At 37.3% G+C, this 112,085-nt stretch overlaps 8 protein-coding genes across 9 annotated transcripts; 4 read left to right on the top strand and 4 right to left on the bottom strand.

Moving 5' to 3' along the window:
• The first annotated feature begins 3,590 nt into the window (after positions 1–3,590).
• Positions 3,591–5,100, top strand: LOC130747604 (actin-depolymerizing factor 5). The gene is made up of 3 exons (XM_057600581.1): positions 3,591–3,702; positions 3,870–4,129; positions 4,378–5,100. Exons 1-3 carry the CDS (start codon positions 3,592–3,594, stop codon positions 4,526–4,528), a joined length of 522 nt encoding a protein of 173 aa, XP_057456564.1. The 5' UTR covers position 3,591; the 3' UTR covers positions 4,529–5,100.
• A 7,004-nt stretch (positions 5,101–12,104) lies between these two features.
• On the top strand, positions 12,105–14,695 carry LOC130747603 (subtilisin-like protease SBT1.6). The gene has a single exon (XM_057600580.1). It carries the CDS (start codon positions 12,131–12,133, stop codon positions 14,441–14,443), a length of 2,313 nt encoding a protein of 770 aa, XP_057456563.1. The 5' UTR covers positions 12,105–12,130; the 3' UTR covers positions 14,444–14,695.
• A 4,087-nt stretch (positions 14,696–18,782) lies between these two features.
• On the top strand, positions 18,783–21,231 carry LOC130747602 (protein EARLY-RESPONSIVE TO DEHYDRATION 7, chloroplastic-like). Of its 2 annotated transcripts, XM_057600578.1 has the most exons (4): positions 18,788–19,723; positions 19,825–19,991; positions 20,466–20,550; positions 20,887–21,231. In XM_057600578.1, the coding sequence occupies exons 1-4, from the start codon at positions 18,951–18,953 to the stop codon at positions 21,068–21,070; spliced, it is 1,209 nt and encodes a 402-aa protein (XP_057456561.1). In that variant the 5' UTR covers positions 18,788–18,950; the 3' UTR covers positions 21,071–21,231. The 2 variants fall into 2 exon arrangements, with proteins under 2 accessions (XP_057456562.1, XP_057456561.1); XM_057600579.1 differs by lacking the exon at positions 20,887–21,231 and having other exon boundaries at positions 18,783–19,723; positions 20,466–20,554.
• Positions 21,232–21,383: 152 nt separating this feature from the next.
• LOC130747601 (amino acid permease 4-like) lies at positions 21,384–25,176 on the bottom strand. The gene is made up of 8 exons (XM_057600577.1): positions 24,936–25,176; positions 24,712–24,844; positions 23,960–24,193; positions 23,643–23,736; positions 23,312–23,526; positions 23,069–23,226; positions 22,748–22,975; positions 21,384–21,995 (listed from the first exon to the last, which is right to left on the bottom strand). Exons 1-8 carry the CDS (start codon positions 24,984–24,986, stop codon positions 21,570–21,572), a joined length of 1,539 nt encoding a protein of 512 aa, XP_057456560.1. The 5' UTR covers positions 24,987–25,176; the 3' UTR covers positions 21,384–21,569.
• Positions 25,177–54,567: 29,391 nt separating this feature from the next.
• LOC130747600 (myb-related protein 308-like) lies at positions 54,568–56,078 on the bottom strand. Its single transcript, XM_057600576.1, has 2 exons — positions 55,536–56,078; positions 54,568–55,416 (listed from the first exon to the last, which is right to left on the bottom strand). The coding sequence occupies exons 1-2, from the start codon at positions 55,796–55,798 to the stop codon at positions 54,849–54,851; spliced, it is 831 nt and encodes a 276-aa protein (XP_057456559.1). The 5' UTR covers positions 55,799–56,078; the 3' UTR covers positions 54,568–54,848.
• Positions 56,079–60,313: 4,235 nt separating this feature from the next.
• Positions 60,314–64,250, bottom strand: LOC130747599 (L-ascorbate peroxidase 3). Its single transcript, XM_057600575.1, has 9 exons — positions 64,013–64,250; positions 63,721–63,845; positions 63,502–63,551; positions 62,395–62,460; positions 62,265–62,313; positions 62,042–62,124; positions 61,877–61,956; positions 61,680–61,782; positions 60,314–60,697 (listed from the first exon to the last, which is right to left on the bottom strand). The coding sequence occupies exons 1-9, from the start codon at positions 64,126–64,128 to the stop codon at positions 60,506–60,508; spliced, it is 864 nt and encodes a 287-aa protein (XP_057456558.1). The 5' UTR covers positions 64,129–64,250; the 3' UTR covers positions 60,314–60,505.
• Positions 64,251–78,193: 13,943 nt separating this feature from the next.
• Positions 78,194–84,189, bottom strand: LOC130747598 (synaptotagmin-1-like). The gene is made up of 12 exons (XM_057600572.1): positions 83,821–84,189; positions 83,613–83,711; positions 83,477–83,527; positions 83,243–83,366; positions 82,379–82,497; positions 82,179–82,280; positions 81,121–81,195; positions 80,180–80,256; positions 79,831–80,077; positions 79,395–79,745; positions 78,952–79,080; positions 78,194–78,605 (listed from the first exon to the last, which is right to left on the bottom strand). Exons 1-12 carry the CDS (start codon positions 83,929–83,931, stop codon positions 78,474–78,476), a joined length of 1,617 nt encoding a protein of 538 aa, XP_057456555.1. The 5' UTR covers positions 83,932–84,189; the 3' UTR covers positions 78,194–78,473.
• A 4,002-nt stretch (positions 84,190–88,191) lies between these two features.
• On the top strand, positions 88,192–97,503 carry LOC130747597 (E3 ubiquitin-protein ligase UPL3). The gene is made up of 18 exons (XM_057600571.1): positions 88,192–89,382; positions 89,585–89,695; positions 89,815–89,931; positions 90,090–90,260; positions 90,337–90,498; positions 90,671–90,919; positions 91,047–91,168; positions 91,258–92,665; positions 93,294–93,389; positions 93,742–95,295; positions 95,402–95,626; positions 95,710–95,814; positions 95,941–96,021; positions 96,106–96,174; positions 96,269–96,397; positions 96,650–96,772; positions 96,867–97,087; positions 97,204–97,503. Exons 1-17 carry the CDS (start codon positions 88,468–88,470, stop codon positions 96,930–96,932), a joined length of 5,703 nt encoding a protein of 1,900 aa, XP_057456554.1. The 5' UTR covers positions 88,192–88,467; the 3' UTR covers positions 96,933–97,087; positions 97,204–97,503.
• Positions 97,504–112,085: the final 14,582 nt, after the last annotated feature.

Below are 112,085 nucleotides of genomic sequence, written 5' to 3'. Positions count from 1 at the left end.
AAACATCTATTATTTTTTTTTGGTTACATGAATTCTTGAAAAGAAAAAGAAAAAAGAACAAGACTACGACACTAACGCCTCATGAATAAGGTGCCACGGTAGTCATCCGCCAACAACGGAATGGCGGCCTTCGGAGGAGACTCCAAGTACTTCAGACGACACGAATCACGCGCTCCCTCCTTGGCAAGTAAGTCCGCCACGGCATTCCCTTCTCGAAGAAGATGCTCCAAATTCACGTGCCACTCCTGACCAAGAACGTCTTGAATCAGCCCAACAATAGCAGCGTACATGTGAAAACATCTATTATATAACATTGTATACTGTAGACTAGAAAAATTTAATTTATGAGTTCAAATGACATTTAATTTCAACAAGTTAAAATAACATATAATAAATATTAACACTAAAATATGATTCATGAGTAAACACCACCCTAAAATTGATCCCAAGATATTAGTATTGGTATCTTAAAGTACGGGTTACGCCTAATATCCATTTATCCTATGCCTCACTATGAGCATGATGAATAGAGTTAGGAAGATATAGCATAGTGACATGATAGGATTTCTATCGATGTCTCACTATCAACTAAAAAAGGGTTAGTTGGTCGACATTGGTGGCGGTGTGAACTCTAGTGGCTTCTTTTTCTTAGACAAATGCATGGGAAAGAAAAACTTTAGCCTTGGGGCATGAAAATCGCAAAGTTTAAAGAAGAAACCCGAGGGATAAACAAAAACAAACAGATGAATTAGGCCAATTGTTGGGAAGAGAACTGAATGGTGATGGGTATTGAGACATACATCCCCTGATTTGTGACGAGGAGTATAGGTTTTTTTTTACCTTCTTCTCTTCTATGCTTGATTTGCTTTCACGCAAAGACTATTTTCTGAAACACAAAGTTGTGATGAGATATGGGGGTGTGATCCGAGACGTACGGGGACCATGGTTTATTGTCTATATTAATGCAAAGTATTTGTTTTCGAATACATTCAATGATTGGTGTATTTGATCTTGGGGAAAGCATGCTTGTGTGAATTTACACGATTTTGTTATAACTATTGTTGGAGCAATTTCTAAGACGTGAATGGGTTGCAAAATTAGAGTTCACACCAGAGTATCTTCTCAGGATGACTCATCTTTAAGGAGGAAATATAGAGCACGAACATACACTTTTCAACTAATAGGTAATCGACAGACACTAATATAATATTAGCTTGTAAAAAATAAAAACTACTGCAAAAATGTGTGTCGATTGAATGTTACTGAAATTGTATACACTCATTTTCCAAAAATATAAGAGTATGGGTCACATGAATCATTAAAAATTATTACTATCATATCACTCACTTGGACATTATCTTCTAAATTATTGTGTTTACAATATTCAATGTATCCTAATGAAATGCAGTTGTTGAATTGATTGAATGTGATCAAAAACACATTGTGAATGTGATCAAAACACATTCACCAAATAATTAAAAACTCAAACAGAGTCTAAGTATGTGGTTTGATATCGGTTGAGTCTGGTAAGAATTCATTCATCTCAATTTATATAAAAAATTACATTACATTTTACCACAAAGTAAGTGTTAATGTCCTAAATTAAGTGAAATCTTTTAAGTTAGGTTTTTTTTTTCAAAACAGTTTTATCATTAATTACCATCATGGTTGTTACTTGATATATACATCCATGTCAGCACTTAGCTAGTTAGCTCCGTATTCGTGCTATCTAAGATCATAGACACAACACACCTTCAGAAGATGAATCAATACCGTGACCAATTTGGGTTACGTCCATCCGTAATGTCTTTAATTTGTCTCTGGTTATGTCACTTTGTATTAAAGCTTTTTCGCTCGTCATTGTCACCAGTTCATCAAATTGGTTACCACTTAGCAAAAAAGAAATAAACGTCAGTGTTCCATGTGTACGTTACGGACAATATAATATATGGCATGGTTCCAATATTTTGGAATTCCAGTTAATATTTTATGAAATTATCAAAACTTTGGAGCAACAATATTGTGTAACATTTAGTAGACAGGTGTAGATGAGACCTAATGAAAGATACGTGTGATACGTGTGTTTGTTACTACACCCGTTCTATAATTAATGTTTCTTTGTTTAAGATTATGATATAAAGAGTGAAATAATATTAGTTATTAATACATGTGTTAGAACTTTATAATGATAGAAAATAAGGAACAAACAAGAGTAGTATGAGAGAGAGTTAATTATTGAGAGGGTCGGCCCAACACTAAATGAGGTATAAAGCTAACTTTAAAGTGAGGTCTTTTTTGGGGCCCTTTTAACTTAGTATTAATGCTTGATTTTTAGGGGTCTTTTTTACTTAGTAAAAAAATATAAAATATTTTTTGAGGCATGTATTCCTTAGTAAAAAATTTTTTTTGGAGGCCTAAAGCCCTTGGGTGGCTTTACCCTTGGGTCGGCCCTGATTATTGATAGTAATCAAAATTTTGGAACGGTAAAAGTTTAATAAATATAAGGGGAGTGTATTAAAAATATAATAAATATTTCTAAGATTTAGTAGGAGAGCTTATATAAAGGGACATTGTTCACATAGTTTAAGCGGTGGAAGAGATCAAGTTTGGAAACCCTTTTGTAATTAGGGTTTTAAACCTACCTGATTTTGTATTCAAGTGAACATTCTTATTGCAATGAGTAACTGTTCCTTTAATAGGAAGAAGATGTAGCCCTAGCCCTAGCCCTAAATCTTCCAAAGACTTAGACCTTAAACAAAAGCGACCCAAGCATACACAAGTTACTACAATAGTATAGGATCTCTCGTTGGATGAGTAGGTCACCTGATGGATGAGAATATCATTTGTTTCTTCACCGCTTTCATGAGATCGGCTCAAGGCTTTAGTCACAACTGGTAGCCATAAACCCAATCAAGACAACCAGGAGAATGAGTTGCCCTAATTAACATACAATTTAAGTGACTCTTTAGACAGATCAACATTGACCAACCCTCAAGTCTAGAAGACACATTATCTAAAGTATGAAGACAGAGTGTATACACTCGTTGTCTTCTTCTCGCCTTCATAATCTTTAAGCACAACTTGAATGACCCTTATATTGGATCACCCCCTGACTAATTCAGACACCAAATATATCTCTAAAGATTTAATTTTCCTAAATTACCCTTATTGAAAAATTAGAGAGTTTATTGGTAAGTGTTAAATAATTAAACATAGATGATTAAATTTTAACGGTAAAGGTTTAAAATAATCAATCATAAAAAAACTTTTAAAATGTGACTTAACAATAAAAACACAAGAAGTAAGTATTAAATAATTTTAATTATCAAATTCGATAATTAATGTCCTCATATAGTCGTTGATATAATGATTTTTCAATTGACGATCATAAACCAATGGCTAGTCTGACGATCATGAATCAACGGCTAGTAACAGTGACTTACCCCCACCGATAAACTATTTTCCGCCCCGACAAATTATGAAAAATTAAGACATAATATAGGTCAATGTTGTAAATACAATGAAACACCAGTGGCAATCTCATCAAGCCCCTGTTTATATATAGACCCCAGTCCCACCCTCTTGTTTTCAATGCGTGTCAACCTTATTCTCTTCTTCTCACCATCATCATCAAAGCAGAAAAAGAAGACTCACCTTTTCTCTCTTCTTCACCAGATAACAATGGCGATGGCTTTCAAAATGGTACTCCAATTTCATCAAACTCTCTTCCATTCCTCTATTAGCTTTCGATCATCATCATCATTTTCACTCTATGATGATCTTCATTTTTGCTCTGTTCTAATTACCTGCTTAATCATGAATTTGAGATTAACTGTTGTCAATGTTTGTTGTTGTGACTGGATTCACAGGCGACGACAGGGATGTGGGTGACGGATGAGTGCAAGAACTCGTTCATGGAGATGAAGTGGAAGAAGGTCCACAGGTACATAGTCTTCAAGATCGACGAGAGGTCCCGTCTTGTTACTGTCGACAAGGTGGGTGGTCCCGGCGAGAGCTACGCCGATCTCGCCGCCTCCTTGCCCGGCGATGACTGCAGATACGCCGTCTTCGACTTCGATTTCGTCACCGTCGATAACTGCCGCAAGAGCAAGATCTTCTTCATCGCATGGTATGATTATGATATAAATTTGTCAAACCCACAAGGTGCTTGTGTAATTGTCTGTGAGAGTGTGAATGACTCTGATACTAGTAATGTTGTTGAGAAAAATGGTTTGGGAAAGTGACCCATTACCCAGATGAGAACTAAAAGTTAATTTTTAGGTGAAATTGGTGTGTATGAATATGGAGATTGATGTGGATTGTGATTTGTGAAGAAGGGGTTATTGATTTTTAGGAAATTTTGTTTGTTTTTTTCAGGTCTCCAACAGCATCAAGGATAAGAGCTAAGATTCTATACGCAACATCCAAAGATGGGTTGAGAAGAGCTCTTGATGGAATCAGCTATGAACTTCAGGCCACTGATCCAACTGAGATGGGATTTGATGTAATTCAAGACAGAGCCAAGTAGATGCGGATTAGAAACTCCCTAATTATGTGCCAAGCTAATCAAAGAATTTGAGTTCTCTGCGGTCAGGACAATCCTATATTCACGCGGTCAAAAAAAAAAATATGCATCGTTTGATCAAGATCGGTCGGCAGAAATTTTAGATTAGCCTAAGATTTGAGTGGTCTTTGTCTGGTCTTGATCGAACGGCTCAGAATGTATGACTACGTGAATATAGGGTTTCTTTGACTGCGGAGGATCCAAACTCGCTAATCAATCAATTAATCCGTAAATCTTACTCTTATTATTAATAATTATATATAATTGAGTAACTGCAGTCCAGTGACAGTGGGACATGTGCTTTTTTTTTTCATTCTGATTTCTTTGCTTGTGGTAGTTGAATTATGTTGGGTTTTTGGCACAATTGTGATGTAAGTGGAGCATCTAATCTTGAATCTCTAGTCATAATAATTGAGTTGTATGTAATATATATGACTGTCTGGTGTATGATAAGTTAAGGGCAACAAACCTTACCTTTGGTTGTATTATCTTTAATGATGAGAATTGTTGAAATGGAAAGGAATGGATTAGCTCAACTTTGCTGATGGAAAGTGGATGCTTACCTTGTATTTAATTAATGCTTTTATAGTCTTTTTTGTTCTTCTAATCTTCTGAGATTTTTTTTTTTTTTGGTCAAATCTGAGATTTTTATTGTTAAGGATTGAGTTTGCTTACTTGGGCTATTTAGTGTTTGATCCAGTCAAATACCGCAGGCACTGCTAACAAGGGCTGATCCATTGATTTGTACAAAACCACAAATAGAAAATCAGAAATAATGATATTTTTTACTTGAATTGAGATTGAAAGATACAGCTTTAAATTAGTTAAGCATTGTGTAACCAAAAAAAAATTAGTTAAGCATTGAAGGACCTTTTATAAGTCAAAAGTTTTTGTATTAGCTTACTCCATTTTGTGGGGAATGGATGAAGAGTAATTACTAAATACTAATAGTGAATACATATATAAAATTAAAAAATAAATATAATATATATAACATCACTCACAGGCTGGACTATCTATTACTCCTGCCATTTTCTCATGACATTTTCTTTTGGTTCTTTTCTTTTGACCCTTTGGACAGAAGACAAAATTGTAGAGATATGTAGCCCTGCAGAAATTCTTAGGATTGCTGGGTTTGGTTAGCATTGGGGTACATGTACCATCATTGTGAAATTTCCTGGCAACACATTTGGAAGCTTTTGCATGCTTTTATTCTAAATTTCTCGAAGCTTAAATCACAAGAATTGTTAATAAGTTATGAAGTCTATCAATCTTAAATCACAAGAATGCAAATCAGAATACACATAACATAAGATAGCAAAAAAAATATATTAAAATGCCTTAATTATCTAATATCCTATACTTTGATAATGATGTTCACTCTAAATATATGGTTCGTATCTAAGTGCCTAACATATCATACGAACGTGAACACATCAATGTGATAAGCATCTCTTAAAATTACTCATAAGCCACATAAGATTAGATCTCACTTTCTATACGCAAAAAATGAAAATTCAAGCCTAACTTCAGTTCAGACATAAATTACGTACAAGGTTTGACTTGTCTCAACTTGGACTGATGTTCTGGTTGGTAACATTGATTTGGGCTGGGCTCACAGTTTGTTTGCTGGCAGGGTAACTGAATGTTTCATCACTATGTCGTTTTCGTACTGCTGTGAACAACTTGATCATTGATGCTTATGATCAGCACTAGTACAACCCCACCTCAACTACTCTATTTTATTTGCTAATTATTCTGGTTCAATAATGCAATTGTCACTTCACATGCCTTTTTAATCATTTGTTCAGCATTAAAACTAAATCATTACTATTAATTATTATCTAATAGTAGAGTATATTAAATGGGTTTTAAATAGAAATAGTTATATAATCAATTGATCCTACTATCTATGTACAAAAGTTGGTATGCTGAGGATAAGTGTTGCTAACAATTGGAAACAAACTGAACAAGATTGATAGTCGAAGTATATATTTTAGAAGTTGTTTGGTACTATGGACTATGGTTGGTTGTTCAAATAGACTGTTCCTGAAGAAAGAAAGAAAAAAACAATGTTTTGTGTTGTGCTAACTGATCAATGATTTGTTCTCAAACCCCCTGCGTGATATATGGGAAAAAAACTAAAAGATGAACTCCAATGAGCCTAATCAATGGCTTCACGTGCCCTTGCTATTCACAAATGGGGAAAACAATATTGCAAAATAACCTTCGTCTCACATTGTATTAAACTTAAAAATCACCCTCCCCAGTTTCAACAATGAATGCACACTAGTCAGTATATTTTCCAAAACCTTATATGGTCAAGTCTCTTATCTTAAAGCTAAATATTAGCATTTGGGCATTGGCGAAAGATGAGTTATTTAGTTGTGTTAGTATACTTGTGTTTTTTTTTTCAAAACACAAATTTAGCTTGTATATCTTTGTTTTCAACTAATTAACATACTTGTATGTCAATATAGGACAATGATGATGTTTAAAATTAATTCACCTAATATGTTTTTAATTGTTATAAAAAGTAACATATATGTTATTTACGATAATTTTCTCAGGTGTTAAAATAATTTTTTTATAAATAACACGATATTTTAAAAAAACTCATGGACTGAGCAAGAAGCACAACGCCGGATTTGTCATGAGCACGATGAGTTTATGATTTTTCTGGATCACAAAGATTATGGAGGATAGTGCAGCGATGATGTGTGCTAGGCGGCATCCTCCAGCGGTTGAGGTGGTAAAACTCAATGTGGATGGTAGTATTTGTGAGCATGAGGACAATATGGGAGGTGGTGGCATGGTACGATGGTATGGGATGTTCGTAGTAAGTGGTTGTTCGGATTTCATTCCCATGGGGTGGGAGGTAACCCGTTGTTGGAAAAATCTACAACCTTGCATGATAGACTTGCCCTTGTTTGGAGCCGTGGTTATATGGTGGTTATTTGTGAGGTGGATTGTGCGGAGCTTCCCAAGTCTTTAGAGGATGAGGATTGCGGTAGGTTGTTGTGATTATTAGTGGTATCAAGGAAAATGAGTGGCTTGCTCAAGATTAGGTGGTGACATTCAACTATGTGTTGAGGGAGTGTAAACACTTTCAGATTGTCTAGCGAAATCAGGTGTTTCTTCGCCTACTTTGGGTGTTTGTTGCATAGCGTTTCCTTTTTTTAGTTAGAGACTCTTATCTTGAGAGGCTGACTTGTTTATCAATAGTTTTTATTAGTTTTCTGATGAAAAAAAAAACTCTTTTAATTATTGAACTAATTTGGTTGAGAAATCTCAGTATTTTTTTTTGTTAAGTGAGTCTGACCTCAATAAATTAAAAACTGGGCCAAACCCAGGCAACATAAACAAAAGAAGGCTGAAGAAATTTGAATGGCCAATAATCCTAGCCCTCATGTTGTCATGGACCACAACCCAAGGCCTCATATTTATGGGGAAGTTCATTTCAACTTATAACCATGTTAAAGCCATGTTTTTTCTTTTGTTAATGGATAATTGGATATAGATTTTGGTCAGGCCGAATCCAAACTACAGTTACAAACAAAGGGTATTTGATTGAACAAAAAAAAACAGAAACAATAGTATTTTGACAAAAAAAAAATACAATAGTATTCAAAATCTCAAACCTTAATAAAGAGTAATGCCATATCATTACAATGCAGTGATATTTCATTTCATTGGCAACTTCATTATTTAACTTTTCCTTTTATCGAGCTAACCCGTCAACCCAGTTGGGTTAAACTTTTTCTATCTCGCCAAAAATGAGCCATAGTGGCTCAATTCACTTTCTTGTCAACCAGAGCGAGCCAGCCGGGTTGATCAGGTTGGCACCTCTATCACCACAGGCGTCTCATATGTAGCCTAAAGTATGTTAGGCTTGGTTGATAAATTAGACTATTCATTTTATGCAGTCTAGCGTTGCTCTCAACAAATGAAAGGAAAAAAAAAAGAACCAACATTTGCTAAAAATATATTTATCCAGTCCAGCCATCACTGTGCTTGTGGGCTGTGGCCCTAAAATCAAACTTCCAACTTGGTTCTTGGATCCACCCTCCAAAGAAAATTAACACTATAATTAAACATCTAGCTTCTCGATAAAAAAATAATAATATAAAAAACCAGCTTCCAAGCTAAACTTAATGGAAACTGGAAATCAGCAGGATGCAAGCATTATAAAGACAAAACAGGGGAATGATTTTAACCAAACAATGGCATAGCATGTATAAAGATAAAGGGGGTCTTTGGCAAATGTTTATTAACTATTGTATTTTATGATTAAGTTAGAGGCCGTTTTGGATCTAACTTTGTCTCCTAGATTCACTTTGTGAACAAAACCTTAGTGGATAAGCAATCAATCCAGTAAAGTTATGTTGTCTAAATTATACTTATTTCATTCACTTGCAAATAAACTACCATGGTGTTTAAAATTGTTGTAAATTGAGAAAAATAGAAAATCAAGCTTCTTTAATCGTTGTTATGGTTTGATTAAAAAATTGCACAAAATATATTTTAATTAGATAAACTTCTTACAAAAATTTGCTGTGTCCCTCAAACACATCGTTAGGAAAATGATCAATTTTGCAATGTGTGTTCATATGGGATTTTAAAGTAAATCAATATTTTCTGACTAATTTTCAACTCGTCTTAAATCAGATAGAACAAGTTGAGTCGCCAATAAAAATAAGTTGGAATACCCAACTCATATCATTGCTTGACCCATTATAAAAGTTAGAAATGTGGGTGAGCGGGTTGGCCATCAAAACTCACCTAAATATAAAGGAAAGGGAGAATTAGTGAGTTGACGCCAATAAATTAATCGCAATAATTTGGTTGAGTAGGCTGTGAGGAGCGGATTGCAAGATTGAATCACCCAACTCACTCACCCGGCCTAATCTAATTTTCCGTTTGGATCAACATTGTCATAATTAGTTTGGTTTGGATAAAAATGAGTTAAAAACAAAATGACTTCTATTTAGATGGTTTTATATGAGATAATTTATGTAGGGCAATGTTGCAAAATCTAATTGCAAAATCTCACAATTTAATATGTCTACCACCTACCCAAAATTTGTGGGTCTCAAAAAATATCAAAACATCTTAATAATATTTTTAAGAGTAGTAGTAGTATCGGCTTTAAAAATAAAATTAAAGTAGTGAATAAATTATTAAAGGCTTTGGTTTGGACCACCATGGATACATGTTTCATTATGTTTGAATTCTTCTAATCCGAGTTGACTCACTCAACATCACCAGAACTCATCGTCAAAGTATACTGACAAAACAACTTTCCAGCTCAATGAGAAACTAAAGAAGAAGGTTGATGATATGTGGGACCAGACTGCTGTTGGGGCCGTGAATGACTGAAATCATCGATGTTCTTCACGCCACAAAGGTTTTAGCAAACGCAATCTCTGCCGTTCATCTAAATTGATGGTGGCCCACTAAATGAAATTTGGACCGTCCGATAAAATGAGGACACTTTTCCCAGGGGACAATAGATTGCTGAATGAAGAAAAGCTAATTTGCATTTATTTTCCACGCGCCTCTCAAGCACTTGCATCCACTACTCCCTCAGCTCTGCAAATCAAAAGCATGCAAACATTTCCCTAAACAAGTTTTTTGTAAATTGTAATTGCATTAAAGGGGATGCTGTTGGGAACATCAAGTAATGTAAAGTGCTGTTCCATACTTTCTTCCTAGCTAAACAAAAATAAATAAATCAGTATTCATATAAAAAACACTAGTATTCATTTATCACTTAGCTAGGACATCTCTAATACATGATCTTATGTTTTTAAGGGCTTTAAGTTTGTGCTTCCCTTTCTAGTTGAATGAGAAATAACTATTATGGTTAAAAATGTGGTGTGTACATGAGGTGTGTTCTTTTATTGTGTGTCAGGATCGTGTATAGAGATTTTGGAGTTTATAGTGAAAATTTTAAAGTGTCTTTCTTTTAAAAATATGTGACATTTTTTTTCTTCGATTTTCGAAACAAGATTCATATTTTATATTTGACATTTTCTTTTGCATGAATGGAGTTGGGGTTGAAACATGCTTGGGAGCTAGGGTACATGTTTTTCAGATTGCATTAATGTGGTTGAGACATTTCGTTTGAACTTTGACTCGTCTACCTTTTGGTCTAGAGATGCAGTCTCAAGAACTAAAGCTATTCCGCTTGGGGTTGGCAAGTTCAAATTGCTTATGTCATGAGAGAAAAGGACAATGCGGCTAACTCATTAGCGCGACAAGCATGTTAGAAGTGTTCTCACGCCGATTTTGGAGACTCCCTCCTTCTCATTTATTGAAGCCTTGTGCCTTAACGTGCTTCCACAGTTCTGTTTGTTTTTAATCTTCCTCTTATAACCAAACAAGAGTACTGCTCAAATGAACTCTTCTTTTAGAATTAAACAATTAAATTAATGTGTATAATATATAATTAACGGTACTTAAAACTCTTAAGCTCTTTTTATTGTACACCAACTTATTTATGATAAAATTAGTAAAATATATAAAATAGATAAATGTAAAGATAAATATTAGAAAAAAATAAGAACATGATGGATAGACAAATATATAATACAACACCAAAAAAGACAAATATATAATACTAGTAGGTAAGGCTCGCAATCAGCATAGAGGGAAAAAGGCATGGAATAACGGTATGAGAAGATAGCTCATGGCAATTGTGTGTATAATACATAATGCAACTTTAATGAAATCTTTACATTTTTTTTTATAACTTCTAAAAATCACAGTACTACTAGTTACGATCAAATAAGGTAATAAGGTAATATTAGAGCGGACACATAAACCCAATACAAAACACAAAAGTCACACATGCTACGTTATTAATTAGTATTGCTTTCATTTCTACCCTATCCCGGTCCAATTAATTTTTTTCTTGCTATTTTTGACCATTACAAATTGAATAATAAATTAAAAAGAAAAAAAAACCTATAAACATTGAATGGGAATGGACTTAAAAGCTTCCACCTGCGTCATTTTCAAGCAAGCATTGAAAAATGGAAAAAACCAGGGCACATCTTGTTTAGTTTTTCACCATCATACCGCATAGTACTTTGCATTATTGCAAGTGGTGCCACTTTCAGATTTTCCATAATTAAATAAAATATTCCAAAAGTTAAATACTTTTTTTCCAATAATTAAAGAACGGTGCCAAGCCAATTTTAGTTTTTATTGAGAAATTATGCGGCTCAAAATATTTCTTTTGCAATGGTATACAAAATCTAGCACATGTTCAGCTGACTCATTAGTCTTAAATGACGACAAATTAACGTCTTCTGCAGTATCCATATCCACATAGATACCCACTCTGTCACTTCCCTAGATTCGTGATTAAAAATAGATTATCTTAATCTCTTGGTGTATTAGACAACAAATATTATTTTTTTTAATATTTTCCTTTCCTTTTATCTTTTTTTAAAGAAAAAGAAAAAGAAAAAGAAAAAGCTCTTTGCTGCAACTGCTATAAACACTATATATTAACTTGCCAGTTGCCACTCACTCACACTCACTAACCAGTGTCTCAAAATGGGTAGTAACCTTCTTTTCTTCTTCTTCATTCTACTTTCCCAGAACTTCAATGCTTCTTCTGCGGATGAAGTTGAAGCAGCATCTTCAAAAACCTTCATCTTCCGTGTAGATTCCACATCGAAACCCTCAATTTTCCCTACCCATTACCACTGGTACACTTCTGAGTTCACTCAACACACCCAAATCCTCCATCTATACGACACCGTTTTCCATGGCTTCTCCGCCGTGCTCACGCAGAACCAAGCCGACACCATCAGCCACCACCCTTCTGTCCTCGCTGTTTTCGAGGACCGTCGCCGCCACCTCCACACCACGCGCTCCCCTCAGTTCCTCGGCCTCCGCAACCAGCAGGGTCTCTGGTCTGAATCCGACTATGGCTCCGATGTCATCATCGGTATCTTCGACACCGGAGTCTGGCCTGAACGCCGGAGCTTCTCCGATTTGAATCTCGGCCCCATCCCTCGCCGGTGGAAAGGGGTTTGTGAAACCGGAGTCAGATTCTCACCCAGAAACTGTAACCGCAAGTTGGTTGGAGCGAGATACTTCTCCAAAGGACACGAGGCTGGTGCTAGTTCAATGAACCCCATCAATGAAACCGTTGAATTCCGATCCCCTCGTGACGCCGATGGCCACGGCACCCACACTGCCTCCACCGCCGCCGGTCGCTACTCCTTCAAAGCAAGCATGTCTGGTTACGCTTCCGGGATCGCCAAGGGCGTCGCTCCCAAAGCGCGGTTGGCGGTTTACAAGGTTTGCTGGAAGAGTTCCGGTTGCTTCGATTCAGACATCCTCGCCGCCTTTGACGCCGCCGTTAACGACGGCGTGGACGTCATTTCCATATCCATCGGCGGCGGTGACGGTATTGCATCCCCCTACTACCTGGACCCCATCGCAATCGGATCCTACGGCGCTGTTTCCAGAGGAGTGTTTGTCTCTTCCTCCGCCGGCAACGACGGTCCAAGCGGCATGTCAGTGACCAACCTCGCTCCATGGTTGACGACGGTGGGAGCAGGCACAATCGATCGGGATTTCCCTTCACAGGTGGTTCTCGGCGATGGTCGGAGACTCTCCGGCGTGTCTCTCTACGCCGGTCCAGCGTTGAACGGGAAAATGTACCAATTAGTCTATCCTGGGAAATCAGGGGTGTTGGGAGATTCACTCTGCATGGAAAGCTCTCTCGATCCGAAGCAGGTGATGGGGAAAATCGTGGTCTGCGATAGAGGAAGCAGCCCTAGGGTTGCGAAGGGGCTGGTAGTGAAGAAAGCCGGCGGCATCGGAATGATTCTGGCGAATGGAATCTCCAACGGTGAAGGACTCGTCGGAGATGCTCATCTTCTTCCAGCATGCGCCGTTGGATCCAACGAAGGAGATGCAATCAAAGCCTACATCTCTTCTTCCACAAACCCAACCGCCACGATCGATTTCAAGGGAACGATCCTCGGAATCAAACCGGCGCCGGTTCTCGCTTCTTTCTCCGCCAGAGGACCAAACGGTTTAAACCCTCAGATTCTCAAACCGGATCTAATCGCTCCCGGAGTCAACATCCTCGCGGCGTGGACCGACGCCGTCGGTCCAACCGGTCTGGATTCCGATTCACGGAGAACCGAGTTCAATATTTTGTCCGGGACCTCCATGGCTTGCCCTCATATAAGCGGCGCCGCGGCGTTGCTGAAATCAGCACATCCAGATTGGAGCCCCGCCGCCGTGAGATCCGCCATGATGACCACCGCAACTGTTCTCGACAACCGGAAACAGATCCTGACCGATGAAGCCACCGGGAACAGTTCCACTCCCTACGATTTCGGTGCGGGTCATGTCAATTTGGGTCTTGCAATGGATCCTGGGTTGGTCTATGATATCACTGGTGCTGATTATGTAAACTTCTTGTGTGGAATCGGTTACGGGCCGAGGGTTATTCAGGTAATTACACGTGCTCCGGTGAGTTGTCCGGCGAGGAAGCCGTCGCCGGAGAATCTGAATTACCCGTCGTTTGTGGCTATGTTTCCGGTGGGGTCGAAGGGTTTGACGACGAAGACGTTTATAAGAACCGTGACAAACGTGGGGCCCGCGAACTCGGTTTATAGAGTGAGTGTGGAGTCGCAGATGAAGGGGGTGACGGTGACGGTGAAGCCGTCGCGGCTTGTGTTCTCTGAGGCGGTGAAGAAGCGGAGTTATGTGGTGACGGTGGCGGCGGAGACCCGATTCCTGAAGATGGGTCCTTCTGGGGCGGTATTCGGGTCGCTTACGTGGACGGATGGGAAGCACGTGGTTCGGAGCCCCATTGTGGTTACTCAAATAGAACCGTTGTAGAGAGCTTCAACCAATGTCGTTTTGGTCAATACGACTCTGCTAGAGTTGTCTAGTTACAACTTACAACTCAGTTCACTTCTTAATTTTTATTTTTATTTAAATTTAGGAATGTGCGATTTTTTTTTTAGGGGAACCACTTTTTTAAAATAACTAGGTTGGAGTTCCTTTGTTGTGTTGTTTTTCAAAGATTTTGGTTGCTTTAGCTTGTATTTATATAATTATTTAAAAAATTACGAGATAAGTTATTTGTGATTTTTGTTTTACACTTGTATTTGATTTTATTTTGACCTTGTGCAGTAAGAAAAAAAAAGTTGTACCATTATCTGTGAGTTTAGAGTTTATACACAGCTTATTATGTAAGAAGAAATGGCAAATGCAAACAGTTTATTAATGTTCTTAGGCTTTTTGTTAGCTTTTCCTTATTCTTCCTATGGATTCAACCTTGATAGAGATAGAGTATTACTCATCAATTGGTGCTTCCATCCATCCATCTATTTTCTCCATCATGTTCCTGATCAGATGTTATGTTATCATCCGTCCTGTCCTTGAAGGACAACATGATTCCGGATTCATTTTTTACACTCATTTTCTATTGAATTGATGATGTAGATTTTAAACAACAAAGTGATAAAGAAGATGGAAACTAACGTGATAGAAGGAGTAACGGGCACTCTAGTACTAGTATTTCTTTGTGAATGCTTAGTACTTTCAAGGGCCACCAAACCCTGTAGACTTGGCTGAACTCAAGGTTGAATAGGGAACAAAGGGACGACAAATCAAGATGGTAAAGTTCCCTGTCTGGAATGTTTTACTTATTATGAACTTCTCAGTCACGCGCAACCAGGCTTTACTAAATTTCTTTAATTTGGTTTACTATAGAACCACGTGTATTGATTTGCTAATTTTGTTTAATTATAATTTTGCTGCAGTGAAGAGTAGAAGGACAAATCACAAGCAATACAAAACCAATTTGCATTCTAACTTTTCAAGTCTAAAATTACATTTTCTTTTTCTGCAATATTCGGATTCGGTGTTCAGACTTCAGAGTATATAGTCGGTTGAGTTGTAATTCTAGAATATGGGGCCACATTCGAAATATGAAAAAAAAATAAAGATAACAAAAGCATCTGATGCCTTCACTGTCCATTTTCTCTGTTCAATTTGTAGGAGGATATGTGGTCCGTTACCCGTGGAATGAAGATAAGCTACCAGTTAAAGTGCACATTAATTGCAATAAATATAAATCATGAGTTACAGTTTATTGTGAGATACATGTTTTTGTTTTTGTCAACTTGTGACAGCTACATGTTTAGATGTACATATGTAGTTCTAGGAGATGTAAAGCATAACCCAAGGCAAGACCACAACAAGTTTATATCCAGTTCTCTCTTGTCTAAAGCTCAGCTCACCAAAATTTGTGTGCAAATTTCTGGATTTTCAATACGTGCACAACAATTGCAAGGTTGGCTGTGCCAAGAAGCCAACAGGTGACAGGTGTTAAACTGTTAAAAGTGTACCGGGCGGGCCCCTCAAGCCCATGAGGGTCTGCCCATGCAGCTCAAATGGTCATTTTATGATTTATTTCTCTTTTTTTTTTTTGTTTTGGCAAGCTGAACTTCATTGGGCTGGACGTGCTCGTTGGGCCTAACAAGATTTGACCTTCTAAAAAAGGGCAATGGTTTTTACACATCCAAATTGATTAAAATCGTCTAAATCGAACATGAATATCATATATTAATGGACCAAGTATAAATTACCTCCAATGTTAGAGCTTTCAACATTGTCGTTGCCACTCATTTTCAAGTGAAGCTCTTCAAACCCTAAACAAAATCCACCAAAGAATTACAAAAGTTTTTAATTTTTTGCCAATGAAATTGAGTGTTTTTTAAAAAACAACTAGTTGGCCTGGGCCTAGTTAACCTGAAAATGTATTAATGGCTCGACTTATTCTCTTTTATAAAACGCAACCCTAGCCCATTCTCTACCATTCCTAGAGAATTAGGGTTTGTGTCGCCACGAGTCATGAGACATTTTCGCCTTCCTTTTGCGCGCTGGACCAAAAGTAAGAAATCGCGCTTGGGCTCTGACGTGGAGGAAGCAAGACTCCACCCATCGTAGGAGGTGGCACCGCTCCTTCATCGGCGGAGCGATGGTGAACCGGTAAGTGTTGTTTCATTTTTTATTTCACCGTTTGATTATTACGACCTAATGTTCCATCTCTTTTTCGCAGTCCAATGAAATGATCGTAGCTGTCGCTAAACTAGAAGCTCAATAGGAAGAAGCGGATGTTAAAGCTGCCGCTGATGATGATGCAAAAGATGTTGCGAGCGGCTTCAAACGCTCCATAGTGGTGAAACGCGCTGAAGACATGCAAAAGGCTCGGAAGAAGCGGAAGACCTTATCACGCACCGTATCCGGATCCTCTACGAAATCTGACTCTATGAAATCTGAGGATGGGGAAGAAAAGGCTACCGAATACAACCAATCCCATATGCGGAGGCTAAAGCTGCAAAGGCAGATGATGAGGGGGAGACTTCTGATTAGGTAAACATTCGGATCTCCTCTTTGTCTTATAATATTTTTTTTTCTTCATTTTCTTTCATGTAGATGAAATAGATTTTGTATTTGATCTTACATTTGTGAGAGACGAGGAGAGATTATGGAGTACGTTATTGTTTCAGTTCTTACCTCATTATAATTTCACTTTGGTACTTAAATTTGGATTATGTGTGGTCTAAATTATAATGAAATTTAAGTACCAAAGTCAAATTATAATGAGGTAAGAACCGAAACAATAACGTACTCCATAATCTCTCATCATCTCTCACAAATGTAAGATCAAATACAAAATCTATTTCATCTACATGAAAGAAAATGAAGAAAAAATATTATAAGACAAAGAGGAAATCCGAATGTTTACCTAATCAGAATCAGAAGTCTTCCGAGCTTAAAGCATGAAGGTGCAATGTGTTGTCAAGTTTTGATAAAAAAAACCAAATTTTAACAAAGCTTGTGGGATTCAGGCCCCATCGTTGTTTGCCTGCATCTCCTTGATTCCCTCCTTGACTAAGAAATCTCCACTGACTGAAACAAGAGGGAAATATAGTTTAAAAACATAAGAGAGTGGGGGAGAAAGACAAAGATGACTAACACTATCTTTTCGTATTGGTAGAACCTACGCCAACTTTCACAAATAAAAGTGTTGGAAAGAGTGTTAAAGATAACGTTCATAGCACTCCTCGTGATAGAATGCATTCTTCTTATAACAAACATAAAAGAACTTTGAAACATGTCATTCTTTGCCTCTCTTTGAACCCTTTGTTTCTCTATGTCGGCCTTTACGTATTAGACAAGAATTGGTCATTGAACATTACTATTTATATATATATATACTATAGATGCAAGAATGTAGAAAGAAAACCTTAATATTGATAGTCCATTCATTTAGGATTCAAAAAACCTATAGGAAGATGAACATTAACCCCAAAACACATAGATAATGCCGTAATCGACCTAAACTTCACTTCCTCTCAAAGTTAAAACAAATCAAAACTCTTCCATTTTTACCCGAAACTCTGAAGCGATGGGGGAGAATGACCTCAATGTTAGGAAATAACACAACTGAATAAGTAAAATAAATCATGAGCGCAATCAACAACATAAGAATATAACGTGGAAACTCCAAAATCGGAGAAAAAAACCACGACCGTTGTCAAAACCGATAACTATAGAATAAACAACTAAGTGAAAATTGTTAAAACACATAGACTTCATTCTCAACCACCCCATGACCTCAGTACACCTACACTCTCCAAAGTGGATATTTGAACTACATCTCACAATACTCTAAAACAAGAGTATAAGAGAAAAAGAAAACACAAATATAAACTTAAAAGTGCTTTCAGGTGCTAATGCTTGGTGTTTTGGTATGTTGAAATAAGGAACTAGATCCATATATATATATAGCATTGGACTCCCCTACCCCTCGCTAATCTAAACAATGTGAGACTTCTCCAATAGCTTTCCTTGACCTCATTTTTTTCCCTTCATTAGCAATGTGGGACTTACATTGCAATCAACTCCAACACTCAAGTCTAGGTTGCGGCGGTGGCTTGAGTTGCGGTTGTGCTTACGACATTTGTGAGGTTGAGTGGTGGCCGAAACCGATGAAGCAAATATTTTATTTTCCAATAAAGAGCAGTCCAACTCTTATGGGCTGCACAAATGTATGGGCTTACTGGACCTAACAACAACAAAAAAACTTCCTGCTTCTGAGTTGGTTCCATTGATTGATTTCTTAAACTGAAAGTAACTACCTGACACTCCAACGAATGAGATGTCAGTGTCACATCACTCCACCGCCACGTCCTTTCTCTCCGACGGGATGTTATGTCGATATTTGTCTCTTTGCTTATAAATTTCTTGTATTCATCCTCATCATCATTCATTCTTCTTCACTACAAAACTATCATAGTTTTCTCACAATCACAACACAATAACCATAACCATGTCTCTTCCTCATCAATCTCTCTACCCACAAGTTCACTCCACTAACCCAGACGCAAACTCCCCTTTCTCTCACGCTTCAACCTCCTCTTCAATGTATCCCTCAGTCGGCAATCCCACCACGGCGCAGCAGCCATCGGAGCATGTTCTCGTCACCGTCCCCGGCGTGATTCTGCATCTCATAGAAAAAGACTCCAGCGTCCACCTCGCTTCCGGCGACCTCAACATAATAAGCCTCATGGAAGGGGACAGAGTCGTCACTGTTTTGGCCTCCGTTGGTGATCAAGTTCAGTGGCCGTTAGCTAAGGACGTTTCAGCGGTGAAGCTTGATGACTCTCACTATTTCTTCACGATTAGAGTTCCAAAGGAGGGTGGAGAGTTTGAAGTGCTGAACTATGGTGTCACCGTGGCAGCGGAAGGGAGAGGAAGAGGGAAGGAACTCGATGAGGTTCTGGAGAAGTACTGTTTTCTGTCGGTGGAGAAGGTGGAGGGTTTGGGAAATTGGGCGGTGTTGAAATCAGAGGAGAAGGGAGTGGCGGTGGAGGAGAAATCGGCGGCGTATTGGACCACGTTGGCTCCAAACGTGGAGGATTACAGCAGCCGTTTCGCGAGGTGGATAGCTTCTGGGTCGGGTCAGATGGTGAGGGGGATTCTCTGGTGTGGGGATGTTACTGTGGATAGGTTGAAATGGGGGAATGATTTCTTGAAGAAGAGGTTGCAGCCTGGTGAAAAGAACTCACAAATCAGTCCCCAAGCCATGGAGAGAATGAAAAGGTAAATTCCAAATTCCAATCCTACTTTGTTTGTGTCAATTTTGATTTTTCATTCATTGTGTATTCTGAATTTTGATGTTATGGGGGTTTTTGACTTTTCAGGGTTAAGAATTTGACTAAGATGTCAGAGAAAGTGGCCCTTGGAATTCTCTCAGGGGTTGTGAAGGTGTCTGGATTCTTCACTAGTTCAGTAGTCAACTCTAAACCGGGAAAGAAATTCTTCAGCCTTCTTCCCGGAGAAATTGTTCTTGCTTCCATGGATGGATTCAGTAAGTTAGACATATCTCTGGCTTTATGTGCTTGGTATCTGCTGTAAGCCACATGTCAAAACATGCCAATATGGATTGTTAAGTGTTGAGATTTGGAAACAAATTAAGTGCATATTTAGAAACGCTTTTAGTATTGATGATAATTTGATAATGCTATATTTACAAACCCTTCTAGAATTGATTATGAAGCTAGAATCAATTATGAAGATAATGAGTAGCTTCTTAGTTTTAGAATTGATTATGATGAAAGGGAGGTTGGTAAAAAATTCTATATATCTACACTATTTGATGTGGGGAATCAATGCAAGAGAGGATAAAAAAGTGGGATAAGTTGGTAGAAGCTTTGAAGATAGGGAACATCTTACCCTACAATGCACTGCACTCTTGAAATGTGGCTTTTGGGCTCAGTGTTCATGTGATTGTTTATGCAAGCTAGGTTTTTTATTTTCTTCTTATTCTTTGGTTTATGTGCAGATAAGGTCTGTGATGCTGTAGAAGTAGCTGGAAGGAATGTCATGTCTACTTCATCAGTTGTTACCACCGGACTAGTTTCACATAAGTAAGTTTGTTCTCCCTAAATTCAGTCTTGTATGAATTATTCTCTTCACCAACATGATTTTCCTGGTTTCAATGATCGAAGAACCTTCCTTGAAATCATAATTTTATCAGACCAATCCCTTTTTATTTATGTGGTTCATTTAGTTCATAGTTTGGTGGATTACGTAACTTGTTTGATTTTAACATTAGACAAAGTCATTTCAAAAAAAAAAAAACATTAGACAAAGCCATAACTTATTTTCATTTGAGCTTGCATGTAATTAACCAATGCAAGAAGTCTCTTGAGTCGTCTTGATGTATTATATTGACTTGCCTTTTGTTTTTTTGGTGATATCAGATATGGAGAAGAAGCTGCTCAGGTTACAAATGAAGGCCTTGATGCTGCAGGGCATGCAATTGGAACAGCTTGGACTGTGTTCAAACTTAGGAAAGCACTCAACCCAAAGAGTGTGATCAAACCAACAACACTAGCTAAAGCTGCTGCCCGAGCAAGCTCTGCTGAACTGAAGGCTAAGAAATAACTAGTGATGGCAACATTAGAATGAGGATGTTCCCAATCCCATACATATGTATATTTGTTGTATTGGTTTAATAGTTTGTTTGTTATTTTAATTAATTTTGATCAAGATTAGTGTATGTAGTAAATGGTAGATGTTTATGAAAAGAAGTTGCCTTTGTTACATTCTTTCAACTTGTCTACTGGTTTCATTGTATTCCATGTCCATTGCTCACAGGATGCTTAATGGGGTTCTGAGTTAGTATACAGGAAAGTGATTTGTAGACATCGGCAGAGTGCAGATAGGGTGTGAGAAGAGAAGAGAAAAGAGAGAAGTAGTGGATGAGATATATCGTATATAATAGTTGTGATAAGAGTCTACACTGTTATATGTTTACTACAAAGTATAAGGGGTAGAAGTAGTGAAGTAGAATTGTCATCTAACAGGCATAGAAATCATTCTTTCTGAAGTTCAAAGTTCAAAGTCTTACAGGAACCAACCTATTATTTGTCAATCTTTTCCCTTAATAACTAGTTTTAAAAGGCTTGAAAGTCTTGAGATCCAAAACAACACCAGCCACAGAGCCAACAGCAGCTAACAATGAAATGATGAGGCAACTGACACTAAGCATCTGAAGTCCAAGCCACCGATTACTCCATCTTCCAATCTTCTTTTGTGAGATGTACATGTCTATTGGGAAATAAACTGTTAAGGGCCAGAACCCAAAAGCTCCAAGTATTCCAACAATGTCATTGAAAAAAGGCAATAGCATGGCCATGATGGTAGTCAACATCACAAAGATGGTCCTCCATACTAAGCGGAAGAAGTTGAGTTTGTACACCCCAAAGTAGGGAATGGGAATTTCATATTCTGCGGTGACTATACCATCCTTTGGCCACTTACGTGCAATCCACTTTTCAACAAATGCAAATAAGGGCTGGGAAAAAACCTGGAACAATATAAATCCAGTTCATAAGTAACTATATTAGTACATTACTTTAGCACACTCCAAGTGGGAAAGTAACACATAGCACCATGATAATGTTCAAAAGTTCATGGAAACTTGAATTAAGACACTAACATTAAGAGGGTGTTCGGTACACGGGGGAACTTTAAAATCAATTCAGATAGAGTAGAATCAATTCTGTATGACAATTAGATGTTTGTGAATTGTGCGTCATTTAGGATAACTGATTTAAACCCTAAAATCAATTATCCTAGAAGATCGAAGAGTATAATATTCTATTTCTGAGATTTTACAACTGAATTCAACAACATTACCCCTGCAAAAACCACTTTTTCTTACAAATGCATCCAAATATAAATCATTTAATTTTAACCCATGCCTACTATACACAATATTGTTAGAATCAATTCTGCTAATGCTTAACCAAACAAACACTAGGTCCTAATATAGCACTATGTAATTGCCTGGTTTCTAGTTAGTTCATTTTTAGTTATAAATTACAATAGTCTGAAGGTTTCTCTTTTCTTGAAATACTATTATATGTAATTCTAGGAGATGCAATGCATGAGACAAGGAAGATCACAGCAAGTCTGTATTCAATTCTCTTTTGTTTAACTTTAAATTTTTAGTCTATTGCTTCCAGTTCAAATGATTTTAAGCTCTCCACAATTCTTGTGCAAATTTCTGAATTTCATGACAGATTACTAGTGCTCACAAATGATAAGATGTAGTACCTGGTATGCCCCAACTAGGTGCACAACAATTGCAAGGTTGGCAATGTCCAGAAGCCAATAGGGGTTATAGAACCCAAAACCAGTCAAAAGATTTCCAGGTGCAAGATCTCCAAAGGCTGCATAACCCATGCATCCACAGAGTAAATAGAAAACTGTGGTAACTGTTATGCTCAACCTACTTGCCCTTTTCATTGTCTTATACTCAGCAGGAGGAGACCTTAGAGTGTCCTGGGGAAAAATGCTTCATCATGTAAAATTGTGTTTCATGTGAAGAATCAATATGTATGAATGTATGATCCTCATGGACCCTATTTGAATTACCTGAATTTCAATGAGGATAATGGAAAAAGAGTATGCAAAGGCCATTGCCCCCAGAGCTTGAAAAGTCCTCCATATTTTCTCTGTGCTAGTGACTGTTCCAGCTTGTGTAACTGTACCAATGCTAATTCCCATCAAGCTTCCTTTAAAACTTTTATTTTCTGCAAGATAAAAAGTTGCACAGAGTAAACAATAGTTCAGTGCTGCACAAACTATTATGTACACAAAATATAAATCTGCTTGTACCTGCTACTTTGGCCACACCAAGACCCAATCCAACAAAAGAATAAGTGAATGACATGATAGCTGCAACTATGGATAGCCACCATACTTGATCAAAGTCTGGGATTTGGGAAAGAATCACTTCCGCCACCCCAAATGTTATCATATACCAATTGCTTGACATGCGGCATGGATCTTTTCCATGACTCTTGTGATAACAATTTGACCTTTTTATAGCCCTGAGACAATGAGTGTAAGGTGAAGAATTTACATTCAACATAAAACATAGTTACTTACTAGTCAGTGAAAGTCAATTCAAATTCATAGAGCAAAAAATATACTGTTGGTAACTCACATCATACTGACTGAAGCAGCAATGGTATACCCAATTGCAATTCCAAAAAGGTTAACATATTGGATCAAGCCACATATCTTCACTTTTTTTCCTCCTAAAACCCAAAAGGAATGCCATAATCAATTCCAAGTTTCAACATTACATCATATGACTTCTAAAGTTACTGCACGTTTCGATACATGGTGAAAAACCGCAGTGAAGCCAGAATCACCGTGGACAAACACAAAAGCTCAAAGAAATTGCTTTTATCCAATGTTATTTTGGCTCAGTGTGCATCCAAGCAAACATTTACAAGTTCTTATTCCAATCCTTTTTACCTAAGATGGACTTTACTGCATCCATGTAGGTGTAATTTCGCTGTCCAGTAACAGAGTCACCAGCCCTGTAACACTGCGTTAGGAGGCTGGAAGTGTAGAGATTGACAATGGCAAAGAGAAGCATGATAACAGGTCCAGCAACCCAGCCAAGCTGAGCCACAGCCCATGCCAGTGAAAGTACTCCTGAGCCTATTATAGCAGTGATGATATGAGCTGAAGCTGTCCAATATGTCCCTACAAAACACACAACAGATTCTTATAGCATGTTAGGTTCTACGGTGAAAAGCCACATAATTGGAGAAGCTACAAAGTGCAGAAGCTTCTGGAAGGATCCAGGTTCCTTCTTCTGAGGGATACCTTGCAGTAACACAAAATGTAGGGATTCTCTTAAGGCAGGGAATCCATTTCCCTTATGGAATTCTATGCGTTAAATTGTGTCCTAATATGCTATTACTAGTTCAAGTATCTTCTTTTTTTTTAGCTGAGCTCTAGGTACAAATTTTATTTTGCTTTTAACAGTCTACTCAATAGCTAGTGCATAGGTTAGCTTGTTTAAGTCCTTATGTATTAATAGTTCTGCTGAATTTTCAAACAAGTTCATTTTTCCTAGTTTTTCTTTTTCTTTTTCTGGTTACAAGAGGAAGACAAGTTTTCCAAATTAAAAGCTATTAAGGGGATTTTTATATTTAAAGAAATTAAATGGATGCTTCTAAATTAGCATTGTTATGTTATAATTTAAGCAAAACCAGAACCTGTTCTCTTCAAGCGGCCATCATCATCAAAGCATTTGGAGTTAGAATCCACAGCCATTGCTTCAGTCTCCTTTTGGATCTTGGGCTGCACTTCTACTTGTAAGGAGTGCTTGATATCATGCCTTTCTTCTATCTGTTTGCAAACAATTTGAACATCAATCTTAAGAAGAAAAAAAAGAAGGTGAAAAAGAGCATAGTACTGGAATAATGGTTAAGTTGCTAACTTTAATTCCATGGTGGATTCTGCTAGGAAGGGTTCTACTTCTTGACAACATGTTTGTGAAATGTAGCTGAAATGCTGAATAGTTGAGTGAGTGTGAGGGAGGAACTAGAAGAAATGTGAGTGTGAGGAATGATTCTTTTTTTGCTGGAAGTGAAAGCGATTTTATAAAAAAAATGCTTTATCTATGGGCAATCTGCGTACAACACGTTTCCATTGAAACCAAAAACAGTATAAACCATTTTGAAGATTTAATCTTACTTGAATAGTGTTAGGAAAGGATATTTTCAGCTCGCAATCAATGCCGACCTATATAGGGAATTAAGAACATGTGTGCTTATGAGATAAAAAAAAAAATTGTCATTCTGTGAATGCATGGGGCCAGGAGATGGTGGAATAATTAGATGAACTTGGTAATATCTAAGATATGGTATTTTTGTGTGTTACCACATGCATGCCCATATATATGAAACACACACAAGGTATGATTGAGAGAGAGAAAAAACAATACTAACCTTTTGTTATTGGTTTGCATCAATGGATATTTATTCATCAACCATAAATATTGGGGTACACCCAAGGAATATAGACCATGTCCATGAGAGATAGAATGAGAAAAGAAATTGTAATACATGATAGACCATGTCCATGAGAGATAGAATGAGAAAAGAAATTGTAATACATGATAGGTGTAATATATGATATGATAAGAAAAAAAATAATGAGAATAAAAAGTGTCAAAAAAATGTATGCATTGTATGGCTATACACATATTATTAATGTTGTAGTTGTAGAAAGGTGTTTAAGTCGTGTTTAGGTAAATAAACTAATCAAATAGTGTACTTATTCATAAATTTATTTAAGAGCTTATAATTTTTATTTTTTTACATCGAAAAGATATATTGCACCATTTAAGGGATTAATCTCTGAACCTCTCCATCTCCAATCTATATGTCATCAGCTCTAAACACTCGAGTTATCATTAGAGGACAAGAGCTCTTAATTTTTTTTAAGAGTTAATTGAAAATAAATTTTAAATAGCTTATAGTTAGGAGTTTGATTTCTATGCACTGTCAATGTAAAGTTTTTTTTACACGGTGTTTACACCGATTTTTGGTAAACAAACAGAATCCAAAAGCAATTTAAGGACCAGATTCGGAGTCCTCTCTGGGTTCTTTAGTGAAGACGTTTTAAATGTCAAGGTCGGGTTTTTGTGAAGAACAGTATGAACAAAAGGGAAAAAATAGTAGAGGATCGAAAGGAAAAAGAGGAACAAAAAGTAAAAGGAAATCAAAATGGCAAAGGAAATGAAATTGCATTGAAAATTAAAGGTGAGAATCACAGCACACTCTTAGTCTCTTTGTAGCCATATGTCACATGAGACTTGGAGGCATCCATTGAGAGTTTTGAGTAATTGTGTGAGTCTGAGTAATTTTACAATTAGATTTGCTACTTATAGAACTTGGAATGAAACTGCTACTAGATCCTACGGTTACAAATGAACTAGAAATAACTACACAATCTACAGCCATTTATTTGGCATGATTACAAAATAATAACTTCCAGCAACAACTCTCCCTAATATGTAGTAACTACTCCATGATGCTATGCTATGCTGCTGCCAGTTTCACTTGATAACCGTTTGAAAAACCCACTCCAAGCATCATTTAGTAACCGCAAAGTATGTGCTGTCAATTTGATCAATTACCAATTTGACTTGGTGTTGATACCAAAATTTTATATATATCATGTGCCAGAACCTTATAATTTCTAGTCGAAATATGGTGCTGGTTTTGGTGTCGAAATTATATGTTGATGGAGCATTGTTCATGGTATTGGTTATCAATTCAACTATTTTTTAATGTGTCCAAGTTGTCTAATTGATTGGTGAAGTTCTCAACTAAAGACAAGGAAAAAGATGGCAACTGTCAAAGAAAGTGGAACGTGGCAATTATGGAGGTGGAAGTGGTGCAAGGAGTTACCTGAAGTATAGCTACGGGAAGTTGACACAAGTTGTTGCAAGTTATTTTATTTGTAATTATGCCAAGTATGTGGCTATAATGTAGGGAGTTATTTTCTAAGATTTAATCTCCACCGTAGGATTAGAGTAGCAGTTTCCTCTTAAGCTCTATAAATATCAGTTTGTAATATGAACAAGGGGTTGGATTCCTAAATGACTGCAAAGCTCTAAAAAAGCCTTCAAGCCCACGGTTATGGCAAACGGCTTCAACGAGTGTGCAGTAGACGGATTCCTTCCACCATTTACCATTCCAGTAATGAATTTGCTTCGTTCTTATTTGTTTTCTCTTTGATTACCTTTTGATTCCTTGCGATCTTTTTTATCTTCTTTTAAATTTCTACTTGTTTCTACATCTATTGCAATACTCACCGGAGTGTTGTTTCTTTCAAGTTGTCACCGGACAACTTCTTCACTTTTGTTTTCACTCTTGAAAACACACATAAATTTCCTGTAAGCCGTCGGACTTGGAGAGCCCATGAAATAGGATCTGATCCTTGAAATAATTAATTTACATGTGATTTTACGAAAAATCAGTGTAATTTAGGGTTTAGGGTTTTACACTGATTTTTCGTAAAATCACATGTAAATTAATTATTTCAAGGATCAGATCCTATTTCATGGGCTCTCCAAGTCCGACGGCTTACAGGCAATTTATGTGTGTTTTCAAGAGTGAAAACAAAAGTGAAGAAGTTGTCCGGTGACAACTTGAAAGAAACAACACTCCGGTGAGTATTGCAATAGATGTAGAAACAAGTAGAAATTTAAAAGAAGATAAAAAAGATCGCAAGGAATCAAAAGGTAATCAAAGAGAAAACAAATAAGAACGAAGCAAATTCATTACTGGAATGGTAAATGGTGGAAGGAATCCGTCTACTGCACACTCGTTGAAGCCGTTTGCCATAACCGTGGGCTTGAAGGCTTTTTTAGAGCTTTGCAGTCATTTAGGAATCCAACCCCTTGTTCATATTACAAACTGATATTTATAGAGCTTAAGAGGAAACTGCTACTCTAATCCTACGGTGGAGATTAAATCTTAGAAAATAACTCCCTACATTATAGCCACATACTTGGCATAATTACAAATAAAATAACTTGCAACAACTTGTGTCAACTTCCCGTAGCTATACTTCAGGTAACTCCTTGCACCACTTCCACCTCCATAATTGCCACGTTCCACTTTCTTTGACAGTTGCCATCTTTTTCCTTGTCTTTAGTCGAGAACTTCACCAATCAATTAGACAACTTGGACACATTAAAAAATAGTTGAATTGATAACCAATACCATGAACAATGCTCCATCAACATATAATTTCGACACCAAAACCAGCACCATATTTCGACTAGAAATTATAAGGTTCTGGCACATGATATATATAAAATTTTGGTATCAACACACGGTCAATCAATCAAATTTCAAGATCTGAGAAAATCTATTTTTTTTTAATTAATTTCATTAATTATACACACTCATACAATCTGATTGGTTGAGGTGTAAAAAAATTTTATATTGTTAGTGCATCATATTTTTCTATAAAGGTCTAATTATTGGTTTTTAATTGTAAGCTAATTGGAACCATTTACAAAAATAATCTCAAAGAGCTAATAAGTAGGTTATAATCTATTTTCATAGCTTATCAAAATACTATTTATGCTCTTTTCATATATGCATATCCTTATTCGATATATTTTTAGTAGTGGAACTGTGGAAGATTGCAAATGTAACGGATATCCATGAGGAGGAAATAAAAAAAGATAAATTTCATGATTCATCAATTGAAAGCATGCACTTTTAACTGCTTGTTAATTAATTATTTTAGCTCTTAACAGATAAAGACTGTGGTTCCCTCCACCGTCTATAATGAGGTGAGAATTGTATTGGCTTGCTTGTTTATCCTGTCCCATTTAGGACAAACTCAGTTACGTGAAAAAAACTAAACAGGACAAGCTCTGCACTTACTTTAATGGGAAAGATGGTTGTGGTGGAGAGTGTACTGTGATGGTGTGGTGGGCTTCTTCTGCTTCAACAACTCAACAAAAACGTCTTGGGAGGTCAATTCCTTGGCTAAAAAACAAAAGAGGTCAATTCTAGTTTCACGGATCATGTCTTGTGGCTCAGTTAAATAAGTCTTAATTAACCAGTAATTTAATTTGTCCACCCTGAACTTGGCGTGGTTTGATTTAATTGACAAATTTATATTCAGTGTTATATTAGTTACAAATTTAGGTCCCATTTGGATGAACTTATTTGAGTTTATCTGAAAACATAAACGCTTATATCAATATTTGAGAGAGCTTATACAAACAGCTTATAACCTAACATAAATTGTTTTAAGTTTGTTTTCATAAGCTATTCAGGATAGCTTATGAAATGACTTATGAAAAAAAGCTTCTACTTAAATATAGCTTATTTTCATTTAATTTCAGTAATTTCTTAAAAAAAGCTTATGAATAAGCGTTTATTACCATAAGCTCTTAATTAAGCTGTTTTTTCAAAGGGACTTAATCCAACATTTTATTGTAAATGTATTTATTTATCTGTTTTTGTCGGTAGTTCAAAGCTTCGTAGATCAAAGCCCAAAATGGCAAACAAAACAAACAAGGCCCAAAAATAATAAATTTGAAGATTTTTTTGTCAAATTAGGCTCGTTTCATAAGTCATAATAGTTGTATTGTATAGAACTCAGACATAAAGGTTCTTGTGGCAATAGGCTTGGGCCAATCAACAACCTTTTTCCTTAAATCTTTTTGTCAACAAATTTGCTTCTTAAGCCTAGATCCTTCTTCATACGGCCCAATACAAAAATATCATTTTTGGGCCGATGGAGATTCCACCTTCTGCATTCGTTAATACAGTTTGTCCAGCTTAGTAATCAATCCCTCAGGCCTCATCTTGAATTGGAAGAGTCCTACCTTCATTTTCAAGCAATTCAAGATATTCACAATACTTTATGGACTTGCATCACCATCACTGATCTCTATCTCTATCTCTTTCAGGAAGGGATGAATAATTGAATCTAAGAGTGTGAAATGAAATTGGAAAGTTGTTGGTTGGTCTGTAGAGGAGTTAGTGTTTTGATTGGCAAAGTCTTCTAAAACCAAACATCACATCATCATCATCTAAACCGGTGTGACTGTAATGAGTACCAAGCTGATTGATTATTATGCTAGTTGGTTATAGCGCTAGCACAATGTTAAATTTGTCAAACTCAACCTTGCTACTTATTTCTTGAATTAATCTTGATCAATATCATAGTATTAATTAATGTTATTGTTCAAGGTAAACAATACGACGACTAAAGTCCAAACCTACCAAAAAAGGAAAAATCTATATCTAACCGATCTAGTAATAAATGAAGTGAAATCCCTTAATTACAAACAAACTTTTCCTTTTATAGTTGGGAAATGTAAAACATTAAACCTATAATTTTTATATGAACTTGGGCCTTATATAAACACGACTCAAATATCCTCTTACGCTAAACAATAACACATCGCTTGTCCAGTCAGGTTGAGGCTCACGCCAAACTAAGGCACATTGCTCACTTGTAGGTTCGAGTCATGCACCCCAAAAGGAAAGCTCCAAACTGCATGTAATGATGACTACTAGCTGCTTGACCTGATATCTCACCACCTAGGAGGCTCGGACCTTGAGCACTCAAATGAAGATCGTCAACTTCAGAAACCAATTGGGCGGGCATTAAGTCGGGCGACCTTTGACCAATCCAGTTGTATATTCATATTAACAATCATTCTTTAGATTATTGATACGTAGATGCATGGAGCAACATAGGCACCTAAGTAAACATTTTATGGGATTAAATTTATAACCGCTTCAAACTTAATTTCTGGTGAACTTTTGGAATATATACCTCTTGCACTTCGCTGAATTTTCCTGGATTTTTTCATGTGAAACTTTATGAAGGAAAGTTTGCATGAATTCAAAGCTAAAATCCTTTCAAAAAAAAACTAAAATCGTACGAAAGTGATCGTCCGGCATATGAATCATGACTTTTTATATTATCTTGTTTCTGGAGCATTTCATGAGTTATTATATCCTACTCAAGAAATTGAATAGTAGTGATCGTCCTCTCATCTCATCTGATTTTGGTGTGTGAGATTTCATTTCAGAGCCACGTGAAAGTTGAGAGAAAACAAATCCAATAATTGTATAATAACTTACCGCTTAAATTAAATGTCATTATCAAATTAATAAGATGAAGCTGCATATATAGTAGGTATGTCTCGGAATTTTTAGTTTTGTTGTAGGATAAAAGGGCCCCAGCCAACACATGTGATGCCAATTCCATGTCTCAAAAATCAATTCACCAGACCAACTAATATTGGCTAATGCTATTTTGGAAGGATGCTGAGATTAGGATCTCTTTGGAATTTTCTCAAGTGAATGTTTGGCACAAGTTTTCTGGAAACATCATGTTAATTTAATTATTGTGTGTTTTATATATCACTTACCCTCAAAACTTATTTTCCATTTTTATTCGTAAAAGTCATGTTTGTCCCTGTGTTAAGCCAAAATTACAAGCATTACAATTATCGACACCATGGTACAAAAAATGGTTTCTCGACAGAAGGGGTTGGGCGAAGCCGGCAACTCAGCACACGATGTCCCTCAAGGACAAGTTAGTAAAAGTCATAACTCGACACACTCAGAAGATGAAGAAATCTCGATCACCTTAATGGAAGAGGCAGTTACCGAATAACAAGCGATTACAAGCACGTGCGTACACCCACGATGCCACGAATAGCAACGGTTGCCCACGACTCAGAACCACCCACGTGGCAATAGAGTCACGTGCGCGAAGACCATCGGCTAAACGTGGGGTATGCGCCAAAATTCAAAACCCACGAAGTCATCGTGCATCCAAGGAAAACCGCCAAGAACATGGGCAGAAAGAACAATATAAATAGAGGAAGCAGCAGCAGAAGAAGAGGTTCCCAACTAGAAAACTCTGAAAACTCACTAAAAGCTCTAAACGTCCGCATCAATGAGACTTCGAGAGCAGAACGTGATGATGGAGGAGTATGTTGCAGAACCAACGCTTTAATTTCCTTGCATTTCAGTTTGTTAATTCCCAGTTCTTATGTGTAACTTGTTTTGTCGAAATTTGCTTCCATGTTATTTTGGTTTGCTTAACTATTTTGTAATCGACTCATATTCAATAAAATCCAGTTTCGTTTGAAGTTGTTTATTGTTGTCGAAAACACATCCGTCCACACACTACACTTTGGCAAAACGTTTTCTCAAAAGGACCCTGAAATCTAAACTTCCTTTAGTCGAACTAAGAAGATATTTGTTTACCAAAAATCCGTGTAAACACCCTGCTCAAATAAATAAGTGATTTTAGAGTTAAATAGAAAATTGATTTTATTTTATGTGACTTTCAAAAAGCTGTAATTAACTTATGATAGCCTACAAATATAAAAATTACTTTCATTGAAAAAGTAACTAGAAATAATCAAGTTCTGTTTTCTTTTTTATTGAAATTCTATTTAATTTTTATCACTCAATAGGGTAGATAAAAAAAATACATAAGTGTTTTTTTTATAAAATAAGTGATTACTTCACAAAAATAAATAAAGATAAATTGGCCCAAAGTCCCTTTGCACTTAACAAAAATCGAAATATAATGTTTTCCCTCAATCATACATATATTAACAATTTCAATATGTGAATCACTTAATAATGAGAATATTCAAGCGACACTTGCTTTTAATTTGTGGTAAATTTTAATTAACCCCATAAAATATAAAATGTTTTATATTTCTATTTTGTGCTGTAATAAAACAGCGTCACAAAAGTGGATTTGCACCACCATTCACTAGTTCAAAATCATATTTCCGATATATTTATCCTTCTCTTAAGCAATTGGAAAAATGTTCAAAAGCACTAAAATACCTTCAAATTATATGAAGCATATTCAAAGCAAACCTCGATCAGATCAGTGTACTACCAAGATCACAACATAATTAAAAGGGAAATGCTCAGGGTCATATATGTTGCCATGTGGTAAGATTGAATTTACTAAGGATGACTTTGAATTATGTGAAGTCGATATATATATATATATAGGGAGCATATCAGGTGAGAGGAGTGGTTTATGGTGAGAGGTGAGAGCACTCAATAATAACCCTTAGATGGTTTTGAATGGTTAGGATTTAATCTATTTAAATGCACTCCACGTGACACCCAAAACCCCAATTTATAATTCTCACGCGCATCTTCCTCTGTGTTGTATCTTTCTTTCTCACGCACCTGATGCTGTCTTTCTCCATTCCGCCATTGATGCTGCTCTCTTCCCTATTTCAAACACAAGTACATGACCCATCACTGAAAGGTGCCAAATTAAAAGATCTCATCCTTCACTGGCAAACTTAGGGATTTCTCATCAAAATCCCCAATTTCTCTTCTCATCTATAAATCCTGTTGCCACATGGATTAATTCAATTTTGAGAAAAACAATTCAACTAAGAAGCAATTGCTAGTCAATGTAGCAAAATCGACAACTGTCTGTATGTGGTAAAATGGGGCTAGATGGCTTTGTTGATTGATTGGGATGGCGCAATAATTAGGAATCTTTCATTTCTAAGCATGAAGGCATCATGATTTTGAGGAAATTGTTCAATGGCATAGGGGAGGAGAGAACGAAGGCAAGGACAGATGGGTGGCCATAAACAGGTTAACGCCGAGAGAAAGGAACCAGAGGAAGAAGATGCGCGTGGGATTAAAAACTGGGGTTTGGAGTATCACGTGGGAATATACTAAATGAGATTAAATCCTGACCATTTAAAATTATCTAATGACTATTATTAATTGTTCTCATCTCTCACCATAAACCACTCCTCTCACCTGATATGCTCCATATATATATATATATATATGTGTGTCATGAAAATGAAGTTTCCTTTCCTTCAATCCTTTGTTAAATATCGTTTAACATCAATTCACACTAATGATTATGTCTTGATTTGTTTGGTGAAATATATGAACAGAAACTTAAAGCTACTCGTTATGAATATATCAAAAGGAAAATGTTATAATTCAACTAGTATCAAAAATGATAAATGTACGTTTGTTAACAGCTCCAGCCTATGAACCAGTCATCTGTGAAACCTTTTTCAGCATAAACTTAAATAGCCCTTATTTGCTGTCACTTCGTTCTCAACCTTCTCTGCACATTTTTTGTCTGCCAATTAATGGAGACAAATGTACTCGAACAAACCAAAAATAGCTCCTTCAGCCTACGGACAATTAATTTGTGTTTGGTTGAGTGGAAAAAGTGAAAAGAGAGAAAATGAGGATACAGAAAAATAGTGAGAGAAAAATTAATAGATTGTATATATAGTAGAAATAGAGAAAAGAGACAGCAAATGATGTGAATCTTATGTATTTAATTTAGTTTGGTTGAAATTAAGAGAGATGATACTAACACATTTTTTAAATACGATTTTTAACCCACTTCATGTGATTGGTTTATGTTTTAAAAAGTCTAACACATTTGAACCACATTTTTTAAAATGAATCAATCACATGAATTCACTACTTTTTTTTTTAACCTGAACACTTATATAAAGAGAATTCATTCGTTTAAGATGTCGATTAGAGCTATTGATGACATGTTGATTCTTTAAGTAAGCAAACCTACCAATTGAAATCCCAACATTAATCTCTTAAATCCAAACAATTTCAAAATGAGCATTGATAAAAGGCATTTTCTCTGGTACAAGCAAATTTTTTTTTGGTTAAATACATGAGTGACATGTACCAGTAGAAAAATTACACTTGGATTATTTATTAATAATATTGTGGACTTCTTGAAACTCTGAATCAACCCTGTAGGTTTATTGTAATTATAAACTAACCTTAGAACCTTCTATTTTTTCAATTCAGTCCTTAGGTGAAAAAATTGGATGTTGAATTAATCTTTTCAACTTTTTTTCACCTTTTCATAAACATTTGTTCACTTCAACTTAAAATCGATTCCTGAATCTCCAATCTCTTATTCAACCTCATATAACCAAACCTTCTCCTCTGCGATTCTTCCTCACCCTATCATCGTCGCACTGCAGTGCCTGTTCACCGACATGGTCGAAGAATTGGGCACCGCCAAGTTGCTCGGCGGTGGCTAGATCTGGTGGGTTCACCTCTCCTCCTCTTCTACTTGTTCTCCTTCTGCATCTGGTAGTGGCGAGATCTCGGCCGCTGTCAAAGATGGATTTGAGAGGATGAGGGTTTTGTTCCGGCTTGGTGGTGCAGGTCATGGTCTGAGTCCTTCTACGTTTCTATCTTTTCCCTACTCCACTTTTCAATCTGGGTTTTTTTCGTTTCTTTTTTCTCCACTCTTCAATCTGGGATTTCCCCCTTTTCTTTCTTCTCCACTCGTCAATCTGGCTTTTTCCCCTTTTGCTTTCTTCTTCACTCTTCAAACTGGTGTTTTAACATATTGTTGCAGATTTTGGTGTGTTTGTTGGAATGCATATGTTGTTAAAACCCAGATTTGGGGACAAAATCACGTTAAACCAGAGGAATGGGGGTGCTGAGTTATTTTGCTTCTGGGTATAATTTACCAGTGGTAAAGTTTTACATACATAATTATTAAAAAAAAGATGAGGGTATATTTAGTAAGCTAAAATTCAGTTGGGTTACAACGTAAATAATCTAAAAAAATCTAGTGAGCACTTGTAATATTAAGTGTTTATACATTATTGGTACACCTCACTCCTGCAGTTTACACTCGTTTAAATTTATGGGCACCCAAGTATGCACCTTCTAAGACAGTCTTATGGTTCTGACTCCAAATTTGATGAGTTTCACATGTATTTCAATCAATAAGAGGTACGCCCTTCATTCTTTATTATAACTCATTTTGTGTGATTTTTTTTAAATATAAGTCATTTTCTAATAACTATAAAGTATTAAATAATTTCCCTCAAATTTGTACCATATTTAATATGAAAAAGATAATGAGAAATAAATTCATGAGAAATTAAGCTGATATTTAAAGTAGACGGAAAAAATTATTGAATTTACAAGTTTTTAAATAAGAGTAATTTATAAATGTTAACAAAATCTGAAAATTGAAAACCAATAAGTAGCCAATAGTTATAAAAAATCTGAATTCCAAAATCTGAAGTCCAAAAGATGTCAAGTGGTGACAACTTGAATCAATATGCAAGAAAATGTTCCATCTTGATTGCGGATATCCAACAGGCAACAGTACTTCTTCTATGCGTGAAGTCACTGGACCACTTCGTTTCACCAAAAGTCCAAAATAGGCAAGATATGTTGGGCAGGCAAGTTGGAGATTTGTACACAAATTGAGAGTAATGAATTATGATGAGAGTAAAGTAGTAAACACCTATTTTATCCTTAATTTTGATACAGTTTTCATGTAAATCCTTACATTTAGCGAATAGAAATATAAAAATAAAGATCATCCATGCATCTATGTTTTCACAATCACAGTAGTTCTTAATTTATCTTTTTATCAGTCATATTAGTGATTGTTTTGTTTTCGGTACATAATTATTTAATTAGGTTGTATTATTCTATTATATTGTGAGTGAATTAAAATTTAAAAGATAAAATGGTTATGTATAATTGGATCTTATGTTGTTCATCCATAATGAAATTATTCTTCTCTCATTGTCTCAGATGGCATTGCACGATTCTTTTTATAGGCAAATGTTTATTATTAGTAATATTAGTCAATTAGTTTTTTCACAAGAGTTTGAACTCTAACATTTCACTCTTCATTCCCTCCTTAACCCTCATGCTATCGAACTCTTACCACTTGATCCTGATTGACTTTTTTGGTGTGCGGAGCTTTATGGACACGACTAGGAGTCACTACCCAAAAAATCACCTTTGGTGGCAGTTCTGTTGCTTTTAAGGTAGCGGTTGGGAACCGCAACTATGCGAGCCACTACGAAAAACGTGGTTAGTAGTTCCCTTAACCGTTGTCGTTGATATCCTATGGTAGCAGTTACTAACTAAGATCATTACGATTTTAACCGAAACCTATCTCCTCTAAAACCACTACCTATGGCTTATCAAACCGCTACCGTTCGGATCCTATGGTTGTTGTTCGAACTGCTATCGGTGTACCTGGGAAAGACATTAATGCTCAAGCCAATTAATGAGAAATAAAGATAGAATATTTCAAACTAAGAAAAATTTGGAGTTTTGCATAATGAGCAAAATGTTGTATAAATAAACGATCATACATGTTTATAGGCCCGGAGGCTACCATATTGTCTCTACAAAGCTCTTGGAAGCCATATAGTTAATCTTTCGAGCGTAAGTTTGCTTGTCGGCAACCTTGCTTGTTGGTTATTTAAATGGTCGTCTTGCATCGACCGATCGACCTTAGTAAGGGGCCAGACATTCCTTGTTTGTGTCATTTTTAGTTTACTTGTATGGTACTCGCTTAGCTATATATTATCTTTAAACCAACTGAGACGCTTTTGTGCCTCTTAACCTTTTGAACTACTTAAACATATGTGAAGCTCTTTTAGAAAAAAACACTAATATACATAATTGTTTTACCCTTGTTCGATAAAAAAAAACTCAATTACTACTCATATTTTTAATATTTTCTTAGTTTTATTAATATGATAGTTAAATTCTCTCAACTTCCTATTTTTCAGACCATGTGCTATGTTGTAATTTGATAAACAGTAAAATTATTATGTATAGAAATGTATCTGAATTTTATCAAATAACTAATTAGATTCTTATTAATTTAGTAAGACCTAACATGATCCTCAAGAAATATATTAATTAATTTCATTCATGTATATTCATGGTTAGGTTTACAAAATACTAGAATTTAATTACTGTGCATTAAGAGTGTGGAATTTTTTTATATAATTATTCAATTAGAATTCATTTATTTTATCATGTCATAATTAAATTTAAATTTTAAAATACTTAAATGAAAAATTTAATTAGATGCATGTGTAATTTTTTTACATTGTAAATGTATAGTGGAGTATTAATTAAATCCAATTATGCAATAGTAAAATTGAAACAAAAGGAAAAAGGTAAAATAGATGTGTTGTGGGCAGAGAGGTTGAGTTTTGTGAAAGGGATAGATGGTTGACTGAGAAAAGACTACATGGGATACACAGGATTTTATGACTTCACTCATACCAATCAGCATCACCTAAATCCAAGCAACCACTACCTAACAACATGGGCATCTATTCTTATCATCCACACATTATCATATCCTTTCCCTTCTCATCTCCACCATTCTTATCATCCACACAGTATCATATGCTACTTCAATTAGCCCCTATTTATTTCCCCTTTTTAAAAAATAGTTTTCAGTTTTTCCCAATTCTTATCTCAATCTCCTCATTATTTAATCACAGACATCTTACCAAACTTTGTCAACTTTTCCTACCAGCTACATTTTTGCTATCTTGCGCATATGGATCATTGTGCCATGCTTCTGTACCAGTCACTATCACAGTTTGGTACGCCCAGGCCCAGTTATGGCCCAAGTGAAATTAATTGAGCTCCTCTAGCACGACCTAACAGGTATTATTAATAGAGCTCCTCTTGCATGACCTAAAACTTTCTCATTCAATCTTTTGATGTATCATAATTTTTCTCTTTTATTTCCATATCTCTTTTGATGTGTGGGTGGAATGAGTGTAGATCCATTATTATTAAATTATTATAGACTTTAAAATTGAAAAAAAAACAAGGAAAAATTATCACCACTTAATTGTAAGCCTATACCAAAAAAGCAATAAGAACCTAGAGGTGCAGGGAAGTCTTGGTCTTTCCCAATTTAACAAATAAATAACCATACATATATACCAACCAAAAAGTGGTGAAAAAATATGCTATTTGATCCAATTAGTATAATCCAAAAGAACAAAGTGTTGAAAAAAGAAGAGGCTATTTGATCAAACTAGTATAATCCAAAAACAATGCTATTTGTTCCATTTTACGACATTCCAATGCCTTAACATTGAAAATCACCGTTTTCAATGTGTTTTTTGTCAAAGTAAGAAAATAGTAGTCCTGTTAATTGAAAGTTGATTTACAATTTTTTCTTACTTTTTTTACAAACACACTCTAAGAATTTTTTCAAACTAGAACATTATTTGTCATTCTTAATTACAATTGACCAGGCATGGAAGGGTTGGGATGTTCTTTTCAGTCTCTGACATGCGTTTTGAATTGGCAACTTGTGAATTGCTCCCAAACTTGGAGTGTTTCATTGCTCTGGAAAGGAACAGGAGCTGAGAAAACCCACTGCTAGTATTTAATGATATGGAGGATAATAATCCAATTTGCCCAACTGACCCTAGAGAGAAATCAGAAAAAAATTATGGTAACCAATTGGTAGAAGGTGAAGTTAGAGATCAAATTGCAACGAGGCGTGTAGGGTATTAGGTCTGACTCTGATGGTCCTCAGTTATGGCTCTGTCCCATCCATGTCTTGGAAATAAATGAAGATATATATAGTCTTGCTTTTTGTGAATCACGAAATTATAATTTGCTACAATTCAACTCCTCAACTTTTAAAATATTATTAAAATTATTTCTGTTTATTTTATTCATATCAATAATTTACCTTTCTGATTAATTAAAAGCTTACAAATATTAAATATCGTAATTAATTACATTCGATGATGATTTTTTTTTTGAATGTTACAGTCTATTATTATTATTCCTAAATGACAACTCAAGTGGTAAGAGGTAGGAACATAATGGTTGGGTGAGATGAAGAATTCAGGGTTCAAATCATGAGGAGGACTAATAATTTACTAACATTACTAATAACTAACATTTATCTATAAAAAAACAGTCTATTATGATTAAATGTGATAACAGTTCGTTTGAGATTTTTTTTTACCGTATAAAAAGTATTAATATTTAAATTGCAAGAAAATTTTATTTGTATGTTCCAATATAAATATTAACAAGTATACCAAATCTCTTTACATAGTAATATGAAAACTTAATTACATATTTGATCCCGCATATAGTTTTTTCACAATTTTGATCTCTGACAAAAATCAATTGCATTACACATCCTCACAAATACCTCTATTTGCAGAATTGGTTTCCATCCATCTTCCATCCAATAACTAACGAGAAACTTACGTGACATTTTATTTCATAATATTTTAATTTAAAAAAACTAATTTTCTTAATTGAATCAAGTTTCGTCCATTGCAATTTTGGTCCCTCTCCTCAGTCATGAAAAAAGTATATGTGGGAGACCAAATGTGCAATTAAACCTAATATAAATAAGACCATATCAATAAGAATTTGTGGTGTTTAATATCAATATAGCTAGCATCATATTGATTGAACGAGTTGAGAATCGTGATAAGCTTTCAACGTAGTAGCGCTACAACGTTCAAACGTTAATTAGTAGCTCCCTAGCACTCACCGCTATTAGGGTTGACAATGGGCCCTGTGCGTGCGGGTTTGGCCATTCTTCCACCCAAACTCAAACTTAACACCCAAACTCAAACCCAAACCCAAACCCAAATTCAATATGGGTGCAAAAGTTAAGCCCAAATCTAAACCCTTGGATTTCGGGTTACACGAACCCAAACCCAAAACTCAAACCCAATGTGAGCACCGAACCGACAAAAAACCCAAAAAATCGACCTGGAAGCAACATGTACATGATAAAGGTTTTTTCCTCGTTGTTTGTACTGCTTTTGGCTAAACCTTTATGATTCAATCATAGTAAAGCAGATACGGGTTTATCGTCCTCAAGGATTGTGTGAACATTAGTTCCACCAGTTAAACATTGATCTGAGCGGATACAAAGATGTTGGATAAATTATTTTTGTGGTTTTTGAATATAAAAGAAAACAGTAAAAGAAGATTTACTGAGGTAACAAAGAAGAAAACATATTTAGAATGCATTTTCACATAATCCTCTAATTGCTTTCAACTCAAACACGTTTGTAATGGTTCATTTCATTTATGATGCCGAGAGCTATCCACCTAACTATCCCTAGCTTAGGCGAATCTATCAATTAGAATTTCTAGACGTAATCCCTTACCATCTAGAAAACCCAAAAGGAATAATATAGCTCAAGTTCTCTCCCAAAGACATTCCCAATGACCAATTCATCCTAAGACAAGGTACCCTAGGCTTGCAAGTCTCCGTTGTCACTCCAGAAACTCTTGTTAGAACTCAGAACCTCACCTGTCACGTGGAAATCCACTATTGCTCCTACCCAAGATATTCTCACCCTAAGACAACTAGTTCACTGAGTGATTTTTCTCTTTAACCGGACCCGCAATTATCTCCCGATCTCATGCTAGTCCATAGGAATCTAACACAAACCAATCAATACTTGAAGCGAAGAAAGTAAAACTTTAACACACAAATTGTGACCTAAGACATAGGCGTTCTACCTTTACTGAACTGAGCACGCACTAATTCATATCAACCTTCCGATCTATTTATAAATTAGTGGAACTCTTTTGATTATCAGTTGATAGGTTAGAAGCATGAAGCATAGAAAGAAACACCATACATGAAATATTTCCATTTACATCAATGAATGAGTTTAGAACAAATCAAAGAATCAAGTTTCAACAAGCTAAATACAAAAATAGAAACAACATATACAAGGGATAAGGAAGAAGAGATGAAACCCAGAAGAACGACGAAGGATCCACGGCGATAGAAGCTTTTCCAAGCTTTCCATCGCCTCCGAGTGGTTGCCACGATCTTCGGCGGTCGCCGCCATGCTCTGGAGCTTCAATCCATCAATCCTAAACCCAGGGACCTCTCCTCCATGAAGCCCAAGCTCCCTTGATATGTTTTGGTGCCAAAATTGAGAGGATTTCGAAGAGAATAGGAGAGATACTTCAAAAATCTGATTTATGGCCTCTTATATGTGTTTGAGGAGGCCACAGGGTGCTGGGCGCTCATTAGAGGCCGCCGAGCGCCCAGCTTCCTTCAGCTACTTGGGCGCTCAGCGCCCCTTTTTGGGTGCTCAGCGCTCTGCAACTCTAAATAATCAAATTTTCACTTTAAACTTGGATTCTTCATGAATATCTTCCCTGCATCAAAAGTCCAAGTTAAGCTCATGAAATATATAATATTTACATTATTTCTAAGTTAAAACTAAGTACTTACTAAATCAATTACTTTGGGGATAAAATGATAAAAAAATGCAAACATACAAGTCAAATAAGTGCTTAAAATGATATTCAAATATACGTAAAATGAGCACTTATCAGTACACAAGAGAACATTATGAGCATAAACTAATTAAACCTCATCATCATTCCAATACAAAGGAAAAAATATAATTCATGAACATAAGCCTACTTAGTAATTTTAAAGAAAACCCTACTTAGTAACTTTAGTAATATATATAAGGGCTGGTAATTACATGCATAAGGTTTCAGGTTTGGATTTGGGTTTGGGTGCGGGTTTAATCAATCCCACACCTAAACATGTTTTAAAATTTGGGTGAAACCCAAACCCAAACTCAAATCCAAAGAAATCGGGTTGAGCCCCGCGGGTTTGGATTTTCCTGCCATATCTAACCGCTATGTAAAGCATGAAACAATGAATGTCTGATGCGTAAACATTACTTTCTCTACACATCAAAATCACACTAAGTAAGTAAAAGTTCATAGAAAAATGACCAAAATTATTCCATAAAATATTAAATATTAAAACTTACTAAAAATGACAAATAAAAAGTTAAATGAGAAAAAATATGATGTACCGACGGTGTAAAGTTTTTTTACACCGTCAATCAATCAGATTTCAAGGATGTGCCACGTCAATTAATGAACTTAAATAAAAAGAGAAAATTTCTCATATCGTTAAAATTTGATTGGTTGACGGTGTAAAAAAAATTACACTATCGGTGCATAGAAATTAAACTAAATTAAATCAAAAAAATGTACAAAACTAAACTGAAGATTAAAGATTGCACATTCTTAGGCCATGATTAAAGTTGAGAAAAACTTTCGAGAGCTATCTGTGACAGTAAAATACCAATCAAGTTCAAGAGAATTTTTTGCCGAATCACTATGAGACCGACCTAGGGATGATAATTTTGCCCAAACCCATGGGTACCCGCCCGAACCCGATCCGATGTGACGGACAAAACCCGAGTTGACTGGATTTGGGTTTGGGTTTGAGTTTTGCCCGTTAATGTAGCAATTTATGGGTTTGGGTTTGGTATTTGTTAAATCCGTGCACATACCCGCCCAAACCCGAATCCAAAGATACCCATAACATAAAATTTCAAAAAAATTCTCATACATGTATATATTTATAAACTTTGTTCTTAGTATTTGATGATTTATTGTACTTTTGTATGTTTGAGAAAGTCAACTCTAAACTATTGTTGTCTCACTTTGGTGACGGATGATGATGATGATGAATAGTATGTGTTTTTCCTTCTTTCTATGAATTTTACTTTTTTTTTATGAAAGTAGGTTCTGGATCGGATTGCTATTTCACGTAAGGAATGGGTTTGGGTTTGGGTTTCGGGTAAATCTGAAACCCAATAGATTTGGGCATGGATTTTATTTTATTGCCCATAAGGGTTTGTGTTTGGGTTCTGAGATTTGGGTTTGGGCTTGGTAATTGTAAAATTCGTACCCGATCCTACCATTTGCCATCCCTACCGACTATTCTCCCTGGTAACAAATGTTGGACTTTAAGGAATAAAATGCCAAAAGGGGCATAGTAGTAGAAATGAGAATGCTAAGATGAATTCACGTAAGAAATGATGATATATAACAATCTTATAAGGAAATATATTAGGGTGACAACTATTAAAGAGAAGCTTACAGGCAGTGGCAGAGCTTCAAAGAAATAGTTGGGGGAGCTATAATAAATTGTAGGCTTGGTTTTTTTTTTGGAAAGCCAATTAATATTATATATAGCAGCACCAGATGTGCTAAAAGAAGTGCTCATACAAAACAAAAACAAAAAGAAACAAAAACCAAAAAGTGAAAAAGAAAGAGCAACAGAGCAAGAGCAAAAACAGAGGTGCTCAAAAGAAAAACCCAATATTCCCCAAAAGATTTGAGAAATGTTGGGGGAGCCAGGGCTCCTCTATGTCATGAGGAAGCTCCGCCACTCTTACAGGAAACTCCTTAATATGGTACATACATATACAGAAGAAAATGTTTGGAGGTACCTGCAGTAAAAATAATTGATAACATAATTTTTAATTATGTGTGAAAAGGGGCAGAATGAGGCCAAGAACGTTGGAAGATTAAAAATGGCCTTATTATTAATAATTCTCGCAAAATTTAGTTTTTATCGAGTTTGATTAGATACTGTAATCCATATAGCAGATTTTTTTTGTTTAAATCAGTGATATAAGTTTCTCTTTTCACAACAAGAAATTCAGAGATTAGCCTCCAAACATTTCCTAACAAATTTCTAGCAAATTCGTAGCAACTGGCGTTTAGCTAAAAACTAGCGTCTGGCTACCAGATAGTTGATAGTCTGATTTGAGTGGCTGATTGGCTTCCAAATATTTATCTAGTTAAATGGAGGCAAATTAGAAAAGTTTCCTAGCTATTTGCTGGTTAAAGTCAAGCCATATATTATAATATTTTTTATTTTACCGGTTATTAACTATGAATATTCACAGCTATTTCGCAGCTAATTGGCAGGAAATTATTGTGAGCAATTTGGCCGCTAATACACAGCTATTTGTAATTTAAATGATAGATGATTAACAACTAATTTCATACTCATTCTATTGTAATAATATTCTTATTTAAATATATAATCAATAGCTATGCTCAATTTAATTTTAATTATTCTGTAAGTAATGCAACTTAATATGTTTTTTTAGTTTTTATTTATGATTACTTGGAATATTATTTTTCTCTTGTATTTTTTTTTCAAGGATAAGGAAAAAAAAAAGAAACAATACAAAGATTGTAACTTAGATGGAAACTGAGAAGCCAAAAAAAGATATGGATATTCAAATTAAGTTTAAATACCAATTATCAAATTAAACATTACTAATTATACATTAAATTAAATCACCAGGTACAGAGAGAACGAGAGAAATCAGACGAGAGAACGCGAGAGTGAGGGATTTGGGTTGGGAAAAATGTTTTCAATTTTAAGTGTATTTTAACGTTATTTGAAAATTAGAAGTAAAAAATAGGTTGGTTAACCTCTATTTTATCTGGACAAAAACTAGTAGTTATATTTGCAGGCTAATATGCTAAATTCTTGTAGTGTTTTACAACTTTAATAACGTTTTTCAAATAGGTAATTGAGATGTGAATGTACAGTAAATCCAAACACTATCATAATCATAAAAGAAAATGTAATTAAATGTCCAATTAGTTATCGATCGAGACTAAGATAAGCTCAAATAAATAAAGAGAACCGTTTATTGTCGTTTTACACATTTAATAATTATTGCATAAATTACCAATATAGCCATGGTGCACCGATGGATCAGTTTGAAACTTGCCCACCCTAGTGGACACCATTAATATTATGTGGAGTTGATGCAAATCTTGACTAAGGTTAGAGAAGTGTGGGACCCAGTGGTGAATAACGGTGGTTGAGAGAGGACCCACCGCCGCAGCAATGCACATGTGTATACGTTGGACGGCTACCAACTACAGCTCCATAACATGTCATACATGGTTTGGTAGCGTTCAGGGGCCCAAAAGGCCAAAACAAAACATTTCTAGATTAATAGAATTTTTTTTTACTTAGACTGTTAGACATGTGTTTTTATCCATATAAATTTCATTTTATTCACAAAAATATGAATTTCATTGTAATTTCCATAAAAAAAATTATGAGTAAAATATATATACTCACTCCCTTAACATTTGCAAGAATAATAATACTTATCTAAAATCTACACTCCATCTCATTTTATATAAAAAATAAAATTTAGTTATGGAAAAAAAATCGTCACTAATTAATAAATTTTTTATAAATTTATGTATATACACTATCATACATTAATTTATACTAAATTAAATTTTAAAAAACCATCCACTACACCTCACTTGTTTATTTCTCCACATGACCACATGTAACAAGAAAAACCTGTACAATAATAACACAGCATTCAATTCCCATACAGTAATTAACAATTCCAAAATAATCAATAGCGAATGACTAATATAATTGGATAAGGAAATTTATGTGTTAGGTAAACTCATACATGGGTATCTTATCCTGGTCTCTTCGAACTTTCTTAATCATGTGCCGATGTTGCATCACATGGAGAAAAGAAAGTTTATCTTAAAATAAATCTGGAAAATTATGCGCTTAGTGATGATGAGGTCAAACTCAAAGTGAATGGACAATATAATTAGTACACACAAAATTGTCCTATATATGTGCTCCATGCTATATCTAAATCTCCCTCTCTTAAATTTAGTACACACAACTTGCTCAGTGCCAAACCCACTTAATTAATTTCAGCATGGAGAGATTGATAGATGCCCAATTCCCATGTTAATATCGCTCTTTTGTTTGTTAATTAATTAATTAATTCTATATGCATGAAAGGATAGTATCCCTGCTTCTTGGTACTAGCCATGAGGGAAGGCCTCAAGTCTTGCCCAACTCTTTTCCATATGATACGAGAAGCGCATGTTGTTTGCTCCCCTACCAAAACCTAATAAACCATTAAAGTAAACCAAATTTAGCATTTTAATTAAAGTAAACAACCTTACTAGGACTTTGATGCAACACGGGTATAAAAACTTGGACTATGTTATTTCAAAATGAGGTGAAAGGCAGCTTATGAATATGTATTAGTGAACCACTATTTTGTTTATCTCAAGTTATTGTGGATTTATCCGGGTAGATGTTTTTCTTGTAACTTTATTGATGTGATTTCTTTGGTAAAATAATTAAAATAAACCATAAGAGTTGTTCTTTTCGCGTCGGCTTTTTCTAATAGTGTCAGTTGTGGTGACAAACGCTAAAATAATTGTTAAATATAGCTTTTCTTTATTCTTTACCTGTGTAACTTCTTTTATAGTTTTCTTTATTTAAAAATAAAACAACTACCTTTCAAGACTAGTACTAATTAACACCGAATTCCAAAAGATGATAAAGTTTTATTACTTGACAATGATCGTTACATTTTCGGTTGTCTAAATTGATTTACTTGGAACCTTGTTTTGAAACCATCGAACCATGATATATACTAACGCTGAATTAGATGTAGCGTCGGTTTTTTCATCATCATTGCCAACATTAGTCAGCATTCTTCTTATTGTGTTTCATACCAATGCTTTTTTTATAAGTCATGTATATATATTGAAATGAAATACAATGAGTACTTTAACCTTATACAAGTAAAAATCTAAGGAAAAAGACTAAAAGCAACATAAAAATAATCTTTTTATTCACTTTTTATCTTCAAATTTATGCTAACATCCGTTTTACAATGGTGTTTGTAGTTCTTCAAACCTATCCTTAAAAGTTAAAACTGTGATCATGTTCTAATGCTATTTGAGTTCTGTAGCATAAAGTGACTTTTAATTATGTTGGTTTCAACTTTATCTCAAAGATCCTATATGAGCCAGCAAGTTGCCGTTTCATCACAAAAAGGTGTATATGGATTAGAGAAATTAGTAACAAGTGGGGGAAAGCACAAAAAGAACAAAAAGAACAAGCGAATAATAATAATAATAATCACTTTCAAAAAAAATAAAATAATAATTATAATAACTAGCAAAGGGCAAGTTTTGACCACAAATAAGAGGAAGATATTTGAACAATAAGTACCTATAAGGGTCCCCAAACCCATATCATACACACATAAAACCTATTAGACACCAAACTAGACACCCAGTATTCATATATATATATATTATTTTATTTTCTCTTTTTTTTTACATTATATTATGTATTATAATTTTTTAACACATTATATATTATAATTTTTTTTTGGACATACACATTATATATTATAATTATTACTTCTTCTTTCATTTCTCTCATTTTGAATATTTTCATCGTGCGGATGTGCATAAACCAGACTCCAAAGGGTACACATGTGTGTGGCTATTTATCAAGTTGATTAAGGTACTATTGACATTATGTGATCCATATTTATACGGACACATATAACCTAAAAGGGGGTGCTGATAAAAGTACTTCCACCAAACAATGGCTTATGTAAGGCATACTTGTCTATTATTTAGTAATCTCCAATGTCATCTTTGATGCTTTGAGGATCTAAACATGAATCCAAAGGACCCACTAGCAAGTCACATGCATGTGATGTGGGTGGAGGTTGAACCAATTTAACAATCAATTTGAGTAGAGAAGAAACAATTAGTAGCCCATTGAAAAAGAAAATATTTAATTAAAACCACAAAAGTCCCCCCACCCCTGGGGCCTGTGCCTCATCTAATCAAAACAAAATAATTTTTTCTTGCTTATAAAAAAACAAAAATTTCTCAAGGCTCAAGAGTCTGAAAAATAATAATAATGAATAAAAAAATATCTTGTGGAAGCTTCTAATGTCTCTACCTAACACCTTTGAAAAAAGAAAAAGGGTAGGGTTTATGGTTGAAAAGTGACTTCCCCATTATCTCTGAGAAGGGCATGGTTTTTGGGATCTGGTTGAAAATTATCTACCACCCGTTCTGTCCTTTCTGCTCATTGCTATCTAAAATGTCCATGTCTCACACTACTTTTCAGAAACGCAATTCATTGTTTTTGGAGTATTTTCTTTTTAAGATTATAGGCTAGCCCTCTTTTAATTCTATATTCTATGCTGTTTAATCTCACTCATTTTGTAAATATTTTTTGTATAAAATACCAACCTATTTTATAAAAACCTAGCTACTTTATTTTTGGGATACATGGAAGTCAAAATCAATAATTAGTATTAATATCACAATATATTTAATGATATTATTATTGGTTGGGGAAAACATGCATGCCCAATAATCCAACCCAGAACTGGCCAATCCAAACGAATTGCTTTCTGACCCCATGACATGACCCTGAGTTAATGCGGCAGATAAAATTTGAATGGTTGGTAGGATCAATTCACCACCCATTTCATATTAGGTTCCCCCACCTTTTAATGTGATTTATGCCATTTACCTGTTAAAAAGCTCCTTTAATATTATACTCCCTCCGGTCCTATTTATAAGTAATAAAAAAAAATTCACATAGTTTAAGAAATGAAGTTAAACTAGATAAAATGCATTAAATATGTCTTGAATCAAAATAAACTTCCAAAATTGCCCTTTGTTATTAGTGTTGGAAAGTGGGAAAGAGAGAGAATAATTAATGAGACACATTTTACAAGTTAGAATTAAAAAGGGCATCATTGGAAAAAAATAATTAATATAGCTCAAACTTTTATTTGGTTCTTATAAAAGACCAAAATTTTTCTTCTCTTTCATGCTTATAAATAGGACCGGAGGGAGTAGTATTTGCCAACACGCAATGATGTAGCTACAGATAATTATATCTTCACCATTTTTTAGGTGTGGAGAGGTGGATGAAGAGAGAGATAGGAAGAAATGAGAGATAAAGTAAAGATGTGATATGTGATTTGATTGATAAAGAAGAGAGAAATAAATAGAATGAAGGTGGAAAAGAAGTGCAGATATATGTATATATCATAACTCTATAGCTACTATTTTTTTTTATCACCAAAGGCACTCTGATCCGAGTTCATGAGAGTTTTTTTTATAAGCTATATCAAATATATTGAAGTGAAATACAAGAAGTATTTCAATTCAATACAAGTAGGAAAAGATGAGAAAATGAAAGTAACAACTATTACAAAACAACATGTCAACATCAATGAACCTCCTACTAGAAAAATAGTCCATCACCTATCACCTCCTTGAAGACAGATTAAAGACATCATGCTTCATTAAAACCTTATCAGAAAAATATTATTGAGACTTTAAAATTACATTAAATTAAGTTGGTATATTTTTCCAAATATATTATTTTTTATACACAGTATTTAAAAATTGAATTATAAATTAAATATTAGAGAGTTTATCTACACTTATACGAAATTACTTAGTGTAACTGTGTTTACACTGATTTTTTGTAAAATCACATGTAAATTAATTATTTCAAGGATCAGATCCTATTTTATGGGCTCTCCAAGTCTGACAGCTTACAGGCAATTTATGTGCGTTTTCAAGAGTGAAAAAGTGAAGAAATTGTCCGGTGACAACTTGAAAGAAACAACACTCCGGTGAGTATTGCAATAGATGTAGAAACAAGTAGAAATTTAAAAGAAGATAAAAAAGATTGGAAGGAATCAAAAGGTAATCAAAGAGAAAACAAATGAGAACAAAGCAAATTCATTACTGGAATGGTAAATGGTGGAAGGAATCCGTCTACTGCACACTCGTTGAAGCCGTTTGCCATAATCGTGGACTTGAAGGCTTTTTTAGAGCTTTGCTGTTATTTAGGAATCCAACACCTTAACCTAGTTATAAACTAGTATTTATAGAGCTTAAAATGGAACTACCATTTTAATCTTACGATTACAAATGAACTGAAAAATAACAACACAATCTACAGCCATTTATTTGGCATGATTACAAAATAATAACTTCCAGCAACAACTCTCCCTAATATGTAGTAACTGTTCCATGATGCTATGCTATGCTGCTACTTCACCTTGATAACTGTTTGACAATTTGAAAAGCATCAGATTCCACTCCAAGCATTATCATTAGTAACCGCCCACTCTGTGCTACCAATTTGATTAAGGCTATGTTTGACATGTCATTTCAACTAGCTTATAGCTTATTTGACTAGCTTAAAGCTTATTTGACTAACTTAAAAGCTCTATAAAAGTGTTTGGTGAAGGAGCTTATTTTAGTAGCTTAAAGCTTTAAGCTATAAGCTACCTGAGGTAGCTTATAGCTTAAAGCTTATAGCTTCTTTAATTTATTGTCATTTTTATCCTTATTATTTTATTAAAATTCCATATAGGTATTAATGTTAAAATAAAATAAGTAAAAATTAATATTATATTTTTCAGATGATTTTTTTTTCCTTCGGAAAACCTATTTTTAAGATGATAAATAAAATTAAGTCAAATTAAAATATTTAAACTTAAAATAATTTTAATATTAATATTCTATAGGTATTAATGTGAAAATAAAGTAATGTTAAATATAAAAATAATTATACAATTATGTCCTTTTATGTCATTTTACAATTTCAGCTTGTTCAACAGCTAGTTTTACCAAACACTTTTGTTATAATTACGTAGTTTTTCAGCTTTCAGCTATCAGCTTTCAGCTAGCTTATCAACTTTCAGCTATGAGCTAGCTTTTCAGCTATCAGCTAGCTTATCAGCTAAACGTGCCAAACATAGCCCAAATATCAAATTGACTTGGTCTTCCAATTAGATATAACAAACTCGACCCCAGTAGTTTTCGACCAAAGCAACACTACTTTGGTATATCTTCCATATACATATTACATGCATATTTATACCAGGTTGATTTAATCATTCATCCAATTCAATACTCAAATTGGCTTTATAATAACACATTTATTTCAACCTTATATTGAAGCACATATCTCAAGGACACAGTGGCCAAGTAGGTCGAAATATAAGCCATACAAATAGAAATATATTCAAATAACAAAGTGTTGTTCTTCACTCAAGATATTGAAATTTTGGTATTAACAAACTGCTATGTGTTGACTAAAGAAGAAAATTAAACATATCGCTTCTGCGGCTATCTAGACATTAACTAAACCCCAGCCCAAAACATCCTTTATATGTCAAACCAAGGATAAATAGTTGTTACATGAGTGAGTGATTAGTGAGCACAACTTGAGTCAATTTGGTTTTCAAAACACGCATTTCAACATATTAATTAAGATACAAAATTATATCACAGTAAATCAAACGTGAATCAATTTTTTTTTTATAAACCAACGTGAATCAATATTAATATTAAGTTCAATCGAAATACAAAAATATGATGCCAGTTTGATTAATTAAGCTGATGAAACCAACCAATTACGTAGATATTAGTGATTTGATGAACTTAATTAGCCCCATTTCATTCATCCAATATATATCTTTTTATTGGTAGAAAGAGAGCACCGAGTCAAAGAAATAAGAATTTGTTGCCTTAAGGATTCATCGAATAAAGATGCGTGACATTAGGTCTTTTAAAGTCTTACTTTCTCGGTCCATGAACTCTTTCTCTCTCCCAGACACTTAAGTTTTAACTAATTAAATGTCTTTCAGTGACAAAAAAATGTCTTTCTTTTCTCTTTGCTGTGACTTAGAAATACTATATATGTCGTATAACCTATGAGTTTTGCTCATCCGGAACGTATCACCAAATTTAGAAGAGCATAGTGTACAATGGATCTTTGTAAGGTAAAAGAAAGAATGGCAAAACCTAGGTAGGTTCACAAGTATACATACCAAAGTTAAGAAGTTTGTTGGAGTAATTAAATGTTGGGAGAGGTTGGTAGAAGATGATGCATGTTGATAGTTGATACCATGGATATGGCTTCTTCACTCACGCGTTTTAGATAATATTCGTGTATATATAATACTTTCTAGTTCTGGATATGTATTGAGCTACCTAACTATCATTGAATGAACTGGAAAATTTGGATTCTCTCAAATTGTAATTTTGCATTTATCCTTTTTTTTCACACCTATTAAATATGTGAGGTTTGTGTATCCCTTCACTTAACATTATCAGTTCACAGAGTATATTAGTTCGATAGAATTAAGAATTAAGAATAATACTTGTAAGAAGAACAATAAATAAATACTACGAGAGAGAATTGATACTTATCCATATCTAATGTGTATTTATCTCCTTTGAAACTACTACCAAACTAATTAACTAGTAAAATGAACATATATATTATTTCAATAATAAAATTAATTAAGAGCATCAAGTTCAAAAATATATATGAAACATAGTGTTGGAATGAAACGGATGAAATCATGAAACATAATAGGGTTGGAGTGTAAAAAATATGGAAAATAAAGAATATTATAAGAAAGTATAATAATTGAAAATATATCAAGTTCATATAAACTAAACATAGTGTTGGAAATGAAACATTGAAACATGTTTAACATGACAATAATGCCTAGCTATACCTCCAAATTTTACTAGTAACCATATAGATCAAGACTCAAATTTCTTTGTGAATTCAATTATCATGTAATCCAATGGGTGTGAGTAGCCCAGGAAGGAACCAGATAGTATATTTTAAATTTTAGTATACCGCCATTCCATCTCCTCAATTTCTCCTCCTCCCATAGCTTATCCATTCACTCTCTCTGTAAACATGCAAACACACCTACCAGTTCTCGTTTTTCTTTTATGATTTTTTTTCTCTATATAAGACAAACCCCAAAAAGCCTTCAAAAGTCCAAAAGAATCTAAATAGATTTCTTTGCGGAAGAAAAAAGGAAATAAAGATCATCACTCAGAGACTTAGTGGTCTCTGTATGAAACACATGAATGCATATATATAATATTCATCATGAGAATAACAAAATAAGAAAGATAATTAGGAGCTAGGACCAACAAGACTCATAACGTTATTTTGAAACCCAATTGTTATTTATGGATGCATGATTGCATGTGAAGCTAAGAAGAATTATGTACCTAAACCCTCAGCTATAGCCCGATGGAGAGCTGGATTTGACACCCCTACTATTAGATTTCACACCCAAAATTTTCGGATTTTCAGGTTCTGAATTATTTCGGAATCTTATATTCCGAAATGAATTCGTGATTTGTAGTGCAAAATACATGTAACACCTCATTTTTGAGTGAAAAAATACTTCGGAAACCTTATTTCTGAAATATTTCGAAAACTAAATTTCTGTAAATGGGGTGGCATTTCTAATGTGTGGGGTGCCAAATCTAATGATCAGCCCGATGCCCATGATGCACAACACGTAACAATATTGAAACAATTAAATAATTCAGAGAAAATTAGTTAAATATATACATGACTTTGGATGTATGATGCAGATGATTTATTGCATCTTATGCAGTAAAATATAATTAAAAGAGCTGTCATCACTCATTCCATTTGGAAAGATCTAATCCTGTAGATAAAAAATTTGTGCCAACCTATCCATGGAGTACAAAATCAAATTCATGGTATATATCTTATAATCCTAACATTAGGATGTTTTTTTTCAAACAACTTAATTACACATTAAACACTTATTGCGATGTCGTGATTATTAGTTTAAGTGGTAAGACTAAAAGCTATAAAGGTTCAAGAAAAATAAAGGGTGAAAAAGCTAGAATTTAAACTCTGGTGAATAAACTAATTTATTGAAAATAAATTTCTTATATACATAGACTCATATTTATAAGTTAATCGGCATAACTTATTTAAGGTAAGTCAAAACATCTTATAAGTATGTACTAATAATTATTTATATAAATAGTTACAAACAAAACATCTGTGCAAGCACACACCTTTATAAGCACCTACTCATTCAATTAATTATCCCTTGGGAAAAAAATAAGAATCAATAGTACTAACCTATTTCTAGATTCATGAATAAACAGGAAAGAGGAAGATTCAGACGAAAGCAACAACAACAAAAATGAAGGAAAAAAATGGCGAATACTGTTCTGCTATACTGGTACTATACATTTATATGCTATGCATCAGCAACTAGTTATTTATACAAATACAAATTAGAGAAGAAAAGAAAGAAAGAGGGAGAGAAAATGCATATCTAGAAACTCTTCTACCACCGATTCTGAAGCGAGAATCAATTCTGGTGAGAAGCATTCAGTACATGCTAAAAGATTTCAAAATCAAGTGACTCAATTCTTTAACTTATCTTCCAAACACTAGCTATTTCTGAGAAATTGCCTCATTTTTATTTCATTTCCAAGCTTGTGTAATCCCAAACACCAGGTTTCAAGCCCAAGAAATCATAAGCAGCAGAAGAAGAAGAAGCATTGATGTTGTCCCCACTGCTAGTGCTACCAATTCCACAGCTGCAATCCTTACTGTTCTGCAAACCCAAACTGCATCCAAAACAGATGTTTCTCTCCCCTGTTTCATCAGGCTCATGATGGCGTGGAGGACTAATAGTTAACTCAAGGTTCAAATCAGGACAACGTTCTACTCCCATGGACATGGACCTTCTCACCACCATGCTTGGTTCACCACTACCAGTGCTTGTCTCTTGTTGCTGTTGATGTTGCTTTGTTTTAGCAGAGGAAGCAAAAGATATAGTGGTGGGTGCAGAAGCAGAAGCAGAAGCAGTAGCAGGAGAAGAACCAGGTTCTTGATTCTGAGAAGCATGTGCAACTTCATTGAGAGGCCTGTGAGTTGCAGGGTCAATTCCTCTGTTCAAAAGCTTCCTCCTGATGTGAGTGTTCCAGTAATTCTTTATCTCATTGTCTGTTCTTCCTGGCAATCTTCCAGCTATCAGAGACCACCTATGAAAAAAAGTACTCAAATTAAAGATTTTGCAGTGGAAAGTTGAAAAAGATGAAAACTGATAAAGGAGTTAAAGGGTGTGTTTAGTTTTGATGGAAGTTTGAAATTTTGAGCTTACTTGTTGCCAAGGAGACTGTGAAGTTTGATGATGAGCTCATCCTCTTCTTCTGTGAAGTTGCCACGTTTGAGGTCCGGGCGGAGGTAGTTGATCCACCGGAGACGGCAGCTCTTGCCGCACCGGAGGAGGCCTGCGGCTTTGGGTAGAGACCGCCAGCAACCTTCACCATGAGCTCTGATATAAGAAATGAGTCTATCATCTTCTTCTTTGGTCCATGCTCCTTTGTTTGTGTGTGCTTTTTCACAACAAGGTGATCTTCCCATATTTGATCACCCTCTCACTGAGTTGAGTTGCTCTATTTTCACTTTTGGAACAAAAAAACTGTAATTGGAATTGAAATTTGGAAACTTTGTCTCTGTATCTTTGCTGCAACAACAAAGCCAGCTGAGGAAGGAGTTGGGGTGTGATTTTTATAGGCTTTTGACCCCAAATGAGATTGGGGGACAGAGAAATTGAGAGAGAGATAGGGGGAGAGAGGGAGAGGACCCTAATTGCTTCTAGATGTGAGTTGGTGAGACAGGTTAAAGGGAGTGGCTGTTGGCTCTCTATGTGATGCTATATTTATACTATATTTGCATTAGTGATATAACAAGTTAGAAGACATTAACTAAGGGTAACCTTCAGGTTGGTGTAAAGTAGAATAATTATAAAATATGGGCAAAGCAAGACAAGATATTATCTATTGCGGTAGCTCAGTTGACAACATAAATCGAGTGTGTAAAAAGTTTTTAAAGAGAGACCAAGAAACTTGAGTGTGATTATAGAGTTATGATCTATTTATACCTCATTTTCTCATTCATATCATTTACACTTATTTTTATTTTTATCTCTTTCCTTTTGTATCACATTATTTATCATATCTCTCATTTTTCAATTTTCTCTTCTTATCCATATAAGGTGGTTTTATGGGTACAGAGCTTTATTTCGTGAGTATATTTCGAATTTGGAGTAATCAACATTCGAAGAATGACCGGATATGAGATGTCTTAAAACAAAATACAGTATGGGCAAGACAAGATGTGATCTCTTGCCCTTTTTTAGATAAAAGAGAAACATAATTCACATCTCATAATACGCTTTATCTCCAATATAAAACCCAAACTTGTCCATTTAGTCTTGTGCTCAATTAAAAATTCACTCCCCAATTCTTTCTTCAATTATTGCTGATGAATAAAATGTCTAGCTGTTGTTATGTGATGAGTAAGGCACCTTCGTTTGGAATTAAAGAAATGAGTATTTTATTTACAGCACACGAGATCTATGGAATTGAAATTGAAGTTATAGAGATTTTTATAATTGAGAAATTGACTTAATTAGCAGATCTGAGCTACCTAACACACCAATGGATTTAATTTCTATTATCATCTTAGAATGTTATAGCGTCTCATCTTTCTTAAGTTTTATATATATCTAATAAAAGAAATGTTAACTATATGCACACACACAAGCTGGTGCAGTGTTCTTTCGACTTAGCTGATAATTGCATCCAAATCCAATGGTAGTTTAGTTGTTTGTCTGCATATATTTGTTCATAAATTATTCTCATCTCATTTCTTTTTATCATAATTTCTAAATATAAACTCTAAATAATCATGGTTGGGCAAATATTTGGATTTTCCGGATCTTCACAAGTGTTCACTAGTTTTATTTTTATTAGTTCCATGAAAATCGCCACCTAATGGAGCAAAACACAGTAATATATTCAGAATCAAATATGGATAACCAACCAACACCTTGCCTTAAATGCTTCATGTGGGGTTTAGTTTCCCTTTAAAAATTATTCATTTCGGTAAATTAGTTGCAATGGGCAATGTCCTGAAAGAAATGTGTTAGTAGTTGGCTATTCATGTGCGGAAAGCATAGAGATGGTAATGGTAGTTGTGGTTCTTTATTCTATTGGTGCATTATCATGAGAGAGAGAGAGAAAGAGATCATAGATAGACAAGTTTCTAGAAGTGTTGGAGGCTGGCTTCAAGGAAGGATGTTGAAATAAGAGGAGGGGAGAATAAGAAAGAAGAATGATTTATAGATATATGCAAAATATTGCGGATATCCATCATACATCAAATTAAGAAAGAGAGAATAAATAAAAGTAATAGATGTATTATATGATGAATGTGATAAAAAAAACAGAGATTAAAAGAAAAATAAAATATTTGTTAATTGTCCGCAACTTTTATATGTTGAAGTATCATTCTTGAATAGGAAATGCCAAATGAGTGTGGTTGTGGTTGTATATGGGCTTTGGTTCACCTTCCACTTTTTTGTTTTTCTTTTCCTCCAAACCTTATGGTGCAAGTTTAGGAAAGGTAGAGCAAAGGAAAGGTTGGGATTGGGGGTCCTCAATCACCTTTTTGTTGTCATCTTCTACCCCCCAATTGCATATTATTATGGTAGTTATTCACCACCGCATATACTTCCACTCTCTTTCTCCTTCCCTATGCGTGTCAGGTGGATGGTAAGAGTTAACATTCATGGGTACATGTTGCTTTCAAACACGGGAGTGGGGAAAAGATTCAGTCCACACGGGTAAATTATTTGGGAGTATTTCACCCACCTATTTACCCTTTTGCTGACTCTACTCTCAATTCAAGTCCACATCCTCAAGGAAAAAGTCCAAATCCATCCTTAATTAGTAATTGTGCGTTGAATTATGCCACGGATTGCATGATTTGCAGTACCACTCCCCAAGTAACTAATGAAGTTCTTGGGCACTTAAAACCCCGACTATATAATTTTGAAAAATGAGTAGAGGATACCGCTGATCCAGATGTGGTGGTGCTGGATAAAGAGCACGATGGTGTGTTTAACATCCACAACAGTGCATGGTGGGAGAGGTACCTATAAAAAGTTTCTGTGACGCTCAAGTAAATTTTAGATAAGAGAGAAAAATTTAAAGTCTAATAAGAGCACTATTGAGCAAATGAGTAATGTCTGTAATTGGATGAGTAAACATGTTTTTCTCAAAGCTTAACATGGGTAGTAATGGAGGCATGAAACCTTAGTTTAGCTATTGTGAATAGCTTATGAGATGATGTCCACACTTAGGCCCCCTTCGAATCATTCTTCATGCCAGCTTTGTTTTAGCTCAACTAGCTATTTAATGAGTTAAAAGCATTCACTTGATTCTGAGTCATCTAAGCCGACCAGGACAATATTGAGTTTTGTGGTCATTTCGGCCGACCATAATATCAAATCTTCACGGATTAATATCATCTTAAGTGTTCACTTATATTCTCTTAAATTAGAATTTTATGTCTATCTTTATTAGATTAATAAGACTTTTTAAACACGGTATTTCACTTTACATTATCATATAACATGAGAAAATTCGTTTCTCACCCACTCATTTATTTTCATGACAACTGATTTTAATTTAGCCATGTTAACTTTAAACTAAAATTTATACGCCATTTGGGTATTAATGTGCAAAAGAAAATTGGTCCTCTATGTCTTTAAAGAGAATGAACAACTCAACTAAGACCATGAGCACATACATAATTTGCATTTAATTTGTGATATTTCATTCGGTGAGGCAACAGTCCTACCTAACTCTATGGCGTAGGGTACCGAAAAGATGCAATGTGCGTATGATCCTAAAGTTGCCAATAATAAATGACGGACGAAACGCATAACTGCACACATCAATTACATTGAGAGAGCATCATCATCATCCATCCATGGTCGCTATCGGTTGGGTGTAATTATTACTACAAGAGATCACCCTAAAATGGCCTTCTTAGCTAACCCAAAAAGGAGGAGCAACCTAAGGGCTTCCCTCCCCCAATTAGTCTTGCATACCAAATGCAAAGGAAATAGATTATGATGTTCTCATATGAGATAACAATGTTAAGTAAAACATTACAAACCACTTTTTGTTAAAGTAGCATTGCTTCATTAAAATGTGTAAATTTTTACTTCTTATGCTTTCTAACGGTAAACCAAACGAACTCATATAAAAGAATAGAAGGAAGAAATGATCCATGGCGTACCATTTGCATCTGCATGATTTTTTTGTATGGTGGTGACAGCCAGCGGAGCAACACACGAGTTTGTCATGTGCTTAGGTACTCCTGGAAGGCTGTCCGAACTTCTAACAGGTCTTACCTACCTACCTCTTGGGCTGTCCTCCACATGTGCGTTTTCCTAAACTTGATCCCTTTTCTCCTTGGTCTATGCTCTATAATATGGTGGATAAGATTTAAAGGTTCAATATTCTAAACCTTGGTCTATGCTCTATAATATGGTGGATAAGATTTAAAGGTTCAATATTCTAAAGATTCAAAAATCACAATAAGTTGTTTGTTCACACTTAAACTACACTTACATTAAAATAGAAAATGAAGAAATGATAGAGAAACCACATATAGTCATATATGATTTGATAATACGATAGATAAAAAAGAGATATGTAGAAAAAATAAGTGACAATGTTGCATTAGAGAAAGAGAAACGTGAATGAATTAAGACAGAAGATGTTTACTTTGTTTAAAACGCAAAACAAAGAAGCTCCAAAACATTTAAGACTTGCGTGTTAAAACTTGGACGAGATTACTCTAGACTATAGTATATTCTATCATTTCTATGCATAGTAGAGAACTAGGTAAATTATAAAGGGATTGAAACTAGGATTCACGGCAACTTTTCCATATTATATTCCAACTTTTTCTTTATTCTAATTTGCTCATGCATTAACAATAAATTTGTCTCTTTGACCATGTCTACCCTTCTTTTCTAATCTTTCATAGAAAAAGAACACTTAAATGGGACTATTGAAATTTGTATGAACATACCATGATGTTGCTGTCAAATGGAGTATTCAGTAGTATTTTTAGTGTATTCAATCATATACTTAAAGATTGTAGCTTTATTCTTATTTGTACTAAGAAAACAGAAACTGCAACTGCAAAAATGAACCCAGCATTATGGGCCACTAACTTGACTTCCAGGAGAGATGAATAAATCCAAGTCTACTTTGCTCTTTTGCGAATTTCATACAAATAACTGAGGATCACCACTGCACCAGTAACTACAACTCCAACAGCACTTTGTAACAGAATGGTCCCATCCTTAGGTGAACTCGCTTTTGAACTTGGAACAAAGCCTAGCTCCGAAAGTTTCTTGTGGGATTCAGCATAATCTCGAAAAAATGCTTCTTCATCCTGCAAAAGGAACAGAGTTCAGAAATGAGACAGTGGACAGATTCAAGTAATCTAATGTTAATGTTGCATTATCAGCTGTGCCAGTTAGAACTTTGCAACGAAATGCGAATAGCAATTCATTTTTCTTTAATGGATTGGAAGCAAAACACAAACTTCCCATGGATGTCTTAGTCCATATATACTGTCGTGAACCAAAAACTTAAGCTGTTAGTCACACATGAATGATTTTACATTATATTATTGACACACTACCTAACGATAGAGCCCATTGAACTCAGCGTGAAAAATGCACATACCCATCAACTTGTGCTTGAATTCAACTTTTTTTGCTATAATAAAGGAGGCAATTCTTCATATCATTTAGTCATAAATCCGATATCATGTCATGAACCAACTATTCCAACAACTTAAGTTATTGGATAAAAATACATGAATAATTTTATATTATATTTCTAACACACAGGTATGTGCTAATAGACACATCATTTAGTTTAATGTAGGCATTAGCTTCATTTCACTAGAGAAAGAAAACAACCCCAACGTATGGTCAGTAGTTGGCAAATTAGGGAGTTATATTAATACTTGACCAACTGAGGGAGAAAATAATGCAAAGAATATCCATACCACTAATCGAATAAGAAAGTCAATTCCTTGGTTTTGCTGCCCAACTAGCAGCACTAGGGGGATATATCATCAACTTTATGCAGTTAAATAGTCGGGGCCTGGGGTAGCATATGATCTCCTAACCACAATGCTTATGGAAAATAAGGGTCCTCCTTATCAACGGCTACTTAATATCAGCACAGGCAAAAAAAGTGATTTGATAAGTAATGCAATACGCCCACAAGCTTCTCGATGTTTGTAGTGAACTACTTACTAAATGCTACTAAAAATATCAATTGGCTATGCAGGATACCAAACTAAATAAAAATTTCCAATTGTGATTATTTAATGGTTATTTGAATCAAACAATCCAAATTACCTTCGCATACAGCTCAACATAACGACGAAATGCAGGATCCTCCAACAAAGCCTTGTCTGTTGGAAGTTTAAGCAGCCCAGCAGATTCTTCTTTCAAGAGTTCCCTGATATTAAAGTCGATAGTTAGCTGTAGATAAAAAAAACACTCTACACATCTACTTGAAGTAAAAAATATTGCACACACAACAGAAGCCTTACACAAAGTATGAGTTATCAAACTTTAGAGGGTCCTCTGTCCAAGGGCCATCAAACCCCGATCTTTCTGGATGTGCTCTTCCCTTAAAACAACACAGAAAACGAAATAAGAATATAAGGCCATTATCACAGAAAGTAATAAAAAGACATACACAAAAGGAGAATCACCAGCGTATGTGCCCCAGACAGGGCAACGATATCCTTGTCAGTCAAGCCCATTCGATAAAATATGTCGCGAAGATGTGGCACACCTACCAATGACATTGACAAAATTTTATGCTTTCATAACATTCTTCACCTTGTTAAATAGAACAATTTTCACAGCTCTAGTAAGATTTTACCCAGACCAAGTGAACGCAATATTTGAAACAGACACAAATTAGAATCTCACCTTGTTTAGCATCAGGAAGCCGTCCTTCATTGGTAGATATCTTCGAATCCTACACGAGATAGAAAATTACATGAAATAACAAGATTCAAAGATTTCATAATATTCTAACTAAAGGTGTGGTACAACTTACCTTCCTTCCAGGAACAAAGTTAATTGTCGGACCCCCAGTAATCTCAACGGCAACAACACCAGCAAGCTGGAAGCACAAGAAAAACGAAATAAATCTTTATTCAGATTCACATAATCTATATACAGCAGTTGGTTCCATTTTTTAGTAAAGAATGCATATACTGTTCTACACAAAGCGTGCCTTATTGCCTTAAAAGAGTGAAGATGCTCCACCTACCTCCTCACACTATTTCAATAGATTTTGGACTCAATATGCACTGGATTTAATCGGTTAGTATATGATATACAAGAAAATATCATGTGTTGATTCTGATAGAAATTAGTACAATAATTTAAGGGAATTTTTTATTTTAATAAATTCAAATTGCCAACATAAGTAACTTTCAAAACTAGTGTATAAGAAAATCTAATGATGTTTATCTTGATTGTAGAAATATTGGACACTAAGTTTACATGCATGTGAATAACTGGTAAAAAAAGAAGTGGACCTTAACCAGGTAGGTAAAAAGCTTAAGCTGTAGAAACTTGAAATTCACTCTATTCACTAACATAGGAGCTTACGCTTCAAATGTACTGTTGTACATTTCATAACCATCAAACTTTAGGTATAGTACTGCTCTAACACCAAATAAAATATCATTCTAAAGAGAACAGAGAAAGCATGAACCAAATAAGCTGATGCAAATAAGCTGATTAGCTAAGCAACGCTCTTATGACTCATTGCAATCTTAGTCTTCAATTAATAAATGTCGGAGTTGTCAAACATCATGAGCGGATGAAGCCAAGTCTGACAGGACACTACATCTATGGGCAGGTTAAGTCTGTCACTTTAAAATTCATTCACTAAGCATAGAAGCATACATATGATATGAGTTATGAGGATCATGAACATTGAATAAATAGAGTAATTTGAGTTGCAAATGGAAGAAAACGGAACCCCGACATACACATAACAAACTATCTGATCAATCATCATGCACATTCCAGATAAAATTGAAAGTCTATCAACTCTATTCTACACAATTTTCTCGAAACGAATTCAGCACAAAATTATCAGATTAAGAACAGATATTCATAACGAGTGAGTGAAGACAAATGATCACCTCACCTGGTAAAGGTCTGCATATGTAATCTTAGGAACTTTGGTCTTCACTTCCTCTGTAATATCAGTAAATAAGACAATCCTCAGTAAGAATTGAAAATTCGAAAGATTCGATTCTAACATACACAAATCTAACCCTACATATCTTCTTGTTAATTCAATTCTCGAATAACACAAAGCATATGCACATAGAAAACTGAACGAATGAATCAACAACGAGCATACCGCAGAAATCAAGAGCTTTCTTCAATCCGTTGTTAGCGCCATGAGAAAACTCTTCCTCGTTCCTGATGGAACCGTTAGGTCCACCGGTCTTCGTCCTGGCATCGTAAGTACCAGCATCGTGCCACCTGCATCGATCGGAATTCAATCAATCAAACCACAGAAATTCAGAACAAGATTGCGAGATCGTAGCGTTGACCGCGAATTAATCCAAGAAACTGAAAATCTAAGTATGAACAGCAATTGTTTTGAAGAATGAAACTGAGAGAGATCGAAATTGAGATTGAGAGAGTACGCTAAGCGAAGCATGAGAGGAGCGCAGTTTCTGTTGGCGATGAGAGCACGGAGATCGCGGCGAGCCTTGTCAACTTCCTTGAGGTAATCGCCGTCAACCACCACCGGCAACGCCATTCTTCTTCTTCTTGGTTCACAAACTGAACGGAGTAACAGAATTTGATTGGCGGAAAAACCAAAACGACGCTGGAGAAGCACGGCAAGTATGTGTGTGTGAGTGGATATGATTCAATGTGTGTGCGGTGCTTGCAATCACATTTTCCGATGCGAACACTCCTCTCTTGACACGTGGCAATGGTTGATTGACCCGTTGGCTTATGTGACAACAACTACTATTTCTAAAGGTTTTTTTTTTTTTAATGAGCCAAATGAATATATTGAATGAAGTACAAGGGGTACTTAAACCCAATACAAGAGGAAGAGAGAAACAGACAACATAACAAGCAAAAGAAAAAACGAAACTAAGAGAGACTTAAAAACCCCCGCCCCTTGGAAGCACTTGCTAAATAAAATGTGCCTCATTAAAACCTCTCAAGGAAACCCCCTTGGAAAAAACCTGAAAGAGGAAAAAGAGTACACGTTTTATGAAGCCAAAACGACACCTCCAAGTGGAAAATACAAGGCCCACCCAGTAAACACCAGAAGCTGAACACTGCCACTTAGCACCACACTCTCGCCAACATATCCTAAACCAAGCGGGACTCCAAAAAACCAGTAGCCCATGATGTTTCCCAGCAAGACACCTTGATCAAGACCACCACTATAAAAAACTAGCTAGCTCCGTAGCAGATTGCTTCCAACACACGATTAGTGAAAGCAAAATCAAGTACATAACCATATAATGCCTAGCGCCCTGTATGCCGCCAATATCCAGCCAGACCCCGCCTAAACTCAACACAAAATTAGCTTCACTTACATGCAATCCAAACAAGCAAAAGGATTTGTAATCCATTCGAAGAGAGAGAAGCTAAAATTGTGTTCCTTCGCCTTTATCCAGCTCCAGGATTTGTACTGGATAGAATCAATAACAGTGGAGGCCTCAAAAGCTCCATTTATAAACAAAACCGAGTTCCTATTGTTCCAAATGCACCAAACCACCGCTACCCACACAATCCACGCCCTCCTTCTCCGGTGCAAGCTACCACATTCTGCCAAAAACTGAAGAAAATGAACTTGGCTATCCATAGGCACTGCACAGCAAACACCCCACCACTGAAAAACTCCAGACCACACCTTCCACACAACAGGGCACAAAAAGAATAAGTGTGAGGTGTTTTCCTCATCTTCCAAACATAGAGAGCATCTAATTGTTTCCTCATCAAAACTGACCCCTCTCCTTCTCAAATTAACCTTAGATTGGATTCTATCCAACAACACCTTCCAAGCTAACGCTGCCACGTTTGAAGGGATTTTTAGAGACCACAGGAAGCTGAAAACTTTGTCTCTAGCCATAAGGACCGGTCCTTGGAGAAGTTCATACGCAGATTTCACCGAGTATCCACCTAGTTGCTCTCTGGACCAGAACCAAGAATCTGCTCTACTCACCACGGGGGAAAAGGAGCTTAGCTTACGCTTTAAGTCCTCTAATTGCAGAATTTGAGATGCCCCAAGGTCCCTTTGCCAAACAAACTGCCAGGACCAAGCTCCTTCAAGCCACACACCCATCTCTTTAACAGTGTTAGACGTTTGGGCAGACAGCAAAAATAAAGACAAATATTCTTGGCGAAATGGAAGCTCCCCCAACCAACTGTCATCCCAAAACATGACCTTATCACCCTCTCCAATCCTCCGACGAATCCCTTCTTCGAACCAAGAACCTTCACCATCTCCAAAGCATAGACAATTCAGATCTTTCCACCAGCTAGAAGAATTGTTAGGGACCCTATTCTTGTACTTCGCTCGAATTACTCTACACCAAAGCTTGCCACTATCTGTCATAAGAGCCCACCTCCATTTACCGAGTAAAGCTTTATTAAATTTCCCCAGGTCCCTTACGCCCAAGCCCCCCTCCTCCTTCGGTCTGCAAACCATTTCCCAGCTGACCCAGGCGATTTTTTTATCTCCCTCCACACCGCCCCAAAGGAAATCCTTCATAAGCTTCCTGCATTTAGACACAACTCCAGCCGGCATTCTAAACAATGAGATAAAGTACAGTGGAAGGGTTGAGAGGACGCTCTTGATGAGGCAGAGCCTGCCACCGAAAGAAAGGCACTTTCTCCTCCATTTCGAAAGACGAAGGCGTATTTTTTCTAATACAGGGGTCCAAAAGTCTGCCCTACGAGGGTTACCACCTACAGGGAGCCCCAAGTAGGTGAAAGGAGTAGACATAGACTTGCAGTTCAGTATAGTAGCATACCTTCTGATACAATCATCCTCCACCGCCACACTCGCAAGCTTGCTTTTTGTAAAATTTACCTTGAGTCCTGAGATTAACTCAAAACAGTGCAACAGTCCTTTCAAAAACATAATGTTCCGAACACAAGCCTCTCCAATGAAGAGGGTATCGTCGGCAAACTACAGCATAGAAATACAAACAGAAGGGGATCTCCCCACCTTGAAAGGAATAAACTTCTCTTGATTCACAGCTTGTTTCATAAGTCCATTTAAGCCTTCAGCTACCACCAAAAACAAGAGCGGTGCCAGCGGGTCGCCTTGACGGAGACCCCTCTTCATGGGGAACTCCTTAGTCGGGCTGCCATTCACAAGTACAGATATAGAAGAGGAAACCAAGCAGCTTCTGATCCACCAAATCCATTTCTCAGCAAAACCCATCCGCCGAAGCATATACAACAAGAAGCTCCACTTGACGGAGTCATATGCTTTCTCATAGTCGACTTTAAATATTACAGCAGGTCTCTTTTTGCTTTTCGCCTCGTGGATCACCTCATTTGCTATTAGTACACTATCAAGCATACTCCTCCCGCCAACAAAAGCAAATTGGGCCTCATCAATTAGTCGTGGCATCACCAATTTCAACCTGTTAACAAGAATTTTAGAAACAACTTTAAATAAACATCCTACAAGAGATATTGGCCTAAATTCATTAAGAGATTGGGGAGAGCCAACTTTAGGAACCAGCGTAATAAAAGAAGAGTTAGAACCCCTTGGCCAAGCACCATTCATATGAAATTCATCGAGGAGCCTCTTAAAATCAGATTCAAATAAATCCCAGAAGGACTTGATGAAGGTAAAATTAAAACCGTCGGGCCCCGGACTTTTATCACCTTCGCAGGCCCAGACCGCCTCCTTAATTTCTGTCATATCAAAACTTGATGTCAACACCTCATTATCCCCTGCTGAGAGAGCCTGAAAATGCACTCCATCCAATAGTGGAGCCTGCCACTCCTCCTCTAGATACTTCTGTTCAAAAAATTCTTTAATACCACTTTTAACAACATCTGGGTTTTCCTGCCATCCTCCTTCAAGGTTCAACCCCACTATTGAGTTGCATTTTTTCCTCCAGTTTACAGTAGCATGGAAAAATCTTGTATTGGCATCCCCTTCCCTAATCCAACGCAATCTGGATTTTTGACAGAGTAGCGATTCTTGCATATTCGCAACTCTCCAATATTCACTCTCCAATTCCCTTTTCAATCGGATATCCTCTGAGTTTAAATCACCTTCCTCAGCTTTCTTATCTATTTCATTCAGCTCCAGCACAAGCTCATTCCTTTTTTTCTTCACATCGCCAAACACTTCCCAGTTCCACTTCTTCAGTTTCAATTTTAACGCCTTCAATTTTTCCTTCAAGACATACGCTGCCTTCCCATCTACCTGAATAGCATTCCATTCGTTTTTCACAAAGTCCTTGAAACGATGATCTTGGAACCAACAGTTCAGTGTTCTGAAAGGCCTTGGGCCCCAATTCTGACTTGCCAATCTCAGGATAATCGGGCAATGGTCTGAGATTTCGCGGTCAAGAACCTCCTGTATACACCCTGGCTGTAACACCCCGATTTCGGTGGCGTCACTTTAGTAACCAAAAGTAAACTTAATGCGGAAATACGTGAATATTTTTTTTTTCGATATAATAACTAAGACGAGACTGAATTAAATAAAACTCAAATGCGAAAAGCAATAAAACTATTATACAATATATATTTACAACCCCCGTTGTAAGTACCCAACCTCGTCACGAGTAACCTCTAGTGCTGGAAAGTAGTAGAAAAGAACGCCCGTAGGCAAGAGGTATAATCCAAAAGAAAGGTCAGGTGTCTGCAAAACTGTCCCTCAAAATAAGAATAAGTCAGCCCAGATGGCCTAAAACAAGACCTCTTAAGTCCAACCAACTCTCTGTGATTCCCGTAAAGGAACCACACAAAAAGCTATAGGTGGGAAACTACCCTGTCCCCAAAGAAAACAAATGATGTTCAGAGCTAAGACTCTACTCCTACACTAATCCCATCTCGAGGAGCTCACACCAGCACTAAAACCTACATGCTAGCATGATCGTCGTCCGAATTCGAAATCCAGAACGACCTAGTCTATGTACACCATCCGTCCTCCGCTCGCTATCGCGATGCGCTCCTGTTCCAGCATCCCAACTCTAGTTTCCCCCGAAGGGTGAACCGTCGTGAACCAGTCCGCCAAAGACATCTGACAAAGGGCGTTTGTCCGCCAAAGCACACACAGAAGACGCGAGGGTCAACTCCAAAGAATTACATAAATAATAGCACCAATAGATATAGATAAGAGAATAGCCACTTAGGCTTATAGCTAGGGATAACATCCTAGGGTTGCATATTCCATAATGAACTTAACAGCAATAATAACAATTAACATGTTCCAAATAGGATAAACAAATAACAATCACACTCGACAACTAAATCAGTATGCATGAATGCAGGATGATTAGTCAAACAACGTCTCCGACTCTCACTCGACACGTCGCCACGTGTTCTAGGTAAATTAAAGTCTCTAAAAGCTTACCCTAAGGTAAAGTCGATTCTGCGACAAAAGACACTTCTTCACATTAACATAGTAACTCATGATGATCTCCGGATCATCCGACTCATCTCAATCCGATGGTCACAACTGCTCAACAAGCAAAGAGTATCACATACTCGGAAACTACCGGTTTCCCGGACTTATCCCCAGGATAGCCCAACAATTTGGCATGTCAAGTCGATCCAACCCCTTGGGTTGAACATACGGACTCGCACACGCAACTCCCACAATTAGGCATGTCGAGTCGATCCAACCCCTTGGATTGAACATACGGACTCGCACACGCAACTCCCACAATTAGGCATGTCGAGTCGATCCAACCCCTCGGGATGAACATACGGACTCGCACACGCAACAAATGACAACGCCAAGTCGGTTCACTCAAAAGAGTCGAACATACGGACATTGCGCGTGTCCAATGACTATCGCCGAATCGATCCAATCCATCGGATTGAACATACGGATCCGCGCGAGTCGAAAGGTTATCGCTGAATCGATCCAATCCCTCGGATTGAACATACGGATTCACGCGAGGTAAAATGGCAATCGCTGAATCGATCCAATCCATCGGATTGAACATACGGACTCACGCGTGCCTGAGTGACTACCGCCGAATCGATCCAATCCATCGGATTGAATATACGGATTCGCGCGTGTCAACAATCATTGCCGAATCGGCCCAACCCGTCGGGTTTGGACATACGGATTCGCGCCGCGAAGTCGAAGATACACCCAACAACATAGCTACTCCAACAGCACAACAACAATAGCTGCTCCAACAGCACAACAACAATAGCTGCTCCAACAGCACAACAACAAACGCTGCTCCAACAGCACCACAACATCTACATACTCGAAGCCTCTCAACTTTCTCAATGCTGGGATCCGACGACACTTCTCGTTTTCCAAAACTATGATTTGCATCCAAAGCTTCCTTCCGAGATTATTACCATTACTTAAAGATTTAGAGGTTGTTTAATGTCTTATGAGTTTTCTTTACAAAATAATTATCCTTTTAGTCTTATCGCGAATCCTATAAGTTCTCGGGATCTCCTAATCCCCAAATGACTCCAGAGAATGTCTCGATCCATACAACACCACAACAAGGCCCGAATCTCATTCGTCCTTTCAAGCTTTCTCAAAACTCTCAAAATAAAATCGGCATGACCTGCCCGCTTTTCTCACCGTTCAGAAACTCAGATTCCAGTACAGAGCATATTCAATTCATCACAATCAACATGTCATATATCGATAAATCGCATCATAAACACTTAGCACTTAGCATATAAAGCATGCACCACACATCCTAGATTACGTACCCACATAACACATAGCATGTAAGTCAATCTCAAAAACATTCAGTAGATGAATCATCTACATTGTCAGCCGAAGCCTCAGAAAACATTTTCCAATCACACACAATTCCAGTGCATAAACAGTAAACAATGTCGAAACATCGACCCTAAGCATTAACTAGAGATTCAGTGAGAAGCCCTCACCTGCAGATTCTCCAGGATTATCTTCTAACTCTTCCTCACAAGCAAAGCGTTGCTCCTCAGGAAATTCCTCAAAAGTTCCTTTAAAGCAAAGTCACATAAATACTATCAGAATCTATCGAAAACTAAGCTATCGATACTTACTAAGGTTACTCGAAGTAATCTATACCCTGAGGTACGATAAACTAGCGCGAAAGACAAGTTTTCGGAAAAGGAAATTTTCCCCCTCCTCCTCTATAGGCTCGGCCACTTTAGGTAATTAGGGGACTCGATTTTTCTTCGATCAAACTTGGTTCCTATGCTATCATTGGCCGTAACTAAGGGTATTCTGAACTCGGAAAAATTATCGGATCAAAAACTGTCGCAGGGGTATTTTGGTCATGATTTTTAACTTAGAAATTTCAAAACTGAAATCCCAAAAACCAAATTTTGCAGGGACGTTACTAACGACGTTTATGACAACTAATCCTACTAACACTAAGCTAAGGCGATAGTTTTCAGCCTAAAGGTTGAAGCTTTACACCAAAAACTCCAAAAATGGGTATTTAAGGCTAAAATTGATTCCGGCGGAATTCCGGCGACATAACGGAAAATCTAATCCGGCAGAAGTGATCTTGGGCACATATAGAAGAGGTTTAGAATCAGAAATGAAAGATTCAGGATAGTTTTGCAAAAACCCAAAAACTATCCGCTCAGAAAACTCTACAGAAAAGCTATGGAAAAAGCGATCGGAGGTAAGGATTAGCGACTATACCTCGAAACCTTGAAGCAGCAACTGATTAATCAACGATCAAGCAAGGATTGAACAAAATCTTCTTCTCCTTCTTCCTTGGTGAACTCGCGGCTTTGAGAGAGAAAATGGAGGAAAATTTGAGTTTTTCTTCCTTTCTTTGCTATATATAAAGGTTGGAAATTCGCGGGAAAATGAAAGTTTCGCGAATCTGATTTTTCCGGCGTCATTCTCCGTGAATTAATAGATATGTTTTGGCAAAAGAATTCCAAAACCATAAAGAGGTCTCCTTGTATTTTTGGCAACTAATGCATAGTCGGTATAAAACTATTTTACCCGATAAGTTGCTTTTTGCATCGAATGTCGGAATAGAAAACTTCCTTCGGAAGAAGGATTGAAATCATCAAGAGAAATGGGTGTACGCGTGTAGAATATTCATTTGAAGCTCTGAATAGAAAAAGTCTTCATTGTCGAGAAATTCTAGGGTTTTGAAATACCAGGGATTCGGTTTCGGCAAACTTCCGATGATTGGAATCGGACGTTCGTAGATCCTAGAGTTTCGCCTCGAAACGATTTTGATATATGGAAAAAGAGAAGTTCTAACATTTCTCTGAAGATTTTTGGAATTAACTTCCGTCGTGCCTAAAAGTGAAAATTAGCTATATACTAGGGTTTCTGACCTAGGTTTAAGCGTAAAACGATCGTGCTATAGCTTTTATCGACTTCGATACGATCCTTTGACTTTTCCTGAACTTTCTCCTTCATAAATTTATTTCATTTGGTAAACTCTTGTTCAGGTTTCCTTTCACGATACATCAAGCCTAATCGTAAATGGAAATCTCTTCCACTTATTCTAAGCTTAAAAACTTGGGTCTTACACTGGCCACTGTGAAAGCCAATCATTTGAGACCAACACCCTATCCAACCTACTTGATGCAGAACCGTTTGGTCGAAACCATGTGAATTTTCTACCAACCCTGGGTATATCCACAAGTTCCATTTCATCTATGAAACTATTAAAATCCTCTATATCCCTTCTATTCTGAGATGCATTTGCAGCAATGCCCCTCTTCTCCTCAATCGTCCTCACGACATTGAAATCCCCCAGCAAACACCAATTTGTAACATCACTGTTTCGTCGATGCACTATCAGGTCATTCCATTGTCTTCTTTTCTCTACAGGGTCGCATGATCCATACACATTCACAAACACACACGGGATTCCCTGCACACCCCACAAGCCTTTCATAACAATAAAACCTGACCCCACCTCATAGTTTTGTATTTCGAACATTCTCTTCCTCCAAATGCTTACCAATCCACCACCTCTATTTACTGACGGACACACCATGAATTCAAAATCATCATCTACCCAGAGTTGCGAGCCCAAATTATAATCGAAAGATTCCAACTTGGTTTCCTGGCAACAGAATAAATCCACCTTCTCTTTAGAGATGAGTTCTCTAATCACTCGCCGCTTGACCCGGCTTCCCAACCCCCTAACATTAAGGCTGAGTACCTTCATAAGGCACCCACTTTTTCCCCTTCTGTTTCTGGACCTCTTCCAGAATTTACGCCAGTCGCATCCCTTGTATCCAGCTCGACCAGTCTTCTGATAATTTCCTCTTCATTCCCAGAATGAGAAACTCCTAATTCCTTAGCAGATTCCCATATGCGTCTAGCTTCGATCTCTTTGTTCTTGATCCAAAACTTATTGTTACAATTTTGAATCCCAGAGTCAGAAATAGAGTTACTTATTGAACCAGAGGTAGCTCGACTTGTTTTCTTCCTTTCTGATCTGCTGATGAAACGCCTAGAACTTGACTCACATGAATGGGTAGGATCCCTAGAGTATCCGACGCTAAGCGAAGGACATGGGTCAAAAGCCCCAAGCTCACTTCTCATCACAGCTGCTTGGCCTTGTTCATTGAATACCACCCAAGAACCAGCACTCTCCAGGGGGCGAGAGCTGGTTCCCAATATTCCATCTGCTTCTCCTAGTGGTGGCAAGGAGTTACCATTGTCTGAACCTTCGCCAAGACCCCTTCTGTTTGAGCCTCAATTAGAACCACATTCTCGCCAGCAATTGCAGATGTGGTGTTTAGTTTAGTAGGCCCCATTATTGGATCACCGCCAGTTGGGTCGACTAACAATACATCCAACTCTACTACACTGGTTGTGGGTATTGTTGTAGTTTCTAAACCCAAAAAGTCCCCTTTGTTTAGTTGGCCTGCCGGCCCACCAACAAAATCCTCCTGGCCCAGTAAGATTTCACCCTCTAACGAATTTGCTGTCACCGTTTCGCCATCACTTGAGGCTGTGATAAGTGCCAATTTTACGTGTTTTTAAATATCATTTTAAGCACTTATTTGACCTCTATGCTTGGATTGTTGATTATTTTATCCCCATAAGTAGTTAATTTAGTAAATAGTTAAGTTTAGTATATAAATAGAGTAAATATTATATTTTCACATTTAATCTTTTGTTTTCAATGATAGGTGAAAATCTATGAAGATCTGTGCCACAAGATGTCAAAAGGCCAAGAAATGAAGAATTTCGCTTAAGCCAAATGTTTACTCGCTTAAGCGAAATTATATGGCAGAGGGTATCAATTTTGGAAGACAATCTCGCTTAAGCCGAATTCTTTCTCGCTTAAGCGAACCATTCAGTGGCATAGAAGGAAAGTGAACCCTCGCTTAAGCGAGACTTATGCTCGCATAAGCGAGCAGAGTACTTCAGAGTTAAGAAAAGGCTCTCGCTTAAGCGAATCTGAAGCTCGCTTAAGCGAGCCAAACCGCCTTGGACCCTTATAAAAGGCCAGAACACGATTTTTCTCGGGATCTTTTCCATTCTTCACCATTTTTCCTCCTTAAAACATTCAGAGGAGGCTGGGCTTCATGGAGGAAGGGTCACTGAGCTAGGAATTGATAGAGTGGAGCTTTGGAGCATGGTGACAACCTCTTGGTGGCTATGGAAAGCTTGACAAAGTTTCCATCGCCGTGGATTCGTCTCCGTTCTTCGGGTTTCATCTCTTCCTTTCTTATCTCTTGTATATGTTCTTTTCTATTTTTGTATCTAGAATGTTATAGCTTAGTTCTTTGATTGTTGTAAATTCAATTATTGATGTAAATGGAAATCTTTCATGTATGGTGTTTCTCTTTGTACTTCATGCTTCTAACCAATCAATTGATAATCAAAAGAGCTTCACTAATTTATAAATAGATCGAGAGGTTGATATGAGTTGGTGTATGCTTAGATCAATGAAAGTAGAATGCCTATGTCTTAGGTCACGCGTGTGTTAAAGTTTTGCTTTCTACACTTCAAGTATCATTGATTTGTGTTAGATTTTTATGGACTAACATGAGATCGGGAGATAATTGCGGGTTCGGTTCAAGAGAGAAACCACTCAATGAACTTGTTGTCTTATGGTGAGATTATCTTAGGTAGGAACAATAGTGGGCTTCCACGTGACAGGTGGGGTTTTGAGTTCTAACAGGAGTTTCCGGGGTGACAACGGAGATTCGCAAGTCTAGGGTACCTTGTCTTAGGATAAATTTGTTATTGGGAATGTCTTTGAGAGAGAATTTGAGTTTTAATGTTCCTTTTGGTTTTCTAGATGGTAAGGGATTACGTCTAGGAATTCCAACTGATAGATTCACCTAGGCTAGGGATAGTTAGGTGGATAGCTCTCGACATCATAAATGAAATGTACCTTTACATAAGTGATTGAGTGGAAACAATTAGAGGATTATGTGAATGCATTCTAAATATGTTTTCTTCTTCGTTGTCTCTGTAAACTTTCTTTTACCGCTTTCTTTATATTGAAAATCACAAAAACAATTTATCAAACATCTTTGTATCCGCTCAAATCAATGTTTAACTGGTGGAACTGATGTTCACACAATCCCTGAGGACGATAAACCCGTATCTGCTTTGCTATGATTGAATCATAAAGGTTTAGCCAAAAGCAATACAAAAAAATGAGGAAAAAACCTTTATCAGGCTGTTTGTTGACTATCCATGCTAGCACTTACTCCTTCTTGGGTCCCACCACCCGCCGCAACCTCATCATTGCCAATTATTTCTCCTTCCTCGGGAGGACCCATTTCACACATACCCATTGGAGCATTAATTCCACCACTAGGGTTCACCGCAACCTCCTCGAGCGGAGGAATCTCTTGGCCTCCCACATCCCCTCCGCCGTCACCATCAACCAGAGCCGCCTCATCCCCGCTATCAGGCCAGATCGAAGAATCTCGATCACCCTTCGAAGAGGACCAATTCTTACATCTACAGCACATATTCATCCCATGCACGTCAGACGGCACCATTTCCTCCATAAAACGAATACGAAAAGGGCAGCTATTCAGTCGTACTATTCTCGAGGTGGAGATGAACTCCGAGCGTTCAGTTCTGATTTTCACCCTTGCGATATCAATCTTAGAGAAGGACAAAGTTTCTTCATCTATTTCCACTAGGTCACCAAATTCCTTGACTAGAATCTCAAAGCATTCCTTCTTCCATAAATGTAGAGGGATACCTTCACATCTCAACCAGACTTGTCGGGCCCGCGGGACCTGGAGAGGAGTCCACGGTTGGATGACTTCAAATAACTCATCAGTTAGTTCCTCTGCACCCTGCAGGACTTCCTCAAGATCTTGTTTCCCATCTCCAGATAATAGCACCAAATTGTCCCCCAAGTAGCGCACCCTCACAGAGTTGAGGCCATCTAGTAGGAATAGCTCACGAACAAGCTGCAATTTGTCAGTGCTTTTCATAATCCCCACCATGCTCTTATCTAACCATTCCTCCACCTCTCCTTCCATGTTTAGTTCCAGTTCTTCACTATGCACTTTCATTGTATTTGAAGGCAAATTTTGATTGTGCATAGTCTGATGCGTCGCTCTGTCGCCTGTTTTCCTGCGTCCATGCACTAGGGCCTGTTTATACTGGTCTCTTCCAGTTTTCCTTTGAAACAGTCTCATCTCAGTTTCCCGCAATGCATGCCTAGCACCATTCGATACCACCGCTGTCCGGTGCACAACCAATGAATCTGTAGCCCCCCCCCCCCCTTATGAATCGTCCTTGGGAACCTTGGAGAATTGACATGAATTTTTTGGCTCCCAATAAGCAGTTTGCCAAGATGGAATTCTAAATTTATCGGATCCAGCACGTCCAGGAAGCGGACAAAACCAAATCTAAGACCTGCTTTATCCCTTTTTTTAGGAATAAAAACGTCCCATAATCTTCCCCAACCAGTGCTCCATTTCTGAAATGCGCTCCACATCTCCTGTTCCCCGAAGAGGTACATGCACTTTGTTTGCATGCCCTTAAACAATGTCTCTTGTTCGAGTCTTGTGAAATGTAGATGGACAAAAGACCTTCGTTGTAAAGTTAGGTTAATAATGTGAATCTTCATAAACAGGATTGTCTCTTATGCTGTGAACACACACAAAAACCTTATATAGTAATTTGGCTAGCTTTTTCTTATTTGCTACTTCTTCATATTAATTTCAATCCCTAAAAAAAAGAGTGTTAAACTTAAAATTGTTAGAGGAAGGCTAGTAGGACCAATGTAGTCATTTTCTTTATTAGTCCTTACGACATGTATTTTTATGACAGTTTTTTATACCACAAAGGAAATGGTTAAAAAATTTAAAATGTGATTGCAACATTATCACAATCCTCGGTACAAAAATACATAAAATTTGTGCTTGTTTCATATCCCACAATAGCATTTTGTGTTTTTTTAAGGCTTAATAGCTCTTTTGGTCCCTCACTTATCAGGATTTTGCACTTTTAGTCTCTCCAAAAAAATTAGCAAAATTAATCCTCACATTTACACACTTTTGCCGTTTTAGTCCCAAATAGGGATCATTTTTACAAAAATATTAAGCAATGTGGACAGAGCTGTCAATATGGGTTCCAACCTACGGGCCCGCTCGACGGGTTGGCTAATTAAACCCGGTTGGGTTGGTTAAATGTCAGCTCGAAAAGAACTTGGGTTAGTGCAACCCGGCACGTTTAACTAGCGGGTTAGACGGGTCAACCCGCGGGTCAAGCGAGCCAACCCACGGGTTAGAGTTATTTTTTATTAAAAAAATAATTTTATTTATCCTTAATTCATGGTTAGTTTTATTGATTATTTTTAGATAGAAAATGATAATTTTTATTTCTTTAAATTTGAGACGATTTTTTGTGTTTTATTTATTGTTATTCTATTATTTATCTCATTTTAAATGTGACAGTAAAATAATTGTGTTCTTAAATCCTGTAAATTGAATTCTTACTATATTTCAAATGTGACAAAAATATAATTGCGCTGATAAACTTCTTTCTTATGAGTTGATACCAATTTCTGTAAGTATTTTTAAAAAAAATTTATAACATTTTCTAATCCAATTTCTCAATTTTTTATATTTATTTTACTCAACCCGCGAGCTCGGTTCATATTTTCCTGACTCGTTAAGACCCCGGATTGATACAACCCAACCCATTTTCAACCCAACCCACACCCATATGGGTCGGGCTGGCCCGTATTGACTGTTCTAAATGTGGATGACCAAAAGTGCTAATTTTTTTATTTGGGACCAAAAGAGCTATTAAGCCTTTTTTTAACTATCCACTTTGTGGCGGTTTTTTTTTGGGTACATAGGAAAATCCACTTTGTGGCGGTTAAAATAATATATAATATATATATATGTTAGCATAGTCTTTGTAAAAGATATTCTTCGTACCACGAATTTTTGACCGATCTAGTACACTTACAAAAAAAATGATATTTGGTAAAATAGAAAGCATCTTATTTTTCATTTTTTATATATTTAAAAACATGCCCAAAAGCTATTAATCTTTTTTTTTTGTTATACTCGAGCATTATCTGGAATATCATATAACTAATTAAAATTCATTCAGTAACACGCAGAACATGCTCACCGATAAAAAAAAATGCAAATTATGTCAAGTGCCACCAAACAACTATGGGGAATATATAATTATACATCCACAATATCGCAATGGTCACATTTAATGATCTCATAAAATGTATATGTTCAAACCAAATCATATCATAATTCATATCTATGACTTTCTTATTTCAATCCTTTTTTATCACAAGCATGTACATGATTAACAAATAAAACCAATCTACCTCACGAGAAGAACACAAGTAATGCCCTCTCACAGTTTCCTTACACTGGCATGAAAGACTCAGTTTTAAAAGAAGAGTAAGAAAGAAAAAAAAATGGGGAAACAGAAGTACAGATCTATGGAGAATTTCGCCACCATGCCTATGAAGAAGTTCTCCACTGCAACTCTATCTGAATGCGACCATTCTTGGAGTCTATAAGATGGTACTTCTCATTGATCCTTTTGTTAGAAACAACATCCCCAAGATTGATGTCGACATAACCCAATGATTCCTAATGCCGAAAGGAACAGCAAAAAACAATAAAACTCAATCATAGCATGTTGTGGGCAAATTGCTTTAATTTGAAGAATAAGTGTCAATTGCTCATGATATTAACCAGAGTTAAAGGGCTGGTGTATGATAGAGCCTACTATTTTACATTTGGATTTTGAATCATAAAATATTTGTGCACATTCCATAAGTAACTTTAACTCTTTTCAATAATTTGAGGATTCCTGATCTAACTTTTACTGTTGTAGATGACATGAAACAAACTCTGAAAAGGTTTTAGGTTTTTGTTTCTATGAAGTATAATCATATTAATAATAAGAATGGTAAAGTTGTCATGAATTATGTACCTTCTGATGGAGCAGGTTTCGTGATGAAGTGCTGACAACCTCCACATGTAATCTGTCATTGGTGGGAGGCTCCTCCGCCATAAATTTGAACTCCTCTTCCCATCTTGGATCCCTGTTCTTTTTTATGCGCTGTAATAGTAACCAAAGAATCATTACCATTCTGTAAAAAAACAAGTCAATGTATACTTACACGACTAACACCCCAATCCATAATTGTCTCCCAACATCTGCATCTACATCTACATCCCAATGTGTTTTTTTGGAAGATTAATACAGCAACAAAAACCAAATTCAACCACATGGATCAAATGACATTAGTGGAGTCAAGAGGTTTTCCCCTAGTTTTTCAGGGGGGAAAGATTAAGAAACCTGCAATTTTATTCATTCCATATATTCTAGAAAGAATAAAAAGTAGAACGTAAGTATTTCTGGGGATCATGTACCTTAGACTTTTTCTCATCTCCTCTGTAAATAAGACGGACATGTGGATTAGTGTGGTACTTCCCTTCAACATCTTGTGCTTCATGGACTATTATTACAAGCTGACCTCCACCAGCTGGAGTACCTTCTGGTGCTTTCGGCACTGTCTGTGTCTCATCAAATCCCCTGCCCAGCTCCTCCTCCTTGAAAGGTTTATAAGTCAATTCCACAACAATCTGCCCTCGTGACTTCTCATTTTGAACATCATTGGGATCCAAAGTTTTTCGGAGGTCAAGAGTAACACGTTTAGGCTCTTCAGGGGAAACTTCTTTTAAAGGGATCACATTCATACCCATCTTGTCATGCTTCCCAACCTAAGAAAAGATAAAAAAACAATGTTCAGTTCATATATCGAAAAGAAAAAACTATAGGATAAAGCTTTCAGCTCAAGAAGTTTACCTGCTCCCAGTCATAAACATTAATCTGTAAAACCTGGGACTCTGGATCTTTGACTACCATATTAAATTCTTCATTCCATTCTGGATTTAAGTTCTTGTGCTTTACAGTAGTCTTTTTCGATGGCAACTTATCCTCAGTAAGCTTCAGCTTCACATAAGGGTCAGATGCACCAAGAAGATCTTTCTTCTTTAACTTCATCGCTTGCACAACCTTTACATGTAAAATTCCAACAGGCCTCCTCATAGCTCTAAGATTCCCAATAACATTCACAAGAAAAAACAGAAATGAGTTAAAAGGTAATATACCATTATATTATGAAAATATACTTTAGAGTAAAGAAGAAACATACTTTACTGGATCCAATACTTGAACTTCCAGGGTTTTGGGCCATAGATACATGTTTGCAACCTGATCTTTGATGAGGTCCTGAAAACAACACTCTATAAATTAGTATCATAGCCATAAAACCTTCAACAAAACATTCACTAGTTAATGACAATAACATAAATATAGATATGTTACAAAAGGTAATGTTTTGCTACTATAATACCATAAACCAGAAATACACCTTCCAGACTGAGAATGCCATATACGGGCAACATAATGTAATCACCAGTTTTCCAAATGATAGAATTTCATAAAAAGATGGTACAGACGAAAGAATGGAAGGCATTGAAAATAGCCATCAAAATCTTTCAAGTTTCAATTCAATAGACACACCCAATCAAATTTTGTTTGTATAAACAGCAAGAGCCTGAATATGAGATTTCAACTTTACAAGAGAAGAAAATGTCCAGATCAAACTAAAGATGGCTTCTGGCAAAAAGGGTAACAACTAGCTGACACTACTGGCCATCTTCTATAAGACACAACAACTTTACTCTCAATGACCTGGAAAGAAACACTTAACAAGCCAACAAAACATTCAACCTCAGACTTCTACATTACATTTCTTATTTCTTCATGTTCATATCATTACAAACACAACAGTTCTTATTTCTTGGGCAATCGAATTTCTATCTTTCATGCACATACAGAAACCAGCTTGATACAAGATATACATAAAACAGTGCATACAAAAATCAACGTCTTCACTAAGATATTATATATTTCAAAATAAGATCCTCCTGCGAAAACAGTGGACAATTTCTACAGCGGGAAATTATTTATTATGCAGGAAAGTGACCACTCCCCCTTTAAAATGAGTGGAAGATGAAAGTCAGCAATTTTATGCCTCAAAAAATTAGGATAGGAAGGCAAACAAAACAATAAAAAAGATAGGTTTTTTACCTGAACAATCCTGTAGGCGCCAGGAATAGACATAAGATCAGCCCCTACAAGCTTTAGTCCAAAGTCAACATGTGGCTGCACAATAATAAACACCAAAAACAAAGAGATAGAGAGAGAATATAAGTATTATACCTAATATGATTACAAGTGGAAATCAATATTGGCCATACAGTACCAACGTTTCCTCATACATTCAAAATAAAAGAGAAAGTAACAAATTAATTACGATTAAGGGGTAAAAAAGGCTCGAAGTTCAGCATCATCAGAGTTATCTTACAATGGCATTATTCACTTCATATATCATCATCAGGAGATCGACTAAAATATGCCAACAATCACAAATCACAAATCAATTATATATGAAAGCAGTCTGCCCAAAAAAAAATGCACAATCGCAATTATATTTGAAGTTGTTAAACTATTAACAAGGGAGGAAATCATAAGATGATTTTCTTGTTGACAACAACTCAGAGATTGATCTTCAACAGCCTCTCGAAATATTTTGGAAGCCACCTTTCGGCTTTTAAGTGTCTAAACACCAATGAATCTCATGAGTTTTTTTTAATCCTAAACACTCCAAGTTTCAAGACCTTATGGTCGAAGTACCATTTGAAATATAAGTGCGATGTGTTTTTTAGGTCAGAATGAAAGGCTTATTCTACTTCCCATTAAGGATTGAATTTCCTATCATCCAGTCTTCTATCAACTTTAATTCCAACGAAGGCTGCTAGCTATGGGTCCGCATTGAAGGCACAATTTTGGGTCTAATGTCATATCAAAGATATGTTATGAATATGATATCATCTTAACAGCTGAGTGATCAGAATTTTATTCACCTATCATATGAAAATTACGAGGTCTAATATTTATAGATAATATACATGAATCATAATTAATGATAATCAGAATAAAACCTGTCCTAATAATTACTCAATATGTATAGGAAGAACATAAGGGAAGAAAAAATATTATTTCATAAATTATACAATTTACAATATTGCATATTAAGTGGGATGCCAAGCTAGGGGGAAGGAGTAATACGCCCGACAATCACAAACCTTTTCCATGAGAGAGACATTGATGTTGGCAAAGCAAGGAAAGCTAGGAACCAAAGGCTTCAAAGTAATGCGGGGCAAAAGGAAAACTTGCAAATCCATGATCTGAAAATATACAGAGTTCTTAGCATGAAAAGGAAAAGAAAACAGAAATTATATATCCTCTCTCTAGTAACATGTGCATGCAAAAAAAAATAGGTTACCTGAACGGTTGCTTTCAACCCAAATGCCTTAACAGCAACAGTGATATTAGGATTTCCCGCCCATTTTACAGAAGGCTCCATAATTAGCTCCTTCTCATCAGTCATATAAATTTTCATTCCTATGAATATGTAGTCAACAAAAAGTATCAAGAATACTCATGATATAACAAACAGGTAACTCCTATAAAATAGCAATCAAAATTAGCCCAATTTGAGAAGACGTGTAGAGATTGTATTAGTCTTTAAGACTCCAAAAACGGCCTCACAAATAACAAGCCAGACCCAGAAGAGGTTCTAATGTAAAATGGATCGTATAACACATCAAGTTTTCTTCAAATTCTAAATAGAAACCGTCTTCCAACTTCTCCGTCCAAGTTCAAGGAAAGTACAACAACCATGATAAATCTCTCAGTTTCATACAAACTTGAGAGAGGAGAAAACTCACAAAACCCGTGACAAAAAAGGCCATGCACTAAACGGAGAGGCAACAATTAATCGCTATGGAGCGAACATACGTTTGAGTGTATTTGTAATTTGTGTTTGGGTTTCCACATTGTGATTTAGGAAGACGCTACTAGAACTAGCATTGAGGGGAGAACTGAACAGTACTTATTGTGGGGATGCTAGTTAATCTTTCTCTAACACCATTAAGTCAGCTGTTTATTTAGCAGTAATAACTAATAAGCACTAGCATCATCTATCTATAAACAACGAATACTGATAACTACTATCCCTTCACCAAAATAGAAACTCAGTGCAAGTAGCTAACCCAGATTACAAAACATTGGACAATAATACCCCAACTCCCTCTGCACACAGCTAAAAGGTCCTTCCTCACACAATAATGAATAGATCTCTACTAACCTTGAAAAGTTGGCGGCAGGGATCCCAAAGTGAGCGTCTCAAACTCAACAGAATCAATTTTATATTTAGGAATCTGCTCAGCAATTATGGGTTTTGCAATGTTCTTGGCAGTCTTACAAATTGCCTAAACAAGAGTTCAAAAAATAACATATATTCAGAAAAAAAAAAAATCAAACAAGGAGCAACGACAATTTGGAAAAAGGGTCAAAATCAAATCACATAAAAACCACACACCTTGTCAAGATAAGGCCACATATATTCCACAAACTTGTTCAGCCAGTCAAGCTAGAGAAAAAAAAAATCAATAATTCAGTATCCAAATCCTAATTTCGGAAAATGCGGTGGTTATACGTGGTGGGTATTTGCTTACTCGATCAAAATCTGGATTCTTAATCCAAAGCGGAATCTCAGGGAGCATTCGTAGCAGCGTCTCCGCGTCTTGCTCCGCCAGTGGCTTGATTTTCGGATCCTGTCCGAAACAATCGAAGAAAAATGAAGATACAATTACAAATTTACAACAGTTACAGAGAATCAGAAAAATGGTGAATGCGTGAAGAATTGAATTGATGAAGACCTACCTCAACATCGGTGGGTTGGAAGTAGATGAAGAGAAAATAGCCAGCGATAAGACCAATGGAGATTCCAACTCCGAATCCGAAAAACCCTAAAATGGTGCTGAAGAAACCCATTTCTCAAAAACCTAAACCCAAACCCCAGATCTCTCTTTTCTCTCTGCAATTACTACTGCTACTTGTTCACCTCAACATTGTGAAACTGGGAGTGAAAACGAATTTGGAAGAATTGAGGGGGTTTAAATGGGAAGAGAATCTGAACGGAAAAGCAATGGGTTGTGGTGGGGCAGCAAGCATTGAACGAAACGGTCGAAGAGAGGAGAAGCAATGGATTGATGAAGAGTGAGTGATTGACTGGTGAAGAAAGCAAAGCATCGATGGAAATTAATTAATTAATTACCTAAAATGAAATATAATGTGCACGTGGCGTGTAAATGAAGCTGTCGGCAAAGGGTATAAGACAGATCATGTAACGGATATATATCACACTTTAGGCTTTGCCACATATCTCGTAAAAAGTAGATAATGAAAAAATTAGCTTCAACTTTTTTTCACTAAAAGTACTTTTCCTTGATTCTTTCCGAAATCTATGTGAGCATGTGGTGGTGTAGAATTCAATATTATATCATCCATTTTCTTTTAAGAATAGAGACTGCATTTTACCATTGACATTTTTTCACTTTATTTGGGTTTATTGAGTTATGGCACATGAATCATGATAGCCTCAATGACTAACACTTCAAACTTAATAAATACAAGGTTCATTGGTTTAGGAGTTGTATGTCTACTTAGTTACTGCTAAGCTCAACCTAAATATAAATATATATTGAGCTATTGCTCACGATAGCCCGATTTAAGCAGTAAGTCTCACGCTCAATAAATATAGGGCTTAATGATTTGGAATGTTGTATGTCTATCGAGCTATTGTTCACGGAAGTTCAGACTAAGTAACGAGTCACATTTCAAACCCAATAAACACAAGACTTAAGGGTTTTGAGGATAGTGTTTATATCAAGCTATTGCTCATAGCAGCCCGATCTAAGTAGGAAGACACTTCAAACTCAATATACACAAAGTTTGAGGGTTTCGATGATTGTGCGTCTATCGAGTTACTACTCATAATGGTCCAACATGTGAAGTTTGGAGAGGAGAGTAACATTTGGCAAACTTATCATTTACCATATTTTATAACTTGTGGAGTGAATGATAAAAATAGATTAATAGTCAAATCTCTAATGTATTAGCTTCCTTTATGTGTTTTATTTTTTCCATAAGTGATTTCACTTTAAAGTCCTCTTCATACATCTAATGTGCACCTGGCAGCTGCAACAATATCAGATTGCTATTGCAAGTCCCATCTAATGTGGCTAGTCTAGTGCAACTAGAATTCAACGCTTTGACCGGTTGACACTGGATAAAGCTATAAATTCAACGTCGGATGAAGTCCCGTACTCCCGTTATTGATTTATGTTGTAAACTTGACCAAAAGTCCATTTCTATCTCCGTAAAATTCTTCCTCCAGCTCCAATCAATATTGGAATATCGGTGTTGCTTACAGACAATTTCTCCAGTATCCTCTAAAAGTGAAGATGTTCTATACATACTTTTTTAATTTACAAATTAGTTTTTTATACGCTAAAAAATAAACTAAAAAGTATCATATTCTATTCGCAAAAAAAAAGTATCATATTCTTTAATTTTCAATGAATACCAAGGTAACTTCTAAACTTAAAATATGTTTGATGTACATCAACATCATAGCATTCGAACGTGAAAAATGTAAAAAGAGATGGTTGATGAATTGAACTCAGAGAATTATTCTTGGAAACTTAAGAGTTGATTTATTCGATAGTCATTTGCTAATTTGACAAGTTTTCCTGCATCAGTAAAATGGAAAGAATTTTCAAAATTTAAATCCATCTTTCGAAGAATGACTAAAGTGTTCAATAAACCTTCAGGAGAAAAATATTTTTAAAAATAGTAAAAAAACAAAGAATCTCCAAAACAAAATTTATTTCAAAATCAAAAGTATAAAGAAAGAATACCTTTTATTTATTTTATTTTTTTGGTCAAAAATACCTTTTATTTTTTGGCAAAGGAATTATGCATTCCAAAAAAAACCTCGAGGGTCCCGGAACATGCAAAGATAAAGCCTCATTAGGCCGTATAACCAATGCAACTGGACCAAGAGAAAAACCAAAAGGGAACACAGCCCAATAATTCTTTACAGATCACTATGTTCTTGTTTGGTCGTTTATGACCTGGTTTAAACACCTGGGCCTTTGGAAAAAAAAAACACTTGGGCCATGAGAGGGAAAGTTTCTACTTGCACACCCGTCACCCCTTTCAAGTGTGTTTTCTTCTTTTATGGAGACTTGTCCTTTTAGAAGGTAAGATTTCTTCACATGATAGGTGGGTTCTTAACCACATTAGTAGTTTTGTTACATAGTTAAATATGTTTTTTTCTCTTTTTAGTGTAGTTCTTTCCCCTCTTCTTCCTTCTTCATGGTCTTGAAAGATTTTTTTGTCTGAGACGGTCATATTAAAACTCATAGGGTTGTCAAACAAAACTTATATCAAGTGGGAAACGTGGACCTCAAAGTGTGATCCAGCCATCCAGCAATGCTAAAATGTAATACAATACTAAACAAAACATGCACATTCAAATTGACACAGACCTAACTCAACATAGATTATACTCAATTTCTATTTTGGCACGACATGACCACTTGCTTTTAATTGGTCTCCCTTGTAACAACTTGAGTAAAATCGACTGAGCCTCATAAAGAGGGTGGTGGAGGAAAAGTATATAATTTGATTTAAAATTAGAAACAAGAAGAAAAATAAAAAAAATAAAAAACTCGAGTTCTTAGCTTTTATTTTCGGCCCAAAGAGTTCAACAATATAGGCTCAAGAAGTCGAAGGGAGGGGTTTTCTTTGAGGCTTGATAGTCTTCGCATGCCCTATCTTTTTTTTCTCCTTCCCGAATATCCCTTTTCAGAGCTGCAAGCCAGTGAAATATAAAGACTAGTACATATCATGGTGAAGGAAATACCCTATTTGTCAGGAACACACGTTTGATTGGGGATATGAGACGAGGAGTGGAAGAAAAGACTCGGGGTGGATTTAGAATTCTTTGTGCTAGATGCGTACTTTCAATCTTAAAGTTTAATGAAGATCTTTTTTCTAATTATTAATTGCTAACATATTGTTAGACGTTGATTATGTGAGTGAACATAGTGCATTATATTTCATTTCCCCCCTCCCTAAAATATTGTATTAATGTCCATTTGTGATTTATTTTTCTCTATTTGCTTGGTGCAAATTTTGTTTACTGTGTCTTTCGTGATCCGTCTTCTCATACCATAAGTTTAGCGAGTGGCTGCTGCCAACTCCTTATGCTCTAGTAGTTGATTTGCCTAATTTCACAGGACAAAATGGAGAAGGATAACCAGTCCATTTATCATCCCACCACTCACCCAAGCAAGTTTAGGAGTTTGGGCCCCATGCCCTCCGACACGAGGAGCAGTTGTTTTACCGGCTCAACGTTCTCCTTAACTCAACAACCAAATGTAGCCTTTTCGGACTATGAAGAATCTTATTGAATTGGATATTCGAAGTCTTAGTTTCACATAATTTTCCTACAATGAATTTTTTACTTAAAACGACACGGTTTTTATGTAAAACCGAGTGGTTGGACATTCATAAAACTTTGTCTTCTTGTTCAGAGTTTAATGTCTTTATTTCTATGAGACACGCACATGCCCCTCAGTGACATTGATGAATTGTTTTTTTTTTTTACAGTGGAAAATAACATTGATCTATTGTATAAGCATGATTTTTTTCATTAAACACGTATTACTCCCACACCGTATATTTTTATAACAAATATTTTATTTGTATTATTGTGAGAGGGATTCAGGAGGGAATTATAATGGAAAGCACATATAGTCATAATATATAATTTTCAAATAAATAATATCCAATTTGATAGTCTTTTAAAATAAATTTTATGAACATTATATACAAAGTTACAAACCACCCAATTATTATAAAAACAAATATTTTTAATTATTTACTTCCGTTTTGCAATAAAAGAGCGATCCACAGAGATTGTAAAAATTACAAAGCTACATGTCCTTACAAGCGACACATGTCTTCAGTTTTGTATTCAAAACGGCGTCGTCTTAGAAAGTAAGCGTACGCGCCACTCTCCGGCAGTGCCACCGAGCGAGCAAGTTCTTCATTCAGTTCTGTTCATTGAAAGTGACCAATCCATCCATCGAATATTAATATTAATATTAATTTAAATTTAAATAAAAAATAAATCAAAAGAAAGTTACATATAAAAGCCTCAAGCATTGTTCTCTTCCTTTTATTCTTTCTCTCCACTTGTCTCTTTCTTCCCCCTTTTCCCATGCATTAGGGTTTTCTGCAACATCAACAACAATTCAATATTCCCCTTTCTCTCTCTCTCGCGATTCACACACTCTTCCTCCAAACCCTAACTCCATTCTTCAAACCACGCTCGATTCCTTCAAATCAATCTCTAGGGTTTCGAATCGCCGCCCAATTCAATTCGATTCATCCGATACATGATTGAACGCTCCGTCGTGAGCGACTTCACAAATTGACGGGTGGGTGGGTTTTTGTATGGAAACTCGTAGCCGGAAGCGGGCGGAGGCTTCCTCAGCTGCCCCTTCATCTTCTTCTTCTGCTCCCAACACCCGTTCCACCAAACGCGCTCGCATAACCTCTTCTTCTACTACCTCCTCTTCTTGCGCCGCAACCACCCCTGCTCCTCCTGTTCGCTCCGTCAACACTCGTTCCCGCTCCGCCTCTAAAACCAAGGAAAAAGAACCCTTACCGCCTAAGAATCCTCCGACTCCGACTCCTACTCCTACTCATACTCATCCCATGGACAATACCAACGAATCCTCCGGCTCGCGCCGCGATCGTCGCGGCAAGAATACTGATAACTCTGATAAGGGGAAGGAGAAGGAGTATGATGTGAGGGCTAGGGAGAGGGAAGCAGCGAGGGCGATGGAGCTTAACGTGGAGAGCGGCGCTGGTGTTGGCGATGAGGATGATAACGACAGTGACGGTGGTGTGGGGATCTTGCACCAGAATTTGACGTCAGCGAGTAGTGCGCTTCAAGGGCTTCTGAGGAAACTGGGAGCTGGGTTGGATGATCTGCTTCCGTCGTCGGCGATGGGGGTTTCTGGGTCGTCGTCTCATCAGAGTGGGAGGCTGAAGAAGATCCTGTTTGGGCTGCGGGCTGATGGGGAAGAAGGTCGGCAGGTGGAGGCTCTGACTCAGCTTTGTGAGTTGCTATCTATTGGGACTGAGGAATCGCTTAGCACTTTCTCTGTTGATTCGTTTGTTCCGGTGCTCGTGGGGCTGCTGAATCATGAGAGTAATCCTGATGTTATGCTTCTTGCGGCCAGGGCGCTGACCCATCTCTGTGATGTGCTACCTTCATCCTGTGCTGCTGTTGTTCATTATGGTGCGGTTTCAATCTTCTGCGCGAGGTTGCTCACCATTGAGTATATGGACTTGGCTGAACAGGTTTTTCCCTTGCTCTTGATCATTGTGATTTGTGGAATCAGTATAAGTTACTTGAAACATATGTAAAATGTTCTATGTCGAATTTGATGATAGCTAAATGTTGTTAGAACTTAGAACCATTTAATATAGTTTCCGCTGTCAAGCGATATGCGTTTATCTATAAACTAGATTACATTCTTATTGTGTTTGTTGACTTGACCAGTCCCTTCAAGCTCTAAAGAAGATATCTCAGGAGCACCCAACTGCATGCCTACGAGCTGGTGCTCTCATGGCTGTACTTTCTTATTTAGATTTCTTCTCAACAGGAGTTCAGGTAAATAATTAGTGAAATTCATGCATTTAGATGATGTTATAGTTTTGAACAGTCGTGATTCACTTGGTCACTGGTGTCGTTAGTGAGCAAGCATATACTGACACTATTCTATGTTTCAGCGGGTTGCATTGTCGACTGCGGCAAATATGTGCAAGAAGCTTCCTTCTGATGCAGCTGACTTTGTGATGGAAGCTGTTCCTCTCCTGACAAACCTTCTTCAGTACCATGATGCCAAGGTAAGATGGTGTTTTGTTGTCGGACTTGTTTCTTGGTTACATCCATGGTTTTAATTTTTAACTAAGTTTTTGTTTGAGCTGCAGAAAAATATGACCCTTGTAGCCCCAATTAGATTATTTAGCTATACGTTCACCATATGCATTTGTGATTTTTGTAGGTCTTGGAGCATGCCTCTGTTTGTTTGACTAGAATAGCTGAAGCATTTGCATCTTCTCCAGACAAATTAGATGAACTGTGCAATCATGGACTGGTAGCACAAGCTTCCTCCCTCATTTCTAACAGCAGTTCTGGAGGTGGACAAGCTTCTCTCAGCACGCCAACATATACAGTAAGCACAATTTTTCGCTCTGGGCCTAGTGTTTTTGCTTAAATTTGTTGGTGCTTGACTTCATATGCATATGCAGGGTTTAATCCGGCTTCTTTCAACTTGTGCAAGTGGGTCCCCTCTTGGAGCTAAAACTTTACTTCATCTCGGAATTAGCAGTATTCTTAAAGATATTCTATCGGGTTCTGGGGCTTCTTCTAATTCCTCTGTTTCTCCTGCATTAAGTAGACCACCGGATCAGGTAAAGTGAATTTCAGATTTCTTATTTCTGTCATATCATCTGTTTGTAGCGTTCTCATTGATGGATACCTAAGCTTTGATCGGTGAACTTTATCATTTAAATCCTTGATATTTTCAGTTCTCTTACTCTTGTAAATAGATGGAATTATTCTTATTCTATGTTTGACTTACAGATATTTGAGATTGTAAACCTGGCAAATGAGCTTCTACCCCCATTGCCACAAGGAACGATCTCCCTCCCTGTCAGCTCCAACTTATTTATAAAGGGTCCTGTTGTAAAAAAGTCTCCTGCTGGCTCTTCTGGGAAACAAGAAGATACAAATGGAAACGTTCCTGAGATATCAGCTCGAGAAAAATTATTAAATGATCAGCCTGAGCTACTTAAGCAGTTTGAGATGGATCTCCTCCCAGTTTTAATACAGGTTGACATTTGTTTCATTGGGCTAGTGCTTAAATTTTGTTTCATAAAGTAGTTAACTAGAATAGAGCTGTTTTATTGCTCATTTACTTCAATATGTTGCTAAGTGTAACGTCTTGCATTTGAAACAGATTTATGGTTCTAGTGTCAATGGTCCTGTTCGGCACAAATGTCTTTCTGTCATTGGAAAATTGATGTATTTCAGCACAGCAGAGATGATCCAGTCTTTATCGAGTGTGACAAATATATCTAGGTATATAAAAGTTCCATTGAGATGATATTACTTGATATTATCACAGCTTTCATTGGTTATGAAAATTTATACATTGTTTGATCTTGTAGTTTCTTAGCTGGTGTCTTGGCATGGAAAGACCCACATGTTTTGATTCCTGCCTTGCAAATTGCTGAAATTCTCATGGAAAAGCTCCCTGGGACATTCTCTAAAATGTTCATCAGAGAAGGTGTCGTCCATGCGGTGGACCAACTTATTATAGCTGCGAATTCAACCAATGTCTCAGCACAAGCATCTACTGCTGAGAAGGATAATGATTCTATAGCTGGCGCATCATCTCGCTCTAGGCGATATCGACGACGCAGTGGTAACTCCCACCCTGATGGAAATCCTTTGGTTGATTTGAAAAGTCCAGTTTCTGTAAATGTTGGCTCACCTCCAAGTTCTGCGGATATTCCAACAGTGAATTCTAGTATCCGGTTATCTGTTAGCGCAACTGCTAAAGCTTTTAAAGATAAGTACTTCCCTTCAGAGCCTGGGGCTGTTGAAGTGGGTGTTACAGATGATCTCTTACATCTGAAAAATCTTTGCATGAAGTTAAATACTGGTGTTGATGACCAAAAGACTAATGGTAAGGTGAAATCTAAAACTTCTGGAGTTGGTCTGGAAGAGTATTTAATTGGGGTCATCTCTGACATGCTGAAGGAACTTGGCAAAGGAGATGGGGTATCTACTTTCGAATTTATTGGTAGTGGTGTTGTTGCAGCTTTGCTGAATTATTTTTCTTGTGGGTATTTCTCTAAAGACCGACCCTCGGAAACCCACCTTCCAAAGCTTCGCCAGCAAGCACTTACTAGGTTTAAGTCATTTATAGCCGTTGCACTTCCTGCCACAGTTGACATTGGGGCTGTGGCTCCTATGACTGTCTTGATCGAAAAGCTTCAAAATGCTTTGTCCTCCTTGGAGCGTTTCCCTGTTGTGCTGAGTCATTCATCTAGGTCATCTAGTGGAAGTGCACGCCTCTCATCTGGATTAAATGCATTATCTCAGCCCTTCAAGTTGCGTCTTTGTCGAGCCCAGGGTGAAAAGTCACTTAGGGATTATTCATCCAATGTTGTACTGATTGATCCATTAGCAAGTTTAGCAGCCATTGAGGAATTTCTTTGGCCTCGTATTCAGCGAAGTGAATCTGGTCAAAAGTCAATTGCATCTGCTGGAAATTCTGAATCTGGGACAACTCCTGCAGGAGCTGGTGTTTCATCTCCCACTGCATCCACTCCTTCGACTACCCGCCGTCATTCTACAAGAACCAGATCATCTGTTAATATTGGCGATGCGCCCAGAAAAGAGACAACTCAAGATAAAAGCTTGAGCTCATCCAAAGGTAAGGGAAAGGCTGTATTAAAGCCTGCACAAGAGGAGGCAAGAGGACCTCAAACCAGGAATGCTGCACGTAGAAGAGCAGCTCTTGATAAAGATGTTCAAATGAAGCCTGCAAATGGTGACTCTACTTCTGAGGTATTCTATGAAATCCTAGGGATGAGTTCACAGTTCTACAACTATTTTTTTTCTGTTTGTTCCACACTTTTTTTTTTTGACATAGTTCCACACTTTGATATATTCAGTCTTTGTTATTTGTATTTTTTTATACTTTCCTGTTTCTGTTTTTTGGGTTTTATTTGACCACACATGAAGGCAGGAGATGGAGGTGGAAGATCTGGCTACGCATTTTGACAGTTTTGTCTTTACTTACAAAGTGATGATATGTTAAGGAGATAATAAATTTTTTAGTGCCAAATTAAACCCGTAAAAGTTGCTCTACATTTTGCATGACAAACTTGAAAAGACCACCTGAAATCACTTAATATTTTTAGCCTTTGGGCACCCTAGATTTTATTTTTTGTGAATACTTCAGTGGTTTCCTCTGCGGTTTAGTTTTAATGATTGGTGTTTATTATAATTATACTATCATTGTGCATCCAATTTATGTAGTGGATAGGACTTGAGCTAAACACATCTTGCGTCATCTTTGCTTTGGATTAGATTATGATCTTATGCGAATTATTGCAGGCCTAGCTGTAGTTTTTTGTTTTTGTTTTTTTCTTCCGGTCTTTGTTGACATTATTTTCCGTTGATTTTGTTGTAGGATGAAAGTTTGGAAATATCTCCTGTTGAGATTGATGAGGCATTGGTAATTGAAGATGATGATATTTCTGATGACGAAGATGATGACCATGATGATGTATGTTATTTAGTGCTTCTTCTTCATTGGCTAAGATTTTTTACTTCCTCAGCCATCAGTATCTCATTTAAGTTCTCATTGTGTTACTTTGCTTTTCTGATAGCATTTCTCTGTTCTTCTGGTTTAACATTGTTTTGATGTGTTGAAAACTTGAAATCTGTTTACATCTTTTTTATTTTTATTACCAGTAAAACCTTGCTGCCTTTTTATCAAACAGAAATGCTATTTTTGTTTTTATTACTAAGTCGGACAACCATCATTAGTTTTCGTGAACCAACTTTGAACACTATCATTGAGTTCACTTGCATCCGTTCTTATAATTTTTGTGCTTGTTTTTCTTTTTCTGATGCAGTTGCTTAGGGATGATTCTCTTCCTCTTTGCTCACCTGACAAAGTACATGATGTGAAATTGGGAGACTCGGCTGAGGATAGTAGTGGTGCTCCTGCAACAAGTGATGGCCAAACTAATGCAGCCTCAGGTTCTGGCAGCAAAGTTGGTGCAGTCAGGGGATCAGACTCGGCTGATTTTAGGAGTGGCTTTTCTTCGAGCTCAAGGGGTGCTATGTCGTTTGCTGCTGCGGCCATGGCAGGACTTGGATCTGCTAATGGCAGAGGGATCAGGGGTGCCAGAGATCGGCATGGTCGTCCACTGTTTGGTAGTTCTAATGATCCTCCAAAGTTGATCTTTACTGTCGGTGGGAAGCAACTTAATAGGCAGTTGACTATATATCAGGCAATTCAAAGACAGCTTGTGCTAGATGAAGATGAGGACGAGAGGTTTGCTGGAAGTGACTTTGTATCTAGTGATGGAAGCAGGTTGTGGGGTGATATTTACACTATAAATTATCAGAGGGTGGATAACCCACCAGATAAGGCTTCATCTGGAGCTTCAAACACTTCAAAATCTGGCAAAACCGTATCAAATTGCAGTTCTGAAGCGAAGCTGCATCAGACATCTGTATTAGACAGTATCTTGCAGGCTGAACTGCCCTGTGATATGGAGAAATCTAATCCTACATATAATATACTGGCGCTGTTGCGTGTGCTAGAGGGTTTGAACCAGCTTGCACCCCGTTTGAGGACCCAAGTGGTTACTGATAACTTTGCTGTGGGAAAACTTTTGGAATTAGATGACCTAGTTGTTACCGCCGGTGCTAGGGTACCTTCAGAGGAGTTTATAAGCAGCAAGCTTACTCCAAAATTAGCTAGGCAAATACAAGATGCCCTTGCCCTATGCAGTGGGAGTCTTCCATCATGGTGTTACCAGTTAACTAAAGCTTGCCCATTTCTTTTTCCTTTTGAGACCCGGCGACAGTACTTCTATTCAACTGCTTTTGGGCTATCCCGTGCACTGCATCGGCTCCAGCAGCAGCAGGGTGCTGATGGCCATGGATCAATGAGTGAAAGAGAGGTTAGGGTTGGGAGGTTGCAGCGCCAAAAGGTTCGTGTCTCTCGAAACCGCATTTTGGATTCTGCTGCTAAAGTGATGGAAATGTATTCTAGTCAGAAGGCTGTACTTGAAGTAGAATATTTTGGTGAAGTTGGCACTGGCCTGGGTCCCACCCTCGAGTTCTATACACTTCTAAGTCATGACTTGCAACAAGTTGTACTTCAAATGTGGAGATCGGGCACTTCAGGGAAATATCAAATGGAAATTGATGAAGATGAAAAGAAACTGAAGAGCAGTGAAAGCTCTAATGCTGTTGATGGAGAACTTGTTCAAGCTCCTCTTGGATTGTTTCCACGGCCGTGGCCTGTGAATGCTGATGCATCAGAGGGTAGCCATTTTTTTAAAGTGATTGAACATTTCCGGCTTATGGGCCGTGTAGTAGCTAAAGCACTTCAAGATGGACGTCTATTGGATTTACCTTTGTCTATGGCATTTTATAAACTTGTACTTGGTCAAGTAAGTTGTTATGAAATGTTGATGTACTTCCGATTTCATGCGTATAGTTGGACTAAAAACTGATTTTATTCTAGTTGTATATACTTAGCCTTTTTGTTTTTTGCAGGAGCTTGATTTGTACGACATTCTTTTCCTTGATGCTGAACTCGGGAAAACTTTGCAAGAGCTGAATGCCCTTGTTTGCAGAAAACATCATATAGAATCTATTGGTGGTGGCTATACCGTTACAGATGCTAATTTGCATTTCCGTGGAGCCCCAATTGAAGATCTCTGCTTGGATTTTACCCTTCCTGGTTATCCAGACTACATCTTGAAATCTGGAGATGAAATTGTACGTATTCATTCTCTCCTTTTTGTTTTATTTGTTCATATTTTATTCTTATCGTCTAAATTGTTTTTTTGTCAAAATTTCAGGTTGACATCAGTAATCTAGAGGAATACATATCCCTGGTGGTTGATGCCACTGTCAAGACGGGAATAATGCGTCAAATTGAAGCATTTAGGGCTGGGTTTAATCAGGTTATATGCTGATCTTAATTAATCAATTTAATGTTAAATGGAAGCAAATGCCTTTTTCTTTCATTTGCCATTTGCTGATGCTGATCTGAACATTTGCCATTTGCACATTTTTGCTGGTCAATTCAGGTTTTTGACATCTCTTCTTTACAAATTTTTACTCCCGAAGAACTGGACTACTTGCTTTGTGGCCGTAGGGAAATGTGGAAGGTAATGCTTTGACCCAAATTTATTGCTTATAAGCATTATTTGGTTTCTTACATTGGGTAATGTATTAAGTTATATTTTTTGCAGACCGAGACACTTGCTGATCATATAAAATTTGACCATGGGTATACTGCAAAGAGCCCTGCGATAGTTAATGTATGGTTTCTATTTCTTGTATAAGGACGACTGTATATTTTGGAAAATATAGGGTTTTTATATTTGATACTCATCCTATTTGGTGCCTTTTTAGTTACTTGAAATTATGGGGGAGTTCACACCAGATCAGCAGCGTGCCTTCTGTCAATTTGTTACTGGAGCACCGAGGCTGCCGCCTGGTGGATTGGCTGTTCTAAATCCAAAACTAACGATTGTGAGGAAGGTATTAAAAAAACACTTTTGATAATTTGGTCCTGTGTCCTATTTTGTTGGTGCTTTATGTAATTTCGCAGTGTCAGCATCTCATTCTCATTTTTAAAGATAATAAAATTTCTAAACATAATTCTTTAAGCAACTGATGTATCTTGATTGTCTAACTAGTCAAGTGGCATGATTTACTTGACTAGTGAAATTAAGGAAATGAACTCCTTGCCTCAGTTTTAGTTGATGTTAATGTGATTACGTTTTGGTGCAGCTTTCATCAACTGCAGCTAATGCTTCATCAAACGGCAACGGACCTTCAGAAACAGCAGATGACGACTTGCCAAGTGTGATGACATGTGCTAATTACCTGAAGCTTCCTCCTTATTCTACCAAGGTCCGGCACTGCACTGAAACACTTTGTTCATTATATGTCTATGCATGTTGAAGCATCTTTTGGGACTGATATTTCTATGTCCAATTTGAAACAGGAAATAATGTACAAGAAGCTACTATATGCAATCAATGAAGGCCAGGGATCCTTTGATTTATCATGAGTTTCTGAAACTAACCAACCTTACCCTGTATGTTAATATAATGAATCAGGGTTTACTCTCTGATGCCTAATTTTTGGTTGCATGTAATATCCTCCTTCCCTCTCAAATAATGGCCTAATTTGGGGCGTTCATCAAAGGCTGTGGCAGAAGTGCAGGTGAGTTTATCCTAGTTGTCAGTGAGGTGATAAACATATGCGCAAAGAGTTTTTTCTCTTGTTTTTGTTTTCTTCTGTTGCTGATAACTAACATGACTTCTTTTTTATAATGGCAGTTGAATCGGTTCGCCACATTTTCAAGGTGTAAAGGTACATGCGGAGCTCGTTTTAGGTGTTACAACATGTAAATAAAATAGGAATGTTGAGTTATTTTTCCAACTAAATTTTTCATCATTCTGTTTTCAAATCAAATTATTGGCAGTTAATTATTATACATGTATGGAGCATAGTAAAAGGGATAGAAATTATTTCTACTACTATGCTTTATGATTTCATTATTTCCTGTTAGATCTGCTTTGAAGTGGAGCTTCATTGTGGCATATTTTTTTTATTCAATTCATCTGAGGAGTTCTACCTGGATTGTTTTTTGCTGTTTCCTATGAATGTCCCGAAAGTAGATTTTAACATGAATAAATATCCAGTACTAGCAGGGTAGATATATTTCTTTCTGTGGACAACTTTTCATAGTCTAATTGAATACATGTACTGAGAGAAAGAACAATAGAATATTGTGAATTACTGATTTTGAAGAAAGCTATGTGTCCATTTGTGTTAGAAGTGTCTCTTAATGAGTTTTTATCTTCTAGGGGGCGACTCCTCCCAACCTTCACTCCCCCAGACTCCTCCCAACCTTTACTCTGAGTACTATATCAGATATATTTCCACTTTGTTTAGTCCTCTTTATCTCAGATGGCCTTTACAACCTCTTCACGTCGCTCCTTCCCTCTTCTGACTTGTTTGTCCTCCCCTTTCTCTGACCTGTTTGTCCCCCTCCCAACCACACCAGTCTTCCTTCATGGTGACTCATTCCTAGCCTACTCTCGTCTTCTTTGTCATCAGTCTTCTGCTTGCTGTTCATCACGTCCCTTTGAGGTGGTCCTTCCACCTCCTTGATTGAGCCGCAACAACCCTTTCCCTCATTCTCGTGCATCCTTTTCCCTCCCCCAATCACCACCTTCCACTAGTATGGTTGCATTCTCTAGCTGTATTATTAACAGCTGTATTATTAACTACGAAAGAAAATAATTGGTGAAATTAGGAAGTAATGAAAATTTTTCATGTAAATTTTTTATGGATATTCACAAAATAAACCCCAAGAATTGGTGAAATCAGCAAGTTATTTAAAATTTTCATGTAAATATTATATGGATATTCAAAAAATCAACCCCAAGAATTGGTGATATTAGGAAGTAATGACAAATTTTCATGTAAATTTTTTATTGATATTTTCACAAAATAAACCCCACGTCCGATTAGCTATATTCTTGTTGGGAATGCGTGTCGACTATGTAGGTTGGGTGGTTGTTGATACGTAAAAGTAAATTGAAGATACTTGTCAATAGAAATTCATCACATTCAAAATTGTCTACACGTGTGGGTACCTATAAGTTTGCAATTGGAATTATTTCTCTACCCGCTTATAAACAAGGTGGGGGCGTGGCACCTTTGCAGCTAGCGCTCTGACTCTAGCTCGAAACTTTAGAAAAGGCCTCCTACCGATTGGATGAACTCAATTTGAGCATGGTCTGCAAATATAGTTTTAGTTTTTTTTTTTTCCTTCGGGCACCAGTCTCCACGGGGAAAGAGTTTCCACGTGACTAATCTGGCTCGGAATACGGTAGTGATGTCTCTGGCGACAAATGTATTATTTTAGACCTCAGAGGGGATCGAACCCGGGCCAGGAGTCTAGGCGAAATGCACATTCACCACTTGTGCCACCCCTTGTGGTTACATTATTATTTTTTAGTTTACTATGTGGTAGAAATTCAACTATTGTACCTTCGTATTTAATAATGTTTTTTTTTTGAAAATTCGTATTTAATAATGTTAAATAAAATTATGTATAATTTTTATTACTTATTTTTAGTTGTGAAGATATGATGCTGATTATATTTTAAAATAGTATTTAACATTTTTGATGATAAAATAATATTATTTTTTACTATTGGCGGTTCAATCATTGTTGGACCTTATAACCTTTAACGGACGCTTCTGCTTCGATGACATGCTCAGTTTTCAAAACATTGAAATTTTGGGATGAGGGTGAAAATTTCGGTGGGTGATATATGGCATGTCTTACACTTTAAAAGTATATAAAACATTTAATAAAAAAAAGTATATGAAACATGAAATTCGGTTGGGACATATAGCATGTGAATATGCTTACACTTCAAAATTATATAAAGCATGCTCCTCCTGTAGGGCTCCTCTTATTTGGATTTGATTATAAGATATTGTTGTTTTTTTTTTCTTTTCAGTTTGGTCGTATTGATCTTGATCTTACTCGTAGGAGCGGTAGTAAGACCGTGAATTTCTTTGTTCGGAATGTTTCCACGTTTGCCCATTTGGTTTGGGCGAAGGAGGTCCTTTTGTTTGTTCTGATTGACTTTTGTACCTCCCGTTTGATTAATCTAAGCATCCTTAAAAAAAAAAGGATAAAACATGGTCTTTATGTAGAATTAGATACAAAAAAAATGCTTATTTTATTTTCTTTGTAATAGGATATTATCATATGATATATCACAGTTTCCCAAGTAAAATTTTCATGTTATCAACAAATAATAATTCCAGGTGTTAAGTATGAAGTGTTATTTGATTTCGCAACTACCTAAAAATCGAAATCGGTTTTGATCAATAGAATTGTTAGCAATTTATCAATTCATCATTTGATTTCAGTATTGTTAAAATAGTGTTAGCAATCTGTTTACGTGGTTTTTTGGTAAACAAATATCCTCTTAGTTCGACTAAAGGAAGTTTAGATTCGGGGTCCTTTTGAGAAAACGCTTTGCTAAAGTATTGCGTGTGTGAGTGCTTTTTCGACAACACCAAGTTGGTTTAAACAGAACTGAATTTCATTAAACACGGGTCAATTACAAAGAAGTCACATACATCAAAATAACATAAAAACTGCAAGAGATGAGGATCTCGACAGGGAAATGCATAGAAAAGTTGGGGAATTAACAAACTTAAATGCAAGAAAACTAAAGCGTTGGTTCTACAACATACTCCTCCATCATCACGTTTTGCTCTCTGAGTCTCATTGATGCGGACGTTTAGAGCTTTTTGGTGAACTTTCAGAGTTTTGAGTTGGGAACCCTTATTTCTGCTACTGCTTCTTCTATTTATAGTGCTGTCCTTGCCCACGTTCTTGGCGGTTTTTCTTGGATGCATGATGGCTTCGTGGGTTTTGAATTTTGGCGCCATGCCCCACGTTTAGCCGCTGGTCTTCGAGCACATGACTCTATTGCCACGTGGATGGTTCTGAGTCGTGGGCAACCATTGCTATTCGTGGCATCGTGGGTATATGCACGTGCTTATAGTTGCTTGTTACTCGGTAACTGCCTCTTCCATTAAGATGATCGAGATTTCTTTATCTGCTGAGTTTGTCGAGATATAACTCTTACTAACTTGACTTTGAGGGGCACCGTATGCTGAGTTGCCGGTTTCGCCATAACCCTTGCTGTCGAGAAACCCCCCTTTGCACCATGATGTCGAGAATCGTAGACCTCGTAGTTTTTAGCTTAACAGTTGCCCCCAAGAATGTTGGTTGTCGACTGCTTTAGCTTGAAGACACCAAGCATTTTTGATCGTGGCCGTTCGATTCCAACGACTCAAATACTTTGTGCTCTCGACCATCCGATCTTCAAGTCCAATCAGCAGCCATAACGTCTGATGACTTCTCCACTAGCTGACAGTTATAGCCTTTTTAGGGCCATAATTTCACCTATGCCAAAAAGCTGAGAGGTGACATGAGTTAACTAATAAAATAATCGCTTGGACCCCAAAATTTTATAAATTATTACTCAATGCGGCCTGGGTTCCGTTTGCCCCTCTGTTTATAAATACCCTCTCGGTATTCCCCGTTCAAGCTTTACTCTTTTCTCAAACCTTCAACTCCGTCTCCAAGCGCTCTCACTTCATCTTCTTCCGTTTTCTCTAGAATACCTACTATTTTCTTTAATGGCCTCCAATCCTGAGCAAACCATTCCGTTGGCCACTGAGCTTAAGCTGGATGAATCCAAGCGCGTGGCAATCCCGGAACCCCCCAACGAAGCAGAGAAGAGAGCTATCTGGAAATCCCAGGTACTCATTCCTTTCTCTGTTAATGGTACTTTACGCGCCATTTTGGGTCCTTTAAAAGTAGTGAAGCATGATAGGCCAAATAGTCTCCCTGAAGACCATGAATCATTTCACCCTAGCGTTAGGGGAGAGGAGCTTATTTTGGCATTTCAACCTTCTTATCGTATGCCATTTCTTTCTGACCCAAAACGAGCCTTTCGTTCAGCTCCTCCTAACCCCTCTGCTAATGACAAAGCCTACCTGAAATGGTTAGATAGGGTTGAGGAAGATAAGAGGCAACACTGGAAGGATGTCGGGATTCTCGACTTGATTCAGCTGTCAAGATCTCCAATCTCGTATAACCCTGCTATGTTGTTGAGTGCACTCTATTTCTGGGAGAGGTCCACCAATTGCCTTCATGTTCCCTTTGGCATGATCACCCCCACTCTCTTGGATGTTGCTGCTATCACCGGATTATGGCCCATTGGTGATGATTATCACTCTGCACCTGCCCCTGTTAAACCCATCTCGATTCCTACTGACAACATTTCTTTTAGTCGATTCATTAAGGACCATTATGTCGAGAGTGGTGAGGTATCTGATGCTGAACATGTCGCTTTCTTGCTGTATTGGTTGTCTGCTTATGTTTTTTGCACCAAGTCTTTGCGCATTCCTGCCAAGCTTTTGCCCTTAGCCAATCTGCTTCATGAGGGTCGACAACTCGCTATGGCTAGGCTTGTCCTTGGCAACCTCTATCAAATGCTGAATGAAGCTGTCGAGGATATTCGGAATACCAAGACCGTCTCTCTGAATGCAGCTGGACCTCTTTGGCTGTTTCAACTTTGGTTGAATGCAGTTTTCGAATCTCTTCTGCCGGCACAAGATAATCCTCCGACTGTTTCTAACACTAGGATTGATGCCCACAGGCTCGAGACCCTGACCCCTGCTTATGATGCGTCGAGTTTTGAAGCTGACTTCAGAAAGTACTTTACCATGTTTCTCGAACTGAAGCACTATCGTTCCAGTTTCTCTCCTTACAGCAAGGCTGTTCGTGGCCCTTTCTGGCTGAGGAATTCTTACCCTAATGCTTCTGATTCTGCATTGCCCAAGGAACACCACATCACGCTCTGGAGGACCCTCTTATCTCCTAGAGTTTTAACTGTGGGCTTTGCTAGCAGTGACTACACTCTATGTGGCTACAACCCTCAACTGGTTTCTCGACAGTTTGGGCTTAGCCAAGTTCTACCCAACACTTTATTTGACAAGAGTCTAGTCCTGTACCCCGGAGCTATTAAGAGGGCTGCCGCTTTCGACACGACTGCTCAGTTTTATAACAAGAAACTCCTCAACTTAAGCCCCTTCACTTATGCTCCTTCATATTATGCTACTAATGCTTTCAAAGCCTGGTGGTCTGAGTATTGGGCTCAAATTTCGAAGCCCCTCGTCGATTGTCTGCAATGCATGACAGATGCTTTTCTTTTGCAGAAGCAGGATCCGAAGAAGACCAAAGGTATGCACCTGGCAGAAATTCGATCTTTTCAAGAATTCTTTGGTGTGGTATATTACCCAACTCTTCGCCTTCGAGATACGGTTGCGAAAGCAGCTCAAGTACTAAGGCAAAAATGGGAATTTAAAGCCAAGAAATCCAAGTTAGTTGTTCCTCCCGGTGAGGAGGGTCTATCTTTTGTTATTCGAAAAACTGGCTTTAGGTTCCCATCTTTGCCTACGAGTAGGTTTGCATTGGCCTTTCCACCGGTCTTGCCTAAATGGGTTGACCATGTAAACATAAATGTGTTGGCCAATCAAGCTCTACCTCCTCGAAAGTGAGTGACTTGGACTAAGTACCATCTATGGAATTTTCCGTATCATGTGCCCGTCGAAATCTTCAACCACATATCGCTGAACATGCGTATTGGTCAAGGTAATACTTCGACTTGGCCTTGGTTTTCCTGTTTTACTTCTTAATTTCTCTTTTGTTTACAGCCGAAGTCATTACTCGACCGGCTCCTCAAGTTATTTCCCCAGTGGCTCATTCTTCCAAGGACAGGCCAATCGTGATTGAGGATGATGATGATGATGATGAGGATGATGATGTCAGTCTTGCTGACAAGCTCAAGGTACTTTCCTCATGCTTTTCCCTCTTTCTTTTCAATCTCTTTGGATTATGAACTAACGTATTCTTCGGCAGAGTCGAAAAAGGAAACCTAAACTTGTTGCTTCGGCCAGTCAGAAGAGGGCCAAGGGGGCTGGTGTTTCCACCACCAGTGGGGCTTCTAAGTTGGCATCTGATGCTCAACCAGAAGTCGATGACAAAGAAGGTGGTGGCGACGCCGCCATTCAGGTACGTTTTCCATTCTCGAGGGTACCTTGTGACATTTTTAACCTGTGGTTTCTTAATCTGATTGTGTTTGTCTTTATTTTCAGGCTGATGTTCATGAGCATTCCATCCCCAATCCCCCATCTCGCGAGAATTCTCCAGCTCCCAACCCTGCAAAATCCAAAGCTGAAGGTGTCGAGAAACCTCCCAAGGCCTCATCCTCGGCCAAAAAGACCTCAACATCTGAGGGGCGGAGGAAGGTTAGGAGCAAACCTGTCCATAAATCTCCCCGTCGTTCCAAAAGCTCCACCAATTCAAGCCCTTCTAGGGAATCTGCTTGCCAGGTATCTTTACATTTCTTCATGTTCTGCTGGTCCCTCTATTGTGCATTTTACTTTATCGAAAAGGGTATTAAAGAGGTTTATCTTGTAGGAAACTCAAGGTGCAACCTCTCCCATTCGCGAAGCAGAAACTCTTCCAGGCAAGGATGATACCCCTATGCCTCCTCCAAAATCGTCTGCCACTGTGCAACCTTCGCCTCAAGCCAAGGGTGGCTCTTCGTCTTATGTGTCTAGTGAAAAGCTTGACACTTTGTTCGAGGAGGACCCGTTGGCAGCTTTGGATGGTTTTCTTGATGGCACCTTAGACTTGGATTCTCCACCCCGTCGAGCTGATGCCACTGCTGAGACTGCTCAATCTAGTGGGGTGGCCAACCTTCAGCAAATCGAGGAGAGCATGGGTCAGCTGAAGGCTATTGTTTTCGCCAGTGGGTTTCTCGACCAGATTCAAGTTGATCCTCAAGCGAGTCATGCTGCTAAGGAGTTGCTTGTCTTCCTTCTTGGCCAACAACTTGATTCTCACCAGGCTGCTGCTATGGCCAACCTTCAATCTTTCTTAGTGGATGCTTTAGCCACTTTTCATCAAGCCAAGAATGTTGGCCAAGCTGTCAGTCTTAAGGAAGCAAAAGTCTCTTCTGGTAAAGCTCAAGTTGCAGCAATGAAAGAGGACTTCAAGAAATTCACTGCTAGGAAGGTTTTGATTGCAGATGAAATCTCTGAAGTCGACACTAAACTTGAGGAGCTGCATCGAGAGATTACCAAGTTGGAGAAAAAGCGAGCTGATTTGGTCGAGGAAGGCCCTGCTGTGAAGGCTCAGTTGGATGTGCTTACCAAGGACTCCAAGGCTCTGATCATCTCGACAAAAGATGTTATCAAGGAGTTGGAGGTTGACCAGGCCGTAAAGAAGGATCTCGATGCCAAGATTGCCACCTTTGCTGATCGCTTGAATTCCTTTAAATTCCTGCTTTAGAATTTTATCTTATCAATATGTAATGATGGCACTATTTTAACCATGGCTTTCGATGCCGATTTGCATGTAATATTTCGACAATGGTTTTGGCACGTAGGCCATATAATTTGACGTTTAATTTGCCATGTCTTTTCAGTTTCCACTACGCCTTTATTCTGACGGCTATTCACTACCCCTTACGTAGTCGCTGCTTGGTTTCTGGGAAATGAACCCATTTATTGCAATCTTATACCACGTTTTCTTGATTCAATGTAAGTCTTTGTTCATTAAAGGCCAAAGCTATTCATGATGGTAGTGGTGATTTATGTGGCCTGTAACCATAAGATGAAGAGTTGGCAACCGATTGCCACTAATTAATGCACTCCTTTGTTGTTTTACTATAAATAGAGCATTCTTGGTTACTTCTCTTCAGCAACTTCTTCAAGCTCTTCTTTGCCTTTTCCCCAGAATTCTTTTCCTGCTTCCCTTTCAACCATGGCTAGCCGTCGTGTTCTTAACCAAATCCGGAGCTTGGCCTTTGAAGAAGACCTGTTTTGGGAATTGCATTCCTCTCTTTCTATGGCTGAAGAGCTTACCAGGCTCGTTAACCAGCTTTTGCAGAGGAATATTATTGCCTCTGTAAAAACTCCTCTCCTGGAGTTCCTGGGCCTCCTGCATGAAGTTGTACCCCTATATGAAGAACACCGAGAGCTTACTGCTCGAGTGTTCTTTGCTGAACACCAAATTGAGGAGAAGATGGAAGAATTTGAAGAGTTGAAGGCTGCTCTGAACCAAGCGGACCCTGAGGGGAGTGTGGGAGCTCTGAAAGCCTTGGTGGACAAGCTTTCTTCCGCTGCCCGTGAGGAGCTGGATCTTAGACAGGAGAAGTCGAGACTGGAATCCCAACAAGAGGATGTCTTGAGGCGCATGGAGCCTCTTAGGGCTAAATACGATAGTTATAGGGCCAATCCCCCTTTTTAAAGCTTCTTTGCCATAGTTGTAAATGCTCTATTCCAATTAATAAAACATTCGAGTTTGGCAATTTACTTTGTTTATTTCCTTATTCTTGCTTCTTTATTCGATGTTTACTTCATACAACGTTGGCTTATACGTTTTTAAGTATTTGCCATTTACCGTTATTTGTCGATTTCGACCTCCTAATTCTTTAATCGAATAAGCGTTGTGTAAAAGTACTTTCTCGACTGTGAAAGGGCCTTCCCAGTTTGGGGCCCACTTTCCATAGCGTTTATCCCTTTTATCGACTGGTAATACAACCTTCCATACGTAATCACCGGGCATAAAAGATTTAGCTCTAACCTTTTTATTATAAGCTTTAGCAACGCGATCCTTTTGCCTGGTTAAGGTATCCAACGCCAATAGTCTTTCTTCGTCGAGATTGACTAATTCATCAAGCATCATATTCCAATAATCTTCACTTGGAATTTCCTCTTGCCTTTGAATTCTGCATGATTGTAAATATACTTCTGCTGGTAACACCGCTTCTTGGCCGTACGCTAATCGAAATGGCGTTGCCCCGGTAGCTTCTTTAGGTGAATTCCTGTAAGCCCAAAGCACTTGACCCAATGTTTGATGCCATCTTTTAGGTTTTCGACCAATATGTTTTTTAATTAAGGAGATCAATGTTTTGTTGGCCGCTTCTACCTGACCATTCGCTTGAGCGTAATAGGGAGTCGAGGTTAGGAGTTTTATGCCCCAAGATTCCGCGAATGATGCCACTTTTTGGCCCACAAATACTGTGCCTTGGTCTGTAGTAAGTGACTCAGGTAACCCGAAACGATACACTATGTGATTCTGAATGAAATCGATCACCGTGTCCTGGGTAACATTTTGTAGAGGAATTGCCTCTACCCACTTGGTAAAGTAATCTATAGCCACTATTATGTACCTGTGTTGCCTAGAAGAACATGGGTTAATTTCGCCAATTAGGTCTAAAGCCCATCCCTTGAATGGCCAAGGTTTAATGATTGAGTGTAATTCACTTGCTGGCACATGTTGTATCCCTGCGTGTCTCTGGCAATCTTGGCACCCCTTGGCATACTCCATACAATCTTTCATAATAGTAGGCCAATACATCCCTTGTCGAAATAGGATCCATTTCATCTTGATCCCTGCCTGGTGGGCACCACATAACCCATCGTGAACGGCCGAGATTGCTATGAGCGCGTCGTCTTCACTTAAACACTTCAGTAGTGTTCCGTCGACGTTTTTCTTGAATAGCTCGTTTCCCATGATGACATAGCTCATTGCCCTGTATTTCGTCTTCCTGTCTGTGGTACCCACAGGATTTTGCAAGTAATCGACAATTGGCTTTCTCCAATCCTTAGGTGCCATGTTGTCAATGACTAGGACGTTGAGGTCAGAGGGGTTTAGTTTTTCTTTGACTTCGATAAGATCTTTTAGCCTATATTTATCGACCATATATCCTGACGCGATTTGTGCCAATTCATTGGCCTCTTGATTGTCTATTCTGGAAACATGGCCTAGCCTAGCGTCGTCGAATTTGGCCAACAGATTATTAGCTTTCGTGTAGTACTTAGCTAGATTTTCACTGATGCATTTGTATTCCTTGGTGAGTTGCTTTATTACCAACTCAGAGTCTCCTTTTACGACAACGTTCCTTGCCCCCAAGGCTATTAGGATTTCGAGGCCTGATATCAAAGCCTCATACTCGGCCTCATTGTTCGAGCACTTCTTCTTAATCCTAAACTTGAACTTCGTGGGGATGCCCCCTGGGGATACTATGAACATCCCGATTCCGGTGCCATTTTTATGGCTGGAACCGTCGAAAAATAGCTTCCAAGTTTGGACACCCACATAGGTTACAATTTCTTTAGGCAAAGTATGATCTACTAGGAAATCAGCGACTGCTTGCCCCTTAACTGCCTTTAGTGGGGCATAAGTGAGTGAATATTCGGTTAGGGCCAAAGCCCATTTGCCAATTCGACTGTGCAAGATCGGTTTAGATAACATAGATCGGTTTAGATAACATGTGCTTTATTATATCATAATGAGAAAAAACCATTACATCAATTGGCTTTATATAATATTTCAGCTTTACACAAGAGAAGTACAAGCATAAGCACAATTTCTCGATCATGGTGTATCGAGTTTCTGCATCATTCAACACCCTACTTAAGTAGAATATGGCTCTCTCCTTGCTATCTTCATCTTCTTGAGCCAACATGCTCCCAATGGTTCCATCTGTGGCGGAGATATACAACTTCATTGGCTTTCCCCCTATAGGATGTGCCATTACAGGTGGACTGGACAAGTACGCTTTGAGTTCATCGAATGCTTTCTGGTGCTCTGCTTCCCAGCGGAACGTGTCTTCTTTCTTGAGTCGAAGAAGTGGGGAAAATGATTTGGTCTTCTCGCTGAGGTTGGCAATAAATCTCCTTAGGAAGTTAATCTTTCCTAACAATGATTGCAGTTGTTTCTTGCTGGTTGGTGGATTTGTGTCGAGAATGGCTTTGGCTTTGTTCTTGTTGATCTCGATGCCCTTTTTATGCACCACAAAACCCAAAAAGTCACCTGCAATAACACCAAAGGCACATTTAAGGGGATTCATCTTTAAGCCATATTTTCTCATCCTCTCAAAGGATTTCCTTAGATGCAACAAATGGTCATCCCTTGATGGGGATTTCACCACAATGTCATCAATGTAAACCTGCATGAAAGTTTCGATAAAATCATGAAAAATGGTATTCATTACCCTTTGGTAGGTCGCGCCAGCGTTTTTCAATCCAAATGGCATGACCACCCACTCGTATGTCCCCAAGGCACCAGGACATCGAAAAGCTATTTTCGACACGTCCTCTTCTGCTATGAAGATTTGGTTGTAACCTGAGTAACCATCCAACAAGCTTAAATATTCGTGACCAGCAGCTGAATCCACCATCATCTCAGCAATAGACATGTGATACTCGTCTTTTGGAGTGGCAACGTTAAGATCTCGGAAATCGATGCAAACTCTCATCTTTCCATTCTTCTTGATCACTGGAACCACGTTGGCTAGCCAGTCCACATATCGAGCCGTTCTGATAAATTTACACCTGAGGAGTCTTTCAATTTCTTCCTTGATTTTCCCTAACACATCTGGATGGAACCTCCTGGGCAATTGCTTGACTGGTTTCTTGTCTTCTTTGATGGGTAACTTCAATTCCACCAATTCTCGACTGAGGCCAGGCATTTCATCATAATCCCAAGCGAAACAGTCTTTGAATTCCTTGAGTAATTTCACCATCCTGTCCTTCAACTCTGGGTCAATGAGAGCACTGATGTATGTTGGCCTCTTTTCTAAGCCATCTCCCAGGTCCACTTCTTCCAAAGGGTCTTGTGCTTCCATTTTCTTGGAAATGTCGACCACTGGCTTTTCGAAACCTAATGGACCGTCATCATAGATGCAATCCAGTCTCAAATCGCGAAGATCCTTGAATTCGCATTCATCGACTCTCTGCTCGTTTTTTCTTATGCACGTGTTATCCTTATTTGTTGTTGCCTCCTCTTGGGATGTCATTTCGACAGGCAGAATTGAGGCATTGGTTTCTTCAGTAGCCATTTCTTTGGCTATTCTTGCGGCCTCTAAGGTCGTCCTTATTCTGTTTTCGGCTGCATAAGCCGAAATTCGAGCTAGGCTCAAATTAATCATCTTTAACCTCATTTTGCCACTCAGTTGTGGCATCCTTTTCTTCATCGCTGTGCCATCCACTCATGGCATCAGGTTTGTATGCTTCATTAAGGTTCAAACCCCTGATGGGATCTAATGTCACTGAGTACTCCGAGTACGGGTTGAAATATTGAGAGGCCACTGTGTCGAGAGGAGCAATTGTGGCTAAACTTTTGTCGAAATTCTTTTTGCTGACGTAACCTGTCTCCGCTAAGTAGTAGCTCTGATCTGCTTGCACGTTCTCGACGACTCCATCTGCTTTCCAAATGGAAATACGTTGGTGCAGGGTTGAGGGCACTGCCCCCACGCCGTGGATCCATTCTCTCCCCAATAGCAGGTTGTAGTTGGCTTTTGAGGGCACCACGATGAACAATGTGGAACGGGCCACCGTTCCTACGGTTATGTTTAACATAATTGCTCCTAAAGAAGAACATGTTTTCCCTTCGTAGTCGGAAAGGACCATGTCGTGAGGGATTAGGTCTGCTTCAGTTTTGCCTAACTTCTTGAGCATGAACTTAGGCATTAAATTGATTGTGGCTCCTCCGTCGACAAGAACTTTATTGACTCCTTTTTCGTCGACTTTTGCCCAAACGAACAACGGCTTCAAATGGCTTTTCATCTGCTCCGTTGGCCTCTGGAAAATAGCTCTTTCGTCTTCGACGGATCCTTTTTTTCATCACGTAGTAGCACAAGGGGTTGTCATCCGGCTCTTCCTCGTCGTAGTAGTCCTCTTCATTCTCGGTTACCTCCGAGATTCTGTCGAATTCAGCGGGTAAGATAGACACTATGCAGATGATGTTAAGATCTTCCCCATCACTGTCGTCGAAATCGTCGAGCATGTCTTCATCCTCATCCTCAGCCACATCTTTCCCTTTTTCTTTGGCCGGGTTTGGTGGCACAACTGTTCCTTGTTTGATGGCGTGGTCGAGCTGGTTAATAATCGACGCCACACTAGGTTCATTGCGAGGGTTATCTTCTGGCTTTATGTCCCATAAGGAACGGAACTTGCCACCTCTTTCTCTCTCAGCTTTTCTTTTCCTCAGGAAACGTCTGAACTGAGTTCTGGTCATTTGCTCAGGGGCATAGTAGTTTCCAGAGCCATAGGAGTAGCTCCGTGATACGCAGGAGTTGTTAATATAGGAAGACCCCTGGCCCAAATCGATCTTCGACCACTTCTGGTGATGCTTCGGTTTTGGGGGTGCTGGCCTGAACCATTGATTCTTCGGCAAACCCGCATCAGGGACATAAGTCTTGTCTTTGATTCTTGACTTTTGGCCTCTATTGCCATCGAGTCCTTGATCCCTTTCAATCCACTCCTCGTGGGGATATTTCAACCTTCTGGATACAGGCATTTTGCTCTGGTAATGCCTCTTCATCTCAGAATCTTGATAGGCTTTAGCTGCTGACTTGTTGAAAACGGCACTACATCGAGGACAAAGCATGACTTCTTTCTCGCCATCTTTGTTTCGTGACAAAAACTCAACAAGAGTTTCTCCTGCCTTGGGGTAAACCTCCTCTAGGCTCACCTCTTTCGCGACCTCTGGTTCTTTGACAGCCATGTTTTCCTCCTTTGCTTCCTCGAGTGTTAGGCCCAGATTTAGTTTCTCAGAAATGTCGACCATGCCAATGTAGAAAGGTTCCACGTAGTTGGCTTCAGCTACCTGCAGTGGGTCGGAATCAATCTTCATTTGGCTTTTGGCTTTCTCGTCATACTTGAGCCTTCCCGAATCCAATGCCCCCTGCACAAGATCCCTGAAACGAACACATTGTGAGGTCCAATGACCAAAAAAGTTGTGATATTTACAATATTTCTTCCCTTTCCTTTGTTCAGGAGAAAGAAGTTTTTGGTCTTTAGGGACCACAAGCAAACCATCAGACACATGTATATCATAAATTGCATCACATTTGGTCACATCAAAAGTATAAGTTTTCACAGCAGGAATCGTGTTCTTGGGGTTTTGCTCCCCAAGTTTGTTTTCACGTGGTTTCAATGCTTTACAAACATAAGGATCCCCTGGCTGAAGTTCTGCCAGATTGACATCATTTAATTCGACGTCTTCAGGAACTTCTCGATAGACACATGAACTTTGACATACTGGATCCGCATCTATGTACGCTACCTTCTCCTTCTTTGGCCACTTAGTAGTCTTGGCCCTTTCCTCAGACTTTTCGGCCTTTAGCAATTCGATGTGCCTCACTCTATCTGCGAGTAAAGACATATCTCGATATACTGAGTGTCGATTTTCTTTCTAATGGAATACTCGAGACCACCAGCGGCTAAGACAACTAGCTCGTGTTCAGGGACATGGGTGAAACATCGAGATTTAAGCATCCTAAACCTGTTTAGGTAATCATCAATTGACTCTGCTGGCTTTCTTTTAACACTAGCCAAATCTTTCAAACTCACCTTGCACTCTCCCCTAAAGAACTGTTCATGGAAAATCCTTTCCAATTGGCCCATGTATGGACTGACCTAGGAGCGAGGGTGGTGAACTAGGTAAATGCATTCTTGGTTAAAGAACTCGGGAGTACTTCATTTTTAAATTTTCATTGATGGCTAGGTCACCTGCTTCGATTTGGTACCTGGT

This window comes from Lotus japonicus, chromosome 3 (genome assembly GCF_012489685.1).
Source record: "Lotus japonicus ecotype B-129 chromosome 3, LjGifu_v1.2".
Lineage (NCBI taxonomy): Eukaryota > Viridiplantae > Streptophyta > Magnoliopsida > Fabales > Fabaceae > Lotus > Lotus japonicus.
This window is presented reverse-complemented; position numbering and strand designations above follow the sequence as displayed.

What these genes read in the sequence shown, in the direction of transcription:
- LOC130747604 (XM_057600581.1), top strand. Translation starts at nt 3,592, where the DNA reads ATGCGTGTCAACCTTATTCTCTTCTTCTCACCATCATCATCAAAGCAG. An exon ending in TGGCGATGGCTTTCAAAATG is followed by an intron (nt 3,703 to 3,869) that starts GTACTCCAATTT and finishes CTGGATTCACAG; the next exon opens with GCGACGACAGGGATGTGGGT. An exon ending in AAGATCTTCTTCATCGCATG is followed by an intron (nt 4,130 to 4,377) that starts GTATGATTATGA and finishes TGTTTTTTTCAG; the next exon opens with GTCTCCAACAGCATCAAGGA.
- LOC130747603 (XM_057600580.1), top strand. Translation starts at nt 12,131, where the DNA reads ATGGGTAGTAACCTTCTTTTCTTCTTCTTCATTCTACTTTCCCAGAAC.
- LOC130747602 (XM_057600578.1), top strand. Translation starts at nt 18,951, where the DNA reads ATGTCTCTTCCTCATCAATCTCTCTACCCACAAGTTCACTCCACTAAC. An exon ending in TGCTTCCATGGATGGATTCA is followed by an intron (nt 19,992 to 20,465) that starts GTAAGTTAGACA and finishes GTTTATGTGCAG; the next exon opens with ATAAGGTCTGTGATGCTGTA. An exon ending in ACCGGACTAGTTTCACATAA is followed by an intron (nt 20,551 to 20,886) that starts GTAAGTTTGTTC and finishes TGGTGATATCAG; the next exon opens with ATATGGAGAAGAAGCTGCTC.
- LOC130747601 (XM_057600577.1), bottom strand. Translation starts at nt 24,986, where the DNA reads ATGTTGTCAAGAAGTAGAACCCTTCCTAGCAGAATCCACCATGGAATT. An exon ending in TGGCCGCTTGAAGAGAACAG is followed by an intron (nt 24,194 to 24,711) that starts GTTCTGGTTTTG and finishes TGTGTTTTGTAG; the next exon opens with GGACATATTGGACAGCTTCA. An exon ending in GCTGCTTCAGTCAGTATGAT is followed by an intron (nt 23,527 to 23,642) that starts GTGAGTTACCAA and finishes TCATTGTCTCAG; the next exon opens with GGCTATAAAAAGGTCAAATT.
- LOC130747600 (XM_057600576.1), bottom strand. Translation starts at nt 55,798, where the DNA reads ATGGGAAGATCACCTTGTTGTGAAAAAGCACACACAAACAAAGGAGCA. An exon ending in CACAGTCTCCTTGGCAACAA is followed by an intron (nt 55,417 to 55,535) that starts GTAAGCTCAAAA and finishes TTTTTTTCATAG; the next exon opens with GTGGTCTCTGATAGCTGGAA.
- LOC130747599 (XM_057600575.1), bottom strand. Translation starts at nt 64,128, where the DNA reads ATGGCGTTGCCGGTGGTGGTTGACGGCGATTACCTCAAGGAAGTTGAC. An exon ending in GAAAGCTCTTGATTTCTGCG is followed by an intron (nt 63,552 to 63,720) that starts GTATGCTCGTTG and finishes CTGATATTACAG; the next exon opens with AGGAAGTGAAGACCAAAGTT. An exon ending in ACTTTGTTCCTGGAAGGAAG is followed by an intron (nt 62,314 to 62,394) that starts GTAAGTTGTACC and finishes TATCTCGTGTAG; the next exon opens with GATTCGAAGATATCTACCAA.
- LOC130747598 (XM_057600572.1), bottom strand. Translation starts at nt 83,931, where the DNA reads ATGGGTTTCTTCAGCACCATTTTAGGGTTTTTCGGATTCGGAGTTGGA. An exon ending in CCTGCCGCCAACTTTTCAAG is followed by an intron (nt 82,498 to 83,242) that starts GTTAGTAGAGAT and finishes ACATATTCATAG; the next exon opens with GAATGAAAATTTATATGACT. An exon ending in GGTTGAAAGCAACCGTTCAG is followed by an intron (nt 82,281 to 82,378) that starts GTAACCTATTTT and finishes GTATATTTTCAG; the next exon opens with ATCATGGATTTGCAAGTTTT.
- LOC130747597 (XM_057600571.1), top strand. Translation starts at nt 88,468, where the DNA reads ATGGAAACTCGTAGCCGGAAGCGGGCGGAGGCTTCCTCAGCTGCCCCT. An exon ending in AGTGTGACAAATATATCTAG is followed by an intron (nt 91,169 to 91,257) that starts GTATATAAAAGT and finishes TTGATCTTGTAG; the next exon opens with TTTCTTAGCTGGTGTCTTGG. An exon ending in TTCCTCCTTATTCTACCAAG is followed by an intron (nt 96,773 to 96,866) that starts GTCCGGCACTGC and finishes AATTTGAAACAG; the next exon opens with GAAATAATGTACAAGAAGCT.